The sequence below is a fragment of the Triticum aestivum genome, chromosome 5D (genome assembly GCF_018294505.1).
Source record: "Triticum aestivum cultivar Chinese Spring chromosome 5D, IWGSC CS RefSeq v2.1, whole genome shotgun sequence".
Classification (NCBI taxonomy): Eukaryota; Viridiplantae; Streptophyta; class Magnoliopsida; order Poales; family Poaceae; genus Triticum; species Triticum aestivum.
Genome location: NC_057808.1, coordinates 208,473,870 through 208,618,048, shown reverse-complemented (window position 1 = coordinate 208,618,048; position 144,179 = coordinate 208,473,870).

Here is a 144,179-nt window from a genome sequence, read left to right as displayed (position 1 = left end):
GTACCTCATCCTCGGAACGAGACCAGTGCATAACAAGGTTTTTCCATTCAATGTCTTCTAAATTTAGCACAGGAGACTTCACCAGAAGTTCGTTTATAGACTTGCCATCAAAGTGTGATTTCCTCAGGTAACACCAATACTGCTGCAATGCTTCCTTGAAAAGCGCAAGCAAGCTTTGCTCGTCATGACTATCCAGATTGACCCTCGCCTACTTACAATAATGTAATGTAAATCATTGATGTGTTCAATCAGCAGAAAACAGGAAAATAATCACCATGAATAATAGCACTTACACGTAAGTGGGACAGGAAGATGTGAAAATGGTGTTTGTCTTCACTATAATCTTCCAATGATGGTAATATATGCACGTAGTCCCTAACAACATTGAAAGCATTGTCTTTTAAACTGGGAATAACTGGAATGGGGTTCCAATCTGCAGGAATTGGCCGTCTCTGCAGTTGGGATAGGTCTTCTGCTGGTGGACTTGCTGTACTTTTTGCTGGAATGGGATTTTTCTGTGGTACGGCTGGTGCTATGGCAGCTGAAATCGGCATACCCTTTGCTGGAGTGCAGGTCCTGTGTGGTGGGGCTAGTGGTGTGGCCAGTGAAGTATGGGTACAGTTTGCTGGAGTCGGTCCTACGTTTTGTGTCACTGGTTGTACAACCAATATAAGTGGGGTGCTGTCTGAATTCTCCGGCACAACCATGTTTTTCAACAACTTTGCTGGTGCTCCTTCAGGTTCGACAATCACCCTCTTCCTTTTTGATGTCTGATGCACAAGAACAACATTTGAGTGGAAAAAACATGGTATGATGACAGATGGAATATGTATTGATAATGGATGGGCATGGCATCTCGACATATATGATGAGTAAACTAAGCAGATGGCGGTGCAACAAAGTAGAAGAAATGCAAGACAACATATGCAAGATACGCGCAATCAATAAAACCTTGCCAAATTAGAGCAGGCACTTTGATGGGTGAACATGACAGGCCATCTACCTTTGACTCCTCGAGGTTAGAATAGTCATTAGGATCATATTCTGAACAAGAATCTACAGGTGGGGAGCGTATGAGTTTCATTGCATCCAGAATGGCACTCAATGCCTTGGTGCCAATTTTGTAAATCATTGTAGTGTTCCACAATATTCTTCTGATGCGTGGATTCTGATATTCACTGTAATTACGTATAATATCTGAGAACCATGAAAACATAAAATAGTTGTGAGATTATCTTTGTAATGCAGAGGATATTCTAATATAGGGGCGCCCCTGTAAACACTTGTGTGCTATCACTAGATTCTGATGAGAGAGCTCATGTGTGCTGTAATATGGTGCGTGCATTTATATAATCTGGCAAAAGTACACAAAAAATAGGCTCCAGAAGTAAGGATAGTTGGCAGATGATAGGTTCAAAATATACTGTATAGAGAGTTTATTGCCAAACAATGATAACAAGAGCACACAACAACTAGGCAGATCATAGTGTACATAAAAGGGGTACACCATAACCACGATATATAAATCGGGAAAGTGGAACTGGCTTGAAAATACGGTGTTGTATTGCCGCTAGTAATTGAAAGCCTATCGATCAAGTACCACTACTGGAATCAGCTAATTTGCCATCTGCCAGCTCTTTGCCGTCTGCAAGCTGACGGCAAAGAAGCTCTTTGCCATCAGCTACACATAAACAGATGGCAAAGAAAAGGCTGACGGCAAAGAAGCTCTTTGCCATCTGCCAGCTCTTTGCCGTCCGCCAGCGGACGGCAAAGAATCTTTGCCGTCCGCTGGCGGACGGCAAAGAGTGTGGTGGCCCCCACCCCCCGCTCGTTTGAAAAAATCCTAACGGCCCACCTCTTTGCCGTCCGCTAGCGGACGGCAAAGAGGCAGAAAGGCGGACGGCAAAGGCTGGCGGACGGCAAAGAGGGCACTTGCCTAACGGCAGGTACCCCCCGCCCGTTACTCACTTCGTCCTCGCCTCGCCCTTCTCCTCCCACCCCGCCGCCGCCGCCGCCGCCCGCCGCGCGCCGCCGCCCCGTCGCCCCCGCCGCCCCGTCGCCCCGCCGCCCCGTCGCCCCCCCGCCCCGGCCCCCCGCCCCACCGCCCCGTCGCCCCCCAGCCCCGGCCCCCCGCCGCCCCGCGCCCCACCGCCGCCCCGCGCCCCCCGCCGCCTCCTCCACTGCCCCGCCCCGGCCCCCCGCCCCCATCCCCCTCGCCGCCCCGGCCCCCCGCCGGCCGGGCTCCCGACGCCCCGCCTCCTCCACCGCCCCGCCCCGGCCCCCCGCCGGCCGGGCCCCCGCCGCCCCGCCTCCTCCACCGCCCCGCCCCGGCCCTCCGTCGCCGGCCCCGCCCCGGCCCTCCGTCGCCGGCCCCACCCCGGCCCTCCCCCACAGTGAGCCCCTCCTCCCTCTTTTTTTTTCCTGTTTTTTTGTTTTTTTTGTTTTTTTGTTTTTTCTGTTTAAGTTTAGGTTTAATTAGTTTAAATAGTTTAGTTTTAATTAGTTTAGGTTTTTAGTTTAGGTTAGTTTAGGTTTAGGTTAAGTAGAAGGGGGAAGAAGAAGAAGAAGAAGAAGAAGAAGAGGAGGAGGAGGAGGAGGAGGAGGAGGAGAAGGAGAAGAAGAAGAAGAAGAAGAAGAAGAAGAAGAGGAGGAGGAGGAGGTGGAGGAGAAAGAAGAAGAAGAAGAAGAAGAAGAAGAAGAAGAAGAAGAAGAAGAAGAAGAAGAAGAAGAAGAAGAAGAAGAAGAAGAAGAGGAGGAGACACCCCGAAGCCCCGACCCCGAAACAGCACCCCGACCCCGACACGGCACCCCGACACCGACACGGCACCCCGACACCTACACGACACCCCGACCCCCGACACGACACCCCCGACACCCCGACCCCGAGAACCCGACCCCGACCCCGACCCCCGACACGACACCCCCGACACCCCGACCCCGAGAACCCGACCCCGACCCCGACCCCGACACCCCGACCCCGAGCCTGACCCGACACCCCGACCCCGACACCGACACGGCACCCCGACCCGGCACCCCGACCCCCGACACCGACACGACACCCCGACCCCCGACACGACACCCCCGAGACCCCGACCCCGAGACCCCGACCCCGACCCCGACACCCCGACCCCGAGCCTGACCCGACACCCCGACCCCGACACCGACACGGCACCCCGACCCGGCACCCCGACCCGACACCCCGACCCCGAGACCCCGACCCCGACACGGCACCCCGAGACCGACACGACACCCCGACCCCGACACGGCACCCCGAGACCGACACGACACCCCGACCCCCGACACGACACCCCCGACACCCCGACACCCCGACCCCGAGACCCCGACCCCGACCCCGACCTCGACCCCGACCCCGACACCCCGACCCCGAGCCTGACCCGACACCCCGACCCCGACACCGACACGGCACCCCGACCCGACACCCCGACCCCGAGACCCCGACCCCGAAAAGGTGTTCTTTGGCCTTCCAGAAGCCGACGGGGTCATATATTTGTGAATTATTAGTTAGGTCATATATCTTTCGATTTTGTTATGAAAAACATCATATATAATTGTGTTGATCGGGTAGTTTTAAATGTGCAGTTGTTTCATCGCTGCGAGGTTTGGTGTTCGACGACCTCGCCGTGCGTTTGACGAGCTCTGCCCCTTCGTTCGTGGGTGAGCACAAATGACATGTCCTCCTCCCCCATTAATTATTTGATCTATTCCGATGAAACTTGATAGCTAGATATATATGTGTCTTGAATCATCAGTATGCGTAACCAATATGTGTCTCCCGTTCGAAAGCGTCATAGTTATAAATATGCATGCATTTGCATATTTATAACCTTGATTCTTTCGAATTGTCCAACGCTATCCATGGACAGCCCGAGTATGTTTAGATTGGGTTCGTTTTCCCATATGCTTTGCTCCGGATCCGACGCATAAATTTCGTCAGTGCCTCCCCTGTTGTTCTCCGGGTACACATCCTCTCTGTTTATTGCAGAGACGTGTATCAGGAGAACAGCGGGGAGGTGCTGCCGAAATTTTGCGTAGGATCCGGGGCATAGCATGGGAAAATGAACCCAATCTAAACATACTCGGGTGGGATTAGGACCTATCATTACCTATTAGAGTGTAGGTTGCATGGACGTAATAAAATTGACAAAGTAGATCAACTGATGAATACATACATGGTGAATTATATATATATATTTGTTGTGTGTCTAGTAGCTCTGAAAGTCAAGATGAGTGATCGTGCGTGGATGTACACCGGTCACACTGGTCAGAACAAATGGAGCACTGAATGGTTCACAAAAACCAAGGGGTTTGTGCGAGCCGCATTTGCAAATGGCCAGAGGAAAACCTGGTGCCCCTGTTTACGGTGCGGCAATTGGGAAAAGAGGACAGAGGCTGAAATGGGCAAACACCTGCAGAAGAGTGGTTTTACGCCCGATTATACGGTGTGGACATTTCATGGTGAGTCTGCCCAACGTGACCGAGCTGAGGTGGATCGTCGTCGCACCGACGAGCATGGTACCGGTATGGAAAACATGGTGCAAGACTTTGATGATGCTCGGGATTCGGACGAGGAGATGGAGGAATCTGCAAAGGCCTTCAATGAAATGTTGGAGTCTTCAAAACGTCCGCTCCATGAGCACACTGAGCTTTGTCAGTTGGATGCCATCTCACAAGTAATGGCTCTGAAGGCTCAGTTCAACTTGGGCAGAGAATGCTACGATGCAATGATGACAGTATTTGGACGCTTTCTACCCAAAGGCCATGTAATGCCTGCAAACCTGTACCAGTCGGACAAAATCCTCCGTGCACTGAAGATGCCCTATGATAAGATACATGCCTGTGAGAAAGGATGTGTCTTGTTTAGGCTTGACTATGCGGACTTGAACTGTTGTCCCATTTGCAAGTCTTCCAGGTATGTTGTGGTAGACAACGGTATGGGTGAGAAGACACAGACCAAAATCCCCGTTAGTGTTCTTCGGTATATGCCAATCGTACCAAGACTTCAACGTCTTTTCATGGTCGAAGAGACGGCCAGACAGATGACATGGCACAAAACGGGCAAAAGAACCGAACTAGATGCAGATGGGAATCTGATGATTGTACACACATCGGATGGTGTTGCGTGGAAAAAGTTTGATGAATTACATGGTGACAAAGCGGCAGATCCGAGGCATCCTCGAGTCGGCATCAGCACGGATGGGTTCAGTGTGTTTGGTATGACGGCAGCCCAATACAGTTGTTGGCCCGTATTTGTCTTTCCACTCAATCTCCCCCCCGGACAGATTATGCAAAGAAAGAACATTTTCCTGACGTTGATAATTCCAGGGCCCAACTATCCGGGGAAAAATATGAATGTGTACATGCAACCGCTTAAGGACGAATTGCAAGAAGCCTGGGATAATGGGTTCAAGACATACGATGCCTATAGCAAACGGAACTTCATAATGCGTGTCTGGTACATGTACTCGACGCATGACTTGCCGGCGTATGCGCTATTCGTTGGCTGGTGTGTGCATGGAAGGTTCCCGTGCCCCACATGCAAGGGAGCTCTTGAGTTTCGTTGGCTTCAGGCCGGTCGCAAGTTTTCTTGCTTCGACATGCATAGAGAGTTCCTGAATCCTCGCCATAAGTTCAGGAAAGACAAGAAGAACTTCATCAGAGGTAGAGTTGTCAAAAACTCTGCACCACATGCATTGACAGGCCAACAGACCCTGGATCAGTTAAACGCTCTCGAGCCAGATCCCGAGCGTCCAGGGTACTTCAAGGGGTATAATTCTAAGCACGCCTGGACTCACAAAACATGCTTATGGGATCTGCCTTACTTCAAAGACCTCCTTTGCCCACACAACATCGACGTGATGCACACTGAGAAGAATATCGCCGAGGCACTTTTTGGTACATTGTTCGGCATAGATGGGAAGTCAAAGGATAATACTAAGGCTAGAGTCGATCTGGAGGCGCTATGTGATAGGCCGTTACAAAACATGAAAGAACCGAAAGGAAAGCAGAACTGGACGAAGCCAAAGGCATGGTTCAATCTTGGAAGGCCGGCTATGAGGGAAATTATCTTGTGGGTGAAAATGCAGTTGATGTTCCCCGATGGGTATGCAGCGAATCTACAGAGGGGAGCCAGTCTTGATAAATTGAAGATATTTGGTCTCAAGAGTCATGATTGGCACATATGGATTGAGCGGGTAATGCCGGTGATGTTGCGTGGCTTCATCCCTGAGGATGAATGGCTAGTACTGGCAGAACTCAGCTATTTCTTCCGTGTTCTTTGTGCGAAAGAACTATCGCCTGGCGTGCTAGAAGAAATGGAAGAGTTGGCGCCGGAGTTGATCTGCAAGTTAGAGAAGATCTTTCCACCGGGCTTCTTTAATCCAATGCAACATTTGATTTTGCATCTCCCGACCGAGGCAAGATTGGGGGGGCCCGTGCAAAATCGTTGGTGCTACCCAACTGAGAGGATGCAGAAGACGCTTCGACAAAAATGTAAAAATAAACGTAGAATTGAAGCATCGATGGCTGAGGCATTCATCACTGAGGAGGCGGCAAACTTCGTGACAGCACACTACGAAGCCAAAAATCGTCATTTGCATAATCCGAAGCCTCGGTACAATGCTGACGACCCTAAAAAGGGTGGATCCAACCTCAGCCTATTCAAAGGGAATCTCGCACCAGCCAGTGTTTCAAATCCAGTATCTTTGGATAACGAACAATGGCGGACCATTTCGTTGTATATCTTCAACAACCTGATAGAAGTGCGGCCGTACATCGAGTAAGTTCTCGGTACATAGTTTCGCAACTTCTATTTCCTTTGAACTGCTCTTATTCCTGGATATTTCATACAGTCGATACGTCGCCTTATTCTCGTATGGAGCGGTGATCCAAAAGGATTCTGTCGAAGAGTATGAGCTTCTCGCAAAGCAAGGTGGCGGCTATCCCGGTTTCATCTCTTGGTTCAAACAAACGGTAATTTCTATTAGACTTGTAGGCTAATTTGTAGGCGGCTATCCCGGTTTCATTCGCTAATTTGTGTGTAATGCAACAATCCTTTCATATTAAACTTGTAGGCTAATTCAGAGTCTATGGACGCCGAATTGAGACAAGTCGCTAATGGTTTTGACTATAAGGTCCGTTCATTTGACAAATACGACATCAACGGGTATCGCTTTCGTACCTATGGCAAAGAGCTATCTATGGCCGACCGAAAGTCTACAAATTGTTGTGTATCTGCTATCGGCGAAGGAGGTACCGAGTATTATGGGAGAGTTGAAGCAATTTATGAACTTCTATTCTATGGTGAAAACCCACCGAATGTCGTAGTCTTCAAATGTTATTGGTTTCAGCCGAAGGAGACTAGAAGAACTCATGAACATATAGGGCTAGTTGAAATCAACCAAAGCACCCATTTAGATGTTCCTGATGTCTATATTACGGCTCAACAGGCGACCCAAGTATTCTATCTACCGTGGGCCTGCCAAACTAATCCAAATCTGAAAGGTTGGGATGTCGTTTATGAAGTGCCGCCACGTGCTAGACTATCTCCCCCAAAGGAAGAGGATTATGAACCTCACATTAACCCAGACACATATGAAGGAGAATTCTTCCAAGAGACACGTCTTTCCAAAAAGCGTTTCAAGAACCGCTATACTTCACCCCAAAACATTGAAGTAGACAGTGACAGTGAATCCGACATCACCCCAGAGGAGGAACAAGAAGAGCCGGAACAAGAAGAGGTTACTGCTGCGGATGACCTGTCATTGCTTGACCGATTACGTCAAGGTGGCCTTGCACATGTTGATGCCACTGAACCCTATGAGCCCGTCATTGATTATAGTGATGATGATGATTATGCATTTATTGATGATACTGATCGAGATTATTAGTAGTGTCAGGTATTAAATTTTTTAATGTTGTACTTGATGATGATACACTTAAGTGATACACATATTATTATTCATGTCGGTCTTTTTTTTATGTTGTACTAATTTCGTTTACTGTTTGTCATGGCAGGTGTTGAAAGATGGTGGGCGCTGGTCGGGAGCGCGCCAAGGCCCCTTCTTCCTCGGCGCGTGGTCTGAGGTCTTCGATTCCAGACGTACCTCTTCGCCGAGCGTTGCTGGACAGTATGTCCACACCGCCGGGCCCTTCTTCGTCCACCGCGGTGCCCAGCAGGGGACGAGGTAGGAAGAGAGGAGGTGGGGCACGTGGTCGCGGGAGAGGAGGTAGGGTGACTGCTAGGGAGCCTTCCTCGCCGCCACCCCCAGCTGTTTCACCCGAGCACGTGACTGCTAGGGTGGACTCGTCCGAGGAGGAGGCTACACGGACTCCGGTCCACGAGCCTCCGGTCCACGGGTCTTGGGCCCACGAGCCTCGGGTCGACTGGCCTTCGGCCCACGAGAGTTCGGCCCACGAGACCCCGGAGGAGCACACGTCCGGATGGGGTACCTGGCCGGATCAGCCCGAGGAGCCGAGTGGCCATGCTGATGATGGCGGGGAGCCGACTGATCTTGAGGAGGAGGGTGGCACCGTCTACCAGCGTGGTGCTACACGGCTCCCGTCCGTGCCGGCGACCCGCGAGCAGAGGTGGTTGATCTTCCCTGATGGGGAGAGGTACGTAAGTGCATTTAATATTTTTGTACCTTCTGCATTCACGTTTCTTCAAATAACTAATGCGTTGGCCTTGTCATGCTGCAGGGGTTGGGACCACCATCATAGTGTCCGCCGGCCCAACTCCGTCCTTGGAGTTCTTTGCCGGCAAAACTTCCCGGGGTTTGTCACGTTGCCTGGTGAGGGTCGGCTTCCAGAGCTTGGGTTGAGCTGGGAGCACTACGTGGCTGCCCCGGCCCCGCCGGATGTCATTATCGACGGTGTCGTGTGCGACACGAGGGCAGACATGGTGATCAGGACGTTCTGGGTAATTTCTCCTTTACACATTTCAAAATCTTCAACTAGCTAGTTATTAATTGTACTAATCAATATTGTCTCATTTGATTGCAGACATTCTACAGGTGTGAGGAGGGATACGAGGAGGAGTGCGCAAATGTTATCGAGAACGTCTGCAAGCGCCTACTCCAGAACTTACGGCACGAGGCTCGGGTGCAGGCTGTTCGAGACTACTACGCCTTGCGTGGTATCAAGAAGACCAAGCCGGCGTGCCGCGATAAGTTCCTGAGTAAGGAGCAGTACATGAAGGTAATTCTTAAGGCCTTCTACTTAAGTTCCTTCATTTAGTAATTCTTAGCCGTAGCGCTCAAGTTTCTATTTGCTAACTTAGGCGCCTCCGAGATGGTGTGCGGATCGGATGGATTGTTGGGAGGTGTTGGTCGATGAGTGGTGCTCACAAGAATGGCTAGCCCTCCACAACCAGGCCAAGGACAAACGTGCCCAAATGGAAGGTGTGCCACACCATCAAGGCAGCTCCAACTTATATCAGTTCGGGCGCAACTGGGTATGTGGTTTGCTTCATGATTCATGCAATTCATTCATCATGCTAGCTTGAGCCCTTTAGTTACTAATTTTCATTGTTTCTCTCTTTCAGGCACGCCACAATAAGGCGGATAAGGTGCCAGAGGTGTACGACCTGTATGCCATGGCCCACACTGGCTCTTACAAGAAAGTCAAGGCTTTCTCTCAGTCTGACCTCGATGATGCAAACAACTTCACCAACATCTCCTCCCACAACAAGCTCGTGAGATATAGAGATGAGGGGAAGGCGAGGAAAGGGGAGGACTTTAACCCGAGCCAGGGTCCCATTGATCCAGAGCTGGTGATGATATCTGGTGGCGGGAGGTCCCATGGCTCCATAGCCATTGGAGATGGACTTATCCGTTGTCCTAGCACTCTCCCAGAGATCAAGGCGCGCCAGTCGAGCTCCGCTCCTGAGATAAGGCCTCGTGAACGGCCAGTGCAACTCGCCATCAAGGTTAGTGATACGTACTCAGCTATCTTTCTCCATTACATTGTGTGCGCTTCCATCAATGATTACAAATGGTCATGTGAGTGGTGTTGCAGGCTGCTATACAGAGTGAGAGAGATAGAACGGAGAAACTTCTGGCGGAGGCGGCGGAGAGGCAGCGGGAGTTGGAGGAGAGGACGACAAAGATGATGGAGGAGGAGAGGGCACGGAATGACATGCAGGCAAGGGCCATGTACGAGCTCCTTGTGGTAAGTTTCTTCTGCAGATTAGCCAAAACATTCATGTAGTGTTTGTCTCATTACTAACTAGTATGACTGAGTCGTCAAAACCAAATGTGCAGTCTGTGTGCGAGAAGACCGGTCAGACCGCTCCGCCGATGCCAGTGATTGCTCCTGGGACCACGGTGAGTTTAATTTGAATGGACATTACTTGCTAGTCTTAACATTTGAGTGTCATAATGCTAACGAGACATTGGAAATGATCTTTGGTGCAGCTTAACTCCAGAAACGCATCGCATGATCCTTCTCCAGCTACCGGCACTAGCCAGCCCGCTCCTACACCTCCCTGATCACGGTAAGTTTCTCTAGTGTTTTGCTTAACAAATGCATAAAGACCTAGACTTAGCTTTATTTCCTCCAATATGCTTACCATAATGACCTAGAGTTAGCTTCTTTTCCTCCAAAATGACCCATTTTACCTAGGTTAGCTTATAAATGATGCAGTTCATCCAAGTTAGCTCAAAAATGACCCATTTTACCTAGATTAGCTCCTAAATGATCCATTTTACCTACGTTAGCTTTAAAATGGCCCATTTCACCTAGGTTAACTCCAAAATGACCCATCTTACCTAGGTTATCTCATAAACGATCCATTTCAACTAATTTAGCTCATAAACGATCCATTTGACCTAAGTGAGCTAAAAAACGATCCATTTCACCTAAATTAGCTCTTAAATGATCCATTTCACCTAAGTTAGCTCAAAAAGATCCATTTCAACTAAATTAGCTCTAAAATGACCCATTTTACGTAGATGAGCTCCTAAATGATCCATTTTACCTACGTTAGCTTTAAAATGACCCATTTCACCTAGGTTAGCTCCAAAATGACCCATTTCACCTAGTTAGCTCAAAATGACCCATTTCACCTAGGTTAGCTCCAAAATGACCCATTTCACCTTACTTAGCTCAAAAACGATGCCCTTCACCTTAGTTAGCTCATAAACGACCCATTTCAACTAAGTTAGCTCATAAAAATCCATTTCAACTAAGTTAGCTCATACAACCCATTTCAACTTAGTTAGCTCATATATGATCCATTTCACCTAAGTTAGCTCATAAATGACATATACTTCTTGTTCTAGTCTTCTTCTTGTTCTAGTCACCTATTTCTAACTTTCTTATTTACCATTTTGCAGATTTCATTCACTTCATGGAAGCTAGCTTGCTATGATGGAGTGCTTGCTTTTCCTTTGATGAAACTTTGCATTGTATCTAGCTTGCTATGATGGATGGAACTATGTGATATGGATCATTGCATCTAACTTGCTATGTTATGAAACTTTGCATTGTAATATATATATGGATGGAACTATGTGTATGGATGGAACTATGTGTATGGATGGATGTGATATGTGATATGAAACTTATGTGCTGGATATGTGATATGAAACTTATATATTTTCTGTGCAAATTGTGGGATTTAACAAAAAACAGAAAAAACAGACAATATGCAGGCTCTTTGCCGTCTGCCACCGACGGCAAAGAGCTCTTTGCCGTCTGCCGCAGACGGCAAAGAAGCCACGTGGCAGCCAACTGTGCTTCCTGGGAGCTTCCTGGGAGCTGACCCATTTGGTCAGTTTGCCTACAGTGGCAGACGGCAAAGACTTTGCCGTCCGTGGCAGACGGCAAAGAACCTGCACTTTGCCATCAGTGGCAGACGGCAAAGAACCTGCCATCTAGTGACGTGTACATGACATCATAAGGCGGACGGCAAAGACCAAAGGCTCTTTGCCGTCTGCGGCGGACGGCAAAGGTCTGCCGTTAGCCACTTAACGGACTGACAGCGCAATTATTGCCGTCCGCCCTCTTTGCCGTCCGCCGCAGACGGCAAAGAGCCTTTGCCGTCCGCCGCCAGGAAGCAGACGGCAAAGCAGCTGTTTACCGTAGCCTTCTTTGCCGGAGCCTTTTGCCGTCCGCGGCTGACGGCAAAGGTCTTTGCCGTCCGCCTTTCGAGCCTTTGCCGTCCGCCATGGCAGACGGCAAAGTAGCTGTTTCCTGTAGTGTACATGCCAGCTCTATCAGCTGTTGACTGCAGATGTCCCTGCTCCCCTTCCCAACAAGGAACATACTGTACGTACTAAATACAGAATAACAAAAGAGGAACATGTTAAAGAACAGAAGAGGAAGCATATTCTTGAGGTTCCACTTAATTGCATACAATGTTGGTTGCCCACTCATGATGAATCACAACGCCCAAAGAAATGCAATTCCATGTTGTCTCTCTATATATGGCAATTTTGAACAAGAGTCATTAGGATCATATTCTGAACAAGAGTCAACAGGTGGGGAGCGTATGAGTTTCATTGCATCCAGAATGGCACTCAATGCCTTGGTGCCAATTTGTAATCATTGCGGTGTTTAGCTTCAAGAGTGGACTGCTGCTAGTGTGACACAAAGCAGCTACACAGATCATAGTGGTAGATATAACGGGAAAACCATAAGCATCAGAGTAAAATCAGCAAAGTAGAACTTGCTGGAATATATGTGCTAGTATTGCCGGTACGGCTAGAAAGGCTTCGGATACCAGCTCTCTCAACTGAAGGTGCGGTACTGTTAATATCAGTGTAACTCTCAAAGGGGACACAGCTCCCCGCATTTTTCTTGCTATTCTTATAGATTCAAGTGGGCAGGCCACTACAAATCCTATTCCCATGTTTACAAAATCCTACGAATCAAAGAGGCCCGACGAGTTCAAGTGTCCATACCAACCGACCGTATAGACCTCTACACTGCAAATGTGCCTGCTCATCTTCACTACAAGGAACATACTGTACTACTATCATACTCCCTCCGTTCCAAAATATAAGTCTTGGTAAGATTTCCACTATGGATCACATACAGATGTATCCAGATACATTTTAGAGTGTAGATTCACTCATTTTGCTCCATATGTAGTCCATGGTGGAATCTATACAAAGACTTGTATTTAGGAACGGAGAGAGTACTTACTAAAGAAGAACGGAAGAGGAACAAGGTAAAGAAGAGCAAGCAGATTTTGGATAATAAAATGTTCGTTGCGTAGTGCCCACACATGATGAACCAGAGCGCATTAAGAAAGCAACTCCCTGCTGTCTCTCTATATGTGGTGCACGTGCTTTTTCGAAAGTAAAGTAGGAACATTAGCTGACCAATTAAATGTTATCTGTTTTAGTAATATCAGCATCATATCAGATTCGTACTTGAGCAACAAGTTTGGAATTATGAGTGGCACGTTGTTTAGCTTGATGGATTCAGGAGCAGTGCTAACAGGTACGATGATGGTACTGAATATAAAGGCGTGTCTGCATTTGGGTCAGTCGACCATTTCAGGCGGTTGGATGAAGATCCTACGTCTCCTAACCCTTCTTCTTCCTCGTCTCTGATTCTTCCCATACAGAACACCGCACGGGCCGCCGGCCGGACCATCGGCCCCCACCGCCTGTGTTCCTCCGCCACCCCCACCCCCCACCGCCGCCCCCACCCGCGTCGAGTTTTCTTCGTTCGGCGAGGCCCCACCACCCCCACCCCCCAACCAAAGTCCCCACCCGAGCCCCTTCGTTCGCACCGGCGAACTCCGGCGAGCTCTGAAAAATCGACTGACCCAATTTTGAAATTTAGTCTACTGTGATTTAACTAGTGTGGAATATAAAAGGGGAAAACCATAAGCATTGGGAGTATAGTGTTGAGCGTGCCATGGAGGATCTGAAGGTGCAAACCGGACAAAGGAAACTTCGCAACCAATGTTTGCTCTCAATTAGCAAGTAAGTGATGGACAAGAAATCAGAGTAAAGCAGTTGCGATCTATTTTCTTGCTGCGATAAATAAGTTGAGCAAATACGAAAGAGTACCGCCTCTGGTGCAGCACCGTGTATGCATCTGCTGAGAATTTGACGGTGCTGCGGTAGCGATGGCTGTCGGCAGCGTGGAAGCAGATCTAGGAGGGTAGACGGTGGCGGCGGGGCGCGGTGGACGAGACGGTCATAGGAGCGGCGCCGGCAAGGTGGACGACCGCGGGGATGAAGCGAGAGGATGGGATGCAAGGATCTCGGTCCGAAGCCATGGATGAGAGAGGTCGATCTCTTGTAATGGACGGCGGCGTCGGAGTATCAGCTCCGGCATGGTGGAGGAGGACGGCGGTGGATGGGGTGGCGGATGGAGGAGGCTGGGGTAGAGAGGGTGTTTTGGCGCCCACGGAGTACGAATGGGGAAATGGAGGTGGAGAGGAAGGGGGGACCATGTCTTTAGGGCGCGCTTGTCTCAAATGCGAGGAAATTTACAAACTTAGCCCCCGTTTCAAATTTCCTACATCACAGCAATATTACTCGGTTGGGGATAGGACGGTAATCTCGCATACACCGAATATTTGCCGACGAGAGTTTGTTTTTGGCGCCCACCGTGTATGAATCGGGGAGGGAGTCGATTTCGGCCGAGGACACACTGTGTTTTGGCGCCCACCGTGTATGAATCCGGGTGAGAGGCGGTTATGTCACGTTTGAGTGAAATTACAAACCTACCCCTATCGAAACCTATAGGAATCGAGCAGATAGGCTTTGCGTGGCAGGGATAGGCAGTAGTAATTTCCATCTCGCAGATTTTGGTTTCGAGCGGTTACTGCGACTTTCCCCGCTTCGTTCAAATTTTGCAGAGTGCACGTTTACCGTGCCAACTCAATTTGAATCCCGTTTGTATTCTATTTTTTTCGGGCGGGATCCATTTTCGATTGGAATAAAATTCTATATACATCATTTTTTTATATATATACTTTCAAAAGCACAACACCCTTTATACATAAATATGGTTTACAAATGGCATGATCTCAGATTCATAAGGTTGTATCCATCAATTTGGATTTTCAAATATTTGAAACCACTTTATGTTGAAATCCAATGTATGCATTCCTCGCTAACTGTCTCCAATTAATGTGTGTTTCATGCGGGTTTTTTTACTTCTCAAACATGTATAATGTGTTTCACACACGCAACATATAGTGTATCCCATTTAGACATTAATTGCATATAAACCATGCATTGTTTCTAATTAAAGAATCTAGGGATCACCAATATTAATAAACTATATAACATTACACGTGTCCCGAAATTCAAATGAATATGCATGTTTGATACACCAATTTGCGTTATGATATTATCGATGTCGTGATCTCTAGTTTAAATATTTGAATCCCATTTAATCCAGATATTCGTCTCATATAACTATCACTCATGCTTATATAGGACTATCTCTCTAGACCTATACGCGTTCATCGTCTCTCGGGTATCTCTCGTGCTACCTGCATGTCGACAATGATCTTTTATCTTCGTAACACCCTGACGGTACTCTCTCCCTCGACCTTCATCACACTATCTCTCTCTAAGTATATCTCGCTCCCTGTTATGTGTCTCTAACTATGATTCTCCATGCGGAATCTCTTTCTCTCACACAAACACAAAACCTTGTCTTCCAGGGTCTCATTTCTCTCTACTATTCCCCTGTGTGCAACTCGCACACCCCTAATACAGAGATGTCTTTCGCTCCTTAGGTATGAGAACCTACGACTCTTCCTCTTAAATATCTCTTTCTCACACACAAACACAAACTCTGTCTCCTAGGGTCTCATATTTCTCCACTGTTCTCTTGCATGTCGCTCACACACACTGTCTCTCCCTAGAGATATCTTGCATTCCCTCATATGTTTCTCTAGCTATCACTCTCGTTTTGAAATATCTTTCTCTCTCGCAGACACAAAACTCCGTCTCTCGGGATCTCATTTCTCTCCGATATTTGTTTGTATGTGAGTCACATGCACCCTTTCTTCATCTCTCTCACACCCACACCCATAACTCAGCCTTCTGATCCACTCGACTCCTATCTCTAACGCACACTAGCTAGCATCTTTATCTTTCTATTTATCTGTTTCTCCATCAACATTCTTTCATTTATAGGTTGATCTCTTTTGCACAATCGTTGTGCCTCACTCCCTCTGCTCGCCATAGATGCATGCTCCAGCCCACGCCACTATCTCTTAAAGACAAAAACACATGCTCAATTGTCGGGCCTTCTTCCCTGCATTCTCGCATGCATGCATATTGTCATACCGATCCGTCTCTACCATGTCGTTGATCTTAGCTTATGACTTATGTCTTCTTTCTTTTATCTCGATCATGCGCGCGCACACACACACACACATCCCACGTATACATGTATACCTATCACACATGCACGTTGAAGGTCTCTATGTCTCCATACGTAGTTAATTACCCTCAACCCTAACGCCGCATCGAATCGTTCTCTTCTTATGTGCACATAACTTCCGCCTGGATGAGTAAAACACACACTCACACTTAACAATCACCTTGTAGCTACCCCCTCCCACTCTTCCGCTATATCCCCGAAACCAATAAGACCATCCCTTCGTTTAAATCCCGCCTACATGCACCATCGATATATAGTAGTCTTCCTTAGTGTCTCTCGAACAAACACGTTCTCTCGATGTCGACTACTCTCACGCGCACACACCTTCTCTTCCCTCTCTACGGGCATTTTCTCTCTCGCACCCCATCGTTGGTGGCCTCTGCCATACACATCACCTCTCTATGATGAAGCCATGCACACTTAAATTACATCCACCACCAAAGACCCCGCGACACACACACACACACAAACAAACACACACACACGCACGCACCCACCCACCCACCCACCCCCCCCACACGCACACACATAGTAAGACTCCATTACACACACACACACACACTAAGACTCCATCTCTCTCTCTCTCCCACACACACACACTGAGACTCCATCTCACACACACATGCTCTAGGCGGAGCATTTGTTCCTACCACCCTTCATCCACCCTTACCCGTATGATAAACAATCACCTTAATTTACTTGTATAACATGGACAAATTCCACTTTACTTTAGTAGTTAGCAAACTTATCATTTGTACCCTTATAAAAAACAGAGTTGGCGATGATGGTGTGCCTGCTATCTTGTAATATAGACCGTCTGATCTATATCTGATGGATAGAAAGCAAACCATGATAATTTTACAAAAGATAGCCGCACCTCTCTCCACATCCTTATCTCCCACACCTCATTGCTGAGCAATTAAAAAAGAAAGTCTCCGGAACAATCAAGCATGGTGGCCGCTGCCGCCTGTCGGCGCCGTCCATCCCCATGCCTCCGCCCATTTCGACCACCAGTCACCACCACACTCCACTCCTCCTCACCTTATCTCTCATCTTTCATTTTTTCGATGACATACTCGAGATACCAGTTTTCCGATAAAATTCTCGAAATATCATTAGTTTTTACACATGGGATTACTCCTGCATGGGTAAATCACAACATGTGTTTTGTAAAAAATGCATATTGATGTTTCGTGCAATGCACGAGCATCTTGCTTGTAATTATATAACGCAAACCACGAGCAGGAAGTGACATTTTTTTACACAACCACATTAACATGGCCACGTAAATCACTAGCTAAAGTAAATATCATTATACTTATATCCCGATGCAAAAGGTTGAGTACATGTCCGAAGAGTAGAGTCGCACACATGCACTCTGTCTCTCAGAATCTCTCTCTCTCTCACACACACACCAGTTACGTGATGCCCACTTAAGCAGACACGTATGTTACAATTTGTGCACCCGCGGGTACACGTGATGCTGCGCATTTATTTAAGCCGAACGACGAACGCAAACAGTAGCTGCATTCATTCCCCTCCCGCCGCCTCTTCTCTGGTCGCCGTCGCCTGGTAGCCATGGCCCGGCCGAAGGTAACAACATACGCCATACTCCCGCCGGAGCGGCTGTTTAATCTGGAAATTTTAGTGGTCATGCATGCATCTTTTTGTGCTAGCACTCCTATATAAGGGTTGACCGGTCGCTTCCCGCGGACGTGCGCGGGCGGTGGAAGAGGAAGGAGAAGGGAAGCGGGCTGTGGAGTAACGTTTTTTACCACAATTTCTTAGGAAACTGGGTGCAATAACTGAGTAGTTTTGCAAACTACCAGTACTACACATGAAATTGTTCAAAACCTATACTCCCTTGCCAGCGCGCGCTCCCCGCTTGAAATGGTCAGCGTCGCCCTGGAGCGTCAGTGCCGCATTAATGCCCGGCCAGAGCGGAGGCGACCTCTCACTGGCGCCGGCTTTGAAGCGGCGCAACGGCCGAGAGAGCGCCGCTTCCCGGTGCACCGACTGCTCCGCGTCGAGCCTGGCCATTGACCGGGGTGATGCCCCCCTTCCGTTCCGCACTCTAATCTGGTGCATGACACGTATTACGTTGACCTGGATGCTGCTGGCTGTCCCACATGTCGGCGAAGTACTACCTCCGTCCGGGATTATTAGTCCCCTGAGCGCCTGAGTCTCATCCGTAAATATTAGGCCGTGATTTGTTTTTCAATGCGCAATTAGTGACGCCTGAATTGCTGCAATTAAATCTTATCTAAATGCGTGCGTGCACTTAACTATGGTTGCCTTGGTCTTAGAGTTTTGGTCTGCGGGACTAATAATCCCGGACGGAGGTAGTAGTACGTAGTAGTAAGAAGAAGCAAAGAATCATGCGGTATACTAGAGATTCCAACAAGTGACTAGACTACACCGCGTGCAGTATCTCAAATCTCAAATCTGAAATCTCCCTTCTGGTTTATAGGGATCAAGTCTCAAATCTCATCAACCAAGGCATTTTGCGATTGGAGGAATGTATCTTGTTGGGGATATTACCACTGGGCGTAAACCGGCCAGGAGAGGTCGGGTTAACCCCATAAGTAGTTCATTTGTATCTGAAGTCCATGAAGACAGACGGCGACGCTTCATGAAGGCCCAGGGCCCAAAGCCGGTTTAAGGCCTGTAGACATAAACCGGCATTGATATGTAAACTTGTGTTGTAAGATAGAAGTAGCAGAGACCGAGCCGGACACGATTATGAGCCGGCCTCGGGATTCTGTAAACCGGCGGGCGTCAACCCATGTATATAAGGGGACGACCCGGCGGCGGTTCAGGGACAACAGACAACAACTCGAGACTCAGGCAAAGCGTATTCCCTCCCTGGTCATCGAAACCCCATCAATTCCATCACAACTAGACGTAGGCTTTTACCTTCATCGTAAGGGGCCAAACTAGTATAAAACTCTCTTGCGTCCCTTGTCCGCTTTAACCCCTTTAAGATAACCCGTAGCGATGGCTCCACGACTAAGTCCTTTCTCTAGGACATCTGTCGTGACAAAACAACGACAGTTGGCGCCCACCGTGGGGCTATCGCACGATGGTTTCAAGTTCTTGGAGGGCAACTTCGAAGGACTCAAGGGTTACGCTGTGGGCCGGATGACCAAGAGTCGTCGCGGCAAGCTCTACATCGACGATGCAGGCTGGGGCCCCGAGGCCGGCTCAATCGAGTACAGGTACCGGGTCCCCTTTGGTGGCATACACGTTTTCATTGGCAAGATCGGCGAACAGGGCCCTGAGCCGGACATCTGCACCGACCTCGTCGAAATGGCTCAGCGTGCGAGATATGCCCGGGTCAAGCCTGTCAGGAAGCGTGCCTTCGTAGGAGTTATCCATGGAGGGGAATCTGAGGATAGATCGGAATCTGGTGGTGAGACCATCGTTTATTCCGGCGACGAGTCATTGACCGGAGAGACCGAGTCGTTATATCAGTTACAAGATGGCCGGATTGGAGGCTGTTCCGATGGCGACAGTATTACGGACCCCTTTGATCTGCCAAACCGGGTTGCGATCTTCATGACCGGCACGCAACCGACGCTCCACTCTTCGACCACAGCGGCGATGATTTCCGGATCGCCAGCGGCGGCAGCGGCCGGGGCAGGAGGCCCTGCGCGACCGCCAGCTCAGGTTCTATCTGATTTGTTTGATGTGTTGGCAACGCTGATGGCGGAGGTTAACCCGGCGGATCAGGATGCACACAATGCGGAAATCGCGAAAGTGAAAGATCAGATCACCCAGGCCAAAGCCGACTTAGTAGCTGAGGATACCAGGACAGCCGCGGAGCGGGCCGCTTTGGATGCCCAAGCTTACCGGATTATGCTGGATCATAGTGCGTCGAATGAAGTCCTGAAGAGGAGGCACCGATCTCGCCTGCTGCCGGTTTATGACGCTAGAAATCTCTTTAACACCCCAGGAGCAGGGACCAGTAATCCGTAGGTGGTAAACCGGGCGGACGCACTTGGAGCAGGGGCGCTAGTTCAGCCACGTTTGGTGGATCCGCCTCGTCAGAACAACATTGTAGTACCGCATGTCCCCATGCCACCGGGTCATTATTCTAACCCAATGGACAACATTGCCGCTGCCGCTTCATGGCTGGCGGCCATCCCAATCAAAGGCGATTCTCCGGCGGCGGTCGAGACGCGTCGGGTTAAGGAGCTTCTTCAGATAGCCTTGGTTCAACAGGAGGCTTATTCATATAGTCGCGATCGGATTCATTCTACTCCCCATCCAAGCCGGAGTTACAGCAGGCGTATGGATGAACCGGCAGTGTCAAGCAATGCGCGGAACCGTGATCCGCCCCGTGGCAATAACCCGGCGGGTGGTGCTGGTGATGCTCAGGAGGTGGTGGACCGGGCTCGGGCACGCAGAGAGGCCGAGTTAGCGGCGCAACATGAAGCCCGTCAGCTTACTCTGGTTCGTCCAACCACATCGGTGGAACCAGGAGTTACCTCTAGTTCTTTGGGAGTGTCGTGTCTCGTCCCGGCGTTACGCAATGTGCGCCTGCCCAAGGATTTCAAGGGCCCGCGCAAGGTGCCGAATTACACCGCCGATTTATCCCCTGAAACATGGGTCGAAAGCTATGAGATGGCCATGGAGATGCTGGATGTGGATGATGTGGCATGTGCGAAATACTTCACCATGATGCTAGAAGGGACAGCCCGCACTTGGTTAAAGAGCTTACCGGCTAATTCTATCAGGTCATGGGCCGAGTTGAGAGCCCGGTTCATTCAGAATTTCAAGGATACATGCAAGCAGCCCATGTCAATTGTGGACTTAGCTGCCTGTGTCCAGGAGGAAGGAGAGTCAACAACCCATTGGGTGCGCCGGGTTTCAGAGATTTTGCATTCATCAGACCGCATCAACGCTGACACCGCAGTTTTAACATTGGAAGGCAATTGCCGGTTTGAACCCCTGAAGTTGAAGTTGGGACGGCTCAAGCGTCATTGTAATGACATGGGAACCCTCATGGCTACACTGGTGAAGTATGCCGACTCTGATAGTACCAAGGATCCCGAGTCTGATGATGATAAGACAGGGAAGGGAAAGAAGGGCAGCAACGCCAAGGGGCAGCACCACAACCCGGCGGGTCATGGAAACGGCGGCAAGCGTAAGGCGGACCACGGTTTAGACTTTGTGGCTAACACTAATACACATGACAAGGGCCAACGGCGTAAGGGTAAACCGCCCCAGCGCGGTGGAAGGCCAAATCCTAATCCGGACCGTTTGTTTTATCTGTTAAACCAGCCCTGTCCAAAGCATGGGACGAAGGAGGAACCGTCCACGCACCTCTGGAAAGATTGTTACATCATGCAAGAGTTCAAATATTCTGATTCTTTCCGGTATGATCATGGACCAGGAGGCGGTTCGGGCCCGGCTCTCATGGGCCGGGTTATGGCGGAGGAAATTCCGGTTCAGGCTTTCACGATAATCAGGGTGGACATAACAATCAAAGTAATCAAGGTAACCAAGGTGGCTATAGTCATCAGGGCAATCAGCAGCAGCAGTAGTCGGGTTACCAGAGCAAACCGAAGCAATTGAATAGCGGACAGTATCATGTCTTCACCACTAGCTTGGACAAGCGCGATCAGAAGCTTCATAAAAGGGTGGTGAATGCCATTGAACCGGCGGTGCCCCGTTATTTGCGCTGGTCCGAGCAGCCGGTTGTGTGGAGTAGAGAAGATCATCCACCCCGGGTTGACAATCCGGGTCATCTGGCTCTGGTGGTGGCACCTCAGGTGGGAGGTTATAAGTTCACTAAGGTGCTCATGGATGGAGGGAGTAGTATCGATATCCTTTATTATGAAACTTTCCGTCGCATGGGGTTAACAGATAAAAATCTTAAACCGTCCAATACGGTGTTCCATGGTGTGGTGCCTGGTAAGTCGGCATATCCTGTTGGTAAGATAGCTCTGGAGGTGGCTTTTGGAGATGAGCATGACTCGAGATCAGAAACCTTGACCTTTGAAGTGGTGAAAATCAGAAGCCCGTATCATGCCCTATTTGGACGGCCAGCTTATGCTAAGTTTATGGCACGGCCTTGTTATGTCTATCTGCAGCTCAAGATGCCGGGTCACAAGGGAACTATAACCGTGCATGGGAGCCGTAAGATTGCTCTGGAGTGTGAAGAAGGTGATGCGGCTTATGCTGAGTCGGTTTGTGCAACAGAAGAGTTGAAGTTTTACAAGGACAATGTTGATCCGGCGGATATGACTTCGTTGAAGAAACCAACTACAGAGCATGATCCGGCCCTGAAGTTTAAATCGGCTGATGAGACTAAGCTTGTTGACTTCGTGCCTGGCGATTCGTCCAAGCAGTTTAGCATCAGCGCTAACTTGGATCCGAAATAGGAAAGGCGCGCTCATCGAGTTCATCCGTGAGAATCGGGACATCTTTGCATGGAAGCCTTCTGACATGCCAGGTGTACCGAGAGAACTCGCTGAGCACACTCTCAATGTTGATCCTAAGTATAAACCGGTCAAGCAGTTTCTCCGCGGGTTCAATGAAGAAAGGCGCAAAGCTATTGGAGAAGAAGTAGCCAGGCTCTTGGCGGCTGGGTTTATCGTTGAAGTATTCCATCCTGAGTGGTTGGCTAATCCGGTGCTGGTCCTCAAGAAGAATGGCACTTGGCATATGTGTGTGGACTACACAGATCTCAACAAAGCTTGTCCAGCAGATCCTTTTGCCCTTCCCCGTATTGATCAAATTATTGATGCTACGGCGGGTTGCGAGCGTTTAAGTTTTTGGATGCATATTCTGGTTATCATCAGATCAAAATGGCAGTTAAGGACCAGGAGAAGACAGCCTTCATAACTCCCTTTGGAGCCTTCTACTATGTGTCCATGCCCTTTGGGCTCAAGAGTTCCCAGGCGACTTATCAACGTTGTGTGCAGAATTGTCTTCATAAACAGATCGGCCGCAATGTTCATGCCTATATGGATGATATTGTGGTAAAATCAAGGAAGAAGGAGACATTGATTGATGACTTGAAGGAAACCTTTGATAACCTGCGGGTTTATAAAATGATGCTTAATCCGGCCAAATGTGTCTTTGGTGTACCTGCAGGCAAGCTCATGGGCCTTTTTGTGTCTAACAGGGGCATTGAAGCTAATCCGGAAAAGATCAAAGCCATCACCTCCTTGGCCAAACTGAAGTGTATCAATGATGTTCAACGCCTGGCAGGCCGGATTGCCGCGTTGAGCCGGTTTGTCAGTCGCCTTGGCGAGAAGGCCATCCCTTTGTATCAGATGCTGAAGAAAACGGATAACTTCGTCTGGAGTGACATCGCTAATGAAGAATTTGAGGACTTAAAGCGGCAGCTGGCTAATCCGCCGATTCTCGTCGCTCCAGTGCATAAAGAACCATTGTTGCTATATGTGGCAGCTAATGCTCGGGCTGTTAGTGTGGCTATTATGGTGGAGCGCAAGGAGGCAGGAAAGGAATATCCGGTTCAGCGGCCGGTTTACTATATCAGTGAGGTACTTATTGAGTCCAAGCAGAGGTACCCGCATTGGCAAAAATTGGTGTATGGGGTTTTTATGGCAAGCCGGAAGCTTAAGCAGTATTTCCAAGGTCATCCCATCACGGTGGTCAGCTCTGCTCCTTTGGGGGATATAATCCAGAACAGGGAAGCAACTGGCCGGATTGCTAAGTGGGCTATCGAGCTCGGGCCTCACGGGTTGAAATACATACCCCGAACGGCGATCAAATCTCAGGCACTTGTGGATTTCATCAATGATTGGACAGAATTACAAGCGCCGGAGGAGAAGCCAGATCATACTTATTGGACTATTCATTTTGATGGGTCCATGCAATTGGAGGGCTTGGGGGCTGGAGTCGTATTAACTTCCCCACGAGGTGATAAGTTTTGTTATGTTCTCCGTTTAATGTTCCCTTGCACTAACAATGCAGCTGAATATGAGGCTTTACTCCATGGTCTTCGGATGGCTAAGGAGATGAACCTAAGCCGAGTTAAGTGCTTCAGTGACTCGGATCTGGTGGCTCAACAAGTGTCCAGCACTTGGGATTCCAAGGACCCACTAATGGCAGCATATCGTCGCGAGGTGGACATTGTTGCAGGTCACTTTAAAGGTTATCAGGTGGATCATGTGGACTGACGGAAGAATGAAGCGGCGGACGCTTTAAGCTGCCTGGGTTCCCAACGTAAACCGGTTCCACCTAACGTCTTCCTGGATGTTTTGCATAATCCGGTCGTCAAGCTCCCTAGTGAAGAGGATTTGGCTGTTCCTGATCCGGAGGCTCAGTTGGTGGCGGCTCTTCATGTTATCCCGGATTGGACAGTTCCACATCTGGCATAGCTCACCTAGGAACTGTTTTGAGGGGCGGAAGCTGTGTGGCCGATGACTCGCCAGAAGATGAGTGAGAAGTACCCTGATAATTTGAATCAGACGGGTTAAGAGGCTGGCGGAAACAACCTGCTTTGGGGTATGAAGTATCAATGGGATAAGAGACCTCGGATCGGCGTTTCCGAACCGGACTGTTCGGTAAACCGGCGGAGGTAACTACCTGGCCGCTGTGCCGGGTTGTACAGCGAGCCTCGTGCTGCTGCGTCTTCAAAAGAAAGTTTGGATCCAAGTAAGCAAGAGGGTGAGAAAATTTTACTTTCCGGTTTGCTTGACGGATTATTGATGTTGGCAGAGGATCTGAATCGGAGGAAAGAATGGTTACCTCTACGTCCTCAGCATGACTGCCTTCAGCGTCGTCCTGAAAATAATCATTGTCAATGAGATGTACGAAAAATGAACCAAGAGGGTCAAGTTCTACCTCTGGTTCTGGATTACCCACATCGTCATCAGCTGGTAGATCGGAGGATGCAGTGGTCCTTTTCTTGGCAGGTTTTTTAACAACCTTGGTCTTTGGACGAACTGGCTTGACCGGTTTGTCTTGCGGCTTCGCCGGTTTGTCCTGTGATGGTTTCTTATTCCAGAAGGGATCATCACCCTGTCAGAAAATAATCACACTTTCAGACAATATTTGGACAGAAGCAACTTCAGATAAAAAGATTATATGATTCTTACAGCTGGTGGTTTGTTGAAGGTGCAGAAAGGGAGTAGTCTGGTTTGGGCATAGATAACCTCCGGTTCGTTCAATATCTTTTTTACAGCCTCAGTGACTTCTGCATCTGTAAGCTGAATGTCAATGTGCCACTGAGCATCCTTCAAACTCCCCGTATATTCACACATCAAACCGGAGCGCCGGCTTAAGGGCAGAATACTCCAGCTTATCCAACAACGAGCAAGATCAACTCCTGTCAAACCGTTTGCCATGAAGGCTCTAAGCTTTGATAATTGACGAGCATAGTTGGCCCTTTCTCTTGCAGTCAGCCTGTGAGGAAAAGGATGTGTGTTGCTCAGGCGTTCAGGGCGGTAACCAGGCAGGGGGTTTTCATCAGATGAAGAGGTATCCATGCAATAAAACCAAGTCTGGTTCCACTCTTTGGGTGACTTTGGAGTTTGGGATGAGGGAAGGTGACTTCTTTCCTTTTCTGAACCGCCATTCCGCCTAGTTTCGTATTGGGTCCATCTGAGAACTCGGTGCGACGGTTTAAGTGAAAGAAATCCCTAAACAATTCGAATGTAGGTTCCTCTTGCAGATAAACCTCACAGAATACTTGGAAGTGGCAGATGTTAGTCACAGAGTTGGGACCGATGTCTTGAGGGCGCAGCTGAAAATTGGCTAGTACATCTCGGAAATTTTTTGAACCGGGAGGGCTAAAACCTCGTCCGAGATGATCAGCGAACACGACTACCTCTCCATCCTTGGGTGTAGGAGGATTTTCCGGGCCAGGGACCCTCCAGTGGATGACATCTTTCTTGGCTAAAGCGCCCGTTTTAACAAGATTATTTAACTGTTCTTCGGTTACTCGAGAAGGAGCCCAATTGCACTCATAAACTTGCTTGGCCATGGCAATAGAAGTCTGAAACATGATTATTGCCGGTTTAAGATTTACAGTGGACAACTATACAACAGTTTAAGGATACAAGCATATTGATAAACCGGAATTGGTTATTTGTAAACCGGAGTCTGACAATGGAAACAATACAATGATGAAAGCATTGGCAGTTCAAAAGGGGACTAATGGTATCTACTGGGTCATCATTTTGTATATAAAGTTAAACCGCCCAATCTGGTATTAAAGATGTATAAGTGAAGGGGAAAACATGTTTCACAAGTTGGCATTATAATTTTGGATCTACCGCATGTCAGAAAATGAAAATATATTCAGACCTAAATATTGGTACCGAAGCGGTTGATGAAAGTTCAGATGGGATTTTCTACTTAAACGAGATGCATGGATGGAAAAGAAGGGCTACGGCTATCGCTGTACAGGATAAATATCAAGGTTTGAATCAAAGAGCTATTGTACAACGACGAACACTGAAACCCTAATGACAGATCTATGGCGGAAGGAAAGAAGGCTTACCTATGCTGATGGAAGAGCGGAGAGGCGCCGTGTTTCTCTGGTGCATTCAGGGTGATGCAGCGGCCAGAGTTGAGGCAGAAGCGAAGGTCGACGGTGGTGGCAGAGCTCCAAAGGTCGGGCAGCGTAAGGAAGAGGACGAGGTGAAGAGGCACGAGGGGGGAAAATGGAAAGACCCCCTGGCCCTATTTATAAGGGCAGAAAGATAAGCGTCAGGCGTGAAAATCAAGGAGCCTAAATTTTGGATATGAGGCGGAGCTGTCGCCTCGATTGTCAGAGGCTCGTTAATGACAGGTGACGTCACGGCGGTTTACCATGATCCTAGAAGATGATGTCACGGCGGTTTACAAGATTATGTGAAGATGTTGAAGAAGAAATTTTCTTAAGTATTGAGGATTGACATGAACCAGTTCAAATCAATCTGGGGCCTAATGTTGGGGATATTGCCACTGGGTGTAAACCGGCCAGGAGAGGCCGGGTTAACCCCATAAGTAGTTCATTTGTATCTGAAGTCCATGAAGACAGACGGTGACGCTTCATGAAGGCCCAGGGCCCAAAGCCGGTTTAAGGCCTGTAGACATAAACCGGCATTGATATGTAAACTTGTGTTGTAAGATAGAAGTAGCAGAGACCGAGCCGGACACGATTATGAGCCGGCCTCGGGATTCTGTAAACCGGCGGGCGTCAACCCATGTATATAAGGGGACGACCCGGCGGCGGTTCAAGGACAACAAACAACAACTCGAGATTCACGCAAAGCGTATTCGCTCCCTGGTCATCGAAACCCCATCAATTCCATCACAACTAGATGTAGGCTTTTACCTTCATCGTAAGGGGCCGAACTAGTATAAAACTCTCTTGCGTCCCTTGTCCGCTTTAACCCCTTTAAGCTAACCCGTAGCGATGGCTCCATGACTAAGTCCTTTGTCTAGGACATCTGCCGTGACAAAACCATGACATATCTCGTACTTTACAAAACTACCCTAATTAAACGCATGCATTAATTACGTAGTTTTCTCGTTTTCCTCTCCGCCTTGGTCGCGGTGCACAATATTGACCACTCCTATATGACTAGCCGCTCTATCTACATGTGGGACATCAAAGCATCTGGGCCCGCGTGCCATCCACCAAATCACAGCGAGGTGCTACAGTCGAAACTCACCAGTCACCCCGGTGTGGCCGTCATGACCCGTCATATCACAAAACCCATACCTTTACCAGCAGTGGTAAAGTGGCCTCGAAGTTGGACTGGATGAAGCAACCATCATTTCACTGGAACGCTCGTTGAAGCCCTTTCTCCCCTTTCTTGAAGAAAACTCACTCCAGGCTACTCACTTCTGCCATTTTTCTTCTGTACCGAGAAGGAAAGGTGGGCGAATCAGTGATGCTGCTATATTTTCATTCCAAGAATCTTCTTTTTGCGAAGCATCGACCGATTCTCACAGCCTATTCTTTTCCCGTTTTCATTGCGATTGTGATTTCCTTTCGGTTGCATTTTGTTTGTCAGTTCATTGATGGATCCTGGAGCACTAGGCAAAGAGTTGCCGGCGGATAACCCACTGGAGACAGTGATCTCCAGGAAGCGAGCACCGACCAACGAGTTGACCATGTTGGCGGGCCAACCCATGGAGACGAAGAACTCCAAGAAACAAGCACTGGCCAAAGAGTTGACGACGTTGGCGGACGAACTCCTCAAAGAAAGTTGGAAGAACAGCAAGGGCCCCACCGTGCCTACCCCAGAAACTCTGATGGCCACCTTTGCATGGCTCAAGGCCGAGTTTGAGGAGATAGTCGCCATTGAGAAGCAGTATTCCCCTGGCAAGGTGATGGCCCCCATCGAGGACGAGGAGATGGCCCCCGGAGGGATGGGATCCCTCGGTGAGCTGCACAAGGTAAAAAATGAAAGTTGTGGTTTTTGATTATTTGCAATGTGCTTGCTAATATGTTAGGGTTGTGCAGGTGCCGGTGGACGTCCTTGATGATTCCGATGTCGTGGCCCGTCCTGTGGACAACTCCCCAGAGATCGTTTTCGATGTCGCGGTCCGTCCTGTTGGCATCGCCCCGGAGATCGATTCCGATGCCGCTGTCCATCCTGTGGACATCGCCCCAGAGATCGATTCCGATGTCGCGGTCAGTCCTGTGGACATCGCCCCAGAGATCGATTCCCATGCTGCTGTCCGTGCTGTGGTCATTGCCCGGGAGATCGATGACAAGAAATAGTTGGTCACGCTAATCCTTCAGGGTACTTTGCATTACCCTGTGTTTAATTACCAGAACGATGCGTGTTATCAAACTATCTTAGGGCTAGTGCACTGTCTTGTGTGGGCGGTACTTGCTAGTACTTTTGTTTGATAGTGAATCATGTGAACCCTCTCCGAGTTATGGAAATAGATGTATCCTCACCAGCTTTTGATGTAATATATGGCATGCTTAGATGTAAGTTTGAACTGTTTATCATATCGGCAGGGCTTATTTGATGATTCTTGGTGTTAGTAGGCTAGCTACTGTGCGAGCTATAGTACTTGCAAAACACTCACCGAAGAGAAATGTTGGGGCCGATGAGCTCGTGGTACGCTTATACTGATCCGTCGTCGATCGGCCAATAGCCCAAGCTCCTAAAATTGTAGGCTTAGCGATCGATCAGACAATAGTCGACACGGATACATTCAGGCCTCATTTGGTTCATAGGTTAGGAAAATCGTAGCAAAAGTACGGAGACGTACAACACAAAATCATAGCAGTACAGAGACGTCCCTCCGTTTCAAAATAGACGAGTCAACTTTGTACTACTAACTTTGAAACGGAGGCAGTACAGATCCTAGGCGGGCTAGTTTGGCCTAGTGGGTTTTAGTGATATGACGTGGTATAGTGTCGTCCAGTCTTCGCGTGTGGTAGCAGTACCACGGGTAGAGTAAGTTTTCTTGAAGAAGCGGAATTCAACGAAGTCATGATGGTTCCTTCGTCCGACTAACTTACAGTGGGAAAGGTTGACCTGCGCTACAACCGGGGTGGACCAGGATAATTTTGTGCATGGCAGGTGGACCAGGATGGTCGACGTCCCACATGTCGGCGAATGAAAGTATTCTTTCCGATATAGTGGACGAGCAACGAGTATTCATTGTTTATTTTTGATGAAACCTATTGTCTCCACTGTTACGACGGAGGAGTATGAAACACGGCAGCCCAGTGAACTTGGCATGTGCACCACTCCCTCCTTCCTCATGTAATACTACCATAGTGTTGACTATAAGGTTACAACTTTTTCTCACTTCCTCTCTATCTATTTCCTCTCAAATGTTTTTTACCTTTCTTTTTTTAGACACAATTGTTTTTTATGCCTCTTTTTTTAGAATTAGTTTTTTTATACCTAGGAGCACGTGTAGAGACAAGCTCCTGCAGATCCCACTCCTTGACTTTGTCAATGTCTCTCTCTCCTCCACATAAGCGGGCTTGTCGAGAAGACAAGAGATGATCTCTTAGCACGATATGTTTCACCATGTTTTTAGGATAACTAGTTATTGAAGATAAGGCTAAGTGATGATCCATTGTACACATGTTTTTTGTCATCTCTAAATTACATGCAAGACTTATGATAAGACTATCTTATCAACCATTGTACATGCCCTTTATAGCCCAGAATTTTACTGGTAGTACTTTCTATGAATGCGGGCAGCTGGCCTCTGAAGGGGGAGCGCGCGCGGGGAGGTGGTGGGGTGGGGGAGGGGTTCTGGTGGGCTAGGGCGGTAAGAAGCGGGCTTGGAAGCGGTGCGGACTCCCGCATGGCCCACCTCACATTATCATCACATATTTCTTGGAGTCCGTGCACGGCGGGCGGGAGATCTCTTCTCCCTCCCCCGTCTCTCTCCTCTCAGCCGATGCCCGCCGAGCGATTAGATTTTGGCTATCGACGGTTTATTCAATTGCAGTCCCACATGTCTGTGAAAATGCAAGACAACGCCTGTCCCCTCTGGTGAGCGGCGTGCGAGCCGGACTGTCGGGGGTGCGACGTGAACGCGACGCGTACGAGTTGTAAGTGTGCCGCCTTTTCCTTTTGAACTTGCAAAGCGTAACATTTTCGTGCGATCGATTGATAGAAATCCAGAACAAAATGACGAGGGTGGTGCTTTCCCGCGCGTTAGGCGGGCTAGTTTGAGTGATATGACGTGCTACAGTGCCGTTCACTCGCTCCATTTTTATGTAAGCAAGAGTCTACACTCTTACATGGGAGGAGTGCGAAACACGGCGGATCTGATTTTGATCGAGGGATAACTGTTCCCTGTGAAATAATGGAGCACTGTTACCGATTATAGCATGATAGTTAGGGCATCTCTAGCGCTGGCCCTCAAATTTACACCGGCATCTGTCCGAGGACACTGGTGGATGCCATCCAATGCTGCCCGCATACCTTTCGACAACTATATGAACTAACCGAACGAAATTCGTGCAAACAAAGCAAATTTCAAATTGATTGGATGAAATTCATTACATTTCGAGAACTTTTCCTATAAACTGGACGAAATTCATTACATATTTTGCACAAACCGTACTAAAACCTACTGTAAACCTAATCTAAACGATCGCCGGGCCCCGACCACCATGTCCGGCCCTGAACCCGAGAAAGCCGGCCATTGCCTTTGCCTCCTCCTTATCCGCCTCGATAACCTCCTCCTCGGGAGCACAAGGTTATGTAGATTTCTGCCTCCACGTCATCGTCAAGCAGCTAATCGGCCGCCGATTTTTATCCCACTAAGCTTGGCGTCGACTGAGTGGAGGAGCGGGGGCCTTCCTGGGACCAGAGCGGTGGTGACCTACCGTGTACTACTCTTCCTCGCTGCCGGCTGCGCCCGCGCACACGCGCCGGCTTCGTGGTCGTAGCGGCGGAGGGAGGCCGGGGGGGAGCTGGCGATCTCCTTCGTCTCCTCCTGCGAGAGTACGTCCAAGAGAGCTTTGGAGCGCGCCCGGAGCGGAGCCACCGATGTCCTTCGTCTGCTCCTGCGACAGTACGTCCAAGAGAGCTTTGGAGTGCCCGGAGGCCATGGTTGGAGTGGTGCCAATAGAAGGAAGGGACCGGAGGAGAATGAGTGTGGGTCTTTGGCTATGGCTAGGAGCTGGGGCTCAAGTTAATATAGCGGGCGAATGGCAATGAGCCGCGGCAAACGGATGGACGGCTGGCACCGGAGTAGGTTCGTCGGTAGCGGTGGTGTAACGCGGAGCAATCGCTTGCACCGGGATCCCGCGCGGGTGGCGCTCTCTCGGCCGTCGCGCTGCTGCAATGTCGGCGCCAGTGAGAGGTCGCGTCAGGCGTGAATGCGGACGCTGCTTCAGTGACTTAACCGCAGGTGCTTTGTCTCACTGACATGTGGGCCCAACGGGCATCAGGCCCGCATGTGAGTGACACACCAACTGCACCTGCAGTTAAGGCCGGTGAATACGGCATTGACGTTCTGGAGAGACGGTGATCGTTTCAGGCGGGAAGCGCGCGCTAGCGATGGAAGGGGTTTCGGTAGGCCAAGGCGGTCAGACGCTGGCGTGGTGGTAAAATGTGAACTCATGGATGACGAGCCTTTGAAGCGTATGCGGCACGTATTGACACCAGGCGTCCATGCAACCGCTCTTGTCGCCAGCTAGCATTCAACGACCACCATTAGACACCACACAACCATACATAACTTACGAATAATGGACGAATCGATCAGACACACACTCGTGTGCAGTGGCACTATGATCGGTTGCTCACGATAGTACATACTCCGCACCATAGGACCCTCTCCAGCTAGGCTGTTTTATAGATTGTCGTTGTGATGGACGACATACATGAGCAAGGCGCCGAGTCACGAGTATGACCGTTGGTGCTGATCCAGGTGAATACATGCTCGGTGTTCGCGGAGGCCTCCAGCAAACGTCTAAACAGTAATGTCACAAACACATAATTTTGGTTTTTATTTCTTTCTCCACTGACAGGTAGGCCCGCAAAGATAGATAGATAAAGAACACGAGCTGATAAGGCGCATGCGGATTGTTTGACTTGTCAACCAGACAAATACGGAGCTATACGCTGAGCCAGTGACTGTATAATCACCATATCTCGTATACAATGATGAAAGTGAGCTATCAAGACAAGTTCAATGACCGCCAATGCATTTTACTCGGTAATAAATGACCAGGATTGAAGGGGAATCCAAACTTCCTTCGTCTTCTATCCTTGAGCTCTTGACAAACCAATGCACTTTACGGTTGTCCGGCCACTCCACCCCAGAGCTGTCACCAAGCGTCGTTCATGCCACCGCGCCGCACACTAACCGGTAAGGAAGCAATGGCATCCCGCCGCGCCGAGTTCCTCGCCGCCCACGACCGCACACAGAATGGTAGGCAAGCGGTGGCATCCCGCCGTGCCGAGTTCATCGCCGCTCGCGACCTCACACCTATGTGGGCAGAATTTGAAGCTGCCAAGGCCGAATGGGCGGTAGAGCAAGAGGCGGCCAAAGCCGCACAGAGGGAGGGAAAAGTCAGAAAGCACTCAAGAAAAGAGAGGCCCACCGCCGCAAGAAAGAAGAGGACACACGCGCTGCTGCGGAGAGGTCGGCGGAGATCCTAGCATGGTGGGGTGTCGCTGACAAAGCCGGGAAGGAGAACGACGGCGTCTGGCCAGCATGTGAGAAGTAGTAGTACTAGTAGTTAGTGTGTGTGTCTGTGTCGCCCGTACGTTTGTTTAATTAATTACGAGCATGTAACAGTACTACTAATTACTACTGTAGTTTTTAGAGCAAATTACCAGTACATTAGCCTAGACTCAATGAAAAAATTCCTATCCTATGCATCAAATGACATATCTTTCTCTATAGGAATTGAGATGCATGTCATCTCACTTCCTATGATTTTCATATTCCTATAAAATTCCTATCCTATGAACCAAAGGAGGCCTCTGCTGGAGTAACTACAGTAGCTAGCAGTACTGCTGGTACAGTAGTTTTCTTCAAGAAGCGGAATTCAAAGTCATGATGGTTCCTTCGTCCGAGCAACTTCACAGTGGGTAAGGTTGGGCCTGTGATTTGACGGCTCATTAGTAATTATTGCGGCGCGACGACCGGGGTGAGTCTCCCTTGGAGTTCTGCGGGCATGGCAAATGGACCAGGATGGTCGACGTCCCACATGTCGGCGAGCGGAAGTATTCTTTCTGATATCGAGGAGCAAGGAAACCGCGTGGTATAGTATCACTGGTGATTTATATTTATTATTTATTTCTAATGAATGCTAGCGTTTCAACTCTTACGACGAAGGAGTGCCAAACACACGGCACGTGCTGGATGTCGCACACGTCAGCGACAGGAGTGGGACATGAACAGCGTGGTAGAGCGTCTCCACTTCTGGATCGGAGACCACACGTAGTAGTACTACTGTACTAGCGGTATGAACGATACAAAGTGCGACCCGGAGAGAAAGACACGTCTAGTTGGAAGGTCTCGGGGCATACACGTAAACAAATATAAAACCTAATATGTGCCTCCAATTAATATAGTAGTAGTAGAGTACTTAGTCACATACTCCATAACATCACCGGGCATTGCATGTACAACATTTAGTGGTAGTAAGAGACAAATGCCTATATGCCACACATGTTCATACTATTTGTGCCTTTCTACTTCACTTACTGCGCTACGTTACACAGGTTCGCACATCCACTCCTGGGTACATGTCCGTCTCGTAGTTCCATTCCCACGTGTTCTTCAAATAGATGGAACGATCCTTGCATGACACATGCACCTTGATGCTAGATGTGTCGCGTGTTGGCAAAAGGATGAACAAAGCTCACGTAAAAAAATAGAGTGGAGGAACATAGATTCCCGACGACCGAGAAGGAGCAAGGAACCTCGGGGTGGAGCGTCTGCACTCATAATATTTTATATTATTCAGCGATATAAAATCAACCAATCATCTCCACAGTGGATTGGAAGAGTACGAAACATGGCAGCCCAGTGTAGTTACATCATACTAGTACATGGCTAACCCACGCTATCACCATATTTCCTGGCTTCCGTGCGACACCTATCTCTAGTAATCCAGCTGATGAGGACATCAATACCATTGTTACACCCATAACCCCTGCTACTATACATACTGGACCGATTACTAGAGCTCGCGCACGCCAATTAAATTACAAGGTACTTTCGTTTCTTGGTAATGATTCTAATGTTCATGAGAATATGATGCTGCCTAAATTGGATACATTTGTTTTGCTTACAAATGAAGGGCCTAGCTTGGAGAAGGATGAACATTGGAGCAAGAACAAGCATGGAGTTGATGGCATGCGCAAGGGAGACAAGAACAGAGTTTCAAGTGATGATTTCAGGACTTTGAAGCCACCATAATGAGTGCATGAAGCCTTGGACGAAATATACAAGATGCCACTTCATAATTTTTGTCCAGAGGCTATTCTAGGTGCCGCGTCACCTTATTTTTGGGCCAGGCCCATGTAATTTCAAAATACTTCAATATAGGTTGTTTTTAGAGTCCGTATGTGTGGGGAAACAAGAGTTAGGGTGGGTTTCGGACCCCTCCTCCAAGGGCCACGAAATCCCCCCCTCTTCCTCCATATATACAGCCCCTAGGGCATCATTTAGACTTAGGGTTTTGTTTAGATTAAAAGTTCGTCATAGCTGCAACTTCGCGTACTTCATTTGTGTTCAACGACCAGACAAAGGCGTCACAGAACCCCACCTTCATTAATAAAGCTTTCCTCTTTTATTCGCAATATCCAGATTGCAATCTCAGTTTCTTGCTTGTTCTTCGTTTGCTCGCAGGAAATAGACCCTCGTGGTCAGGTTGATCGTGCTCCGGCATGGTCAATAACCCCTCGGAAGTTGGTTTAGCGATTGCTAAGGCGCGATGTCTTCGCACGTTCGTAGTCGCATCGTCAAAGTCGACTCCCACAGAAAACGATTGCTATCTTATTGAAACATCGGGACACCTTTGCCTCTATCAAGTGGTATCAGATTTCCAGGTTGCTCGGTGAGATTTTACAGTTTTTCATAGTTTAGATCGAGTCTATTCTTCATACCTATAGTCAACGAAAAAGCCAAAAAAAGGGTTAGTTCATCCTATCCGAACCAATCTGAGCCTTTGCATAATCTTTTCTGTATTTGCTTTGTTGAATTTGCGGTTGCATCGTCGTGTCAAGTTGCTGGTCTTAGCGTCTAGTCCTTTAGAGTTTCGAGTTCTGTTCACAGGTTGTCACGTTGCCGCTGCCATATATCACCACCGCATCATCATCATCGCTGCTGCCATATACCACCACCGCACCAACTTCATTACCGCTGCCATATACCACCGCCACATCTTCACCGCCAATCCGAGTCCATATACGCCACCACATATCCGCCGCCATCACGCCAGTCTGAGTTCCACCAGATTCATCTCCGCCACCAGTCCGAGTTCGACCAGATTCATCTCCGCCACCAGTCCTATTCTGAGTCTAGTATTTTGTTACTCTGTTTCGGATTTCCAGATCACGCCATACTCCGAGTCGTGACAGAGAAGGACTCCCAAACTTCCGTGTTACCCGCAGTAGAAAAATAGTTCCAGTTTAAAAAAAACTAAGTCTGGAAAATTCTGGCTAGGCAGTTTTTAGGCCATTTGTAGACTTTTTCGAAAAAAATTGTTGCGGAGCAAAAAAAAGGAAAAAAAGTGCAAAAAAAGAGAAAAAAATTCAGAGTGTGCTCCTCCCTTGTTTACGTGCAGCGCCGTGCTTTTGTTAGTGTTCTAGGCTCGCATCTCTAGCGCGGTCTAGCCTAGGACCAGCACAGTACCGTCGTTGAGCGTTTATTCAACTTTGCATCGCTGAATTGATTATTGCTGACCTTTTTTGCTACCATATTATAAGCCTTCCCAGCTCCACATACATCTACATCGTGCGTTTGACTCTCCCTGGTAATCGCTCTATCCAAGCTTTGAGAGTTTTCACTACATCGGTTGCCGATCACCGCCTGCTGCTGGGTAAGAACTGGTAAGAATTTGAGATTTGCTTGACGGATTTGTGACACCCACCACCACCACCACTTGTTAGTAGTCTATAGGATCTTATTCTTGTGTGTTTCTATTGCTGCTAACCATGCCAGGATCACAAGCCGACGAGATTGACTGGGAGAACTTAACGAACACGGAGCTTCATGATAAGTTTCAGCAAATGATGACTGAACAGGTGCAAGATGTGCTGCACAATTTTGAAGAGGCCATGGAGAAGATCACTGGCCTTGAGAAGACGTTCGAAACAAAGCTCGATAACAGATTTAATGAACTGCTTGCGCGTCTTCCACCACCGGCTGCACCTGCCGCACCTCTGCAACAACAACAACAAAAACGACTACCTCCACGTCGGGAAACAGCCCTCCGCCGAGCGAGCCGTGTCCCTCTTCAGCCTGGCCAAACTGCTGGTGCTGCTGTTGATACTTATGTAGCTCCTGCTGCTGATGTGGAGGAGGATGATTATGCGGGAGATTACGAGGATGAGGTTAATCAAAATCAGAACTACGTGCAACCACCAGCACCACAACCACCAGGTCGTCCACATGCAAATAATGGCAATGTTAGGGCTCCCCCTCAGGTACGAGATCATGACCATCTCCCTAAACTGAAATTGAATATTCCACCATTTGAGGGTAGATATGTTCCTGATATATATCTTACTTGGGAGTTAGAAACTGAACAACGATTTACATGGTTACAATATCCTGAGGAGAGACGTGTTCCTGCTGCTGTTTGTGCTTTCACTAGCTTTGCATGTGTTTGGTGGTCTGAACATTGTAGATTATATCATGTTCCAGCTACTTGGGCTGCTTTGAAAACTGCTATGCGTACTCGTTGGGTTCCACCATATTATCAACGTGAATTACTTCAAAAATTGCAGCGCTTAAGACAAGGAATTTTTTTTGTAGAAGAATATTATCAGGAATTACAAACTGGCTTGATTAGATGTGGTATTGTTGAAGAGAATGAAGCTATGCTTGCATGTTTTATGGGTGGATTAAATAGAGAGATTCAGACCATTCTAGAGTATAAGGATTATAATAATATCACTCATTTGTTCCATCTTGCTTGTAAAGCTGAACGTGAAGTGTAGGATCGACAGGCATTGGCGCGAACTAACTTTTCTGCAGGTCGACCTTCATCATGGACACCACGTGCATCATCTACTTCCACTGCACCATCACCTCCTTCAGGTGCCACCTCCAACCGTGGTACAAGAAAGCAGGCACAACCACCACTATCTGCCAAGAGCACACCTGCCGGGCCTGCACAGAGCTCTTCTTCTTCCATGGTGTCAACAGGGCACACAAGTGATATTATTTGTCGTCGTTGTAAGGGAAGAGGACATTTTGCTAGAGAATGCAAATCTCAGCGTGTGATGATTGCTACTGAGGATGGTGGGTATGAGTCCGCTACTGACTATGATGAGGAGACTTTGGCTCTTATTACACATGAAGAACACGGTGGAGATGATTCTGATCATGAGACGCAATACATGGCTGCTGAAGATGCTGACAGGTATGAATGTTTAGTTGCTCAACGTGTTTTGAGTGTGCAGGTTACACAAGCTGAGCAAAATCAGAGGCATAATTTATTCCATACAAAGGGAGTTGTGAAGGAACGTTCTATTCGCGTCATCATAGATGGAGGGAGCTGCAACAACTTGGCTAGCATGGAGATGGTGGAGAAGCTATCTCTCACCACAAGACCACATCCACATCCTTACTACATCCAATGGTTCAACAACAGCGGCAAGGTTAAGGTAACACGTACTGTTCGGGTGCATTTTAGTATCTCTACATATGCTGATTATGTTGATTGTGATGTGGTACCTATGCAAGCATGTTCCTTATTACTTGGTAGACCATGGCAATTTGATAAAAATTCTGTACACCATGGTAGAAACAATCAGTATACTCTTGTTCATAAGAATACAAATATTACTTTGCTTCCTATGACTCCTGATTCCATTTTGAAAGATGATATTCATAGAGCTAATAAAGCAAAACAGGAGAAAAATAAGAGTGAAAATCAGATTGTGGCAAAAGAATTTGAGCAACAAATGAAGCCTAATAATAAACCATCTAGTGTTGCTTCTAAAATTAAATTGAAAAGTGCATGTTTACTTCCCACCAAATTTGATATTGATGAGCTAGTTTTTAGCAAATCTGTTTGCTATGCTTTTGTGTGCAAAGAGGCATTATTTTCATTCGAGGACGTGCCTTCCTCTTTGCCCCCTGCAGTCACTAACATTTTGCAGGAGTTCACTGACGTCTTCCCACAAGACGTGCCACCGGGATTACCACCTATTCGAGGGATTGAGCATCAAATTGACTTAATTCCCGGTGCATCGCTACCCAACTGTCCACCATACCGTACCAATCCAGAGGAGACGAAGGAGATTATGCGTCAAGTACAGGAGCTGCTCAACAAAGGTTATATTCACGAATCCCTTAGTCCTTGTGCTGTTCCTATTATTCTAGTGCCAAAAAGGATGGTACGTCGCATATATGTGTTGATTGTAGAGGCATTAATAATATTACTATTCGTTATCATCATCCTATTCCTAGGCTAGATGATATGCTTGATGAATTGAGTGGCTCTACAATATTCTCCAAAGTTGATTTGCGTAGTGGATACCATCAAATTCGTATGAAATTGGGAGATGAATGGAAAACAGCTTTTAAAACTAAGTTTGGTTTATATGAGTGGTTAGTCATGCCTTTTGGGTTAACTAATGCACCTAGTACTTTCATGAGACTAATGAACGAAGTTTTACGTGCTTTCATTCGATGATTTGTGGTAGTCTATTTTGATGATATACTGATTTATAGCAAATCTTTGGAAGAACATTTGGAACATTTACGTGATGTTTTTATTGCTCTACGTGATGCACGTTTGTTTGGTAACCTTGGGAAGTGCACCTTTTGCACCGACCGAGTATCTTTTCTTGGCTATGTTGTTACTCCATAGGGAATTGAAGTTGATAAAGCCAAGATTGAAGCTATTGAGAGTTGGCCGCAGCCCAAAACGGTCACACAAGTGAGGAGTTTTCTTGGACTCGCTAGTTTCTATAGGCGTTTTGTGTGAGATTTTAGCACCATTGCCGCACCTCTCAATGAGCTTACAAAGAAGGATGTGCCTTTTGTTTGGGGTACCGCACAGGAAGAAGCCTTCATGATATTGAAAGATAAGTTGACAGATGCTCCTTTACTCCAACTTCCTGATTTTAATAAGACTTTTGAGCTTGAATGTGATGCTAGTGGAATTGGATTAGGAGGTGTGTTATTACAAGATGGCAAACCTGTTGCATACTTTTCTGAAAAATTGAGTGGGCCTAGTCTGAACTATTCTACTTATGATAAAGAATTATATGCTCTTGTTCGGACCTTAGAAACATGGCAACATTATTTATGGCCCAAAGAATTTGTTATACATTCTGATCATGAATCTTTGAAACACATTAAAAGTCAAGCTAAATTGAACCGTAGACATGCTAAATGGGTTGAATTCATTGAGACTTTCCCTTATGTTATTGCTGATGCATTGTCTCGTCGTTATACTATGCTTTCACAACTTGACTTTAAAATATTTGGTTTGGAGACCATCAAAGATCGATATGTGCATGATGCTGAATTTAAAGATGTATTGCAGAATTGCAAAGAAGGTAGAACATGGAACAAGTTCGTCGTTAACGATGGATTTGTGTTTCGTGCTAACAAGCTATGCATTCCAGCTAGCTCCGTTCGTCTTTTGTTGTTGCAGGAGGCGCATGGAGGAGGACTAATGGGACACTTTGGCGTGAAGAAGACGGAGGATATACTTGCTACACATTTCTTTTGGCCAAAGATGAGACGGGATGTTGAGCGTTTTGTAGCTCGCTGCACTACATGTCAAAAAGCTAAGTCACGACTCAATCCTCATGGTTTATATATGCCTTTGCCTGTACCTAGTGTTCCTTGGGAGGATATATCTATGGACTTTGTTTTAGGTTTACCTCGAACAAAGAAGGGGAGGGATAGCATATTTGTTGTCGTGGATAGGTTCTCGAAAATGGCACACTTTATACCATGTCATAAAAGCGATGATGCTGTTAATGTTGCTGATTTGTTCTTTCGCGAAATTATTCGCTTGCATGGTGTGCCAAATACTATTGTTTCAGATCGTGACACTAAATTTCTTAGCCACTTTTGGAGATGTTTATGGGCTAAGTTGGGGACTAAACTGCTTTTTAGTACTAGTTGTCACCCCCAAACTGATGGTCAAACTGAAGTAGTCAATAGAACATTGTCTACTATGCTTAGGGCTGTTTTGAAGAATAATAAGAAAATGTGGGAAGAATGCTTTCCTCATATTGAATTTTCTTATAATTGTTCGTTGCATTCTACTACTAAGATGTGCCCTTTTGAAATTGAGTATGGTTTCCTACCTCGTGCACCCATTGATTTGTTGCCTCTTCCATCTTCGGAGATGGTTAATTTTGATGCTAAACAACGTGCTGAATTGTTCTTAAAAATGCATGAGTTAACTAAGGAAAACATTGAGCGTATGAATGCTAAATATAAACTTGCTGGAGATAAGGGTAGAAAACATGTTGTCTTTGCACCTGGAGATCTTGTTTGGTTACATTTGCGTAAGGATAGGTTTCCTAATTTGCGCAAATCAAAGCTAATGCCACGTGCTGATGGTCCTTTTAAGGTGTTAGAGAAAATAAATGATAATGCATATAAACTTGAGCTGCCTGCAGATTTTGGGGTTAGTCCCACTTTTAACATTGCAGATTTGAAGCCTTATTTGGGTGAGGAAGATGAGCTTCCATCGAGGACGACTTCATTTCAAGAAGGGGAGGATGATGAGGACATTAATACCATTGTTACACCCACAACCCCTGCTACTATACATACTGGACCGATTACTAGAGCTCGCGCACGCCAATTAAATTACCAGGTACTTTCGTTTCTTGGTAATGATTCTAATGTTCATGAGAATATGATGCTGCCTAAATTGGATACTTACAAATGAAGGGCCTAGCTTGGAGAAGGATGAACATTGGAGCAAGAACAAGCATGGAGTTGATGGCATGCGCAAGGGAGACAAGAACAGAGTTTCAAGTGATGATTTCAGGACTTTGAAGCCACCATAATGAGTGCATGAAGCCTTGGACGAAATATACAAGATGCCAGTTCATAATTTTCGTCCAGAGGCTATTCTAGGTGCTGCGTCACCTTATTTTTGGGCCAGGCCCATGTAATTTCGAAATACTTCAATATAGGCTGTTTTTAGAGTCCGTATGTGTGGGGAAACAAGAGTTAGGGTGGGTTTCGGACCCCTCCTCCAAGGGCCACGAAATCCCCCCCTCTTCCTCCATATATACAGCCCCTAGGGCATCATTTAGACTTTGGGTTTTGTTTAGATTAGAAGTTCGCCATAGCTGCAACTTCGCGTACTTCGTTTGTGTTCAACGACCAGACAAAGGCGTCACAAAACCCCACCTTCATTAATAAGGCTTTCCTCTTTTATTCGCAATATCCAGATTGCAATCTCAGTTTCTTGCTTGTTCTTTGTTTGCTCGCAGGAAATAGACCCTCATGGTCAGGTTGATCGTGCTCCGGCGTGGTCAATAACCCCTCGGAAGTTGGTTTAGCGATTGCTAAGGCGCGACGTCTTCGCACGTTCGTAGTCGGATCCTCAAAGTCGACTCCCACAGAAAACGATTGCTATCTCATCGAAACATCAAGACACCTTTGCCTCTATCACCAGCAGCCCGTATCGCTTCTCCCTCCTCGTCTCTCTCAAAGGCCCTATTTGGATACTCTAACTCGGTTAAAGGTTAGAGTTAGATTCTAATCTTGAACTAACCCTGAAGTAACTCTAGCGAAAGAGGTGTTTGGATGACAGGGTTAGATGGAGCACGGATATGGCGAGGTGCCTTCATGGGCGGTGCGAGAGGGAGGGAGGGAGGGAGAGGACGAGAAGCTTCGAGGAAGTGGGGAGGGATCTTATGCAGGGAGAGCGAGAGAAAATTGTGTTTTTTAGTGTCCCGAGAAGAACTAACCCAAATAAGCACCTCTTGGGTGGGTTAGATTTTTTTTGGGTTAGTTGAGTTCAAACTAACCCAAACTAACTCTAACACTTGGATCCAAACAGTAACCCAAACTAACCCTCCTGTTTGGACATTTTTGGGTTAGTTGAGTTCAAACTAACCCTCCTGTTTGGATACTTTTGGGTTAGTTGAGTTCAAATCGCACAGCCCGACCTTTCCAGCAGTAAGTAAGTTGAATCCGCTACTCCCTCACCCTCCTCGCCTCTTTGTCAAACCGCCTACGTGAAAACTGCCGCGTGTACTGCCCGGGAAAAGCCCCGCCCTCAACTTTTAACTACGCGAAAATAGTTCGAGCTTGTTCGTTCTATATAAATACTAGTACTGTATGTTTATTCACCCGTGGGGTTATTCAATGAATGGAGGGCCGGGGAGCACAAGTGAACAATACTACTACTAGTAGTAGTAAGTAGGAGTCGTACAGGTAGTCACCTTAAATAGAGAGTTTCTTTTCATTAATGCCACGTACACAAATTGAAACGCTTGTTGTCGAGAGAAAAAGATAATCACTCCACTATATATGTACGCAGGGGCCTGAGCGCTTGCTTTACTAGGGTTGCTCTCTTCATTCTCTCATCCTCTCAAGATATAAACAAGATAGCGGTAGTGACATTTTCTCTCTGCTCACCACCGGTCACAGATCCGGCCGGATCCCTTCGGCTGGTGTGTGTAGATGACTAGGTGAATCGTTCACGCGGTCATCGCCGGCGAGGGAGGAAACCCACAGCTGCCAGACGGGCCCGATCCTCTGCCTGTGCCGTTCTCTCCGACACAGCGCTGGCACGGGAGGTCCTCCGACCCTTCTTCCTCCCTGCCGTATTGTCCGCAGATCCGACCTACCGCCGCCGACATCTCGACGACCCTTAGGTATAAGTTCTTCGAAAGCGGCCTTGCTCTACTGCCCCAGCTCCCCATGTGTCTGCATGTGCATCTTTTTCTACTCCCATCAGCTCTTCCAAAGCAACCTAATTTTTTAGTATTATTAGAGGTAAAGCTACTTCCTGCATTCCAAATCTAGGGCTCTGTTCAAACAACGAAGAAAGGGGGGAAAGTTGTAGCATGAATCTAGGACTTGATTCAAAGAGGAAATAATATGGTGAAAGTAGTAGAGACCGGATACCCAACCGGTCTCTTGGTTGAAAATGGAAATAATAGGAAAACGCAATACAAACTGGATAAGGAACATATCTATTATTGGTTGAAAAAAGGATAGGAAGTGGCGGCTGGTGGACAAGTCAACAGAGTATGTCCAGGATTAGATTTGTCGCCCTCACATAGTAAAAGGTCTCCAAGATTAGAATTGCTGCCCTCACATAGTAAAAGGTCTCAGGATTAGATTTGCTGCCCTCACTTAGTAAAAGGTCTCCAGGATTAGATTTGCTGCCCTCACATAGTAAAAGGTCTCCAGGATTAGATTTGCTGCCCTCACATAGTACAAGGTCTCCAGGATTAGGTTTGCTGCCCTCACATAGTAAAAGGTCTCCAGGATTAGATTTGCTGCCCTCACATAGCATGAACAAACTCTGCATCACCACTTTATGCCTCCTTGTAGGTACATTGTGCTGATGCGTCCACCGTCGCATGTCCTTATACCAACCTTTTGCTGTTGTTAATGTAAGGGCGCATGTAAAATGAAGCGATCACACTGTTACCTTAGGGACATGTCTAACCAGTGTTATTGTTAATCTAATGCCTCCAGTGATAAGATGCAATTAAACTGTGTTACAAATGGCACTCCTGCTGTTTTCCCCAGTATGATAAGTAAGTTGCTCCTTTACGCTGCTCAGTGTCCTGGTGTCCCCACGGTCCCATGCCCTTAAACCAACTCTTTAGCTGCTGTTGATTTACTGTATCTGGTAAACAAGCAATGCCACCATTAAAGTAATCCCATATTTGAGGAATCTCATTGTTGATCGTAATGCTTCTGGTAACATGAAGCATTGCTGACGTTTTAAAATTTCTACTGTCCTTGCGTGATTGCCATGAACATAATTAAGATGCTTCTTTTCATTTCGTATATGTTTCGTATATTCTTATTGACCAGCAACTGTTTACTTTCTATCTTTTTGTGCAGATAGGGATATCCATTTCACCTTGTTGCTATTGTGACCTTTTGGTGAACTGCACAAAACACTTTTTTTGGAATGAGTGTCTTGTGCAGTTCAACTAAAATGTCACGTGGGCAACATCTCTCAATTTTGGTGGAACTGCACAAAATGGTGATTGGAGTTTCCAAAATCTCCGTCAAGTTCTGCTGGTAATCTCGTGCAACATTTTATTAGCCTTTGCAAGATGAGCCGTCACTGTCACCACAATGGCACTTTATTTTAGTGGAACTGCACAAAAGGATAAGAAAATTATAGTTGCACCTTACATGAGCCGGACAGCCAACCTTAATGTTCCTCAATTTTAGTGCAACTACTAAAGAAGAACCTGCCAGCTCACGAGAGCAAGTACTTCTTGCTAGCTGAATGATGCAATCTTTGCTTCATTTCAGGTGAACTGCAGAAAAAGGCGCATGAATTGAATCATGGAACTCCAGGCAGGCCTCATCCTAGTGGAGCTGCAGGTTGAGTAAAGGAGGCCACTATTAAAGTGAAATCATGCTCTCCTGGTTTGTGGTGTGCAAACAGGAATACTCAACTACAGATGTTGTGACGGTCAAGAGCATTCGCCAAGTTCTTCGATTGTATGACATGGCTAGCCAAGATGGATTTAATCCCGATATTCACTTTATCAAAAGGCTCTAATGGGTTGGTTCTGAATCTTGCAAGCTGGGAATCAATGAGATGTGTAGGCATCTTTGTTGTACTTATTATTTGAATCTTATTTGTTGGTTCTGAATCTTGCAAGCTGGGAATCAATGAGATGTGTAGGCATCTTTGTTGTACTTATTATTTGGATCTTATTTGTTGGTTCTGAATCTTGCAAGCTGGGAATCAATGAGATGTGTAGGCATCTTTGTTGTACTTATTATTTGGATCTTATTTGTTGGTTCTGAATCTTGCAAGCTGGGAAACACGGCATGATGATGCAGAGGACAACAACCATAACAAACAGTTCAAACTTGGTAGTATTATCTTTGTGAAAGTGCGACAAATGTGCTGATCGTGTGCGTCCTGAGAATAATAATTCTAATTGTTGTGCATGTTGATCCTGTGGCACTGATAGAACGAGCCAATGCATTGCTTGTTTTAAGTATAAATTTCTATTAAAGCTAATTAAATTTAAGTAAAGTGACCACTAACTCCTGTTATTACAGGACCAATACAGACCCGCTCGTGAACCGACGTGTGGCCGGAGTAGGTTTCTTAATGGAGGCGTTTGAATGCGCCGAGGGTGCATCTTCTGCCGGGCGTGCAGCGGACGAGGGAGGGGTAGTAACTGTTGTCGCCTGTACACACTCAGTTTACTGTTGAATCCAGTTCCCCAAGAGCTGAAAAACGAACTGCTGCGCCGCCTACACACTCGTTCACTTGAAGAGACTCCAATGGCGATCCGAGGGGTGAGCCTGCTGGATATGGACTTCAGCAAGGAGTTCCCCTTTGAGTTCGCGGTTCAGTCCTATGGCTGCACCAAGTTGAATGTGATGTGCACCAACGATCCGGACTTGGTGAAGCTCTGCCTCGCCGAGTTCAAGCAGTACCTACAGGACGAGAAAGCACAAGGTTGCAGGACTAGACCTTGTGCCCATCCATTCGTCTCCTGACAGGGACCAGCGTATCGCTGTCGCCCAGGTATGTGTGCGGGATGAGGTTCTCATCTACCACTTCTGTAGGGCCATCAGAGGTTCTGGAGCATTCGCCCGTTTCATCGGTAGCGCTGGCTACACCTTCGCTACGGTGGAGAGAAGGAAGAACGCGACGATTTGGCCATCTGGTGCAACAAGCTTGTCGACATCCAGAAGCAATACAAGATCATCAGCAACGGGCAGGAGAAGGACTCCGTGGTTGACCTCGCCGAGACCATCATCGACCCCTGATATGCCAACATGAAAGAAGACAACGGTACCAAGGACTTGAACACGTGGGAGGTACCTCTGAATCTAGCCTACATAACCTACGCGACCAAGGACGCATACGCATGCTACGACATGTACAGGCAGATCTTGGACATGAGGGCGCGTCTGCTTCCCGTAACCGACGAGTACACGGACAACCGCAGCGTCATGATCAAGCGTGCCAGGAAGGTCTAGATGTTGTACTTTATCTGTTTATAAGCACCTTTATCATCTGAGTGTTTCATGCATTAGCCTAAGTGTCGTAATTATCTGTTTTGTCCGAAATTTTTCTTTTAAGAACCCATTAACCTGTTTGCTTTTTTTAGTGGCTATTTGCTTATGTATGTAACTAGTTCACTTGTCCGTTAAAAAAACTAGTTCACTCGGCTGCCGTGCTTTGAATCTCCTTCCTCCCAACATATTCCCCTCCTCAGGTGGACCCAGCAGGTCTCGTACACAGACATATGGGACCAACCACCTATCCATTTGTATTTCTTTATTTTGTTCAATCTTTCGTCCTCTTCCTATACAGCTCAGTTCTATTTTTCGTTTTCATTAATCCTATATCTGAATTTTTTCCCACTTTCTTTTTCGATGTAAACTGAGTTTTCTCCCGGTACTTTTCCCTAGAACCAACTCAACCGTCCCACGTCTAGCCTAAAAAATAATAATACCCCACATATTATTAACTCATCAAATTTAAATGATATTTTATTTCGTAAGTTGAAAGTTCTTACAAAATAATAATAATGATTTTTTATATATAACTTGGCAAGTTAACTCCTAGTGATTGCATACATAAGCTTGCAAAGATTTTACCGACCAATGCACTAATAGACGTGCAATCATGTGTTTATGTTTTTATAACATTTCTCCGTCTAGCCCAACATGATATTTTCACCCAGCCCAGCAGATGGGCTTTAAATTCTACCATACATATAAACGGGCTGCATAGATGCTACATCATTGTTTCACCCAGCCCACCAAATGGACTGACTAACATGTGGGCCAGTAGGTCGAAGCCTAAGAAGGCGTTGGATTTACATCCAACGGCTGGCATTCTTCTTCAATCTCTCGTCTTCTTCCCCCAGTGCTGCCGGGACCGCCTGCTCCAGCCTCCGGCGTCCAGCGGCGTTGTTTTGCGCTCCTTAGCGAAACGCTACCCCGCCGACGGCCAGGCCATCCCTCCACTCCGCACCTCCTGTTATTCTCTGCCGAGTGTAGGCCCACCCCGCACCCGAACCAGTCAAGTTTCCCACTCCTCTCCGTCTGCGACTCCACTGCCGCGTCTTCCCCATCTCCGGGTCGTTCCAGTCTGGGGCCTCGCCGTCGTCTACCGCCTCGGTGCGCTCGGTGCGGCGTGGTCAACATACGAGTCATCGGAAGAGGACTGTACGTGGAGAGCCTGACGGCTGGGACCCATGAGGTCCATGGTCGCACACAAGAAAAGTTCCTCCTTATTACGCACTGTACGTGGACTGTACGTGGGAAGGGCTTCTGTATTTCACGAAAAAACGTTCCCCCCGCTGACAAGTCGGACCCACCAGCTATATCTTCGCACGCAAGGAAGTGCCTCCTTATTACGCACAAAAATGAATACCCCCTGCTAGCTGGGACCCACCATAGTGGGTGGCTGACTTATGGGCCTACTAAGTTGATGGGGACGGAGGGCTTTGTCAACTTAGTCAATATGAACGATTCTAGCTCCAGTGACCGTACGATGTCCATCCAACGGCCATAGTGCTTCTTCAACGTCTAGTCTTCTTGCTCCAGCCGCCCAAAGCAGCGCCGGTCGTGCCGCGTGCTCCTACCACCCGTGGCCGGCTGTGATGCCGCGGAGGTCTCACCGCCCCTACTACTCCCACCACTGGCCAGGGCATCCCTCTACTCACCCACACCCCCTGTTATTCTGCGGCGACGACGGCCTCATGCCGCAGCCGAACCAGTGAACCCTCGTACTCCTCTCCGCGTGGGCATCCACTACCGCATCGTCCCCTTCCTAGGCCTCGCCGTCGTCCACCGCCTTGGTGCTCTTGGCGCAGCGTGGTCAACGTGGTCAACAACCGACTTCCATCGGAAGAGTACTGTACGTGGAGAGGCTGACAGCTGGGTCCACGGCCACAGCCCAGTTTTTTGTGATTTGCCAAGTAAATCGCTTTGTCAGGCCTGTTGGGCTGCAAATCTTTCAAGACGAGGAGAGCTTCATTTGGCTGGCCGAGAAAATGGCCTATCAGTAATGAGAAATGGGTTGTACATTTATAAAACACATCAAACCGGCAACTAGTTTCAAATTTCTTTTTTTCATTTCGATATTTTAAATTGCATTGATTTTTATGCGTGGACAATTTGTTGGATTTTATATTGATATACATTTATTTTTAAAATCAGTTTGAATGTGACTCGAAATTTCGGGATTAAAAATAGTTCGGACCGCACCGAAATATCCAAAATTTCATATAATTTTTTAACCGTGGCCACAATATGGGCTGTAATGCTAACAAAAAGAATATGGGCTCCAAAAAAACCTTAAGAATTAGCAAATGGGCTGTAAATTATTAGAAATAATGGCAGATGGGATGTATGCTGTTTTCCATAGATTTGAGGCTTTCCTAAAAAAAGATTGACACACAAGCAGTGACTGTTGGATTTCCATCCAACGGCCGTCATGCTTCTTCAATCTCTGCTCTTCCTGCTCCAGCCGCTCAAACAAGCGCCGGCGGGACTGCCTGCTCCCTCCTCCCCGCGGTCGGCTGTGCTGCCGCGCAGGCCTCACCGCCCCATCGTACTCCCATCGCTGGCCTAGCCATCCCTCTACTCACCCACACCTGCTGTTATTCTCCGATGACGGCAGACGAACCAGTAAACCCTCGTACAGTCGTACTCCCCTCCGCGTGGTAAACAACTGCTGAGTCTTCCCTGCCTCCGTGTCGTTCCCTTCCTAGGCCTCGCCATTGTCCACCGCCCTGGTGCTCTCGGCACGGCCTGGTCAACGTGGTCAACGACCGACATGCATCTGAAGTGGACTGTACGTGGAGAGGCTGACAGCTGGGTCCACGGCCGCACGCAAGGAAATGCCTCCTTATTACGCGCAAAATAATGATTGCTCCACCTGACATCTGGGACCCACCGAAAGGGCCTCTGTATTTCGTTAAAAAAAGTTACCACCGCTGACAGCTTGGACCCACCAGCTATATCTTCGCACGCAAGGAAGTGCCTCCTTATTACGCACAAAAAAATGAATACCCCCCCTGCTAGTTGGGACCCAGTATAGTGGCAGGCTGACTTGTGGGCCTACTAAGTTGACGGGGACGGAGGGCTTTGTCAACTTAGTCAATATGCACGATTCTAGCTCCAGTGACCGTACGATGTCCATCCAACGGCCGTAGTGCTTCTTCAACCTCTGGTCTTCTTGCTCCAGCCGCCCAAACCAGCGCCGGTCGTGCCTCGTGCTCCTGCCTCCCGTGGCCGGCTGCGATGCGGCGGAGGCCTCACCGCCCCCTACTACTCCCACCGCTGGCCAGGGCATCCCTCTACTCACCCACACCCCCTGTTATTCTGCGGCGATGGCAGCCTCACACCGCAACGAACCAGTGAACCCTCATACTCCTCTACGCGTGGGCATCCACTGCCGCGTCTTCCCCGGCTCCGCATCATCCCCTTCCTAGGCCTCGCCGTCATCCACCGCCCTGGTGCTCTCGGCGCGGCGTGGTCAACGTGGTCAAGGAACGGCTTCCATCGGACGTGGACTGTACGTGGAGAGGCTGACAGCTGGGTCCACGGCCGCAGCAAGGAAGTGCCTCCTTATTATGCACAAAATAATTATTCCTGCACCTGACAGCGGGGACCCACCGGACGGGCCACCATATTTCGTGAAAAAAACGTTTCCCCCTGACTGCTGGGACCCACCAGCTACATATTCGCACGCAAGGAAGTGCGTCTGGGCAAAAAAATGATTCGCCCCCCTGACTGCTGGGACCCACCAGCTACATCTTCACAGGCAAGGAAGTGCCTGACAGTCGGGACCCACCTGGTCGAAGCGTACGTAGCGTTGTCATTCTGGTCGCGAACGTGTACGTACATACTGGTCGTTGTAGAGGCGCGCACGTAGCATGTACACGTACGTACAGCGGCCAGGGTGCCAGAAACAAAATACGGCCATGTACGTACATACGGGCAGGGTCTCGAACGCCTACTCGCGCATACGTACGGCAGGGGCTCGTGTACATGGCTGGGTCGGAACGGAGAAACTGCGTCGTCGTCGTGTTCATGGGGAGCCAACTGGCTGGGTCGGAACGGAATGCGTCGTCATGTTCATCAGGAGGGCTTGGACGGAACAACCGATGGAAACGAGGCCTGGCGTACCACAGAACGGAGGAAACGGCCTTGTGTTCGACCGGCCACGTTCGAAACAGGATCCTGTTCATCGGGAGGGGTCTGGCGTACCGCAAAATGGAGGAAACGGACTTGTGTTGGAGCGCTACGGTCGAAACAGGGGTCCTGTTGATCGGGAGGGGTGTGGCGTACCGCAAAATGGAGGAAACGGACTTGTGTTGGAGCGCTACGGTCGAAACGGGGGTCCTGTTCATCGGGAGGGGTGTGGCGTACCGCAAAACGGGACTCCACGGGATACTGTTCATCTCCACCGTCGACCCCCTCTAGCCTCCACGGGCTACTGTTCATCCACCGTCGACCTCCTCCAGCCTCCACCTGCGACTGTTCATCCACGGGCTCCTGTTCATCCAGTCTCCACCGCGCGATACTCCATCGGCTACTGTTCAACGAGCCCTCTCCATGGGCTCCTGTTGAAGCACCCCTCCACGGGCTCCTGTTCAAGCACCCCTCCACGGGCTCCTGTTCATCCAGCACTCCACCATCTACTGTTCATCCTGCCCTCCACGGGGTGGTCCTGTACATCCTGCCCTCCATGGGGTCCTGTTCATCTAGCCCCAACAAGCTCGAACGATCGGTGTCCTATTCATCCAGAGGCAACGCCACGGGGTCATGTTCATCCACCCCCACCGGGAACTATTCATCCAAACCCCCCCAGCAACACTCACTGTTCATCCAGAGGCAGCATCGATCGACTTCAGTTAGTAACAGTAGTAGTAGCAGTAACGCGTAGCCTGCAGTGCAATCGCTCGAGTTCAGTTAGAGCCCAACGCCTCGCACACACGCGCGTACGTACGAGAGAAACGCGCATCGCTCGGCCCCCGACCACCCACCGTAACCGGGGACACCCCGATATTTTCCTCGCCCTCGCTTCTACCATGGTTTTTTCCATCATGGACGGCCCAAAAAATGTCATGCAGCTACGTCTCCGGCCCACCCAGGACGAAAAGCCCATTTTCTGTCATGAATTTTTGTCATAGAAGTAGGACCCCACCACATCTATGATGATACCGTGTTTTGTCACAATTATCATCATAGAAGTGTCATAAGTATGACAGAAAAGATTTTTGTTTGGCCCAAAATGTCACGGATGTGTCTTTTTTTTGTAGTGTGTGCACACCAAAATGGGTAGGAGGACTAGGAGTCCCGGATTTACAATGGCTCAACCATGCCCTTCAAGCATGCTGGCCATGGTTACAGCATATGGACAACTCGCGGCCATAGAAGGATTTCCAGATCAAGATTCCAGCGGAGGCATGGGCGATATTTCGAACCGCCACAATCACACATGTGGGAGATGGCAAGAGTGTCTTCTTTTGGGAAGACCGCTGGCTATAGGGCTGTAGTGTACAGGATCTCACGCTCAAGCTTTATGCCCGCATTCCTCAGCGCACCAAGGGCACTAGAACAGTCAGCGACGCCATACAGGCAGGCACCTGGGCGCTGGATGTCGGCCCGAACATCGAAGAAGAGGTCCTACAGGAATTTCTACAAATTTGGGACAGTGCCGAGGTGATTGTGCTCGTGGAGGACACACCAGATCGCACCAATTGGGCTTGGGATGACAATGGCCACTACTCAGGGAGCTCAGCCTACGCCTCCAAATTTTCGGGCCTGGAAGTGGCTCCAAATGCAGATCTAGCATGGAAATCAAAAGCCCCGTCATAGTGTAGATTCTTCGCTTGGCTTGCCGCTCGGAACAGGTGTTGGACCTCTGATCAGTTAGCATGACGTGGCCTACCCCACCAGCCGGCATGCCCCCTCTGCGACCAAGACATGGAGACGATCAATCACATCCTACTCATGTGCGTTTTCGCCAGAACGGTGTGGCACACGATACTAACAGTCCTCTACAAAGAACACTGGACGCCGACGGTGGAGGTGGAGCTGATCTCAAGGTGCAATTCATGCACTGCGGCCAACATCACGAGCAAAGATAGCTGCACTATCCTATTGCTAGGCCCGTGGGAGATTTGGAAGCATCGGAATGCCGTCGTCTTCGACAGTGCAATTCCTTCGGTTGGGGCCATAATTGCTAGGTTTGAGAGCGAGTGTCGAGCGTGGAAATCTGTTGGCCTCCTAAAGGGCGATTTTACCCCCCTTCTTGGGAAGGTTAGAAGAGTGGGTTAGGGCGAGGAGTTAGCTAGTTAGTGTTTTACCGGCCTACGGGCGTGGAGCTCTTGCTTGTAATCTCTTGTAAGATCAAACTGTGGATGGGGCTCTTTACGCCTCTCCTTCTTTAATATATGATACGCGCGCTCATGCGTATTCTAGAAAAAAAATGCACGTGTCGGTCAGCAGCGAGTGTAACAGGGCCGTAGCAAGCTATCAGGACTCCAGTAAACACTGCGTGGCATTTCCCCGTAGGGGCAGACACAGGAGCAAAGAAGGACACATGTCGGTCAACCCATGTGTTCCGGAGCAGTAGCAAGCTACCAAGGCTCAGTGGAAGCACTAGGAGGCATTTCCCCATAAGAAAGGCTACCAAGAATAAACAACTAGGTGTCGGATCCCACACATACCAAGCATTTCAATAACATACCACAATATGCTCGATATGTGTAAATACAACTTGGTATCACAACAATACTCTATGACTCAAAGTATTAATTTAAAAGGCTCCGAAGAGCCATACATAACATGATATTATAGACATGGGTCACATGACCCAACACACAGAGTCATACAAGCAATAAGCACATGCGAAAGCTTATCGTATCTGAGTACAAACAGCTGAAAAGAAAGAAGGCTAGAAAGCATGTCTAACTACAAGACCCTCCATAGGAACCAGACCTCTGTCTGGAATTCCCAAGCTAATCGGTCAATGTCGAACTCGTCGCAAGAATCTAAAGTGAGACTGAAGTCTCCTCTGCAAAACATAAATTAAGAAAACGTGAGTACGAATGTACTCAGCAAGACTGTGACACCCCCGATTCAATCGTACACTAATCATACACGCAAACGTGTACGATCAAGATCGGGGACTCACGGGAAGATATCACAACACAACTCTAAAGAGTAAAAAAAGTCATACAAGCATCATAATACAAGCCAGGGGTCTCGAGGGCTCGAATACAAGTGCTCAATCATAGACGAGTCAGCGGAAGCAACAATATCTGAGTACAGACATAACTAACAAGTTTGCCTTAAGAAGGCTAGCAAAAACTGGGATACAGATCGAAAGAGGCACAGGCCTCCTGCCTGGGATCCTCCTAAACTACTCCTGGTCGTCGTCAGCGGCCTGCATGTAGTAGTAGGCACCTCAGGTGTAGTAGGAGTCGTCGTCGACGGTGGCGTCTAGCTCCTGGGCTCCAACATCTGGTTGCGACAACCAGGAAGAAAGGAAAGGGGGGAAGAGGGAGAAAAGCAACCGTGAGTACTCATCCAAAGTACTCGCAAGCAAGGATCTACACTACATATGCATGGGTATCTGTGTAAAGGGGCAATATCGGCGGACTGAACTGCAGAATGCCAGAATAAAAGGGGGATAGCTAATCCTATCGAAGACTACGCTTCTGGCAGCCTCCATCTTGCAGCATGTAGAAAGGAGTAGATGGTAAGTTCACCAAGTATCATCGCATAGCGTAATCCTACCCGGCGATCCTCCCCTCGTCGCCCTATGTGAGAGCAATCACCGGGTTATATCTGGCACTTGGAAGGGTGTGTTTTATTAAGTATCCGGTTCTAGTCGTCATAAGGTCAAGGTACAACTCCAAGTCGTCCTGTTACCGAAGATCACGGCTATTCGAATAGATAAACTTCCCTGCAGGGGTGCACCACATTACCCGACACGCTCGATCCCCTTTGGCCGGACACACTTTCCTGGGTCATGCCCGGCCTCAGAAGATCAACACGTCGCAGCCCTACCTAGGCACAACAGAGAGGTCCGCACGTCGGTCTAAATCCTATGGCGCAGGGGTCTGGGCCCATCGCCCATTGCACACCTGCACGTTGCGTGGGTGGCCGGAAGCAGACCTAGCCTCCCTAATACAAGAGCAGGCGTTTTAGTCCAATCCGGCGCGCGCCGCTCAGTCGCTGACGTCACGAAGGCTTCGGCTGATACCACGACACCGGTTGCCCATATCTTGTCCCACGTGGCGGTTAGTGCGTATAAGGTCAACGACCCAACTCGGATCAAATACCAAGATCTCGTTAAGCGTGTTATTATGAAGTAACCGCGGACGCCGACAAGGGCCAGGCCCACCTCTCTCCTAGGTGGTCTCAACCTGCGGTGTCGCTCCGCCACAAAGGTTCACTCAAAGGGCCGTCGGGACAAACGTCTTTTTGGTCCCAATCCGTGAATCACTCGCGGGTACTCTACGAGCCGACCCGACTTTAGTCACCACAAGTATCATACATTATGTATATAAGTATATACCTGTGATCACCTCCCGAGTGATCACGGCCTGATAGTATAGCATGGCAGACGGACAAGAATGTAGGGCCACAGATCTAGCATCCTATACTAAGCATGTAGGATTGCAGGTAAAGATAACAACAGTAGTAGCAAGGACAGGCTATGCATCAGGATAGGATTAACGGAAAGCAGTAACATGCTACACTACTCTAATGCAAGCAGTAGAGAGAAGAATAGGCGATATCTGGTGATCAGCGGGGGGGGGGCTTGCCTGGTTGCTCTGGCAAGAAGGAGGGGTCGTCAACAACGTAGTCGATCGGGGCACCAGAAGCGGCGTCAGTCTCGTAGTCTACCGGAGAGAAGAGGGGGGAAGAAACAATGAATACAATGCAAACAGATGCATATCGATGCATGACATGACAAATAACGGTGCTAGGTGTGCCCTAACGCAGTAGGAGGTGATACCGGCGAAGGGGAAAACAACCGGGAAAATATCCCCGGTGTTTCGCGGTTTCGGACAGACGAACCGGAGGGGGAAAGTTGCGTGTTCAGTATGCTAGGGATGGCTGGCGGACGAACAGGTCGCATATTCAGATTCGTCTCGTCGTTCTGAGCAACTTTCATGTATAAAGTTTTACCATCCGAGCTACGGTTTATTTTATATTAATTTTAAAAGATTTTAAATCATTTTTTGGATTTATTTAATTATTTTAAATCAACATTATCCAGAATAGTGTTTGCTGGCGTCAGCAATCAATAGAACGTTGACTGGGTCAAACTGACGTGTGGGTCCCGCATGTCATACTGTTTAGTTAATTAACAGGAGTTAATTAGGTTAATTAAACATAATTAATTAAGTTAATTATTTTAGTTAATTAATTAATTAATATTTTTATTTATTTATTAACATTTTTAATTCCTTTTTCCTGTAAAAACGTTCAGGGCTGGGCCCCACTTGTCATTGGCCCGAGGGCCAATGTGGGTCGGGCTAACGGGCGCTGCGGGCGTGCGGGCGCGCAGCGAGGGACAGGGAGTCATGGTGGCCGATGGGGGGTGGCCGCGGTCGGGCAGCGCACGGGCGCCGGCGGCGAGCGGGATGGCGGGGCCGTTGGGACACGGCGGGCGAGGCAGGAAGCGGGGCGAAGGGCGAGCATGGGCGCGCGTGCGCAAGCAGGACGCCGATGCGAGCGAGGGAGTAGCGGGATGGCGCGAGGCAGCGGAGGGGTGCTGCAGAGGTGCGGTCGGTCGCGGGCGACGGCGGCGAGCGCCGGTGAGTGAGGGGTGCGTGTGGAGAAGGGGGCCTGCGAGCACGCGGGAGGCCGGAGACGGTGCAGCAGCGGCAGTTAGGCGGAGCAATAGGTGGGCACGTGCGGGGCGCGGGCCCAACGTGGTGAGAGCGTGCGTGGGCACCGGCTGGTGGCCACATGGGGCATGGGTGCGTCCAGGGAACGACGGGCGCGGCGAAGCAGGTGGCCGCGGCGCCCACGGGCGGCGACATGCGCGGCGGAGCGCAACGGCAGCGAGAGACGTGCGGGGCCGGCGAGCTCGGGCGTAGACGGACGCGTGCGGGACGAGGGCGTGCGCGCGAGCGTGTGGGAGACAAGGGAGAGAGAGGAGGGGCGCGTGCTCATAGTGGCCGTATGGATGGGGCAGCGGGGCGCGAGGAGGGCGACGGCGTCGGAGAGGAAGTAGGCCGGCGAGGAGGTGGAGGCAGGCCGGCTAGGTGGTGGCGATACAGCGTCGACGAGGTGGCTGCGACAGCGCGGCGATGTGGTTCCGGCGACGGGATCCGGGGAGGCGCGGCGTCGGGCGTACGGCGAGGGGCGCCGTTGCCCTGGGTGGCTGGTCGGGGAGGAGGTGAGGACGGGCGGCGTCTAATGCAAGCAGTAGAGAGAAGAATAGGCGATATCTGGTGATCAACGGGGGGCTTGCCTGGTTGCTCTGGCAAGAAGGAGGGGTCGTCAACAACGTAGTCGATCGAAGCACCAGCAGCGGGACCAGCAGCGGCGTCAGTCTCGTAGTCTACCGGAGAGAAGAGGGGGGAAGAAACAATGAATACAATGCAAACAGATGCATATCGATGCATGACATGACAAATAACGGTGCTAGGTGTGCCCTAACGCAGTAGGAGGTGATACCGGCGAAGGGGGAAAACAACCGGGAAAATATCCCCGGTGTTTCGTGTTTTCGGACAAACGAACCGGAGGGGGAAAGTTGCGTGTTTGGTATGCTAGGGATGGGTGGCGGGCGAACAGGCTGCGCATTCAGATTCGTCTCGTCGTTCTGAGCAACTTTCATGTACAAAGTTTTACCATCCGAGCTACGGTTTATTTTATATTAATTTTAAAAGATTTAAATCATTTTTTGGATTTATTTAATTATTTTAAATCAACATTATCCAGAATAGAGTTTGCTGACGTCAGCAATTAACAGAACGTTGACTGGGTCAAACTGACATGTGGGTCCCGCATGTCATACTGTTTAGTTTAACATTTTTATTAATTCCTTTTTTCCTGTAAAAACATTCAGGGCAGGGCCCCATTTGTCATTGGTCCGAGGGCCAATGTGGGTCGGGCTAACGGGCGCTGCGGGCGTGCGGACGCGCAGCGAGGGACAGGGGGTCACAGTGGCCGGTGGGGGGTGGCCGCGGTCGGGCGGCGCACGGGCGCCTGCGGCGAGTGGGATGGCGGGGCCGTTGGGACACGGCGGGCGAGGCAGGAAGCGGGGCGAAGGGCGAGCGTGGGCGCGCTTGCGCGAGCGGGACGCCGAGGCGAGCGAGGGAGTAGCGAGATGGCGCGAGGCAGGGGAGGGGTGCTACAGAGGTGTGGCCGGTCGCGGGCGACGGCGGCAAGCGTCAGTGAGCGAGGGGTGTGTGTGCAGAAGGGGGCCTGCGAGCACGCGGGGAGCCCGGAGATGGCACAACAGCGGCACTTAGGCGGGCACGTGCGGGGCGCGGGCCAAACGCGGTGAGCGCGTGCGTGGGCGCCGGCTGGTGGCCACAGGGGGCATGGGTGCGTCCAGGGAACGACGGGCGCGGCAAAGCAGGTGGCCGCGGCGGCCATGGGCGGCGACAGGCGCGGCAGAGTGCAACGGCAGCGAGAGACGCGTGGGGCCGGCAAGCTCGGGCGGAGACGGATGCGTGCGGGACGAGGGCGTGCGCGCGAGCGTGTAGGAGACAAGGGAGAGAGAGGAGGGGCGCGTGCTCACGGTGGCCGTAGGGATGGGGCAGCGGGGCGCGAGGAGGGCGACGGGGACGACGGCGTTGGAGAGGAAGCAGGCCGGCGAGGAGGAAGAGGCAGGCTGACGAGGTGGTGGCGATACAGCGTCGACGAGGTGGCTGCGATGGCGCGGCGTCGGGCGTACGGCGAGGGGCGCCGTTACCCTGGGTGGCTGGTCTGGGAGGAGGTGAGGACGGAGCGGCGTCGGTGTGGCGGCGGGGCGCCGGCGTGAGGCGGGGCAGCACCGAGCGGCGTCGGCGTCGAGCCCCTGATCTCGATCCAGATCGGGGGGGAGTGGGCGATGTGAGGGGAGTGGGGTAGTGCGGTGGGTTGTGGGTTAGGGTTTGGCCGCACAAGGGGTTATGGGGGAGTGGGGGCGGCCTGGGCCGGTTGGGCCGGCCTAGAGGCTAGCTGGGTCGTAGCCCAGTTGGGGGGGGGGTTCTCCTTTTAGGTATTTTATATTTGTGTTAATTGTTTGTTTCTGTTTTCTTTTTAGTATTAATAGCTTTTAGTTTTGCAAAATTATAAGACCAGTACCTAAATCGAGGATGCAATTTAGCCCACTACCACAATATATTTTGGCATTTAAATTATCTAGTTCTCATTTTTATAAATTTCAAAAGGGCATTTATAATAACTATTGTTTTATTTATTGTAGTGCATTTGAATACTTTGTAGACGTGTGGTTTCTTCGCCAATTTTTAGTATGGATTATTTGCCACAAACCGAACAATTTGGTTTTAATATTTGAAAACTTTTATTGTTTGTCTTTAATTAAATTTTTAATTGCTTCGTTTTTGAACTATCGAGAGTTTATCAACAGTAACCGAGGTGGCATGGCATCGTTAGCGGGGGATCACTGTAGCTTAATTATCCAGGCGTCACAAAGACTTACATCGGAACTAGCTACATATGCATCAGTATCGACAAAGGGGAGGTGGAGTTTAACTGCAGCAAGCAAACTTTGACTCAGTGGCTATCCTATACAATGACTACCGGCATTTCCTTTGAGGTGAGAAAGCGCACATGAGTCCACATATTCACCATATCAATACACCACTATGGATCCGCTCCCGTCTCCCTACGAGTAGGCCATCCATAGCAGTCACACTTATCTTGCGCATTTTAGAATATCCATTTCTAGTTATCTATGAACCATATAAGCTTTCCAGGTAGTCCACAACCGAGGACGCGGCTATCTGAATAGATCATTAACCCTGCATGGGTGTACTTCTTCACACACACTCTCACCACTTTTCGCCGATTACACGACATGTACTTGGCAACCTTCAAGCAGAAGCCCAGCGACGGTGTCGGCCATGACCTGACTAACCACACAAGACTCTAGTCCAGGTTTATCACCTATTTGAATTCCATCCACAAGGAAGTTCGGCCGAGGTTTCCACTACGACCCCAAATGATGTGTGCAGGGTTCCCAAGCCCACCAAATGGGTGCCTCGATACCCCGTCCCATGGTGTATCAACCGCATCATAGCCCACCCCTAGGGTCAGCTCTACGCACGGCCTCCAACACATATCCTACAAACACCAAAAACTAGTTGCAACTCCTGGACAGAGATCAAGGCAATTAATAAGTCGAGAGGGGCACTTAAGCATTCCAATGTGTGGTAGTAACTGTCTTTGATCACAAACACAGAACTCAGTTCCTGAGGACGGTTTTCAATGAGACAACCCACCATGTACTCCTACATGGCCTGTCGTCGCTACCTTTACCAAATCATGTTCACACACTTAGCTCTCAACAGTAGGACATGTTCACCACCATCCCAATCCATCCAGATGAATCATACCTGGAGGCGCCCCTCTGGTAGTTATTTGCTCTAGTATTTTTCAAATATTCCAAAACAATTCTGTGTAAATTTTCAGCTTGTTTGGAGATGTATATAATAGGTATATCTGATGTAGCTTTTTCAGGTCCAGAATTTCAGCTGCTGGTGTTCTCCCTCTTTGTGTAAACCTTGCATATTATGAGAGAAAAGGCATTAGAATTACTCCATAAGAATTATTATGCATAAAAACATTATAAATAACAATAGGAAAACATGATACAAAATGGACGTATCAACTCCCCTAAGCTTAGCCCTTGCTTTCCCTCAAGCGAAAAACCGATGTCGAAAAACATGTCCACATGCTTAGAGAGAGAGAGGTGTCGATAAAAACAAAATACGGACAGAGTAGCATCATGCTTATTATTATAACAGCAAAAAACCTTATCACATAACTTTATCATATAACTTCTCATGAGCAAGTAACAATTCATCACAATATCGAAGTAAAAGCATAAACTCTATTGAAAACCAACAAACTATGTTCTCAGTCAACTTTGCAACTACAATTCATCATCTTTTCAGGAAGGGTCTCGTATCGGAGCCTTTTGGCAAGTCCACATACTCAACCATCATTTAATATTCCATGATTGCTAATACTCACCATATACCCATGAGCAAAAAGTTTCAACCGAACACATAGAAAGATAGGGGCTTATAGGTTCGCCTCCCAACGTATTCACCTCAAGGGTGATGTCAACAATAATAACTCATGCTCACTCATATCTGGATCAAAGGGGGGCGAGCACACGACACGTCATGAACCTCTTGCTCTATGTGGGGACCTCTGCGATTTTCAACGCATGCACCACATAAATGTTGTGCATTGGGCCGGGTATTCAACACATATGCATGCATCACACACCTCCATAAATATGTTCAAGACACACGCATGCAATGGTTGTATTTGGACACACTCTCACTCGCTTGGTTATGGGCGGCAACCTATATATATATTCATGGGCCCGCATGGACGTCCATCATTTCGACCAACCACGAGAAAGGTTACCAGGGTGGATTCTTCTTCTTTGCTTCGAGTTACCGTATAGTAGGTCGATCATTCCAAGCCTAATTAAGTTTGAGTGCATGCTACGTGTCGTGAACCCTCGCTCAGTGTGGGGATTTTACGGTTCCAAAGCATGGTGCCACATCAAATTTGCGCATTGGGTATTCGAACACCACACAGACCACTTCCATATACATACTTGGGCCACATGCACAGAGTGGGTTTGTTTTCATACAATACTCCCTCATGAGGTTATCGGCGACAAGCTAGCTCATTTTGCGGGGCCGTGTGGACGCCCATCACTTTGACCAACAATGAGCGGGAGAGGTTGTACGACCAAGTTTTATTCTGCTTGGTCCATGTTACAGTACGTCTTGGTGAGATGCCCTCCCCCCGACATGTGTGTGTGGGGGTGGGGGCTACTTCGCACTACCTGTAACCTCCGTGAAGTCGGGGAAGTCCGGTTAATTTGCAAGGCACACATGCCACATCAAAGTTGTTAATGGTAGTTAAATATCACACCACACCCTTTTCATACATATAGTAGGTGAAGGAAATATGCCCTAGAGGCAATAATAAAGTTGTTATTTTATATTTCCTTATATCATGATAAATGTTCATTATTCATGCTAGAATTGTATTAACCGGAAACAGGATACATGTGTGGATACATAGACAAAACATAGTGTTCCTAGTATGCCTCTACTTGACTAGCTCGTTAATCAAAGATGGTTAAGTTTCCTGACCATAGACATGTGTTGTCATTTGATGAACGGGATCACATCATTAGAGAATGATGTGATGGACAAGACAAGACCCATCCGTTAGCTTAGCATTATGATCATTTATTTTATTGCTATTGCTTTCTTCATGACTTATACATATTCCTCTGACTATGAGATTATGCAACTCCCAAATATCAGAGGAACACCTTGTGTGCTATCAAACATCACAACGTAACTGGGTGATTATAAAGATGCTCTACAGGTGTTTCCGAAGGTGTTTGTCGAGTAGGCATAGATCAAGATTAGGATTCACTACTGCAGGATGGTCCAAACGCGACACTACGATCAGAGACCCTTCGACGAAACTGTGTGCGATGCCATAATCGCAAACGGTGGTGTAAAAAAACCGTCAAAAAAGGTGCAAAACGTTTGCGATGACAGATGCATCAAACACAGTTCAGAATTTAGTTGCGTGTGCGATGCAGGGCATACAATTTAGCTCAATGAACTGTTTGTGATGAGGACGCACAAAAGAAACGGGCAGCCAGATGGAGGCGTGTGCGATATATAGCATACGGTTCACTGGGGTGAACTGTGTGTGATAAGGTGATACGTCTTCAACGTATCTATAATTTTTTATTGTTCCATGCTATTATATATTCTATTTTGGATGTTTAATGGGCTTTATTATACACTTTTATATTATTTTTGGGACTAACCTGTTAACCCAAGGCCCAGTGCAAATTGCTGTTTTTTTGCCTAATTCAGTGTTTCGCGAAAAAGGAATATCAAACGGAGTCCAAACGGAATGAAACCTTCGGGAGAGTTATTTTTGGAACAAACGTGATCCAGAGGACTTGGAGTGGACGTCAAGAAACGAACGAGGAGGCCACGAGGCAGGGGGTGCGCCTACCCCCCTGGGCGCACCCTCCACCCTCGTGGGCCCCTTGTAGCTCCACCGACCTACTTCTTCCTCCTATATATACCTACGTACCCCGAAACCATCGAGGAGCACCACGAAAACCTATTTCCACCGCCGCAACCTTCTGTACCTGTGAGATCCCATCTTGGGGCCTTTTCCGGTGCTCCGTCGGAGGGGGAATTAATCACGGAGGGCTTCTACATCAACACCATAGCCTCTCCGATGATGTCTGAGTAGTTTACCACAGACCTTCGGGTCCATAGTTATTAGCTAGATGGCTTCTTCTCTCTCTTTAAATATCAATACAAAGTTCTCCTCGATCTTCTTGGAGATCTATTCGATGTAACTCTTCTTGCGGTGTGTTTGTCGAGATCCGATGAGTTGTGGGTTTATGATCAAGATTATTTATGAACAATATTTGAATCTTCTCTGAATTCTTTTATGTATGATTGGTTATCTTTGCAAGTCTCCTCGAATTATCAGTTTGGTTTGGCCTACTAAATTGATCTTTCTTGCAATGGGAGAAGAGCTTAGTTGTGGGTTCAATCTTGCGTTGCTCGATCCCAATGTCAGAAAGGGAAACGACACGTATTGTATTGTTGCCATCGAGGATAAAAAGATGGGGTTTATATCATATTGCTTGAGTTTATCCCTCTACATCATGTCATCTTACTTAATGCGTTACTCTGTTCTTATGAACTTAATACTCTAGATGCATGCTGGATAGCGGTCGATGTGTGGAGTAATAGTAGTAGATGCAGGCAGGAGTCGGTCTACTTGGCACTTTTCTATCAGTTGCTCGACAGTAATTTGTTCACCCACCGTAATACTTATGCTATCTTGAGTGAAGCCACTAGTGAAACCTATGGCCCCCGGGTCTATTTTCCATCATATTAATCTCCTGTCAACTAGCTATTTCTATTCCGTTTATTTTGCTTTCTTTACTTTTAATCTTTATCATAAAAATACCAAAAATATTATCTTATCATCTCTATCAGATCTCACTTTTGCAAGTGACCGTGAAGGGATTGAAAACCCCTTTATCGCGTTGGTTGCAAGGTTCTTATTTGTTTGTGTAGGTACGAGGGACTTGCGTGTGGCCTCCTACTGGATCGATACCTTGGTTCTCAAAAACTGAGCGAAAGACTTACGCTACTTTGCTGCATCACCCTTTCCTCTTCAAGGGAAAAACCAACGCATGCTCAAGAGGTAGCAAGAAGGATTTCTGGCACCGTTGCCGGGGAGTCTACGCATAAGTCAAGACATACCCAGTACCCATCACAAACTCTTATCCCTCGCATTACATTATTTGCCCTTTGCCTCTTGTTTTCCTCTCCCCCACTTCACCCTTGTCGTTTTATTTGCCCTCTCTTTCCGTTCGCCTCTTTTTTGCTTGCTTCTTGTGTGTTCGTTCTCTGTGCTGCCATCAAAGTCTGAAATTGGGGAGGTTATCGTTGATAAGGATAATAATATGGAAAACTTTGTTATTTTTGATGATCCTCTTGAAGACCCTACTATTTTACACACTAAAAAGTTTCGGATTGGTAGCGGTAATATTATTGGGGAAGGAGTTATTCAAGATTTCTTTACTTGTGCCGGTACCCTACCCCCTATGGGTGGGTATATTCTTCATAGAACTAGTAATCTTGCGGATGCTATATCTTTGCTCATGATAGAACTTGAAAGACAATTTATTCATTTGCATCCTTGCATACAAAGGATTTTTTCTAGAGTTTTCCAATACCGAGCATTCTTCTGTTAAGCGAGCAGCTACTATCTTTTTGGCTCATGAGTTCAGATTTATAATGAAAGAGGCCTATGAAATTTTTGCGTTTTATAGGGTGGACGCTGGTCGTCCTCCCATAGAGGCTATCCTTTTTAATCAAGAAGACTTAATGCGCTTATGATCCTTAGATCATGTTGCTTACAATGAAAACCTTAGAAAAAAGGTTCGTACCGATGTTCTAGTTGATAGAATTTCTGAACTTAATGATGACTTTGCTATACAGAACAACGGGTTAGGTTTTTCTCTTGAACAAAGGCTCATAACTTATTGCCAAAAGAATGCTTATAATGATGAATTGGTTGTGCAATATAAGGGGCCAAAGGAGGAACCCATACCTCCCGAGCTTGATCTTGGGGACTTTTGTCCCATTAAATTTAGCCCTTTTGATTAATTTTGCTTGCCACAAAGAAAACTTTCTGCTTAACATAGGGACTATGAGATGAGTTTTCGTGATTTACCTTACCATCATTATGGTAATACCTAGATCTATCCTTGCCTTTATGCCTAGCTAGGGGCGTTAAACGATAGCGCTTGTTGGGAGGCAACCCAATTTTATTTTAGTTTATAGCTTTTTGGTTCTGTTTAGGAATAAATAATCCATCTAGCTTCTTTTTAGATGTGATTTTATCTTTTAATTAGTGTTTGTGCCAAGTAGAACCTTTGGGAAGACTTGGGGAAAGTCTTTGCGATCTTGCTGTAAAAAACAGAAACTTTAGCGCTCACGAGATTAGCTACAACGTTTTACTGGAGAGTGCTATTTAGTTAATTCTTTTTGAAGATTATTAATAGATAAATTCCTCTCGTCCAGCAATTTATTTTAGAAATTTTGGAGTTCCATAAGTTTGCGTTAGATACAGATTACTACAGACTGTTCTGTTTTTCACAGATTCTGTTTTTCGTGTGTTGTTTGCTTCTTTTGATGAATCTATGGCTAGTAATGGAGTTTATAAACCATAGAAAAGTTGGCATACAGTAGGTTTAACACCAATACAAATAAAGAATGAGTTCATTACAGTACCTTAAAGTGGTGTTTTGTTTTCTTTCGCTAACGGAGCTCACGAGATTTTCTGTTAACTTTTGTGTTGTGAAGTTCTCAAGTTTTGGGTAAAGATTTGATGGATTATGGAACAAGGAGTGGAAAGAGCCTAAGATTGGGGATGCCCAAGGCACCCCAAGGTAAAATCTAAGGACAACCAAAAAGCCTAAGCTTTGGGATGCCCCGTAAGGCATCCCCTCTTTTGTCTTCGTCCATCGGTCACTTTACTTGGAGCTATATTTTTATTCACCACATGATATGTGTTTTGCTTGGAGCGTCTTGTATGATTTGAGTCTTTACTTTTTAGTTCACCACAATCATCCTTTCTGTACACACCTTTTGAGAGAGACACACATCAATCGGAATTTATTAGAATAATCTATGTGCTTCACTTATATCTTTTGAGCTAAACAATTTTGCTCTAGTGCTTCACTTATATCTTTTAGAACAGGGTGGTGGTTTTATTTTATAGAAATAATTCATCTCTCATGCTTCACTTATATTATTTTGAGAGTCTTTTGGGAACAGCATGGTAGTTTGCTTTGGCTATAAAATTAGTCCTAATATGATAGGCATCCAAGATGGATATAAACAAACATTCATATAAAGTGCATTGAATACTAAGAGAAGTTTGATACTTGATAATTGTTTTGAGACATGAAGATGGTGATATTAGAGTCATGCTAGTTGAGTAGTTGTGAATTTGAGAAATACTTGTTCTAAAGTTTGTGATTTCCGTAGCATGCACGTATGGTGAACCGTTATGTGATGAAGTCGGAGCATAATTTATTTATTGATTGTCTTCCTTATGAGTGGCGGTCGGGGACGAGCGATGGTCTTTTCCTACCAATCTATCCCCCTAGGAGCATGCGTATAGTACTTTGTTTCGATAACTAATAGATTTTTGCAATAAGTATGTGAGTTCTTTATGACTAATGTTGAGTCCATGGATTATACGCACTCTCACCCTTCCACCATTGCTAGCCTCTCTAATACCGTGCACCTTTCGCCGGTATCATACGCCCACCATATACCTTCCTCAAAACAGCCACCAGACCTACCTATTATGGCATTTCCATAGCCATTCCGAGATATATTGCCATGCAACTTACCACCGTTCCGTTTATTATGACACGCTCCATCATTGTCATATTGCTTTGCATGATCATGTAGTTGACATCGTATTTGTGGCAAAGCCACTTTTGTAATTCTTTCATACATGTCACTCTTGATTCATTGCATATCCCGGTACACCGTCGGAGGCATTCACATAGAGTCATATTTTGTTCTAAGTATTGAGTTGTAATTCTTGAGTTATAAGTAGATAAAAGTGTGATGATCATCATTATTAGAGCATTGTCCCAAGTGAGGAAAGGATGATGGAGACTATGATTCCCCCACAAGTCGGGATGAGACTCCGGACGAAAAGAAAAAAAAGAGGCCAAAAGAAAAAAAAGAAAAAAAGAGAAGGCCCAAATAAAAAAATGAGAGGAAAAGAGAGAAGGGACAATGTTACTATCCTTTTTCCACATTTGTGCTTCAAAGTAGCACCCTGATCTTCATGATAGAGAGTATCCTATGTTGTCACTTTCATATACTAGTGGGAATTTTACATTATAGAACTTGGCTTGTATATTCCAATGAAGGGCTTCCTCAAAATGCCCTAGGTCTTCGTGAGCAAGCGAGTTGGATGCACACCCACTTAGTTTATTTTGTTCAGCTTTCATACACTTATAGCTCTAGTGCATCCGTTGCATGGCGATCCCTACTCACTCACATTGATATCTATTGATGGGCATCTCCATAGCCAATTGATACGCCTAGTTGATGTGAGACTATCTTCTCCTTTTTTTCTCCACAACCACCATTCTATTCCACATATAGTGCTATATCCATGGCTCACACTCATGTATTGCGTGAAGATGGAAAAAGTTTGAGAACATCAAAAGTATGAAACAATTTCTTGGCTTGTCATCGGGGTTGTGCATGATTAAATACTTTGTGTGATGAAGATAGAGCATAGTTAGACTATATGATTTTGTAGGGATAACTTTCTTTGGCCATGTTATTTTGAGAAGACATGATTGCTTTGGTAGTATGCTTGAAGTATTATTATTTTTATGTCAATATTAAACTTTTATCTTGAATCTTTCGGATCTGAAAATTCATGCCACAATAAGGAGAATTACATTCAGAAATATGCTAGGTAGCATTCCACATCAAAAAAATCTGTTTTTATCATTTACCTACTCGAGGTCGAGCAGGAATTAAGCTTGGGGATGCTTGATACGTCTTCAACATATCTATAATTTTTTATTGTTCCATGCTATTATATCTTCTGTTTTGGATGTTTAATGGGCTTTATTATACACTTTTATATTATTTTTGGGACTAACCTATTAACCCAAGGCCCTGTGCAAATTGCTGTTTTTTGCCTATTTCAGTGTTTCGCAGAAAAGGAATATTAAACGGAGTCCAAATGGAATGAAACCTTCGGGAGAGTTATTTTTGGAACAAACGTGATCCAAAGGACTTGGAGTGGACGTTGAAACGAACGAGGAGGCCATGAGGCAGGGGGGCACCCTCCACCCTCATGGGCCCCTCGTAGCTCCACCGACCTACTTCTTCCTCCTATATATACCTACGTACCCCGAAACCATCGAGGAGCACCACGAAAACCTATTTCCAGCGTCGCAACCTTCTGTACCCGTGAGATCCCATCTTGGGGCCTTTTCCAGTGCTCCGCCGGAGGGGGAATCGATCACAGAGGGCTTCTACATCAACACCATAGCCTCTCCGATGATGTGTGAGTAGTTTACCACAGACATTCGGGTCCATAGTTATTAGCTAGATGGCTTCTTCTCTCTCTTTGGATCTCAATACAAAGTTCTCCTTGATCTTCTTGGAGATCTATTCGATGTAACTCTTCTTGCGGTGTGTTTGTCGAGATCCGATGAATTGCGGGTTTATGATCAAGATTATCTATGAAGAATATTTGAATCTTCTCTGAATTCTTTTATGTATGATTGGTTATCTTTGCAAGTCTCTTCGAATTATCAGTTTGGTTTGGCCTACTAGATTGATCTTTCTTGCAATGGAAGAAGTGCTTCGCTTTGGGTTCCATCTTGTGTTGCTCGATCCCAGTGACAGAAACGGAAACTACACGTATTGTATTGTTTCCATCGAGGATAAAAAGATGGGGTTTATATCATATTGCTTGAGTTTATCCCTCTACGTCATGTCATCTTACTTAATGTGTTACTCTGTTCTTATAAACTTAATACTCTAGATGCATGCTGGATAGCGGTCGATGTGTGGAGTAATAGTAGTAGATGCAAAATCATTTTGGTCTACTTGTCGCGGACGTGATGCCTATATACATGATCATGCCTAGATATTCTCATAATTATGCACGTTCCTATTAATTGCTCGACAGTAATTTGTTCACCCACCGTAATACTTATTCTATCTTGAGAGAAGCCACTAGTGAAACCTATGGCCCCCGGGTCTATTTTCCATCATATTAATCTCCCGTCAACTAGCTATTTCTATCTTCGTTTATTTTGCTTTCTTTACTTTTAATCTCTATCATAAAAATACCAAAAACATTATCTTATCATCTCTATCAGATCTCACTTTTGCAAGTGGCCGTGAAGGGATTGACAACCCGTTATCGCGTTGGTTACAAGGTTCTTATTTGTTTGTGTAGATACGAGGGACTTGCGTGTGGCCTCCTACTGGATTGATACCTTGGTTCTCAAAAACTGAGGGAAATACTTACGCAACTTTGCTGCATCACTCTTTCCTCTTCAAGGGAAAAACCAACGCATGCTCAAGAGGTAGCATTAGGCAACACAATGGAAACGGTTCAACTGAACAAGATGTGTGTGATACGCGGCAAACAAGTCCGTAATCTGAAATGTGTGCGAAGACCAATAATAACACAGACGATTGCTACTAATAAGCCGTGTGAATTGCTCTGTCTAAAGTAGAATAACATGTGCGTGTGTCTATATATATAACTGAAATAAACATCCAATTACATAAGTGACTATACAGATCATTCGCACACACCTCAATAAACAATTGCATGCATTCTAAAGTAGGAGAAACGATCGTCTAGTCATCTACTTCTTGTGACGCTCCTGCCACTGCTATGCGGCTCGATCCCTCGTCTGGGTCAGGAAGAAGACAGTTCCTCATGTCAACGATCCGCCTGTACATCTCGTAGCTTGTGTACGCGTCCATGGCCGCGTACTTGACATGGTGTTCATCCAGTCTCTTATGCCACACACTATGCCAGGCGTTCTTGTCCTTATTGCTCTCTTGCTTCATCTTCGCATAGTAGGGGTCGATGATGGCCGAGGCGAGGTCAACCAGGGAGTTCAGTTTGCTTTTGTCGGTGCCCCAGACCTTGTAGTGGTGCTGGATGTTGACAAGATTCGGGCATTTCAAGTCTGAAACCTTGAGCGCTTTTAGATTGTTGGTGGTGTCCACCGTAGCGAAACTGTAGTCGGAGCTCTTGATAAACCTGGAGAAACGCTCGCAAGGCCTTGTGGCAAGGTGGAAGTGGTAGACGAGGACGTCATGTTGCATTCACAACTGGGCGATGGCAACCTTTTGATTGTGCCCGACACGACCGATGGTGTACTCGAGGTCAAAGCCGACCACTCGGTACTTGTCCTCGGCAAGGAACTGCTCCATAGTTTGGATGGAGCTCTCCATCGAGACCGGATCATTCGTATACACCACCGAGAGGGCCTTCCCCCTCACGTGGGTGTCCACTACGTGATGCGTGGTGAACTGCCCGCCTTTGTCGTCGTCGGCCGCTGGGAGCGCCATTGGAGCCACGGGGAGCGCCATTGGAACCGTTGGATGTCCTCTCTGTATGTGTCCTCGTGGGTGTGCTTATTGTGACGTGTGAGATGAGAGATGAAGGTAAATGGCCGCAGGAATAAAAGGGGGGCGGGCTGCGTGGATTCTCGGCGCGTCCACATGGTAGTTTTTGCAGCGGGTAACTGCATCGTCGCGCCGCGCCCGGTGCAACCGCTTGCACACGAACGTGTGTGATCGTGCGCTGGCCCAAAACACTGGCAGCGCTCGTGGAGGGACGAGGGCAAAGCCCCTGGAGGGACGAGAGAGCAGAGCGCGCGTGGTGGGACGCAAGCAGAGCGCACCGCGACCGCCTGAACCGCAAGCAACCACACGCATGGAGAAGTTGAACACGCAGCAAATGGTCGCCTACAAGCCGGCCGACAGTTGCCTCGCTGCGTAGAGAGCGTCCGTGTGGTACCACCTCCGTCTAGTCTATAGTCTCCTTTATATTCCGTGCCATACTTTGCCCACAAATTTAACCAACAAAATGTTAATGCATGTTTTAAAAATTATATAATTGGAAACTATGTTCAAATACAAATCCAACTATATAATCTTTGGCGACATGCATTCGTATTTTATTAGTTAAATCATACTTATAAACCAGGATGGTGGTATAGTAGGTAATTACATCACAAACGTTTTTTATTAACCGTATGTGTACGTGGCCTTTCGTCCTCCTCTCGCACGTCTTGTCACCCCGCTGCCACAGATGGCTTAGAGCGCAAGCTGCGCAGCGTGCGGGGGCGTTCTTTTTGCCAAACGGTGGCGCCAATGAATCATTGGTGAGCCCGTTCCCACGCAACCTCGCAGGTTCCCGCGCAAGCTTCCCGCCCGACTCGGTGAAATCCCCCAAAATCCCAATGCTTACTGGCCTGCTATAAAAACCCTCACGGCCGACAAGTCCTGCGTCGCATTCACCCTCCATCCCTGTAGCTTATCTCGTCTGCTTCTCCCACATTCACCAACGGCACCGGTCCGTCGTCGTCGCTCAGCCACTCCGCCGTCATGAGAGGACAGCTCCAGCTGGGAGGCTACACCGCGGCGGCGGCGCAGTTCCCGGCGCAGTGTAGTGCGCGTGGCGTCCCTGTTGGGTGTGCGGGGAACACCCACCACACGCTCCGCCGCCAGTGCCCGTTGGCAGCTGTTGCCGGCCGCCGTCACCACCGTCGAAAGCCAGGGCCATCGCCCGCTCCGCCGCCGTGGCCCAAAGGTGGGAGATGGCCGTCATGGCCGCCACCCCACTGCCGGGCACTGTGGCCATCACCCGCTCCGCCACCACTGCCCAAAGGCGGGAGGTGATGGTCGTGGCCGCCACCCCGTCATCGGCCGCCGTGGCCGCCAGCCCACCATCGACCGCCGGGGTCATCACCCGCTCCGCCACCGCCGCCCGAAGGCGGGAGGCGGAGGTGGATGCCCGCACGTGTGACAGCGATCTTGCGCGCTACACCAAGTTCCTGCGGGAGGAGGAGGAGCGCCTCGTCGAGCAGGCAAAGAGCCTTACCGCCGCAATGGCAGCGGCACACGCCACCTCAGAGGTGAGAAATCAGGAGATCTACGAGGAGAACCACCGATTCGAGAGGGTTCGTCTCGAGCGGTAGAGGGCGTTTGAGGCGATCCTCGCTGAAGCTGCATTACCGGCAGGCACCGCTTTGCGGTTGCCCAGCTCGTCGGTAGGCTCCTCCTCCTCCTCCGCTTCTTACTAAGCGCGCTCGGCAGAGGAGAGGCAGCTGGAAGTAGTACAAAGCCCCTCCATAGTAGTAGTAGTATTTAGAGGCTATTTTGTTCAGTTCATCTGACTATAGATGTGGTGGAACTGTACAACATACTTAAAATTAGCTAGTATATATAGTTGAACTAGCTATTTTAGTATGTGGTTGGCAACAATTGGGGAAAAGTTTGGTCGGTTCAGCTGTCGAGTTGAACTGTTTGTATAAATTAAGAACGATTGCTTAATCTATGAATAAAATCTATGCTTAATTACTGAATTTTAGTTGCAAAAATTAGATACTGCTAGTGATTTTTAGCTTCATATTTTGATAAATCACAGTGTTACAAGGATTGACAAATCTTACCAAATTGTTTGTACGTCTTGTTCACATAGTTGTGGAAATCCATCTTTTGGAAATCTCAATGGATTGTCGCTGAGTCAATCAGTCACCTCCTCACCTCTCCTTGGTTTAATGATGAACTATTGTTTCAGGAACCCGCTCCCATAGTTCATTTCTCGAGAATTTTACAATGTCATCTTGTCACTTTGTGTTGCACCTTTCTTCTCAGGCATCCCGAGTCTGAGTTATCCTGACACCAATCAGATCTGAATCTCGGTCAGATATGATGGTTGGGACATATTTTCGAGAGTTATAACATTGGTCTTTATGTGACCCGGTAACATGATGTCATGCCTAGCACCCCCCTGGCTGGAGGACCTATCATTACAATTCCTTTTGAAAGGATAACCATTCTTCCTGGAGGAAATTGTGAGACTTATTCTATAAGTTGTTCCTGATGGATCCTTTGTGTATCCGAAGTCCGACGTTGCTTGAAGACCATATCAATGCTATCTCGAAGCATGTCTGTGTTACTCCGATCTTCAATAAAAACATTTGAAGCATAATGCTAAATGTTTCCTGCTGAATTATCCAAACACCGCTGTATGGGTAATGTCATGAAAATTCTCTCCCGTACCTAAAGAGTTTTCTACATTATATCTGTCAAGGATATCATGCTCTGCTTGTCCTTGGGAAGGAAATACCCCTGAAATATGTGTTTAAACACATTTTCCTTTCCATTGTTCTGTTTAATCTGATAATCATATTTTCCTTTCCATTGGTTGGTTTAACGTTTTTGGTGATCATTATGATCTAAGCAGTATTAATTCCCTGCTTGTGCAAACACCTCGGTGTACAACTTTGTCAGTAAGACCCTGTTACTATTGTTGGTGACATTCTGGTAACCACCGATGGATGAGAACTTTGCCTATTGGTCCGCCTCGTTTCAACGAGCAGGAAAATGGTTCTCTTCGTCCCTCGCCATTGGTACCGACGATGTTGCTGACATATAACTGACAGGCTACCCTCTGACATGCCTTGCTATCATGATCGTGCAAGATGTCACCGCCCTTCCTACTTTAACCACATGGTGGGCCCATAACCCACAGTTCCACATGATCAAAACGTGAATCTCATGTGCACCCCCTGTTCCCAAATTAATTCATCGCGCGTGGCCTCGTATGTAATTCACGAGCCACCTTCAAGTCTGATATCAGACACAATACTTAATCTCGTTGCCCTGGACCCCTTTCGCACTTTGTTTCAGACATCGAACGATTGCCTATCCGTTTGAGACTTCTCATGGTATCTTCTTACTTTGCTCTCGTTATCTTCTTAAGTTTCAATTGAGAGTTACCTTCCGCCACCTTCCCCGATGTTGTTTGCTAGATAGTCAACCTTGTAGAGGTCCATTCTTCCGGGATAACCCCCTACTATTTCGTAAGTACGATGGAGTTTCTGAAGAAGGGTCTCGACTTCATCATGATGACCTGAAGAAGAGAAATAAAGACATCAACAAAAAGGATCAACTACTTCGGGAAGAGCATCCAAGACCAAGAAGACCCGTTAGATTTTTCGTAACCTAATCCCTTCCCCCTTACTCCCCTCTTAAATCTCGGGACGAGATTTCTTGTAGTGCAGGAGAATTGTGACGCCCGGATAATTAGGCTACAGTAATCCCACGTTAATGATGCCACGTCACCACGGTTACTGTTGTTAATCTCGTGTTAGTTCAAAATCGATTCGAAATTCAAACTTAAAATAAAGTCAAACGGCAAAGATTTTCAAATATTAAAACTAAAATGTTGGGGTGTTGCCAAATAATGCATAGGTAATTATTGTGGAGAAACCACACTTTTATAAAATGTTTAAAGGCTCTAAAGTAATTAAAACAGCAGCTATGACAATTAATTAAATGCCTTTTAAAAATAATAATAATGCAAACTATTTTAATTAGGTGTCAAACTTTTTGGGGCAGTAGAATAAATTATAACATTAATTTAGGAGTTGTATTTATATTTTATAAAACAGAAATTAAAAGAATAAAATAGAAAAGGAAAATAGATAAAGAAAAGAAAACAGAAAACAAAGCTAAAAAAAGAGAAAGTAAACCCCCCCACTGGGCTCCGGCCCAGCAGACCACAGGCCCAACTGGGCCAACCCACCAGGCCCAGCCGGGCCTCCTTATCCCCCCACTCCACGAAACCCTAGCCACAAACCCGCACGACCCCGACCCCTCCTCGTTCCCCACTCCCCCTCCCTCACCCGATCCCGTCTGGATCGAGATCGGGGCAGCGAGCCCCGACCACCTCGCCGTCGCCCCTCGCCACCTCATCTGCGGCGGCCTCTCCGTCTCCTCCCGCACGGCGCACCCCGACCCTGCGCCTGCCCCTCACGCGGTCGGCTCGCCGCTCGCCATTGTTGGACCTCGCCCGAAGCTACCTCGACTCCGCCTCCCCGACGCCGCGACGCTGACGCCCCATCCTCGTCCTCCTCCCCGCCGGCCTCCTCAACCCCTCGCCGCCCCCTGCACCTCCCCGAGTCGCCCCGACCTCCCCTGTGAGCTCCCGCGGTTGCTCCCCCTCTCCCTTCCCTCGATTTCTGCCGTAGGCCGTCGTCCACGCCGCCCATTCTTCTGACCGAAGCCGCAGTCGCCGTGCGCCCTCATCACGGTCGCCGCGGCGGTTGATGCGCCCCCATGCGCCTGTGGTCCAGCTTGTCGTGCACCGGTTGTGCCTGGGCTGCGCCCCGTGCGTGCGCCCGCCCCTGCCGGCGATGCTGCCCGCTGCCGGCCGCGCCTGCGGCCTTGCCCTGCTGCTCCTCACCACCTACTGCCGCCCGCGACCCTCCTCCACGCCGCGCCTCCCGCGCTTGCCCTGGCCGGCGCCTCGCCGCGCCTCGGCGGCCTTCGCCCGCACGCCTGGGTTCGTCCCTTCGGGCGCCCGCACCCTGCGCCCGCCCCGTAGCACGCGCCCGTTAGCCCGGTTGGCCACATGGGCCTATGACAAGTGGGGCCCGCCCCTGAGAACGTTTATATAAAAAAGGAATTAAAAAATAAAATAAAAATAAAAATAAAATAAAGATAATTAATTAGTTAATTAACCCGGTTTAGATAATCTAATTTAATTAATTAGTTTAATTAATAGTTAACCCTAATTACCCTAATCAGTCTATGACATGTGGGACCCACGTGTCAGATGACTGCTGACGTCAGCATGATGTCATGCCGATGTCGTTGCAACATTGTTTTGGATAATGTTGAATTAAATAATTAATTAAAATTCAGAAAATGATTAAATCTTTAGAAAATCATATAAAATAATCCGTAACTCGGATGAAAATACTTTCTACATGAAATTTGCTCAGAACGACGAGACGAATCCGAATACGCAGTCCATTCATCCGCCACGCGTCCCTAGCATAGTGAACCTGCAACATTTCACCTCCGGTTCATCTGTCCGAAAACGTGAAACACCGGGGATACTTTCCCGGATGTTTCCCCCCTTCACCGGTATCACCTCATACCGCGTTAGAACACGTCTAGCTCTGCCTGTTGTCCTGTTATGCACTTGCTTGCTATGTATTTACTGTTTCTCCCCCCTCTTCTCTTCGGTAGACCCCGTGACGATGCTGATGCCCCTGTGGTCGACTACGTCACTGACGACCCCTCCTTCTTGTCTGAGCAACCAGGCAAGCTCCCCCCTTGATCACCAGATATCGCCTATTCTTCTCTATACTGCTTGCATTAGAGTAGTGTAGCATGTTACTGCTTTCCGTTAATCCTATCCTGATGCATAGCCTGTCATTGTTGCTACAGTTGTTACCCTTACCTGCTATCCTACTGCTAGTATAGGATGCTAGTGTTCCATCAGTGGCCCTACACTCTTGTCCGTCTGCCATGCTATACTACTGGGCCGTGATCACTTCGGGAGGTGATCATGGGTATATACTATATACTTTATATACATGACACAAGTGGTGACTAAAGTCGGGTCGGCTCGTTGGGTACCCGCAAGTGATTCTGATGAGGGGGTTGAAAGGACAGGTGGCTCCATCCCGGTAGAGGTGGGCCTGGGTTCCTGACGGCCCCCGACTGTTACTTTATGGTGGAGCGACAGGGCAGGTTGAGACCACCTAGGAGAGGGGTGGGCCTGGCCCTGGTCGGCGTTCGTGGATACTTAACACGCTTAACGAGATCTTGGTATTTGATCTGAGTCTGGCCATTTGGTCTATACGCACTAACCATCTACGCGGGAGTAGTTATGGGTATCCCGGCGTCGTGGTATCAGCCGAAGCCATCGTGACGTGAGCGACTGAGTGGCGCGCGCCGCATTGGACCGTAAGCTCGCGCTTGTATTAAGGGGGCTAGGTCTGCTTCCGGCCGCGTACGCAATGTGTAGGTGTGCAATGGGCGATGGGCCCAGACCCCTGCGCGCATAGGGTTTAGACCGGCGTGCTGACCTCTCTGTTGTGCCTAGGTAGGGCTGCGACGTGTTGATCTTACGAGGCCGGGCATGACCCAGAAAAGTGTGTCCGGCCAAATGGGATCGAGCGTGTTGGGTTATGTGGTGCACCCCTGCAGGGAAGTTTATCTATTCGAATAGCCGTGTCCCTCGGTAAAAGGACGACCCGGAGTTGTACCTTGACCTTATGACAACTAGAACTGGATACTTAATAAAACACACCCTTTCAAGTGCCAGATATAACCTGGTGATCGCTCTCTAACAGGGCGACGAGGAGGGGATCGCCGGGTAGGATTATGCTATACGATGCTACTTGGAGGATTTCAATCTACTCTCTTCTACATGCTGCAAGATGGAGGTGGCCAGAAGCGTAGTCTTCGACAGGATTAGTTATCCCCCTCTTATTCTGGCATTCTGCAGTTCAGTCCACTGATATGGCCCTTTACACATATATCCATGCATATGTAGTGCAGCTCCTTGCTTGCGAGTACTTTGGATGTGTACTCACGGTTGCTTTTCCCCCTCTTTTCCGCCTTTCCCTTCTACCTGGTTGTCGCAACCAGATGCTGGAGTCCAGGAGCTAGAGATCCCGAGGATGATTCTACATGGAGTTCGGCTTCGAGGAGTAGTTAGGAGGTCCCAGGCAGGAGGCCTTGCCTTTTCGATCGTCGCTACTTTTGTGCTAGCCTTCTTAAGGCAAACTTGTTTAACTTATGTCTGTACTCAGATATTGTTGCTTCCGCTGACTCGTCTGTGATCGAGCAATTGTATTCGAGCCCTCGAGGCCCCTGGATTGTATTATGATGCTTGTATGACTTATTTATGTTTTAGAGTTGTGTTGTGATATCTTCCCGTGAGTCCCTGATCTTGACCGTACACATTTGCGTGCATGATTAGTGTACGGTCAAATCGGGGGCGTCACAGTTCCACACGGGTCATCCAAAACAACCTATTGCATTGAAGGGATGCACAAATCCTGCGCTGCTCTCACTTTGCATACGGGTGTTCTATCTAAAACGTTTGCGATCAAGAGCTGCAGAAATCCTGCTCGGCACGTTTTCTCTTGGCTTCCTGGGGAAGCTGTCGGTTTGCATACGGGTGTACTAACTAAAACGTTTGCGATGAGTGTTTTATATTTAAAAAGCGAATTAAACTGCGGCTTGGGCGCCATTAATGGAGAGGATGCGAGCAAGGCGGTCGGCCATGGAAGTCAAAGGGCTCGCTTCCTAGTGAGCCTGCGCAGCGTACAGCTCGCACGCTTCCTGGTGAGCCTACGAACTCAAGCACAGCTTGCATGCCTCTCGGTCAGCCTGCGCACCGGACGGTGCTCGCACACCTCCCGTTCAGTCAAGGTCAAGCAGCTATCCGCACGGCACCTCCTACAACCATTAAAACCGAGACACGTGGCATCACGTGAATGGTTAACAGAATTTTGGATTTACTAGAATTTAAAAACTAGGCATCTCAATGTTTTGCCGGCAATCAACGATGCCCCGGTGTTTGAAATTCATTCCCATTTCTTGCATGGGACCTAAGCATGCACCCAAGGACACATATTTGATTTTTCAACCAATTTAAATGCACTGGAGGATGTGCATGTAGTTCAAATTTGAATTATGCACATAAAATGCATTGAAAACTCAGTTAATGCATAAAAATGTCCAAACGAACCCCGAAAAATCACAAAAAATCACAACACTCCTGTTGTTCTATGTTGACAGGACAAAATTTTTTGAAAGCAATAAGAGGCAATGGATATCGTTTCGTCCCCAAGGGTGGGACGTTCCCTACCGAAAACCATCATGTTTGTTGTGAGAAGCTCCGGTTTGTGAGAAGCATATACCCAAACCTGCCCCAAATGGGACAAAATATGTACCACGGCATGTTGATGCCGCTCCATGATAGCATGCCAAGTTTCATGAATGTCAGACGAGTTTTGGATTTACTAGAATTTAAAAACAAGGCATCTCAATGTTTTGCCGGCAATCAATGGTGCCCCGGTGTTTGAAATTCATTCCCATTTCTTGCATGGGACCTAAGCATGCACCCAAGGACAAAGATTTGATTTTTCAACCAATTTATATGCACTAGAGCATGTGCATGTAGTTCAAATTTGAATTGTTCACCTGAAATGGCTAGAAAACCAATTTAATGTATAAAATGTTCAAACGAACCCTGAATAATTCCAATTCTTTTACGACACACATATAGCTGCATGTTCACTCTAGATAAAAGGTCTAGCAATTCAAACACCGTCCACTGCCGCTATGACCCCATTATGTAATTCAAATCAAGATGAAAAATCAAGTAGATCGCACACAGTTTATTATCAGCAACCGTGTGAGATGTAGTACAAAATATCTTGGAGCACCGTCGGTGCATAGTACGCCTATGGCTTTACACGAGAAGGTGCGCTGGCTACAGTCCACAGCCGGCGTCTCAAACACACTAGCTCGCTCCCCAAATATCATTTCACTGTTCAATCGTCGCCGGTGAAAGATGGGCACGTGGACCCGCGTCGTGAGGGCAACTTTGGTGGCCCACTCCGGCGAGAGCGCAGCCGCAGCCGCCATGCACGTGCTAACAAGGTGCATGAGCGCGGCCGCAATTTGCAACCGGGTGACAAAGCGAGCCCAAATGGCCGCTGTTGCTTCTCAGGTGGCGGCAGCAACATCTGCCTCGGGGATAGCAACTGCGAGAGCGGCACAGCAGCTGTCCGTTCCACAGCGGCGGCCTTAGCCCTGATGGAGGCCGCCCACGACCATGTCGAGGCCGCCCACGCCTAGCTCCTGGCGGTCACCGCACAAATCAAACGAAGCTTCTCCGACAACGGTCGGCAACCCACGGCCGAAGAGCAGGCAATCGCCAAGAGCGTTCGAGCAGCCGTCCGTTCCTCCACCGCATACCTTGCAACGATGGAGCCCGTCCAAGCCCAGATCGCGTCCGCCCTTGCCCAGCTCGTGGCAGCCTTTTCTAAAGAGATGGCGGATGCGGATGGCGAGATGCTTGCCGAGCATGGTGCAATGGATGCCATGGAGCCCCTTTCCCAGGAGACCGTCGGGCGCGAGCTGGACATGGAGGCGGCGGCGGAGATCGACGAGCACCAGCCGTAGTAGTACTCTATGTTTTGTTTAATTAAGATCGTCGGTCTTTAATTTGTTAGAGTAATGTTTAGGTCAGCTAGCTCTGTTTAATTGTTGAACTTGCTCGATTAAGAAGTGTGGGTGTGCTGTAGTCTCCTTTGTGTACCCAAATTATGCAATGGCGTTGATGACCACTGTAACCATGGAAATTTGAACCAAAACTTTTGACATTCAAACTCATCACACACGGGTTAAGCTATCTGAATCGTTTGTGATGTCCACATATCGTACACAGTTCTGAATAAGGGACCGTGTCTGATACTCTGATGACACTTTGCGCACCAGTTTTTTGGCCGAAGCGATTCCAAATTTTCGGCTTCCGCGGAAATATCTACCTCCCCGCCCCCTCCCCCTTACCAAAAGCCACATTTCCCCTCTTTCCGCCTTCCTTTCCAAGTTGAAACCTTCACTCCTTGCTTGCATCGCCGCCGCCTCCTCGCCGGCGACCCTCCATCACGCTACTCGGCCTCCTCTATCCAGGCAGGTAACCCACACCCGACCCCCATCCTCCTCCTCCTTCCACATCCCACATGCCCCGACCGTCGGGGCGAGCGCGACATCTTCCACCCAAATCACCGACCCCTCCACCAAATAAGCGCCGGCCTAAGCCATGGTGCACACAGTATAGCCAGGACCTCAAGGAGCATTTGGCAACGGAGAAGCAAATCGCGGCCGCACGCACGAATCAGGTCGCGATGGCTGCCATTCGTGCCGACCCCCAAATCTTGGAGGAGCACCTTTCCAATTGCTAGCTACGCCGGTTAAGCATGCTCGGTTTACCCGTTGCGTGTGCTGCTCCTGCCTTTCCTTCACAAAATCTAGTGAATTGTGCTATCTAATTTCACCATGCAATCTGTTGCTCTAGTGTATATGTTCTATATGTCGTGCAGTGTGGTGCTCACTTATTAACTATTTTGTTAATTAGTTGTCGTCTTCAGTTAACTGTTTTGTTCAATTCTACAAATGTGATGTTCAATTCTTCAGGCTACAATTTTGTATTGTCTTCCATCTGAGAAATAAATCGAATTTATCTTTACAAAATTGTGGGTGCATTCTGTTATTGTATACCATGTGAGGAATAAATTGAATTTGGCTGTAATAAATACATGATAAACCATAACAATTGCTACAATTGGTTGTAGTTAACTGTTTGGTTAACTCTCTGATCTTCTATTAGGAGTATGTTATATTGTGCAATGTGGTGCTCAGTTAATGTATGGTTCATTTGTTGTGGTGCTTAGTTACCTGCTTGGTTCAATGTTATATTGTGCAATGTGGTGCTTGATACGTCTCCAACGTATCTATAATTTTTTATTGTTCCATGCTATTATATTATCTGTTTTGGATGTTTAATGGGCTTTACTAAGCACTTTTATATTATTTTTGGGACTAACCTATTAACCGAAGCCCCAATGCAAATTGCTTTTTTTTTGCCTATTTCAGTGTTTCGCAGAAAAGGAATATCAAACGGAGTCCAAACGGAATGAAACCTTCGGGAGAGTTATTTTTGGAACAAACGTGATCCAGAGGACTTGGAGTGGACGTCAAGAAAGAAGCAAGGAGACCACGAGGCAGGGAGGCGCGCCTGCCTCCCTAGGCATGCCCCCCACCCTCGTGGGCCCCTCGCAGCTCCACCGACCTACTTCGTCCTCCTATATATACCCATATACCCCGAAAACATCCAGGAGCACCATGAAACCCTATTTCCACCGCCACAACCTTCTGTACCCGTGAGATCTTATCTTGGGGCCTTTTCCGGCGCTCCGTCGGAGGGGGAATCGATCACGGAGGGCTTCTACATCAACCCCAAAGCCTCTCCAATGATGTGTGAGTAGTTTACCACAGACCTTCGGGTCCATAGTTATTAGCTAGATGGCTTCTTCTCTCTCTTTGGATCTCAATACAAAGTTCTCCTCGATTCTCTCGAAGATCTATTCGATGTAATTCTTTTTGCGGTGTGTGAGATCCGATGAATTGTGGGTTTATGATCAAGATTATCTATGAACAATATTTGAATCTCCTCATAATTCTTTTATGTATGATTTGTTATCTTTGCAAGTCTCTTCGAATTATCAGTTTGGTTTGGCCTATTAGATTGATCTTTCTTGCAATGGGAGAAGTGCTTAGCTTTGGGTTCAATCTTGCGGTGTCCTTTCCCAGTGACAGCAGGGGCAGCAAGGCGCGTATTGTATTGTTGCCATCGAGGATAAAAAGATGGGGTTTATATCATATTGCTTGAGTTTATCCTTCTACATCATGTCATCTTGCCTAATGCGTTACTCTGTTCTTATGAACTTAATACTCTAGATGCATGCTGGATAGCGGTCGATGTGTGGAGTAAAAGTAGTAGATGCAAAATTGTTTCGGTCTACTTGTCACGGACGATGCGTATATACATGATCATGCCTAGATATTCTCATAATTATGCACTTTTCTATCATTTGCTCGACAGTAATTTGTTCACCCACCGTAATACTTATGCTATCTTGAGAGAAGCCACTAGTGAAACCTATGGCCCCGGGGTATATTTTCCATCATATAAGTTTCCAATCTATTTTTACTTTGCAATCTTTACTTTCAATCTTTATCATAAAAATACCAAAAATATTTATCTTATTAGCTCTATCAGATCTCACTTTTGCAAGTGGCCCTGAAGGGATTGACAACCCCTTTATCGCGTTTGTTGCAAGGTTCTTATTTGTTTGTGTAGGTACGAGGCAACTTGTGCGTAGTATCCTACTGGATTGATACCTTGGTTCTCAAAAACTGAGGGATATACTTACACTACTTTGCTACATCACCCTTTCCTCTTCAAGGGAAAAACCAACGCAAGATCAAGAGGTAGCAAGAAGGATTTCTGGCGCCATTGCCGGGGAGATCTACGCCAAGTCAAGTCAAGTCAAGACATACCAAGTACCCATCACAACTCTTATACCTCGCATTACATTATTTGCCATTTGCCTCTCGTTTTCCTCTCTCCACTTCACCCTTGCCGTTTTATTCGCCCTCTTTTTCCGTTCATCTCTTTTCGCTTGCTTCTTGTGTGCTTGTGTGTTGGATCGTTTGTCACGATGGCTCAAGACAATACTAAATTGTGTGACTTTTCCAATACCAACAATAATGATTTTCTTAGCACTCCGATTGCTCCTCTTACCGATGTTGAATCTTGTGAAATTAATGATGCTTTGCGGAATCTTGTCATGAAAGATCAATTCTCTGGCCTTCCTAGTGAAGATGCCGCTACACATCTAAACAACTTTGTTGATTTGTGTGATATGCAAAAGAAGAAAGACGTGGATAATGATATTGTTAAATTGAAGCTATTTCCGTTTTCGCTTAGAGATCGTGCTAAAACTTGGTTTTCGTCTTTGCCTAAAAATAGTATTGATTCATGGAATAAGTGCAAAGATGCTTTTATCTCTAAGTATTTTCCTCCCGCTAAGATCATCTCTCTTAGAAACTATATTATGAATTTTAAGCAACTTGATCATGAACATGTTGCACAAGCTTGGGAGAGGATGAAATTAATGATACGTAATTGCCCTACACATGGTTTGAATTTATGGATGATTATACAAAAAAATTATGCCGGATTGAATTTTGCTTCTAGAAATCTTTTAGATTCGGCCGCGGGAGGCACTTTTATGGAAATCACTTTAGGAGAAGCTACTAAACTCCTAGATAATATTATGTTTAATTATTCTCAATCGCACACCGAAAGATCTACTAGTAAAAAGGTTCATGCGATAGAAGAAATTAATGTTTTGAGTGGAAAGATGGATCAACTTATGAAGTTGTTTGCTAATAAGAGTGCTCCTATTGATCCTAACGATATGCCTTTGTCTACTTTGATTGAGAATAATAATGAATCTATGGATGTGAATTTTGTTGGTAGGAACAATTTTGGTAACAACGCTTATAGAGGAAACTTTAATCCTATACCGTATCCTAGTAATTCCTCTAATAATTATGGTAATTCCTACAACAACTCTTATGGAAATTTTAATAAGATGCCCTCTGATTTTGAGACTAGTGTTAAAGAATTTATGATTTCTCAAAAGAATTTCAATGCTTTGCTTGAAGAAAAATTGCCTAAGATTGATGAGTTGGCTAGGAACATGGATAGAATTTCTCTTGATGTTGAATCTTTGAAACTTAGATCTATTCCCCCTAAGCGTGATATCAATGAGTCTCTCAAAGCCATGATAATTTCCATTGATGAGTGCAAAGAAAGAACCGCTAGGATGCGTGCTAAGAAAGATTGCTTTTGTAAAAGCGTGTTCTTCTAGTTTTTATGATAATAGGGATGAAGATCTAAAAGTGATTGATGTGTCCCCTATTAAATCTTTGTTTTCCAATATGAATCTTGATAATGATGGGACTGGAGATGAGTCAACTTTAGTTAAAAGGTGTCCCAATGATTCAGAGTTTTTAGATCTTGATGCAAAAATTGGTAAAAGTGGGATTGAAGAGGTAAAAACTTTGCATAGCAATGAACCCACTATTTTGGATTACAAGGAACTTAATTACGATAATTATTCTTTAATAGAGTGTATTTCCTTGTTGCAATCCGTGTTAAATTCTCCTCATGCTTATAGCCAAAATAAAGCTTTTACCAAACATATCGTTGATGCTTCAATGCAATCTTATGAAGAAAGACTTGAATTGGAAGTTTCTATCCCTAGAAAACTTTATGATGAGTGGGAACCTGCTATTAAAATTAAGATTAAAGATCATGAATGCTATGCTTTATGTGATTTGGGTGCTAGTGTTTCCACGATTCCAAAAACTTTGTGTGATGTGTTAGGTTTCCGTGAATTTGATGATTGTTCTTTAAACTTGCACCTTGCGGATTCCACCATTAAGAAACCTATGGGAAGAATTAATGATGTTCTTATTGTTGCAAATAGGAATTATGTGCCCATATATTTCATTGTTCTTGATATAGATTGCAATCCTACATGTCCTATTATTCTTGGTAGGCCTTTCCTTAGAACGATCGGTGCAATTATTGATATGAAAGAAGAAAATATTAGATTCCAATTTCCGCTAAGGAAAGGCATGGAACACTTTCCTAGAAATAAAATAAAATTACCTTATGAATCTATTATAAGAGCCACTTATGGATTGCATACCAAAGATGGTAATACCTAGATCTATCCTTGCCTCAATGCCTAGCTTAGGGCGTTAAACGATAGCGCTTGTTGGGAGGCAACCCAATTTTATTTTTGTTTCTTGATTTTTGGTTCTGTTTAGTAATAAATAATTCATCTAGCCTCTTTTTATATGTGTTTTCATGTTTTAGTTAGTGTTTGTGCCAAGTAGAACCTTTGGGAAGACTTGGGTGAAGTCTTTATGATCTTGCTGTAAAAAAACAGAAACTTTAGCGCTCACGAGATTAGCTGCCATGTTTTACTGGAGAGTGATTTTAGGTTGATTACTTTTGCATATGATTAATAGACAAATTCCTCACGTCCAGAAATTTATTTCAGAATTTTTGGAGTTCCAGAAGATTGCGTTTGATCCAGATTACTACAGACTGTTCTGTTTTTGACAGATTCTGTTTTTTGTGTGTTGTTTGCTTATTTTGATGAATCAATGGCTAGTATCGGAGGGTAGGAACCATAGAGAAGTTGGAATACTGTAAGTTTAACACCAATATAAATAAAGAATGAGTTAATTACAGTATATTTGTGGTGGTTTGTTTTCTTTCGCTAACGGAGCTCATGAGATTTTTCTGTTGAGTTTTGTGTTGTGAAGTTTTCAAGTTTTGGGTAAAGATTTGATGGATTATGGAATAAGGAGTGGCAAGAGCCTAAGCTTGAGGATGACCAAGGCACCCTAAGGTAATATTCAAGGATAACCAAGAGCCTAAGCTTGGGGATGCCCTGGAAGGCATCCCCTCTTTCATCTTCGTCTATCGGTAACTTTACTTGAGGCTATATTTTTATTCACCACATGATATGTGTTTTGCTTGGAGCGTCTTGTATGATTTGAGTATTTGCTTTTTAGTTTAACACAATCATCCTTTATGTACATACATTTTGGGAGAGACACACATAAATCGGAATTTATTAGAATACTCTATGTGCTTCACTTATATCTTTTGAGCTAGATAATTTTGCTCTAGTGCTTCACTTATATCTTTTAGAGCACGGTGGTGGTTTTATTTTATAGAAATTACAGATCTCTCATGCTTTACTTATATTATTTTGAGAGTCTTTTAGAACAGCATGATAGTTTGCTTTGGCTATAAAATTATTCCTAATATGATGAACATCCAAGATGGGTATAATAAAAACTATCATATAAAGTGCATTGAATACTATGAGAATTTTGATACTTGATAATTGTTTTGAGATATGAAGATGGTGATATTAGAGTCATTCTCGTTGAGTAGTTGTGAATTTGGGAAATACTTGTTCTAAAGTATGTGATTCCCGTAGCATGCACGTATGGTGAACCGTTATGTGATAAAGTCGCAGCATGATTTATTTATTGATTGTCTTCCTTATGAGTGGCGGTCGGGGATGAGCGATGGTCTTTTCCTACCAATCTATCCCCCTAGGAGCATGCACGTAGTACTTCGTTTTGATAACTAATATATTTTTGCAATAAGTATGTGAGTTCTTTATGACTAATGTTGATTCCATGGATTATACGCACTCTCACCCATCCACCATTGCTAGCCTCTCTAATACCGCGCACCTTTCGCCGGTATCATACAACCACCATATACCTTCCTCAAAACATCCACAATACCTACCTATTATGGCATTTCCATAGCCATTTCGAGATATATTGCCATGCAACTTACCACCGTTTCGTTTATTATGACACGCTTCATCATTGTCATATTGCTTTGCATGATCATGTAGTGGACATCGTATTTGTGGCAAAGCCACCTTTATAATTCTTTCATACATGTCACTCTTGATTCATTGCATATCCCGGTACACCGCCGGAGGCATTCACATAGAGTCATATTTTGTTCTAAGTATTGAGTTGTAATTTTTGAGTTGTAAGTAAATAAAAGTTTGATGATCATCATTATTAGAGCATTGTCCCAAGTGAGGAAAGGATGATGGAGACTATGATTCCCCCACAAGTCGGGATGAGACTCCGGATGAAAAGAAAAAAAGGGAGAAAAAAAGAGGCCATGAAAAAGAGAGAAAAATGCCCAAATAAAAAATGAGAGAAAAAGAGAGAAGGGACAATGTTACTATCCTTTTGCCACACTTGTGCTTCAAAGTAGCACCATGATTTTCATGATAGAGAGTCTCCTGTGTTGTCACTTTCATATACTAGTGGGAATTTTACATTATAGAACTTGGCTGGTATATTCCAATGATGGGCTTCCTCAAAATGCCCTAGGTCTTCGTGAGCAAGCGAGTTGGATGCACACCCACTTAGTTTCTTTTGTTGAGCTTTCATACACTTATAGTTCTAGTGCATCTGTTGCATGGCAATCCGTACTCACTCACATTAATATCTATTGATGGGCATCTCCATAGCCCGTTGATACGCCTAGTTGATGTGGGACTATCTTCTGCTTTTTGTCTTCTCCACAACCACCATTCTATTCCACATTTAGTGCTATGTCCATGGCTCACGCTCATGTATTGCGTGAAGATTGAAAAAGTTTGAGAACATCAAAAGTATGAAACAATTGGTTGGCTTGTCATCGGGGTTGTGCATGATTAAATACTTTGTGTGATGAAGATAGAGCATAGCCAGACTATATGATTTTGTAGGGATAACTTTCTTTGGCCATGTTATTTTGAGAAGACATGATTGCTTTGTTAGTATGCTTGAAGTATTATTATTTTCATGTCAATATTAAACTTTTGTCTTGAATCTTTTGGATCTGAACATTCATACCACAATAAAGGAAATTACATTGAGAAATATGCTAGGTAGCATTCCACATCAAAAATTCTGTTTTTATCATTTACCTACTCGAGGACAAGCAGGAATTAAGCTTGGGGATGCTTGATACGTCTCCAACGTATCTACAATTTTTGATTGCTCCATGCTATCATATTATCTGTTTTGGATGTTTAATGGGCTTTACTAAGCACTTTTATATTATTTTGGGACTAACCTATTAACCGAAGGCCTAGTGCAAATTGCTGCTTTTTTTGCCTATTTCAGTGTTTCCAAGAAAAGGAATATCAAACGAAGTCCAAACGGAATGAAACCTTCGGGAGAGTTATTTTTGGAACAAACGTGATCCAGAGGACTTGGAGTGGACGTCAAGAAAGAAGCGAGGAGGCCACGAGGCAGGGAGGCGCGCTTGCCCCCTGGGCGCGCCCCACCCTCGTGGGCCCCTTGCAGCTCAACCGACCTACTTCTTCCTCCTATATATACCCATATACCCCAAAAACATTCAGGAGCACCACAAAACCCTATTTCCACCGCCACAACCTTCTGTACCCGTGAGATCCCATCTTGGGGCCTTTTCCGGCGCTCCGCCGGAGGGGGAATCGATCACGGAGGTCTTCTACATCAACAACATAGCCTCTCCGATGATGTGTGAGTAGTTTACCACAGACCTTCGGGTCCATAGTTATTAGCTAGATGGCTTCTTCTCTCTCTTTGGATCTCAATACAAAGTTCTCCTCAATTCTCTTGGAGATCTAATCGATGTAATTCTTTTTGCGGTGTGTTTGTCGAGATCCGATGAATTATGGGTTTATGATCAATATTATCTATGAACAATATTTGAATCTCCTCTGAATTATTTTATGTATAATTTGCTATCTTTGCAAGTCTCTTCGAATTATCAGTTTGGTTTTGCCTACTAGATTGATCTTTCTTGCAATGGGAGAAGTGCTTAGCTTTGGGTTCAATCTTGCGGTGTCCTTTCCCAGTGACAGCAGGGGCAGCAAGGTGCCATCGAGGATAAAAAGATGGGGTTTATATCATATTGCTTGAGTTTATCCCTCTACAACATGTCATCTTGCCTAATGCGTTACTCTGTTCTTATGAACTTAATACTCTAGATGCATGCTGGATAGCGGTCGATGTGTGGAGTAATAGTAGTAGATGCAGAATCGTTTCGGTCTACTTGTCGCGGACGTGATGCCTATATACATGATCATGCCTAGATATTCTCATAATTATGCACTTTTCTATCAATTGCTCGATAGTAATTTTTTCACCCACCGTAATACTTATGCTATCTTGAGAGAAGCCACTAGTGAAACCTATGCCCCCCGGGTCTATTTTCCATCATATAAGTTTCCAATCTATTTTTAGTTTGTAATCTTTACTTTCAATCTTTATCATAAAAATACCAAAAATATTTATCTTATTATCTCTATCAGATCTCACTTTTGCAAGTGGCCGTGAAGGGATTGACAACCCCTTTATCGCGTTGGTTGCAAGGTTCTTATTTGTTTGTGTACGTACGAGGCGACTTGTGTGTAGTCTCCTACTGGATTAATACCTTGGTTCTCAAAAACTGAGGGAAATACTTACGCTACTTTGCTGCACACCCTTTCCTCTTCAAGGGAAAAACCAACACAAGCTCAAGAGGTAGCAAGAAGGATTTCTGGCGCCATTGCCGGGGAGATCTACGCCAAGTCAAGTCAAGTCAAGACATACCAAGTACCCATCACAACTCTTATACATCGCATTACATTATTTGTCATTTGCCTCTCGTTTTCCTCTCCTCCACTTCACCCTCTCGTAATTCCGTATTTGAGCGCTCGCCGGTCGCAAACGACCTCATTTTGCCGAACGTGTGTGCCAGGAGGGCATATCCCCGACGGTTTCTGCGTCGTGTGGGAAGGACCCCCCTATCGCCCACACTCACTTGGTGACGGTTCCAGATGCCGTCGCGGAAAGGGGTTTTAAACCGTTTGTTTAGGACCGACGCGCACCAGTGATTTGTCACTCCGTGTATCGGAGAGGTATCTCTGGGCCCTCTCGGTAATGCACATCACTATAAGCCTTGCAAGCAATGTAACTAATGAGTTAGTTACGGGATGATGCATTACGGAATGAGTAAAGAGACTTGCCGGTAACGAGATTGAACTAGGTATGATGATACCAACGATCGAATCTCGGGCAAGTAACATACCGATGTCAAAGGGAATGACGTATGTTGTTATGCGGTTTGACCGATAAAGATCTTCCTAGAATATGTAGGAACCAATATGAGCATCCAGGTTCCGCAATTGGTTATTGACCGGAGATGTGTCTCGGTCATGTCTACATAGTTCTCGAACCCGTAGGGTCCGCACGCTTAACATTCGATGATGATTTGTATTATGAGTTATGTGTTTTGGTGACCGAAGTTTGTTCGTAGTCCTGGATGAGATGACGGACATGACGAGGAGTCTCGAAATGGCCGAGAGGTAAAGATTCATATATTGGAAGGTTGTATTCGGACATCGGAATGGTTCCGAGTGATTCGGGTATTTTACCGGAGTACCGAGGGGTTATCGGAACCCCCAAGGGAAGTGTTGGGCCAACATGGGCCTAAGGGAGAGAGAGAGGGCAGCCCGCGGAGTGTGACCGCGCGCCCCCCTCCTAGGGAGTCCGAATAGGACAAGGAGGAGGGGGTGGTGCCCCTCCACAGTTTACTCCTCGGATCATAGCGTCGTAGTGCTTAGGCGAAGCCCTGCGCGGATCACATCACCATCACCGTCGCCACGCCTTCGTGCTGACGGAACTCTCCCTCGACCCTCTACTTGATCAAGAGTTCGAGGGACGTCATCGAGCTAAACGTGTGCAGAACACGGAGGTGCCGTACGTTCGGTACTTGGATCGGTTGGATCGTGAAGACGTTCGACTACATCAATCGCGTTAATATAACGCTTGCGCTTTCGGTCTGCGAGGGTACGTGGACACACTCTCCCCCTCTCGTTGCTATGCATCTCCTAGATAGATCTTGCATGATCGTAGGAATTTTTTTGAAATTGCATGCTACATTTCCCTACAGTGGCATCCGAGCCAGGTCTATGCGTAGATGATATGCACGAGTAGTACACAAAGAGTTGTGGGCGATAATAGTCATACTTCTTACCACCAACGTGTTACTTTGATTCGGCGGTATTGTTGGATGAAGCGGCCCAGACCGACATTACATGACCGCGTTCATGAGACTGGTTCTACCGACGTGCTTCACACATAGGTGGCTAGCGGGTGTCTGTTTCTCCAACTTTAGTTGAATCGAGTTTGAACAGACCGGTCCTTGTTGAAGGTTAAAACAGCACACTTGATGAAAAATCGTTGTGGTTTTGAAGCCTAGGTAAGAACGGTTCTTGCTTGAAGCCCGTAGAAGCCACGTAAAACTTGCAACAACAAAGTAGAGGACGTCTAACTTGTTTTTGCAGGGTGTTGTGATGTGATATGGTCAAGATGTGATGAGATATAAATTATTGTATGAGATGATCATGTTTTGTAAAAGTTATCAGCAACTGGTAGGAGCCTTATGGTTGTCGCTTTATTATATGAAATGCAATCGCCATGTAATTGCTTTACTTTATCACTAAGCGGTAGGGATAGTCGTAGAAGCAACAGTTGGCGAGACGACAACGACGCTACGATGGAGATCAAGGTGTCAAACCGGTGACGATGGAGATCATGACGGTGCTTTGGAGATGGAGATCAAAGGCACAAGATGATGATTGCCATATCATGTCACATATTTTGATTGCATGTGATGTTTATCCTTTATGCATCCTATTTTTCTTAGTACGGCGGTAGCATTATAAGATGATCCCTCACTAAATTTCAAGGTATAAGTGTTCTCCCTGAGTATGCACCATTGCTACAGCTCATCGTGCTGAGACACCACGTGATGATCGGGTGTGATAAGCTCTACATTCACATACAACGGGTGCAAGCCAGTTTTGCACGTGCAGAATACTCGGGTTAAACTTGACGAGCCTAGCATATGCAGATATGGCCTCGGAACACTGAGACTAAAAGGTCGAACGTGAATCATATAGTAGATATGATCAACATAGTGATGTTCACCATTGAAAACTACTCCATCTCACGTGATGATCAGACATGGTTTAGTTGATATGGATCACGTGATCATTTAGATGACTAGAGGGATGTCTATCTAAGTGGGAGTTCTTAAGTAATATGATTAATTGAACTTTAATTTATCATGAACTTAGTACCTGATAGTATTTTGCATGTCTATGTTGTTGTAGATCAATGGCCCATGCTACTGTTCCCTTGAATTTTAATGCGTTCCTTTAGAACGCTAAGTTGAAAGATGATGGTAGCAATTACACAGACTGGGTCCATAACTTGAGGATTATCCTCATTGTTGCACAGAAGAATTACGTCCTGGAAGAACCGCTAGGTGCAAGACCCGCTGCAGGAGCAACTCCGGACGTTATGAACATCTGGCAGAGAAAAGCTGATGACTACTCGATAGTTCAGTGTGCCATGCTTTACGGCTTAGAATCGGGACTTCAAAGATGTTTTGAATGTCATGGAGCATATGAGATGTTCCAGGAGTTGAAGTTAATATTTCGAGCAAATGCTCGGCTTGAGAGATATGAAGTCTCCAACAAGTTCTATAACTGCAAGATGGAGGAGAATAGCAAGCAAGTTGCTACTCCCGGGAAGAAGCCCAAGTCTGGACCAAAGCCTGAAACTGAGTACTTCTACTGCAAAGGGACTGGTCACTGGAAGCGGAACTGCCCCAAGTATTTGGCGGATAAGAAGGATGGCAAAGTGAAAGGTATATTTGATATACATGTTATTGATGTGTACCTTAATTACTAATGCTCGTAGTAGCGCCTGGGTATTTGATACTAGTTTTGTTGCTCATATTTGCAACTCGAAACAGGGGCTACGGATTAAACGAAGATTGGCTAAGGATGAGGTGACGATGCGCGTCGGAAATGGTCCAAGGTCGATGTGATCGCCATCGGCACGCTACCTCTACATCTACCTTCAGGATTAGTGTTAGACCTGAATAATTGTTATTTGGTGCCAGCGTTGAGCATGAACATTATATCTGGATCTTGTTTGATGCGAGACGGTTATTCATTTAAATCAGAGAATAATGGTTGTTCTATTTATATGATTAATATCTTTTATGGTCATGCACCCTTGATGAGTGGTCTATTTTTGTTGAATCTCGATCGTAGTGATACACATATTCATAATATTGAAGCCAAAAGATGCAAAGTTAATAATGATAGTGCAACTTATTTGTGGCGCTGCCGTTTAGGTCATATTGGTGTAAAGCGCAAGAAGAAACTCCATGCTGATGGACTTTTAGAATCACTTGATGATGAATCACTTGATGATTGTGAACCATGCCTCATGGGCAAGATGATTAAGACTCCGTTCTCCGAAACAATGGAGTGAGCCACTGACTTATTGGAAATAATACATACCGATGTATGCGGTCCGATGAGTGTTGAGGCTCACGGCGGGTATCGTTATTTTCTGACCTTCACAGATGATTTGAGCAGATATGGGTATATCTACTTAATGAAACATAAGTCTGAAACATTTGAAAAGTTCAAAGAATTTTAGAGTGAATTGGAAAATCATCGTAACAAGAAAATAAAGTTTCTACGATCTGATAGTGGAGGTGAATATTTGAGTTACAAGTTTGGTCTTCGGCCTGCAACGTGATTCTCGCGGACTTTGGAGTGGCTTCTGGGCTCCGCACGAACCTGGCAAAGTGTTCTGCACACCCAATCAAATGCTCTGAGGAGCAGGCCGCTTTGTTAAATGATGAGATGGGATGCCCGGTGGTGGGTTGGCCTTGTCGATACTTGGGCCTCCCCGTAAGCCTAAAGAAGATCACGGCTGGCCAGTTGCAGTATGTTGTTGACAAGATGGCCGACAGGCTCCCCGCGTGGCAAGCAAGGATGATGTTCAGAGCTGGGAGGCTGGAACTCCTCAAAACCACCCTTGCATCAATGCCAATCCATGCTATGACGACAATAGATCTCCCAGTCAAAACAATCGAAGCAACCAATAAGATTTGTAGAGGGTTCCTATGGAAGGGGCGACGAGATGTCCACGGGGGACACTGCTTGGTGGCGTGGGATCAAGTTTGCGCACCCAAGGAATATGGTGGTCTGGGGGTGCCCAACTTACGACTGCTCAACACCTCTCTTCGAGCACGATGGCCATGGTTGGCCAGGACGGATATGGATAGGCCATGGATAGAATTCAACATCAGGTCTCGTCGGACTCGATGGCTATATACAAGGCAGCCACCAAATGCACCATTGGGAGTGGTGAATCCACTCTATTCTGGACGGATTGGTGGCTGCAAGAGGGACGCATACAGGATCTCATGCCACACCTGTTCAAAGCTGCAAAGAGAAGTGCGATCAAGGTGAGAACGATGGGGAAGGCGGTCGCGAGAGGTTGGTGGCAGGACGTGTCGCCAAATATGGGCGCGGAAGCAATACAGGAGTTTCTCACTCTGGTGGACCGGATGCAACTTGTCCAGGTGGAGGTGGGGATACAGGACAACATCACCTAGATATGGGGCTCAAATGGGCTATTCTCGGCACACTCTGCCTATCGCGCACACTTCGCCGGACGGATTGAAGCTGCTGGTGCTGTACAAATTTGGAAGTCGCGGGCTCCGAACACATGCAAGATCTTCTCGTGGCTTGCTGGTAGGAGGAGATGTTGGACGGCTGACAGGCTACAAAGGCGCTTGATGCCGCACCCGCCAGCCTGTCCACTATGCGATCAGGAACCAGAGACGATTGACCACTTACTACTTGGATGCGTGTTTGCGAGATGGGTTTGATCGGCCATCACAGGCAATTGGGGGAAACCCCAATGGACCCCAACCCACGGAGCGAAGCTAGTTCAATGGTGGACTTCTTTGAACGTCGAGACGAGGATGACGAAGGAAGCTTGGACGGTGATCACGTTGGTGGCATGGACAATTTGGAAACACAGAAACGACATCGTGTTCAACGGCGCTCTACCTTCCGTCGACGTGGTGTTCGAGGCGATCGACGCAGAAGGGGAGAACTGGAGGGCTGCTTCACTGCTACGGCAGCCGGGATCGCTCCCGGTTAGGGTAGAGAGGGTGGAGAGTAGCGAGTACTTAGCATTAGGTGTGTGTTGGCCCATGCGGCCGTGGACTCTTTGTAATTGGTTGTTTCACCATCTTGGCGCCTTCTATCTATGATCTCGATACGTCAACTTTGACGTATCCTTGAAAAAAATTGAAACAATGTGGAATAGTTTCGCAAGGCACGCCACCTGGAACACAACAGCGTAATGGTGTGTCCGAACATCGTAACCGTACTTTATTAGATATGGTGCGATCTATGATGTCTCTTACCAATTTACCACTATCGTTTTGGGGTTATGCTTTAGAGACGGCTGCATTCACGTTAAATAGGGCACCATCTAAATCCATTGAGACGACTCCATATGAACTATGGTTTGGCAAGAAACCTAAGCTGTTGTTTCTTAAAGTTTGGGGTTGCGATGCTTATGTGAAAAAGCTTCAGCCTGATAAGCTCGAACCCAAATCGGAGAAATGCATCTTCATAGGATACCCAAAGGAAACTGTTGGGTACACCTTCTATCACAGATCCGAAGGCAAAATATTCGTTGCTAAGAATGGATCCTTTCTAGAGAAGGAGTTTCTCTCGAAAGAAGTGAGTGGGAGGAAAGTAGAACTTGATGAGGTAATTGTACCTTCTCCCGAATTGGAAAGTAGTTCATCACAGAAATCAATTCCAGTGATGCATACACTAATTAGTGAGGAAGTTAATGATGATGATCATGAAACTTCAGATCAAGTTACTACCGAACCTCGTAGGTCAACCGGAGTACGTTCCGCGCCAGAGTGGTATGGTAATCCTGTTCTGGAAGTCATGTTACTAGACCATGACGAACCTACGAACTATGAGGAAGCGATGATGAGCCCAGATTCCGCAAAATGGCTTGAGGCCATGAAATCTGAGATGGGATCCATGTATGAGAACAAAGTATGGACTTTGGTTGACTTGCCCGATCATCGGCAAGCCATAGAGAATAAATGGATCTTTAAGAAGAAGACTGACGCTGACGGTAATGTTACTGTCCACAAAGCTCGACTTGTTGCGAAAGGTTTTTGACAAGTTCAAGGAGTTGACTACGATAAGACCTTCTCACCCGTAGCTATGCTTAAGTCTGTCTGAATCATGTTAGCAATTGCCGCATTTTATGATTATGAAATTTGGCAAATGGATGTCAAAACTGCATTCCTTAATGGATTACTTAAAGAAGAGTTGTATATGATGCAACCATAAGGTTTTGTCGATCCTAAAGGTGCTAACAAAGTCTGCAAGCTCCAGCGATCCATTTATGGATTGGTGCAAGCCTCTAGGAGTTAGAATATATGCCTGGTGCTCCAGCGATCAAAGCATATAGTTTTGTACAGACTTTTGGAGAAGCCTGTATTTACAAGAAAGTGAGTGGGAGCTCTGTAGCATTTCTAATATTATATGTGGATGACATATTGTTGATTGGAAATAACACAGAATTTCTGGATAGCATGAAAGGATGCTTGAATAAGAATTTTTCAATGAAAGACCTCGGTGAAGCTTCGTATATATTGGGCATCAAGATCTATAGAGATAGATCAAGACACTTAATTGGACTTTCACAAAGCACATACCTTGATAAAGTTTTGAAGAAGTTCAAAATGGATCAGTCAAAGAAAGGGTTCTTGCCTGTGTTACAAGGTGTGAAGTTGAGTCAGACTCAATGCTCGACCACTGCAGAAGATAGAGAGAAAATGAAAGTCATTCCCTATGCCCCAGCCATAGGTTCCATCATGTATGCAATGTTGTGTACCAGACCTGATGTGTGCCTTGCTATAAGTTTAGCAGGGAGGTACCAAAGTAATCTACGAGTGGATCACTCGACAGCGGTCAAGAACGTCCTAAAATACCTGAAAAGGACTAAGGATATGTTTCTCGTTTATGGAGGTGACAAAGAGCTTGTCGTAAATGGTTACATAGATGCAAGCTTTGACACTGATCCGGATGACTCTAAGTCACAAACCGGATACGTATTTATATTGAATGGTGGAGCTGTCAGTTGCACTACAAAAAAATACACTTCCGTGATGATACGTGTTTGTCACAGTAGGTCGCGTTTTTGTCATGCATGTACATCCATGACGATTTTATGACAGAATCAAGATAGTCATACCTGTGCTGTCGTAGAAGTGTTCCATGACATTACCAAAATTATCATCACGGAAGTGTCCACTTCCATGAATAAATCACGCGTCACAGAAGTCCTTTCGTCAAGGGTGACCGACACGTGGCATCCACCGTAACGGAACGCTGTTAAGCTATCGGGTCCGGTTAAGGTGGCTGGCGGCCCACGGCAAGCCTATTAACGGCATGTTCGCATATAGCCCATTTACAGCATGCTAACCCAGGGCCCGTTTACGGCCTATCCGAATTAGGCCCAGTAGCATCATCTGGGCCGTCCAATATAATTCCAGCCCGTTTGAACTTCCGGCCCATGTATGGCCCATGATGTCTTTCGGCCCATATGAGGCCCTTAGTAACTCTCGGCCCATTAACGGCCCGTGGTAAAACTGGCCCGTAATGAATTGTGTATCACTTTATACCCATTAACGGCATGTGGTGAAACTGGCCCGTAATGAACAGTGTATCACTTTATACCCATTAACGGCCCATTATTCCGTTGGGCCGTTTCCAGCCCATGTTATCTTTCGGCCTTCTCAGGGCCCATTTATTCTTGGGCTCATTTTCAGCATTCGTTTACTTACGGCCCGTTACTGTCATTTTCTGCTTGTGGGCCAAATTCAGCCCGTGGTTATAGTTGGCCCGTTTGTGGCCCGTTAATACGTTGGGCCGTTTTCATAGCGTCATCAAATACGGCCGATTAACCACGGCCCGTTATGGTCGGCCCGTGAACGGACGATTTCAACTCTAGCCCATTTACAGCCATAATGTGGTCTGTTATTGGCCCATGTTTGGCCAACCGATCATACGGCCCGTAGAAGGCCCATTGATGATACGGCCCGTAGAAGCCCCATTGTGTCTACGGCCCGTATAAGGCCCATTGTTTCTACGCCCCATAGAAGGCCCATTGTTTCTACAGCCCTTAGAAGGCCCATTGATGATACGGCCCGTAGAAGGCCCATTGTGTCTACGGCCCGTATAAGGCCCATTGTTTCTACGCCCCGTAGAAGGCCCATTGGTTCTACGGCCCTTAGAAGGCCCATTATTTCTACGGCCCGTAGGAGGCCCATGTTTACTACAGTCGGTGGGCATCAAAGTTCGCCACCAGTGCAAATATAGGGAACACCCTACACTATACAAAAATGGCTTGCTGTTTTCTTCAGCCGGTGGCTGCACGTCAAGAACAATTACAACTATAAAACAAAAGGAAGGTTGGCATAAAAGTTAACAGTCTAGCAGATAAATGCACCTCCAGAAGTTCTGAAGCTCAGTTCATTTGACCTGACTGTTACGTTTTCATGCTGTATTGTCCGATGGAGCACCATAACCTTCACCTTCAGTTCTCCTAGGCTCCTGAACAACATAGCAAATGTCTGATAGTCTGGTTTCAAAACCATGCATATCTTGACAACATTGAACAATGTCTCTCCTTGTTTCACAAAGGGTCTCTGTTAGGGAATGGACTTGTGTCTGGAGCGCAGATACAACATTGTTTTGAGCTTGCAGATCTTGATCATGAGGCAGTTTGGATGAGATTGCCTTAACAACCAACCCAGTATTACGCAGGAACATGCTTTTGGCACTATTAGTGGACAGGTACTGACCCACTGCAGCAAGAGCTGACATTGCGGTTATAGTTGCCTCGCCACCTTCAGAAGGTGGCGGTTCCACCATTTTTTCCATAGCTCGCTGAAAAGTTGAGGTTTTACATTAGTAGTACCAGAACAGAAGATATTAAGGAGGTAGCAAAACCAAACAAAATAGCTTTGGTCTATATACAGAACTTATTGTGGTGAACCCATGTAAAATATTAGTTGTATTTTATTGCAAAGTACATAATAAAATCAGGTTCCAAACATATGACCATGTACCATCGCTAATGTATTGTCTATTTCTTCACATTGTATTGAGGGCTAAGGATAAAGAGACGAAGTTTCTAATACGGTAAGCATAGTATGACATCATTCATATCACAAAACAACTGAGAACTGACAAACAGGCAATTGTAACGTTGTCTGGGCAAGTCCAGCACGGAACTAGATTACAGGTCAAGATCAAAGGAACATCACTCCTTTCTTTTAAACCTTGTAAGGTGCAATGATACGCTAAGACAATTGTGCATAAAATTGAAAAGAGTAATAGACATTGGCTGCAAACCATGCAATTCAAGGCACAAGTCAGAGTAAGTGGTAGTTAAAAGGCATGAGGATTAAGGACTTACAACAGCGGCTTTGACTGGTGTGGTCATGCCCTTCTTCTTGCTGGTGTGACAGTCCTTGAAGATTTCCACAGCATTTGGTTCACGTACTTTTTGGTCCTTGCGGGCTTTCCTCTACATTTGGAACAAGTCAACATAGATCTGATAATATGGTACAGCGAAAAGAGTGAAACAACAGCTAATTACAAGAGCCTCGCAATGTGCAATATAGGTACGAGATCCTGCCGTCTGTTGGAATTTCACTTTCGTACGGTTGGCCTTGTTCTTTGAACAGTTCACCTACAAGAAGATAGATTTGTGTGTCACATGCGTAGATAGGACCTCAACATGTGATCTGATCACATATATATAATGTACCTGATACTTCAGATCGGACCAGTGTTTAACGAGGCCTCTCTAGTCTTCATCAGATATATTTTCCACTGGAGATGTTTGGGCAAGTTCACTGTTAGCCTTGCCTTCAAAGTGAGTTTTCCTCAAGCTATACCAATACTGTCGCAGAGCAGACTTGGAAACATGGGTGCAAGCTTGTCTGGTTGCATCATCTTGGCTATCCAACTTGAACCTCATATGTTGAAAATTATGGGAGTCTCATTATCAGCAACCTAGAAAGTATTGGACAGAGCAAGACGATATTACTAGTTTCCATACATAACCATACTTACAGATAAATGGTCAAGGAAGGTGTTGAACTGGGTTTCGTCTTTTTCATTCCTGTACTGAATCCATGTTGGGAGGATACGCACATGACACCTAACAGCAACCGCTGCCTCTGATACTAACTTGGCTGACTCTGTAGCATCACGTGGCCTTTTTAAACCTGCCTCAAAACGGATCTCCATTCTTCCTCCTCTAGATTTAGTTAACCTATCGAGTATTATCCCTGAAGTTTGTTTCCTCTTGCGCCTAGGTGCTAGTCCAACAACAAACATGGGAAGTGTTAGTGTACATCAAGCTGTGAGACTACATATAAAGAAGCATGCAACTGTAACTTGACTCCAGCAACTACCTTCTTGCTATTGAAGCTCACAAAGTTCATCTGATCTTGCCAACTCATCTTGTGTCAAGAGTGCTTCGGAAGTAGTGTCAGGTGGCAAGGGAGCTTGGGAACGTGCTGCTAGCTGAGTTGACCAACGAGTAAATCGTGCAGCTGGTGGTACTGTGGAAGGTGTTGCAACAACTAGGGTTGTCTCTGCTTGTTTGGTGGCAGCTATTTGTTTCTGTTTGGCTTGTTCTGCGGCTCGTGTAGCATGGGATACCCTGTTGGTACAATTTTCTGCTGGACTTTGACCTTCTACTGCACCATCAGTACCAGCAAAATCTGCAGGATTGTTCCACTTCCCTTTCCCTGGCGTACTGTCTTGTTTCCTCTTTCTCTGTGCCATGTTAAGTCAAGCCGATAAGAAAAACAAATAACAATTTAGTTCTTCAGAACAAATGTACTTTGATGTAAGAACATGGTGTGATAGACAGATATTGTATGTTCTAGAAACAGGAACAGGTGTCTTAGTCACAAGTATAATGTGTAAAGTAAGCAGATGAAATTCAACAAAATTAGAAGCAATACAAGCTAGACATCATACATAACATGCAACCACATATAACAATGCCAAGTTAGAGGGAGCACCTGTGATGGTGCACTAGGGGAGACATGCTCATGACCAACACAGCTACGTTGAGTGTCTATGCATGTGTTGTCTTGGAAATCATCTTGGGGGGATGGAGGAGTAGAATCTGTAGAGGCCCTCCGTTTGGAAGGAGCACCTTCATCCGCTGCCTTGCTAACTTCCTTCCGCTTTATTGATTTTGAATTGTCAAGTAAAACTGACAAGAAAAAGCAATAAAATTCACTCTTCAGAACTCATTTGTGCATGATACTGACAATCACTACTTTGATGTAAGGCAAACACATGATTCCAGGATGGAATAATACGAAAAACAGGACGGCATGGCATATTCACAACTGTTCGTGTAAACTAAGCAGAAACCATTTCAACAAATAAGAAGCAATGCAAGCTAGACACCACTTGAAAGATGCAACCAATATGACGCTGCCAAGTTAAAAGTGTCCCATCATAAATGGCATTTCAACAAATTAGAAGCAGCGCATGCTATAAATCATATCAAAGATGCAACTAATATCACACTGCATATACTGAAGGTGTCTCGTCATATTGGTTTATGCGGTATACAAAAAAACAATAGTTTTATGTGAGGACATGCTTAATAGACAGATGAACTATGTACTAAAAACAGGAAGGCATGAATGTATAAACTAAGCAGAATAGCACATGCAATTTAACCAGATTAGAAGAATTACAATCTAGACACCATATGCAACATGCAACCACATATCACGCTGCCAAGTTAGAGCAAGCACCTGCGATGCTAGTGTAGGGGAAATGCGGTAATCAACTATAGAGCTTTGTTCACTATCTTCATCTAGCCTTGCTGTTTCTTGAGAATCATGTGGGGAGGCTGACGCTGCATTCTTTAAATGAGGATCTTTTATCACAGTAGTCCACTGGCCTGACTGCCTCATCATAAGTGATTGATGAGGGATACACAAGAACATTAGTTTGACGTAAGAACATGGTTAATAGATAGATGTACTAGTATGTACCAAAAACAGGAAGGCGTGTCATATTCAAAGGTATAGTGTGTAAGCTAAGCAGATACAATTTAACCAAATTGGAAGCAATACAAGCTAGAAATCCGGCTGGAGTGGTGAGCATGATCATCTAGGACCTGAGAGCCTGGTGGGAGGCGGGCTACTTCGCCACCATCGTGGCTTTTTAGTTGGCTTCCAGGTGATGCATGTCTGTGCTGGGCTTGTCACTGGCTCGGCCAGTGCCCTGACTAGCTATTTGTCTTCTGGTGCTCCCGGGATGGTGGTTCATGTAAAAAATATCTTTCCTTATCTTGATAAAGACCAACTTAGGCCTTTCGAATACAAGCTAGACACCATATGCAACATGCAACCACATATGACACCGTGAAGTTAAAGCAAGCACCTGGGATGGTGGTTCACAGCGAGCGAGATCATCAACTCTAGAGCTACGTTCCCCGTCTCCATCTGCTGACACTACACTCTTTAAAGCCTTGAAACGTGTCTGGCCTGGCCACGTACCATGCTCGAGCGACTTCTCTCTATTCTTTTCTGCTTCTGTCAAGGCAGGGTCTGAAATACCCTTGCATAAAAACACAATAGTGAGAGTATGGGTGAAGTGTGTGCAGAACTAGTGCACTGTAAAAGTAGCAGATAGCAGGTGGCTGAAAAATAAATGACAGGAGACATATGATAGCTCTACAACATTGCATGGCAAACAAAATTAGATTCTACTCCGTATGATTTTGTAATATATGAGCACAAGAAATGCAGGTACTCCTCCAGCACACCACCACATGTGGTCCTATGAAGATAACAGTCGACTGAAAATAAATAGGTCAGTCGATTTTTTTATGAACCGTCCGATCTATAAGGAACGGGCAGATGGCCTTCGTCTACCTCCCGCCAGTCACTATTGACGATCTTTCTCGAACCGCCAGCGACCATCGGCCCAGACCCCTGCCTCCGCCGCCCCGCCCTCCCCTCGACCTCACACCGCCGCCGTGCTTGGCAGCGCCCCCAAGCCATCCCTTTAATCCCGGCCGACGTTCAGATCAGCCGCCAGCAGCTCTAAGCCCCACACGCCCCTAAGATAAACACTGAGGCGCTGCTTCCCCGGCGTAATAGGTGGACTAGCGCCTGTTACGCCGGGGAATGCTTCCGTTAATTGGGAATCAACTGACCAGGAATTGAAATCCAGGGGGTGACGGACCTCTAGCTAAGGTGAAATAGTATATGAGGAGAAACCTTGTGCATCGCGAGTAACTAGGAACATCTAGTATCAAGATGAAGCGGTCAACTAGTGTCTTCTGTGGGATGAATGCCGTGCAAGCAGACACGTAAGATTTGCACGAATAAGGGAAGAGGAGTACCATTTTCGGTTGCCGGTGTGGTCGCCTCCACATGTCGCGCCAATCTTCTTCTTTTTGCCGGGAAACCGATGTTCTGGAGGAGGGTGCAAGCTTGGACGAACCCATGGCCAAATTGTTGACTGTGTTTCCATAGCCGTGTGTCGGCGGAGGGGAAGCAGATCCGAGGCGGTGAAGGACGGCGTAGCAGGAATAGCTCCGGTGAGGTGGAGGGTGGCAAAGTTGGAGTGGCAGCGGTGAGGCGCAGGACGGCGTGGTTGAACTGGCTCGAGTACGGACGGCTCGGCCTCGGCTTCAACTACTAGCCGTGGAGGGCGTTGCGGTTGAGGTTGCGGTGGACGACGACGTCGGGGTATCGGCTCCGGCGTGATGGAGGAGGGCGGCGGTTGATGGGTGGGATGGGGTGGCGGACGGAGGACGCCGGGGTTTCGCGGCTGGTGGAGAGGTAGTTTTGGCGCCCACGGAGTACAAAGGGGGTATCGGACGGGTGGGCGGGGGGGACGGGGGGGCGAGAACCATGTTTCGGTCTGGGACGCGCTTGTTTTTGGCTTTTTTGAACAGAAGATGGGACGCGCTTGTTTGAAATTTGGGGAAAGTACAAACTTTGCCCCCCCTCTTAAATTTCGGACCTACTGCGGGTCGGGGGTAGGATGGTAATCCCAGGTGTCCCAAATAGTGGGCGGGAGCGATTTCGGCCGCGCGCATGTGTGCTTAGGCGGCCATTGTGTATGAATGTTTTTCGGAGGCGGTTGCGTGGCGTCTAGATGAAGCTACAAACCTACCCCGGTTTAGACCTTTGGACGTCGGGCCGGTAGGTTTCACGGGTCGGAGTTATTAGAAAAGTAATTTCCTTGTACTACCAAACATTGGTCTCACGCGGTTTCGGGCGAGTAGAGGCTCTTTTGGCGCTTCGTTCGAAATTTTGAAACACAAGCATTCACGTTTAGAGTACTCTTGAACTTTGAGGATTGACCTAAATAGACAACGTTAAATTTGACCTTGTATGTTTGAAAACCTCATTAAATTATCCGCTTCTTTTTGAAATTTTGACACTTGAAAATCCTATAACTACGATTATTTTGGAATGGAGGAGCTAAATTTGAATCTATTTTGTACACGACTACATATGCTATTATGTACAAAATCAGAGCAAAGATTGGTGCCCCCATAATTTAGGTATGATTTACAAATGCCATGATATCAAATTCAAATAATTGAATGGACTTCATGTTGAATTCGATTTTTTTAAACCACCTTAAGTTGAATTCAAATGTATGCTAGTTCATAGGTAGCTATTTATAATGTTCATTGTGTAACTTTCGTATGTATAATGTGCTTTACACACACAACATGAACTATACTCACGTTTATATTCGATTGCTAAAGCGATGCATTGTCTGGAGTTCAAAATACTAACTATGTGGATCAATTGTGTCGAATAATAACATAGACATGCTCAAATTCGATAGAATCTAGATGTCTGATGGATCAATGACCGTTCCTTACGCGAATTGCAAATATCATGATCCCATCCTAATATTTGGATACAATTTATATCTTTAATCAATGTGTACACAGTCTTTTACGTGTAGTTTCACTCTCCATCGGTGGTCTCTCACACATGCTCACACACTCTCTCCCGAGGTGTCTTTCTCGCACACATGCTCTCGATATAACCCTCCCTCCCTCTCGTAACCATTTACGACTGTTTTCACTAACCTTTATCACAAGCACTCTTCCTCTCGCAAGCATACACACGCACAATCCCCATCGACCCTTTCTATATACATAGACCTGCCTACGTGTCTCCTGTACGCACATTATCTTTAGGCCTGTCTCTCACGCATTGTCTCACACCTCTCTTCCTAATCGACGAGTATGATTCTAGCAGAGCATTCTGTAGGATGCCCCTTAAAGTTAGGTTGGATGAATAGTAATATCAGAGATAAAGGGGTTACCTTAGTCCGAGAACCTAGGGTTACAAATCCTAGCCGGCTTTGTCAGTGGACACAGAGTCCTTCACAATTATGCTATCTTTGTCTTGTACGACTAGTCATCCATGGGTCTCCCTAAATGCGTCACGGGCCGACCAATGTGGCGCAGGACGGAACCGAACGAAGGGCCTCACCTCGACCCACCGGACCTCACGCGGTGACACACCCTCTGCCCCCACGTCTCGTTATCTTCTCACACCCACACATACCAACACAGACACCACACACACAAAAATATTCTCCTGGTGCCTCTATCCACTCCCCCCTTGCATATACACACTCAAGGGAATCTCTCGCCGTGACGTCATATTCGTCTCTCTCTAGACCACTCTCATTTCTCGTGCTATCTCTCCCACGCCCCCCCCCCCGCCGGCCCCTCTATCCATGCCTCTCTCGAATACGTAATACACACACATACCTCTCTAGGCCCTGCCAAATGCATCAACTACACATTCACACATGTTACATCACGTACCCCATTGATCTAAAAAGCCCTCTCTTCACGTTTATTTCGCATACAACATTCCTTTTGAATAAAGTGTGGCCAAAAAATTATTTTAGAATTTCTACATATATACAACATTACAAAGTTATATGGAGGAGTATGAACGCTAATTTGCATTGCATGGTGCCCACAATGATATTTATTCCGCACTGTGAATTTGTATATTTTTATACTATTAGTCATAATAAAGAGAAACGAAGAGCATCTCTCTCTCCATCGCATACCCCCCCTCTACGCCCCTTTCACGTACGCACACAAACTATCTCCAGGTCCTCTAAAAGTAAGCCCCCAGCACATTCACGCATGTTTCATCTTTCTCTCGCGATATATACAGTGACGATCATTGTATTTGAAGCGAAAGCACGATACGTACATTGGACTTCAGAATCCACTCATTACGGTCACCATTTATGTTTTGTGGTTATTATACAGTCACGGGCTCACCGTACAACTCTGTATTTGCTCAAGACACGACTAGTTGACCAGTTAAACGCTCCACGTGGCACCTCTAGTGTTGCATCACATTATCTCACTACCATCGGGCCCACCTGTCGGCTTGTATCTACTCTACATCTACACTCTTATAAAATATAAAATACACTCTTATAAAAACAGAGTTGGTGATGATGGTGTGCCTGCCATCCTGCAATATAGGCCGTCCGATTTATATCTGACGGATAGGAAAGAAACTATGACAATTTTGCAAAAAGGTACCCACACACCTCTCCACATTTGCAAATAAGGCCTTCCCTCGTTCATCCTTTTCTCTCACAAGATAAACTAGTCATACAAATGCATCTTGATGTTACGTGCAACGCACGGGCATCTTGCTAGTAAGAATGAAAACAAACGACAAAAAAATATTGGACGGTGGTTCGAAGTCATGACCGCGGGCACAGCGGACAAGGTGGCCTTGTATTGGTATGCTGAGCCGTCTGTTTTAACACACAGGAGCTGGTGTGGTGATTATACACACACGCACGCATGCACACGAACTGCATGCACGCAACACTCACACGAACACATGCACCCACGCACGCACGCAACACTCACACGTACACACGCAGCCACGCACGCACGCAACACTCACACGCACACACGCACGCATGCATGCACACACCAGTACACCACACGACCAACACACACTCTCACGCTCAAGTGCTCAACCTACACGTGCATGCGCACACATCAGGCCCTGACAGACACATACACAACCAGGTGATTCCCGCGCACGGGTTGGAGTCTTGTCGCGCCTGCGTAAATTTGTGTTTATCTGACCTTTTCCCTATGCGAACTGACAGGTGGGACCCACAAGGAACGTGGTCAATTTAACTAGTCAACATGGTGCCACGCAGACTATTTGGCCGGTCAACAGAGTGCAATCCGATGCTGAACCGTGAGCAAGTGACCGTATAATCACCGCAAAACGTATATAGTGACCGTAATCAGCTTATTCTGAAGTTCGGTGAACGTATTACGCTTTTCTCTCTGTAGGCCCTCCAAAACTACATCTCTACACGTTCTCGCATGTTACATCTAACAACTATGCAATACAGCACTACTACTACACTCTAACACAATAAATCATATGTGTTTTTAGTTTTACTAGATATCATATTGTTACTTAATTATTCAGTTTGCATACATTAAAATTGCCTTTGAAATGTATGGCCAGTATCATATACCGCGCGGGAAAAATCCCGCCCTTTCCTGTTTAATCGGGTTTGTATCGATGGATCGTGCGAAACAGCAAAACTATAGTACTATACAGTACAAGTGACAGTTCACTGGGCCGTCGTGTCGTGTACTCCTCCGTCGTAAGAGTGGAGCGCTCGCTTTCATAAATCTTCTAGTCCCTTTCGCCGACATGTGGGACATCAAGCTACCGGGTCCACGTGCCATACCGGAATACAGTGCAGAGCAGCCGGGGTGAAGCACCCAGTCATGGCGCCGGCGTAGTAATGAGCAATGAGGCGTCAAATCACAAAGCTGCACCTTTCCCGCAGTTAAGTTGGAGGGACGAAGTAATAATGCTAAAAAAGAAGTTGGAGGGACGAAGCAACCATCATTTCACTCGTTGCTGAATCCGCTTCTCCCTCATCTTCTTCAAGTTAACCACGTGTTGCTTCTGCCGTTGTTCTGCCTCATGTGGGAAGCGGATCGGCTTGGTAAAGCACTGACACGTGGGACCGCATGTTAGCAAACCGCCAGGACAACGTCCTCTAAAAATAAGAAACCTCCCCCGCCATCCGCGCGGCAAAATCACCTCCTTTTTACTAATCTTGATTCTATAATTTTTTAGATCAATATAATTGAGATTTGTATAGATAGCACACAGGAGCAAAACCAAGTGGTACGGTTAAGGGCATCCACAATGTGTAGCCAAATGTGAAAATAGCTTTTGGCATCGTGGGAACCATTGTGGACGGTGTTGCCAAAGCCAAAAGGATGGAACCGAAGCTCCCTGATTGATTGATTGAAGGAATAGAAAAATGCAACGTCTCTCCTCTTTCTCCCGTGCTTGGACGCATGTACAGTATAGAGCACAGAGTCTACTCCCCTGTCCCTTCTATCACAAATCACAAAGCAGTGAGGCGTCAAATCACAAAGCACGGACGAAGCAACCATCATTTCACTCTTCGCTGACTCCGCTTCTCCATCGTCTTCTTCGAGAAACCATCTCACCGCACTAAGCTGGACGGACGACGCTATTGTGTACGAGTAGTACTAGTACATTTACGCGTCCTTTGGTTCAACGGACTTCCTGGATGCAAATAAGGCGGTTGTCTCGGCTTGCAGGCGGCACTTGCGAACGACTTACCGTGGTCTCCCTCAATGGTGTTCTCCGTCGAACGCACTTCGCCAAACCACAACGTTCGAGATATCGTCGACGTCACCGCAATGGGGAAGGAAGTCAAATATAGTTACTACCTCCATTTTTTGTACACAAGGCCAGTATATCAAAATTACAATTTGCAAAAGGCCACTAACACTAATCGAGGCAAAATTGATGGGGTTTGCCTCGTACTAGCAACCAAGGACATTAATATCCCCTGCATGCATGCGGAAGTGAGAAGGTTGGTTTGCATGGCGCTGCATTAATCAAGCGATGAGGAGTGAGATGGTTAGCTCTTTGGGCTTTGGAGAAAAAATACGCATTAATTGACACGTGAAACGAGGATTTGTATCGATTAATCCCGCGAAGGAAAACCCCGCCTTTCTTTTTTAACACTAGTACTCCTAGTACGTAGTACGTACTTATCCTGTTTGGGTCTAGGCCTTGCATTGCCATACTTCGCCACACATTTTTGCCAAGCTTGCCTAAAGTTTTCAAAATGAAAAGGAGATACACTTGCGCACGGCTGTCGCGGTCGCACCGCACCCTCACACGGTCGCTCCTGCACGCCGCGGTCGCACCGCACCCTCACACAGTCGCTCTTGCACACCGCAAACCCAACCAAGGGAACGCACCCTCACTGACACGTGCTGTCGCATGTGAAGAAACCAAACTCAGCCATCCTACCGCTGACACATAATTTTTGTCATAGAGTATGTTTATACAACAGCATGTTGGGGAGTATCCGTATGACCCGTGCGGTGGTCTGTTGGGGAAGAAGAAAGGTGAGGAAGAAGGGTTAGGAGATGTAGGATATTCATCCAACCGCTTGAAATGGTAGACTAACCCAAGTCAGGCGACTTGCATAACAATATATGTTTTTACACAGCAAAAGATCCATAAAAACAACAACATAAAGAAAAACTATCACTGCTTGCGGAACAGGACGGCCTCGTCGTCTGTGGCTGCCGGCATGAACCAGCCGTAACTGCCGACGTGTGTCTCCGCACCGTGGTTGTCCTCGGCCTCCAGCTACTCGTTCACGTGGAGCGTGCGGGCGCTCTGCATGGACGAGAGCACCGCCCGATTCAAGTCGAGGACGTCCGGTTCCGCCTGCAGGAGGGCCTCGATGGCAGCGGCATCCGCATGCTCCGCGTTGAGTCGAGCCTCCGCCACCTGGTTCAAGTTCAGGACGTCCGGTTCCGCCTGCAGGAGGGCCTCGATGAGAGCGGCATCCGCGTGCCCCGCGTCGAGTTGAGCCTCTGCCGCCCGGTTCAAGTCCAGGACGTCCGGTTCCGCCTGCAGGAGGGCCTCGATGGCAGCGGCATCCGCGCGCTCCGCCTCAAGTTGAGCCTCCGCCGCTCGGTTCACATCCACGACATCCGGTTCCGCCTGCAGGAGAGCCTCGATGGAAGTTGCATGCGCGCTCCGCGTCGAGTTGAGCCTCTGCCTCCCGATCCTCCTTTAGTATCGCCAGGTTGAACCGCTGGTCTGCCTGCACCATGGGGGACTCGGACGCCAACGTCCATCGTCTCATAACCATCGGGGGCCTTCTGCGTCGCGACCTCCGCCATGAACATTGGATCGGCTTCCTCCTCCTCGTAGCTTGGCTCCAGAGAACTCGGGGATTGGCCCGCCGCAAAGCGAGCTTGGGAACGGAGGTCTGTGGCGCCGACCGCCGCCGCGATTTCTGCGCGGTGCTCCGGCGTCAGCATCTTGTAGTACGTGATCTTGCGGCGCACCATGGCTTTCCGGCGAACTAGGGGACGCTTGATGCGGGCTAGGGGATCGAAAGGTGGGGGAAGGGGCTGGAGATTAGGTGTGGTTTTAGGGCAGTGGCTGGCGTAGGCCGAGCAGCGAAGGTTCTGGTGTGAATAGTGGTTCCGGTGACGACCGGTCAATCGGTTTTGACTGTACATCGCTCTTGTCGCGTTCGCGTTGCAGCCCGGCACGCTGGACCCTCCACGTCACTCACCGAATGGAACGCGCTTCGTCTTGCATTTTCGCTCGCTTGTGGGACCGCAGTTGAGACCAAACCGACGTCCCTCACCCTCCCCGCCCGCGTCATTTATACTACCACTCCCTCCGTTTTATGAGGATTAAATAAAAACAAAGGGAGTATACTACGGATGAGGATCCCCTGACGTGGCCGAACCCATTGAGTAACTGACATGCGGGGCCTAGCAAGCATGTGTCCGCCAGTAAGTGACCGAAAGGGAGGGTAAGGCAGGGATACCTACGTCAGAGGATCCACTTCCACTACTACTCCCTCCTTCCATTTACTATACAGGGCCTAATGCGTTTTTCGAGGCTAACTTTGACCAAATGTTAGAGTAATAATATATGACATGCAACTTACACAAAGCATACAGTCAAATTCATATGTGAAAGGAGCTTCCAATGATATAATTTTCACATTATACATCTCATGTACTATTAATCTTGTCAATAGTCAAATGCGGTTTTGAAAAACGCATTAGAGCATGGTTAATAATATAGCCAGTCGATGGCTATAAGGAACTGCCATGTCATCTATAGCCATCATCTATTATATGCACTCATACAGTAGTGTGGGCTATAAGGTTGGCTATTTCCCGCAAAAAAATTATAAGGTTGGCTATTGTATTAGTACTTTTTTCCATCTCCTCTCCATCTCTTTCTTCATATTTATTGTATTTAACTAGGAATGCGTATATAGCTAGGCTCTTGCATGAGAGCTCACTCCCCTTACTTTTTCACATCTCTCTCCTCCACATAGGCCCTATATAAATGGAAGGAGGGAGTACTACTATGAGCACTGCATACTCTAGTACAGATGTTGTCAGTACTCCACTAGTACTATTGGACAGGGAGCTTAAAAAAGTTACTATTGGACTGGCTATACGTGGCGAAATCCTAGTAGGAAGAGCATGCGCGAGAACAAGCACATTCACGTGGTTGAAAACAAATTGGAAACCATCTCGAGTACAAATCTAGGAGTACGTACGAATCTAACAATATTGATTGGGCGTTGTTGAATGTTGATACTTTTTTGATCAAAGTAGAGATACTTTGACTACACATAAAACTTATATGTAAACTAGAAAGGATAGGAGGGAGTATATTGTACGTTCAAAAATGAAACGAACATTGAATACCCTTTATATATGATTTGCGGATGCTATGATCACCGGTTCAAAATTTTGAATCCGCCTTAGGTATCACACATGCCCCCACTCGTTCTCTCTCGATTTCATCTCGGGGTCCGGAGATCGATTGAAAGAGGACTAGGGTGGGTACAATACGTTCGTTTCGCTTATGAACGTACAATATACTCCCTCTGATCCCCACAGACCCCCCCCCCCCGCGGGTCATTTCTATCATAGAAACAGACCAAACCTTTATCTCCTTGCACGACACGCAATTGATCTCTGAACATCAATCGATCTCGTCAACATGTGTCGGGGCATGAACCGAATGGGATGTCAAAACTAAGACGCGAAGCGACACGTAGTGGAGGCAAAGTGAAACTTTAAACGAACCGTTTGTTTGTATGCATGTCGGACAAATTACAAACATTGGAAATACAAGCATGGTCTAGGCCCACATGCGAATGATACTCGGCGGAATGTTCAAATGAGGCATGCGGGAGGATGGACTCGACCGGAGGGCGACATGATCGATGGAGAAGAGGGTTGGAGAGGAATGAGAAATAAGCAAACGCCACATGATTATACTTGAACGGCTCAAATAAACAATAAGTTGTCTCGCTTGGCCTACATAGTGAAAGGCCTAATGCGCAACGCGGAGCACTGACGCTCGAATATGGCCGGGAAAACAGGGAAACCGACATGTGGGGCACACCTGTCGGGACGACGTAGCGCAGACTAGTCCAATGGAGGAGCTGGCCCACGACCTCCTCGCCACCGGCAACCGTTCATGTGGGTCGTGGGGGCCAACAACGTGGCGCAGCTCCAGCACCGCCTCTGGACACGGCGACCGCGGTGAGCGACACGCTCATCGTCGCTAGACACGGTCGGTTTCAGTGTGCCGAGGGTGGCGTTAGTGCTGTGGCACGACCAACAGTATGTTTGGTTTGTGCCCAAGGTTGCCCCATCAAAGCATTGGGTAGCCAAAATTTTGGTTGAGGTTTTGGTTGCCCATGATTTGGCCGACATTGGCAAGAAAAATGAACTAGAGTTGGCTAGAGTTCATTGGCATGCCAAAAAAATGGCAACCATCCAAACAAAGACCAATCTTTGGGTCATGATCAAAATTTTGGTAAGGTGCACTTTGGCCACAATCCAAACACACCCCAACACCCGGCTCGTCGAGGATGCACGGGGCACCGGGACGCGTCCGCGGAGTGGTGTAGCGCGGCCAACTGCATCCTCAGGACCTGAGACCGTGCCGGGTCGTCTTGCTTTTTCAATGACATGCGTCGATCACAAGTGAGCAAAGGGCATCTCCAACGTTGCCACGACCGCAGCTGACTACCCTGGCACACCAAAAACCCTCGTCCCTCGCGCCGTCGCGTGGTGCGTTCCCCAGCCGGCGCCAGCTGCCCGCATTCATATCGTCCGTCCGTATGCCGTCGTTAACAGGCTCGGTGCCCGAGGAACCAACTCCGGCGACTTAATGACGCACCAGGACGCTTGGCCTCACCGGAATGCGCTACTTAAAGCGGCAACGCCCAGCTAACCTCCACACCATAGCGCATCGTCCTCCTACCCGGCACCACATCCGCCATGACCGCAAGCACGAACGCTCTGCGGGAGAGCTTGTCTTCGGGGATGAAGCTCGAGGTCGCCGCCCTCGCTCAAGTCGCCTCTCGCGACGCAATAGCGGCGTAGCCAGACGCGGACGCGACCGCACAAGCGGTGGCCACGCTGGCGGCCGACGACGGGAGCACCATCAGCCACGCGTCCTACTTGCCACCGTCCAACGTCCGGCACCGCCGAGGTCGGGGACTCCTCCGAGGATGAGTAGGGCATGGGAGGCGGCAGGGCATGGTGTGCCAACTGGACGGTCCGTATCCCGTGTTCTACTCTTCCTCGCCGGAGACCGCACCTTCACTTCACGGGTCTTGAACCCCGCCCCCGTACATAGAGATCGCAGATGGAGGACGTCGGTCGCCGCCGTAGAATAGGTTTAGGGTCGGGTTTCTTTTATTTTTCTGTCCTATAAAAGTTCGAAATGTAATGAAAATCTGCCGTGTTTGCATTAATCTCGGCCGGTGTATATGAACTTTCACAATAATATAGTATATTGTAGGAGTACTAGCAAGATGCCCGTGCGTTGCACGGAAGATCAAGATCTTGTGGGAGAAAAGGATGAACGAGGGAAGGCCTTATCTGCAAATGCACATTCACGCATTTCACATCTTTCTACATCTACGGGAACCTACAAAAGGGTTAACGTAAATTGCCTCTCTCTCTCCTCCCCTGATTTTCATGGTGGTGGGCCCCTCCCTCCCCCCAATCTACAATCAACAGCTCACACGTTTCACATTACGTTAATTACGTAACTGGGATTACGTAGGTGTAGCATTACTCGTCCTAAAAACCCAACTAAGCCAACCTCCCAGCATATCGCGCGGGAAAAGACCCGGCCGCGCCGTTTTAGTCGGGATTACCGGATTACTAGTAGTAGTATCGATGGATACGCGAAGCAACAAGTTTTTTTAGGGGGCGAAGCACCTAGTTTTAAAAGGAAAAAAGGCGGTACACTCACAACACCCTGTCGCGGTCGCATTGCACCCCACACACGTTCGGTCCTGCACACGGCTCACGCAAACAGAACGCGCTTCGGCTTGCCTCTTCACTAACACGTGGACTACACTTGGAGAACCCGACCATGGCCAAACTCCCCCCACCGCGCGTGAAAATCCTCCCCCCCCCACCAAAATTCCCCCAAATCCCAATTCAACCGCCCTTTGGGCCAACTAGCCATATATTCCCCAAACCCCTCCCCTCCGCCCCTCCACTCCATTCGCTCCGCTCACATTCTTGTCGGTGTAGCACTGAATGTTAGCTGATAGGCGTCGTTAATCTCACTGTTTGCCAAAGTAGTTTACAGTCAATATGCTCTGCTTAAGAAGCTTCCTTGCCCTATTCTGCACTCAATCTGCTTAGCTGAGATGGCATGCCAAGGCCGATTAGTTGCTAAAATATCCTGCATATATTTATTGTGACGTAGATTGCCATGGTCTAGTAGCCAATATGTTAGGTGAAATCTCTAAAACCGTTTTATACTCGATCTTTGTTGCTGTGATGGCCTTCGATAGTTCGATGGCTGTGTGCTCGGCCTCATTGACTGCTAAAACAGCCTACCATAATTTAGCACTCAAATATGTTTGCTGAATTACCTTTACATATATTTTGTTACTTAGATCTGCTCGTCCAAATATCTTGCCATAGCTTTAGCCATCGACCTAGGTATTTTCTTCTAGACTTCATAAAAAAGCATATATGTTTTTCCTGTAATATCTAGTAGAAGAACTAATTTGTATGTCTAACATGGACAGACTTGGATAACTTCTGCCTCGAAGATTCTCCGCTGCATATGTCGAGGGGGTTAAAACTTCATGAACTTTATCAGAGCTGAGTACGGTGGCCCAAATCAGATGTGCCTCTGCCCGTGTAGCAGTTGTATGAATTCAGTTACAAGACCCCAGTCAACTGTGCAAAATCATCTACACTTGTATGGGATGTCAGTCACATATACTAGGTGGGTTCATCATGGTGAAGCTGTGAACGTCAATGTTATTGACTACGTGGAAGCAGCAGATCACCATCTTGATCTGCCTGATGCTCAGGTGGAAGAGGAGGAGGAGGTAGGTGGTGGCGGAGCCAGTGAGTTTTGACCAAACATTGAAACAATGCTACGAAATGCTCGTGCATTCCGTGAACTTTCACCTGCAGAAGAAAACGGTGGGCCCGCATGTTGGAACAATGCAACGTGGCTGTCACCCAGGAAATAGCTGTCAGTATTCTCAGCTATGGTCACCTTTCTTCAGGTGAAGACATCTGAGGGATGACCAAACAAATCATTCGATGCGATGTTGGTTGCTTTCCGCAAAGCTTTCCCAGATGCGTCTGAGCTGCCACACACCTACAGTAAAATGAAGAATTTCCTTCGTGCAGTTGGAATTGGATACGATATGATCCATGTTTGTAAGAATAATTGTGTTCTGTTCCGGAAGGATTATGCCAACTTAAGTGAATGCCCGAAATGCAAATCATCAAGATGGAAAGATGGCGATGCTGCGAAGAGGATTCCTCATAATGTTCTGAGACATTTTCCAATTACACCAAGATTGCAGAGGTTGTTTCATGATGCTGAAACAAGAGAGGATGTACTGTGGCATTCTAGGAACCAGGAGTACAAAGATCAGAATGTAATGAGCCATCCATCACATGGTAGTGAGTGGAAAAGCTTCAATCGGAAACACGAAAAGTTTGCTGCTAACCCGAGAAACATTAGACTTGGCTTAGCTTCAGATGGATTTAACCCATTTGGCCACCAGAGCGCCATATATAGCATGTGGCCAGTGCATGTTATCCCTTACAACATGCCTCCAAATGTCTGCACCAAAGAATCAAACTACATGATGGCCTTGCTCATCCCAGGTCCAAAAAGTCCTGGAAAGGATTTTGATTTGTTCATGGAGCCTCTTGTGGAGGAACTTCAACAATTATGGAGGGGTGTTCTCACACGAGACCTACATAGCAGCCCACCAGCTGATTTCTTTCCACATGCTGTTATAATTTGGTGCATCCACGATTATCCAGCTTTGGGCACTATGTCAGGGCGAACGACACATGGTTACAATGCATGTGTTCGCTGTGACAAGAATCCGTTGTCATACACAATACTTAGCAAGATCTGTTACATTGGACACCGCCGTTTCCTTGCAAAGGACAAGGCGCATCCTAGAAAATACCGAATACATGTGTTCAATGCAAAGCATGAAAACCGTGATGCGCCAAAGAGGCTCACCGCCGATGAGTTGCAAGTGGAATTAGAGAAGGTTAGGCATATTACACCAGGAAACCATCCTGGTAATGGTAGCGGGAAAAGGAAGCATGGCAGGGCAGAAGAGAGATTATTGTTTACCCGCAGGTCCACTTTGTGGGACTTGGAGTATTGGAAAGATTTGGATCTGCGGCATAATCTTGATGTGATGCACATCGCGAAAAATATATGTGATAGCATTATTGGCACACTTCTTAATATTGAAGGCAAGACGAAAGATACCTTAAAATCTAGGATTGATTTGACAAACCTGGGTATCAGACATGATTTGCAGGTGCAAGATGAAGGTAAACCACGGGATATGGCACCAGCTGTGTACGTCTTGGACAAGGTAAAAAGAAAAGAATTCTGCGAGGTCCTGTCACGTGTGAGATTCCCACATGGATTTGCTTCCAACCCTGAAAGGAGAGTCAGTGCAGATGGAAACAAGGTACAAGGGTTGAAAACTCATGACTGCCACGTCCTACTTCAAAGGGTTTTACCTGTTATCTTAGAGGATTGAGCCGCCCTGACTTATACAGAGCAGTTGCAGAGTTGGGACAATTCTTCAGGGAACTCTGCAGTAGAAATATAAGGATAGATGCTTTGGAGCGTCTTAGAGACAAGATACCAACTATCCTATGCGACCTTGAGAAGATATATCCTCCAGCCTTCTTTGATGTGATGGTGCATTTGGCTGTTCATCTACCTGATGAGGCACTACTTAGAGGTCCAGTACAGTATGGCTGGATGTACCCTATTGAAAGGCGGCTAGGCACTTTCAAGGGCTATGTGAGGAACAGAGCTAGACCCGAGGGTTCCACTGTAGAGGCCTAAATTGCTACAGAAGCGTTGACATTCTGCTCAAAATACATTGAAATAGCTGATCAGCTTAGCAAAGAGGTGGATGAAGACAATCCCGGGCTCAATGTTTTCGATTATTCTATTCGAGTTACAGGGAAGAGTCGACAAGAGGGCAAACCTAAAGATTTGGACAAAATGGTTTGGTATGTGTTGAATAACTATCCTGAGATACTACCTTATATCAAGTAAGTGCTAAGTACTGCAGCTTATAAATCGCAATCTACTAAACTTGCAGCACATTCTTATATATTTAGATGTTTGACGTGATCACTATGTTGTGCAGCATCTACAAAAAGGAGTTACTGCTGCAAAATCCAAGAAACATTGACAAACTGGTTATGGAAGGATTTGCGAAATGGTTCAAGAGCCATGTAAGCTTTTGAATTGCACTGTCAGTTTTTTTAATATATTGAGTACATAAGATGATCAGCTTGTCTATTTTCTAACCATAGTTTAAGAAGATGTGGGAGGATGGGCAGGCAGTTGTTGATGCCCTTTACTCACTAGCAATGGGTCCTGATACTCGGGTAAGACATTATGAATCTTGCGTTGTTGGAGATGTGCGCTACAACACCCTTGCACGAGACGAAGGCAGGAAGACACAAAACAGTGCCATCATGAGCACGGATACGTATGACAAATAGACAACTGAAATGTATGCTAACATAACAGACATTGTTCAGTTGCAGTATATCTCCAGTTTCGAGGATCATCGGTGTGTGGTTCTGTTGTGCTGTCGTTGGTATAACCTGTTTTCCAGGATTGCAAAACCCAGAGCTGATGATTATTTCAAATCCATCAATGTCAAGGCGGCGTACCAGACCAACGAGCCTTTTATTTTGGCAAATCAAGCAACACAGATATTTTTCTTGGAAGACACATTTGCACGTAGTGATGACTGGAGAGTATTGCAAAGGTTTGATCAGAGGAATTCGTTTAATGAAGTTGCACAACAAGATGATGCTTACACTGCTCCTGATGTACAAGATAACACAGATGTTCCTAATATCTTTGAGAACCATCATGTCAATGACGCCGGCGAAAAGATTGCCTGTCGTGCGGTGGACATACAAGAGTTGATCAAGAAGAATCCAACGTTCGAGGACGTTGAGGACGAAGAAGAAGATGACACCTTAGGGAATTACGATTCAGGCTGATACATATGGCGAAGATGTTGACGCTGCTGCTGCGGATGATGATTACATTGCTTTTGTCGTATATGCCTGTCAGAAGATGTTTTTTATCTACTATGTGAAATTGTGTTTGCTATGACAAATGAAACCTGATGAACATGTTGTTTAGTATTTTCCTGTGAGAACATCACTTGTTATGTATGCCGATATGTGTTTGGTGATTGTATGACGACTAAAACATGATGACATTGTTGTTTAGTTGTACTCATATTTGGTTGTGAAACTTGAATTTGATGACATAGTTTGCTGTTGGACTGCAATTTGCTTGACGTCTTCGAATGAGAACAAAGATGACCCGACAGGGCCTCTGCTAATTTATTTATTTATTACCAAAAGGGCCTCTGCTATTTATTTATTTATGAGCAAAAGGGGATACCCCCTGATTTCCGTTAATAGAAATCATTAGATGTTCACAACACTACGCCCAGCCTGCTACACAGGTTTCATTCATTACTAGTTTCAGCAATGTGCTCATGTCATAGCCACTGAATACATCACGAGTGCTACATACACTGCAAATAAAGAGACAATCATCCTACAGAGCACATCAATTTTGCCCATTATCTTCACAAGCTCTTTCATCTCCTCATTGCTGTCAAGGCCGTTCAGCAGCTGTTGCTTGGCCATGATTAGAGGAACTGCATCTTTAACCTTCTGCTCTGCATCTTCCTCTTCTGTCGTTCCTTCAGTTACTTGTCCAACACCCCAACCTGCTGGTATTGGGATTCCTCGGCTAACCAAATATTCAGTGTAGTTGCACTCCCCCACATCAGCAACTTCCCAGAAATACAAATCACACGAATCTTCCCTTTTCTGCACAAATCAAATTGGAAGATCATCAACCAAACTATTAAAAGAAATCAGCAACTAAGAGCAGCAGAACAACACTTAAACATATTACCCATGATTCGGGCATTTGTAGAAGACTCGGCCAGGGTTGAGGATTGTGGTTGAGACGCGACGGATGACTCTGCGTGATTTGCAGCAGTGGCACCACACCAACGGCAGCGCGTTGGGATGAGCAACCGGCTGCGGTGCATGTGCCGGTGAGGGTGTGATGAGACCCACAGGGGATGGTACGGGTGGTGACTTGGCGCATATTTGGTTGTTGCCTGCTGAAGAGCAGGTGGACGAGCAGCCAGCGGACATGGTTGCTGCGGCCAGAGCTTCTGATGCTAGGCAGAGTAAGTAGAGAAGAGGAGAAGTGAATGTTGGATATGTCAGTTTCATTACTTGCAGAGTACCATAGCACCATATATAGTCATAGTCTAGGTTTGGATTCGAACCAGCTACAGGAGCACGTCTCTCTTTTTTCTAAAACTCAGCAACGTCTCTTTACTGGTACACTAGCTTGTTCTGTACGCCTTCTCAAGTCTTTGATTCCTCCACCTGACATCTGGGACCCACCGGAAGGGCCTCTGTATTTCGCGAAAAAAACATGCCCCCCGCTGACAGGTCAGACCCACCAGCTATCTTCACACACAAGGAAGTGCCTCCTTATTACGCACAAAAAAATGAATACTCCCCCTGCCAGCTGGAACCCAGCATAGTGGGAGGCTGAATTGTGGGCCTACCAAGTTGACGGGGACGGAGGGCTTTGTCAACTTAGTCAATATGAACGATTCTAGCTCCTTTTACTGTACGATGTTCATCCAACGGTCGTAGTGCTTCTTCAACCTCTGGTCTTCTTGCTCCAGCCGCCCAAACCAGCGTCGGTCGTGCCGCATGCTCCTCCCTCCCGTGGTCGGCTGTGATGCCGCAGAGGCCTCACCGCCACCTACTACTCCCACCACTGGCCAGGACATCCCTCTACTCACCCACACCCCCCTGTTATTCTGCGGCGACGGCAGCCTCACACCGCAGCCGAACCAGTGAACCCTCGTACTCCTCTCCGCGTGGGCATCCACTGCCGCGTCTTCCCCGGCTCTGCATCATCCCCTTCCTAGGCCTCGCCGTCGTCCACCTCCTTGGTGCTCTCGGCGCGGCATGGTCAATATGGTCAACGACCGACTTCCATCGGAAGAGTACTGTACGTGGAGAGGCTGACAGCTGGGTCCACGGCCATAGCCCAGTTTTTTTGTGATTTACCAAGTAAGTCGCTTTGTCAGGCTTGTTGGGCTGCAAATCTTTCAAGATGAGGAGAGCTTCATTCGGCTGGCAGAGAAAATGGCCTATCAGTAATGAGAAATGGGTTGTACATTTTTAAAACACATCAAACCGGCAATTAGTTTCAAATTTCTTTTTTTCATTTCGAGATTTTAAATTGCATTGATTTTTATGCGTGGACAATTTATTGAATTTTATATTGATATACATTTATTTTTAAAATCAGTTTGAATGTGACTCGAAATTTCAGGATTAAAAACAGTTCGGACCGCACCCAAATATGCAAAATTTCGTACAATTTTTTAACCGTGGCCACAATATGGGCTGTTATGCTAACAAAAGGAATATGGGATCCAAAAAAAACCTTAAGAATTAGCAAATGGGCTGTTAATTATTAGAAATAATGGCAGATGGGTTGTATGCTGTTTTCCACAGATTTGAGGCTTTCCTAAAAAAAAGGTTGATGCACAAGCAGTGACTGTTGGATGTCCATCCAATGGCCGTCGTGCTTCTTCAATCTCTGCTCTTCCTGCTCCAGCCGCTCAAACAAGCGTCGGCGGGACTGTAGCGACCCGGCCTCAAACGGTCAAGTCTCTGTGCTTCAGTGTCATCCCTGGATCGGTAATGCTGACACACATAGTACTCGAAGGATTTATAACAGAGTAGCAACCACACACTTATTACATCGAATGTCTCAAAAGAGAACTTATTACAATAAATATGGCTTAAGGCCATCTAATATGATAACAGCGGAAGGCTTGGAAGATAAAGTGAGTCCATCAACTCCAACGGCATAGCTGAGCTGCACGGCAACGACCTAACGAACCTTACTCCTCGGCTGAAAAGTCTGCAACATAATACGTTGCAGCCTGAAAACGGGTCAGCACATGGAATATGCTGGCAATATAACACAGTAGAGCAAGAACAGAATAATGCTATAACTACATGCATATTTGGCTGGTGGAAAGCTCTATGGTTATAGTTTTTGCGAAAAGCCAATTTTTTTCCTACAACAAAGGAATAAGTTTTATTTTTAACTATCATGGTAGTTGAAACATCATTGAGAAGGTTCCTCCAACTCAATCCCAATTAAAGTAATTATCAACCCAACAATATTAATTTAGAGTGATGAGATACTTAGGATACTCCAAGTACTAGATACTCAAGACTGTCCATAACCGGGGACACGGCTAACCATGATTAGATTGTACACTCTGCAGAGATTTGCGCACTTTTCCCCACAAGACTCGATTGCCTCCGTTGGATTTCTCGCACTACATGGTGTTTGAGAAATGGATGACCATAATAGCTTGTGGCTGCACACGGAAGTTTCTAGCATGAAAATATCTCAGTTCCCTTTGAGCCTGGGTGGCGGACCTTAGGATGATCACACGGGTACTCCGGGATATCCTGGGACAACACTGGATTCTCCAGGTGCCCGATAAGCAATCCACCCAGATGTGTATTAAAGTTGCCACCTTAAGTTGAACCATTAATTAACAATCTCACATCTGTCATGGATACACTCAAACCCAATCCACGTCTACGAGCATAGCATAGCAATATAAGCAATACGTAGAAGTAACTCCCAAGGTTTGAATATAACAGGGCAATAGGTTCTACCTCATCAACTACTTCCCAACCCACATGTTAATCACATCCTAATCATGCAATGTTTGAGGATTGAAACTAATGCATAAAACTGGGTATGGAAGGAGTATGATCAATGTGTTACTTGCCTTGCTGACGATCCGCAAAACCTAGGGACTCGTAGTAGCACGCTTCGCACTCCGGGAATTCTATCTCAAACAAACAATAGCATACATAAGTAATCAAGCAAAGATGCACGGGCAAAACTCAAACAAGAAGAATTGACCAGAAAGTTCAACTTAAGAACTCCGGTTTGCAAAAAGAATCAAATCAAACAGAGCAACGAAACTCAAACTACGAAAGAAATAAGATCCGTTTACTAATCTGAACTAAAGTCAAATTTTACAGTACCAAAATCTTGTTCAACTTGATTGAACAGAAAGAGGGTTTCGAGATGAAGATCTAGGCGCTTGAATCGCCTGATTCCGATAAACGAGCGAAAAGATAAACTGAAACGAAAATCGGATCAGAAATCGCGATCGAAAATAATCGCGGAAAAATCCGAGAAAAAGAAAACTGACGAATAGGCTAACGAACGAACGTTCGTTGTCTGTAACTAACGAGCGAAAACCGTTCGTTAAAAACGAATGTACGAACAAACGTCCGCTATATAAACTAAACCAAGAAAAACCGGTGAACCGATCTAAAAAAGAACTAGGGTTTAAAAAAAACGGATCGGTTTTAGAATAAAACCGAATGGCGGCGGCGGCGGCGTATACCTCCGACGAGGCTCCGGCGAGGCGGGGCGGCTCCGATGAGGCGGGGCTGCGGCGGCGGGGTGCGCGGGGCGGCGCTAGGCGGTGGCGGCGGCATCGGCGACGGGCGGCGGGGTTGGCGGCTCGGGTGGTGGTGGAGGGGGTCCGGGGGCGGGGTATTTAAAGAGGGGGGCTTCTTGGGGGAGGGGGCAAGGCGGCGCGGGGAGGAGGAGTCCCGGCCGGACTCGGCTAGCGGTGGCGGCGCTCGCGGTCTCCAGGTCGGAGACGAGGCGTGGGGCGGTTGGGCCGGCTCTGCTGGGCTTCGGCCTAGTCGGGCGCTGAAACTTTTTTTTTAATAATTCCGCTGAAATTTAAGTAAATCCTAGAAAATAAAATAAAAATCTAAAAATGCCAAAACAATTTTCCACCGTCTAAATAAAATATTTAGAACGAGATGAACATTTTCTTGGCCCTAAAATGCAACTTTGAAAAACGTGCAATTTTTCTAATCCAAATAAAATAGCAATAAAATCTGAATAAAGTCAAATATTTGATTTTAATATTTTTCCTCCAATATTTCAATTATTTTTGGAGAAGTCATATTATCTCCTCTCATATATTTTAATATGAAATATATTGAGAGAGAAAAATAATTAAAATTAAAAATCCTCGTTTCAATATTTGATAAAATTCAAATATGAAAACAGGGAAATCCCCAACTCTCTCCGAGGGTCCTTGAGTTGCTTAGGATTTTGAGGATCGCGAAACAAAATGCAATAAAATATGATATGCATGAATGATCTATGTATAACATTCCAAATTGAAAATTTGGGATGTTACAGGGACTGCCTGCTCACTCCTCCCCGCGGCCGGCTGTGCTGCCGCGCAGGCCTCACCGCCCCACCGTACTCCCATCGCTGGCCTAGCCATCCCTCTACTCACCCACACCTGTTGTTATTCTCCGGCGACGGCAGACGAACCAGTAAACCCTCGTACAGTCGTACTCCCCTCCCCGTGGGAAACAACTACCGATTCTTCCCTGCCTCCGTGTCGTTCCCTTCCTAGGCCTCGCCGTCGTCCACCGCCCTGGTGCTCTCGGCGCGGCCTGGTCAACGTGGTCAATGACCGACATGCATCTGAAGTGGACTGTACGTGGAGAGGCTGACAGCTGGGTCCACGGCCGCACACAAGGAAATGCCTCCTTATTACGCGCAAAATAATGGTTCCTCCACCTGACATCTGGGACCCACCGAAAGGGCCTTTGTATTTCGCGAAAAAAACGTTACCGCCGCTGACAGCTCGAATCCACCAGCTATATCTTCGCACGCAAGGAAGTGCCTCCTTATTACGCACAAAAAAATGAATACTCCCCCTGCTAGCTGGGACCCAGTATAGTGGCAGGCTGACTTGTGGGACTACTAAGTTGATAGGGACGGAGGGCTTTGTCAACTTAGTCAATATGCACGATTCTAGCTCCAGTGACCGTACGATGTCCATCCAACGGCCGTAGTGCCTCTTCAACCTCTGGTCTTCTTGCTCGAGCCGCCCAAACCAGCGCCGGTCGTGCCTCGTGCTCCTGCCTCCCGTGGCCGACTGCGATGCCGCGGAGGCCTCACTGCCCCCTACTACTCCCACCGCTGGCCAGGCCACCCCTCTACTCACCCACACCCCCTGTTATTCTGCGGCGCCGGCAGCCTCACACCGCAGCGAACCAGTGAACCCGCATACTCCTCTACGCGTGGGCATCCACTTCCGCGTCTTCCCCGACTCTGCGTCGTCCCCTTCCTAGGCCTCGCCGTCGTCCACCGCCCTGGTGCTCTCGGCGCGGCGTGGTCAACGTGGTCAAGGAACGGCTTCCATCGGACGTGGACTGTATGTGGAGAGGCTGACAGCTGGGTCCACAGCCGCAGCAAGGAAGTGCCTCCTTATTACGCGAAAAATAATGATTTCTCCACCTGACAGCAGGGACCCACCGGACGGGCAGCCGTATTTCACGAAAAAACGTTTCCCCCTGACTACTGGGACCTACCAGCTACATCTTCGCACGCAAGGAAGTGCGTCTAGGCAAAAAAACGATTCGCCCCCCTGACTGCTGGGACCCACCAGCTACATCTTCGCACGCAAGGAAGTGCCTCACAGTCGGGACCCACCTGGTCGAAGCGTACGTAGCGTTGTCATTCTGGTCGTGAACGTGTACGTACATACTGGTCGATGTAGAGGCGCGCACGTGTCGTAGTAGAGGCGCGCACGTAGCATGTACACGTACATACAGCGGCCAGTGTGCAAGAAAGAAAATACGGCCACGTACGTACATACGGGCAGGGTCTCGAACGCCTACTCGCGCATACGTACGGCCAGGGCTCTTGTACATGGCTACGTCGGAACGGAGAAAGAGTGTCGTCGTCGTGTTCATGGGGAGCCAACCGGCTGGGTCGGAACGGAATGCGTCGTCGTGTTCATCGGGAGGGCTTGGACGGAACAGCCGATGGAAACGAGGCTTGGCGTACCGCAGAATGGAGAAAACGGCCTTGTGTTCGACCGGCCACGGTCGAAACGGGATCCTGTTCATCGGGATGGGTCTGGCGTACCGCAAAACGGAGGAAACAGACCTCCTACGGTTGAAACGGGGGTCTTGTTGATCGGGAGTGGTGTGACGTACCGCAAAATGGAGGAAACGGACTTGTGTTGGAGCGCTACGGTCGAAACGGGGGTCCTGTTCATCGGGAGGGGTGTGGCGTACCGCAAAACGGGAATCCGCGGGATACTGTTCATCTCCACCATCGACCCCCTCCAGCCTCCACGGGCTACTGTTCCTCCATCGTCGACCTCCTCCAGCCTCCACATGCGACTGTTCATCCACGGGCTCCTGTTCATCCAGCCTCCACCGCGCGCTACTCCACTGGCTACTATTCAACCAGCCCTCTCCACGGGCTCGTGTTCAACCACCCCTCCACGAGCTACTGTTCATCCAGCCCTCCACCGTCTACTGTTCATCCAGCCCTCCACGGGGTGGTCCTGTTCATCCAGCCCTCCACGGGGTCCTGTTCATCCAGCCCCAACCGGCTCGATCGATCGGGGTCCTGTTCATCCAGCGGCAACACCACGGGGTCCTGTTCATCCACCCCCATCGGGAACTGTTCATCCAACCCCCCCCAGCAACGCTCACTGTTCATCCAGAGGCAGCATCGATTGGCTTCAGTTAGCAGCAGTACCGAAGGAATCGCTCAATCGGGTTCAGTTAACAGCCATCGATCGATCGCTCGGGTTCAGTAACGTGTAGCCTGCAATGCAATCGCTCGGGTTCAGTTAGATCCCAACGCCTCGCTCGGGTTCAGATAGAGCCCAACGCCTCGCACACACGCGCGTACGTGTACGAGAGAAACGCGCATCGCTCGGCTCCCGACCACTCACCGTAATCGGGAACTTCCCGAAATTTTCCTCGCCCTCGCTTCTACCATGGTTTTTTCCGTCATGGACGACCCAAAGAATGTCATGCAGCTCAGTCTCCGGCCCGCCCAGGACGAAAAGCCCATTTTATGTCATGATTTTTTGTCATAGAAGTAGGAGCCCACCACATCTATGATGATACCGGGTTTTGTCACAATTATCGTCATAGAAGTGTCATAAGTATGATAGAAAAAAAATTCATTCGGCCCAAAATGTCACGGATGTGTCTTTTTTGTAGTGTTGGTGCAGTTCAAGCACACCATCGTGGCGGGATCTACGTGTGAAGCAGAGTACATAGCTGCTTTGGAAGCAGCAAATGAAGGAGTGTGGATGAAGGAGTTCATATCTGATCTAGGTGTAATACCTAGTGCATCGGGTCCAATGAAAATCTGTTTTGACAATACTGGAGCAATTGCCTTGGCGAAGGAATCCAGATTTCACAAGAGAACCAAACACATCAAGAGACGCTTCAACTCCATCCATGATCAAGTCAAGGAGGGAGACATAGAGATTTGCAAAATACATATAGATCTGAATGTTGCAGACCCGTTGACTAAGCCTCTTCCACGAGCAAAACATGATCAGCACCAAGACTCCATGGGTGTTAGAATCATTACTGTATAATCTAGATTATTGACTCTAGTGCAAGTGGGAGACTGAAGGAAATATGCCCTAGAGGCAATAATAAAGTTGTTATTTATATTTCCTTATATCATGGCAAATGTTTATTATTCATGCTAGAATTGTATTAACCGGAAACTTAGTACATGTGTGAATACATAGACAAGCAGAGTGTCACTAGTATGCGTCTACTTGACTAGCTCGTTGAATCAAAGATGGTTAAGTTTCCTAGCCATAGACATGAGTTGTCATTTGATTAACGGGATCACGTCAAGTAGAGGCAATAATAAAGTTGTTATTTTATATTTCCTTATATCATGATACATGTTTATTATTCATGCTAGAATTTTATTAACCGGAAACTTGATACATGTGTGAATACATAGACAAAATAAAGTGTCCCTAGTATGCCTCTACTTGACTAGCTCGTTAATCAAAGATGGTTAAGTTTCCTGACCATAGACATGTGTTGCCATTTGATGAACGGGATCACATCATTAGAGAATGATGTGATGGACAAGACCCATCCATTAGCTTAGCATAATGATCGTTAAGTTTTATCGCTATTGCTTTCTTCATGACTTATACATATTCCTCTGACTATGAGATTATGCAACTCCCGAATACGGGAGGAATACCTTGTGTGCTATCAAACGTCACAACGAAACTGGGTGATTATAAATATGCTCTACAGGTGTCTCCGAAGGTGTTTGTTGGGTTGGCATAGATCAAGATTAGGATTTGTCACTCCGAGTATCGGTGAGGTATCTCTGGGCCCTCTCGGTAATGCACATCACTATAAGCCTTGCAAGCAATGTGACTAATGAGTTAGTTGCGGGATGATGCATTACGGAACGAGTAAAGATACTTGCCGGTAATGAGATTGAACTAGGTATGATGATACCGACGATCGAATCTCGGGCAAGTGACATACCGATAACAAAGGGAATAATGTATGTTGTCATTGCGGTTTGACCGATAAAGATCTTCGTAGAATATGTAGGAACCAATATGAGCATCCAGGTTCCGCTATTGGTTATTCACCGAAGATGTGTCTCGGTCATGTCTACATAGTTCTCGAACCCGTAGGGTCCGCACGCTTAACGTTCGATGACGATTTGTATTATGAGTTATGTGTTTTGGTGACCGAAGATTGTTCAGAGTCCCGGATGAGATCATGGACATGACGAGGAGTCTTGAAATGGTCGAGAGATAAATATTGATATATTGGACGATGATATTCGGACACCGGAATGGTTTCGAAATGGTTCGGGTATATTTTGGAGTACCGAGGGGTTACCGGAACCCCCCGGGGAAGTATTGGGCCAACATGGGCCTTAGGGGAGAGACAGGGGAGCCCTCAAGGGGTGGCGCGCGCCCCCCTCCAAGGGAGTCCAAATTGGACAAGGAGGAGGGGCTGCGGCCCCCTTTCCCTCCCCCTCTCCCTCTCCTTCCTTTTCCCCTCTGATGAGAAAGGAAAAGGGGGGGCGAATCCTACTAGGAGTGGAGTCCTAGTAGGACTCCCCCCTTGGCGCGCCCCCTTTGTGGCCGGCCTCCTCCTCCCCTCCTTTATATACGGGGGCAGGGGGCACCCCAAAGCACAACAGTTGTTCTCTTAGCCGTGTGCGGTGCCCCCCTCCACAGTTTACTCCTCCGGTCATAGCGTCGTAGTGCTTAGGCGAAGCCCTGCACGGATCACATCACCATCATCGTCACCGCGCCGTCGTGTTGACGAAACTCTTCCTTGACCCTCTGCCGGATCAAGAGTTTGAGCGACATCATCGAGCTAAACGTGTGCTGAATTTGGAGGTGTCGTACGTTCTGTACTAGATCGGTTGGATCGTGAAGACGACTACATCAACCGCGTTAACCTAACGCTTCCGCTTTCGTTCTACGAGGGTACGTGGACACACTCTCCCCCTCTCGTTGCTATGCATCTCCTAGATAGATCTTGCGTGATCGTAGGATTATTTTTTGAAATTGCATGCTATGTTCCCCAACAGTTGGATGCAAAACCTGTCCGCGATTGGGGACGCGACATACACTATTCATCCAGACTACCCGTGTGCCATGCCCGTGCCCCTGCAGTCACTCACATCAGCATAGTAGATTGGGCTCCATGATGCTTACCTCCTGCTCTCAAAAATATCTACTGCCTCGTAATCTCGAAAATATCTACCGCCTGGAAGGTTTTTATGTTTGATAGCACACGATTAGTATGTGTGGACCGTGTGCGAAGTCTGTTACTCCCACTCTGCTTCAATCCCTTGATTCAAATTTTTAGTAGCCCCGCCTTGTTAGTCCCTCCTCTGCATCCCTCGCAATCTCAAAAATATCTGTCCGCCCTTGATCCAAATTTTCAGTAGCCCCGGCATTTTACTCCCGACTCTGCATGCCTCGCAATTTCAAAAATATCTGCCCGCCCTTGATCCAAATTTTCAGTAGCCCGGCATTTTACTCCCACCAAGTAAAATTTTCAGTTGTCGCGGTATTTCCTCAAACACCACATTGCCCCCCTCCACACACACCCCCAAAACCTCTGCTCACAAAGACACACACCACCCATCCCTCGCTCGAAACCATCGTCGCCACTGCCTCCATCCTCAACATCTGCCTATGTGCCGGGGAGCTCGAGGAGCCAATGGCCCAAAAGAGGTTTATCGCGGTCTCTTCACCTGACACCGGCGAGGTGGCCGCTGAGGATTCCCCGTCGTCCTCCGCGGGCTCTTTATCGATCTGTCGTTGCCGGTCGCCCGATACGCCTGCTGCCGCGCCCCTACGCCGGTTCGAGGATGATACGTCTCCAACGTATCTATAATTTATGAAGTATTCGTGCTATTATATTATCCATATTGGATGTTTATGGGCTTTACTAAACACTTTTATATTATTTTTGGGACTAACCTATTAACCCAGAGCCCAGTGCCAGTTTTTGTTTTTTCCCTTGTTTCAGTGTTTCGCAGAAAAGGAATATCAAACAGAGTACAAACAGAATGAAACCTTGGGGAGCGTGATTTTTGGAACGAACATGATCCAGGAGACTTGGAGTTGAAGTCAGGGAAGCTTCGAGGTGGCCACAACGCAGGGAGGCACGCCTGCCCCCCACCCTCGTGGGCCCCTCGTGGCTCCCCTTACCGACTTCTTTCGCCTATATATATCCATATACCCTAAAAACATCAGGGAGCATAATAGATCGGGAGTTCCACCGCCACAAGCCTCTGTAGCCACCAAAAACCAATCGGGGCCCTGTTCCGGCACCCTGCCGGAGGGGGGGAACCCTCACCAGTGGCCATCTTCATCATCCCGGCGCTCTCCATGATGAGGAGGGAGTAGGATGCATATCGTATAATCATACCCACGAATACATGAGGTGACATTGGAGTATTGATGTCTACTATGCAACCTTCTCCTTGTAGACGTTGTTGGGCCTCCAAGTGCAGAGGTTCGTAGGACAGTAGCAAATTTCCCTCAAGTGGATGACCTAAGGTTTATTAATCCGTGGAGGCGTAGGATGAAGATGGTCTCTCTCAAACAATCCTGCAACCAAATAACAAAGAGTCTCTTGTGTCCCCAACACACCCAATACAATGGTAAATTGTATAGGTGCACTAGTTCGGCGAAGAGATAGTGATACAAGTGCAATATGGATGGTAGATATAGGTTTTTGTAATCTGAAAATATAAAAACAGCAAGGTAACTAATGATAAAAGTGAGCGTAAACGGTATTGCAATGCTAGGAAACAAGGCCTAGGGTTCATACTTTCACTAGTGCAAGTTCTCTCAACAATAATAGCATAATTGGATCATATAACTATCCCTCAACATGCAACAAAGAATCACTCCAAAGTCACTAATAGCGGAGAACAAACAAAGAGATTATTGTAGGGTACGAGACCACCTCAAAGTTATTCTTTCCGATCAATCCATTGGGCTATTCCTATAAGTGTCACAAACAGCCCTAGAGTTCGTACTAGAATAACACCTTAAGACACACATCAACCAAAACCCTAATGTCACCTAGGTACTCCAATGTCACCTCAAGTATCCGTGGGTATGATTATACGATATGCATCACACAATCTCAGATTCATCTATTCAACCAACAGATAGAACCTCAAAGAGCGCCCCAAATTTTCTACCGAAGAGTCAAGACGAAAACGTGTGCCAACCCCTATGCATAGGTTCATGGGCGGAACCCGCAAGTTGATCACCAAAACATACATCGAGTGAATCAATAGAATAACCCATTGTCACCACGGTTATCCCACGCAAGAAATACATCAAGTGTTCTCAAATCATTAAAGACTCAATCCGATAAGATAACTTCAAAGGGAAAACCCAATCCATTACAAGAGAGTAGAGGGGGAGAAACATCATAAGATCCAACTATAATAGCAAAGCTCGCGATACATCAAGATCGTGCCAAATCAAGAACACGAGAGAGAGAGAGAGATCAAACACATAGCTACTGGTACATACCCTCAGCCCCGAGGGTGAACTACTCCCTCCTCGTCATGGAGAGCGCCGGGATGATGAAGATGGCCACCGGTGAGGGTTCCCCCTTCCGGCAGGGTGCCAGAACAGGGCCCCGATTGGTTTTTGGTGGCTACAGAGGCTTGCGGCGGCGGAACTCCCGATCTATTCTGTTCCCCGAAGGTTTTAGGGTATATGGGAATATATAGGTGGAAGAAGTACGTTAGGGGAGCCACGAAGGGCCCACGAGGGTGGAGGGCGCGCCCAGGGGGGTGGGTGCGCCCCCTGCCTCGTGCCTCCCTCGTTGCTTTCCTGACGTGCACTCCAAGTCCCCCGGATTGCTTTCTTTCCAAAAATAACTTCTCCAGAAGGTTTCATTCCGTTTCGACTCCGTTTGATATTCCTTTTGTTCGAAACACTGAAACAAGGGGAAAAAACAGGAACTGGCACTGGGCTCTGGGTTAATAGGTTTGTCCCAAAAATAATATAAAAGTGCATAGTAAAGCCCATAAACATCCAAAACAGATAATATAATAGCATGGAACAATCAAAAATTATAGATACGTTGGAGACGTATCAGCATCCCCAAGCTTAATTCCTGCTCGTCCTCGAGTAGGTAAATGATAAAAATAGAATTTTTGATGTGGAATGCTACTTGGCATAATTTCAATGTAATTCTTCTTAATTGTGGTATGAATATTCAGATCCGAAAGATTCAAGATAAAATTTCATATTGACATAAAAGTAATAATACTTCAAGCATACTAACTAAGCAATTATGTCCTCTCAAAATAACATGGCCAAAGAAAGTTCATCCCTACAAAATCATATAGTTTAGTCATGCTCCATTTTCGTCACACAAGAATGCTCTCATCATGCACCACCCCGATGACAAGCCAAGCAATTGTTTCATACTATAGTAATCTCAAACCTTTTCAACTTTCACGCAATACATGAGCGTGAGCCATGGATATAGCACTATGGGTGGAATAGAATATAATGATGGGGGTTATGTGGAGAAGACAAAAAAGGAGAAAGTCTCACACCAACGAGGCTAATCAATGAGCTATGGAGATGCCCATCGATTGATTTTAATGCAAGGAGTAGGGATTGCCATGCAACGGATGCACTAGAGCTATAAATATATGAAAGCTCAACAAAAGAAACTAAGTGGGTGTGCATCCAACTTGCTTGCTCACGAAGACCTAGGGCACTTGAGGAGGCCCATTGTTGGAATATACAAGCCAAGTTTATAATGAGAAATTCCCACTAGTATATGAAAGTGACAAAACAAGAGACTCTCTATTATGAAGATCATGGTGCTACTTTGAAGCACAAGTGTGGTAAAAGGATAGTAACATTGTCCCTTCTCTCTTTTTCTCTCTGTTTTTGGGCCTTCTCTTTTTTATGGCCTTTCTCTTTTTTTATTCCTCACTTGGGACAATGCTCTAGAAAATGATGATCATCACACTTCTATTTACTTACAACTCAATGATTACAACTCAATACTAGAACAAAGTATGACTCTATATGAATGCCTCCGGCGGTGTACCGGGATATGCAATGAACCAAGAGTGACATGTATGAAAGAATTATGAACGGTGGCTTTGCCACAAATACTATGTCAACTACATGATCATGCAAAGCGCTATGACAATGATGAACGTGTCATGATAAACGGAATGGTGGAAAGTTGCATGGCAATATATCTCGGAATGGCTATGGAAATGCCATAATAGGTAGGTATGGTGGTTGTTTTGAGGAAGATATAAGGAGGTTTATGTGTGAAAGAGCATATCATATCACGGGGTTTGGATGCACCGGCGAAGTTTGCACCAACTCTCAATGTGAGAAAGGGCAATGCATGGTACCGAAGAGGCTAGCAATGGTGGAAAGGCGAGAGTGCGTATAATCCATGGACTCAACATTAGTCATAAAGAACTCACATACTTATTGCAAAAATCTACAAGTCATCAAAAACCAAGCACTACGCGCATGCTCCTAGGGGGATAGATTGGTAGGAAAAGACCATCGCTCGTCCCCGACCGCCACTCATAAGGAGGACAATCAAACAACACCTCATGTTTCAAATTTGTTACATAACGTTTACCATACGTGCATGCTACGGGACTTGCAAACTTCAACACAAGTATTTCTCAAATTCACAACTACTCAACTAGCACAACTTTAATATTACTACCTCCATGTCTCAAAACAATCATCAAGCATCAAACTTCTCTTAGTATTCAACGCACTCATAGGAAAGTTTTTACTAATCTTGAATACCTAGCATATTAGGATTATTTAAGCAAATTACCATGCTATTTAAGACTGTCAAAATAATCTAAGTGAAGCATGAGAGATAAATAGTTTCTATAAAACAAATCCACCACCGTGCTCTAAAAGATATAAGTGAAGTACTAGAGCAAAAACTATATAACTCAAAAGATATAAGTGAAGCACATAGAGTATTCTAATAATTTCCGAATCATGTGTATCTCTCTCAAAAGGTGTGTACAGCAAAGATGATTGTGGTAAACTAAAAAGCAAAGACTCATATCATACAAGACGCTCCAAGCAAAACACATATCATGTGGTGAATAAAAATATAGCTCCAAGTAAAGTTACCGATGGAAGTAGACGAAAGAAGGGATGCCTTCCGGGGCATCCCCAATCTTTGGCTTTTAGGTGTCCTTAGATTATCTTGGGGGTTCCATGGGCATCCCCAAGCTTAGGCTCTTGCCACTCCTTGTTCCATAATCCATCAAATCTTTCACCCAAAACTTGAAAACTTCACAACACAAAACTCAGCAGAAAATCTCGTGAGCTCCGTTAGCGAAAGAAAACAAAAGACCACTTCAAGGTACTGTAATGAACTCATTCTTTATTTATATTGGTGTTAAACCTACTGTATTCCAACTTCCCTATGGTTTATAATCTATTTTACTAGCCATAGATTCATCAAAATAAGCAAACAACACACGAAAAACAGAATCTGTCAAAAACAGAACAGTCTGTAGTAATCTGTAACTAACGCAAAATTCTGGAACTCCAAAAAAATCAGCCAAAATAGGAAGACCCAGAAAATAAGCTTATTGATCAGCATAAATTGGAATCAATATTTTATCACGTTCTGGTGATTTTTAACAATTATTTTCGTGAACAGAAAGTTTCTGGAATTTTCTGTAAGATCAAATAACTATCATCCAAGAAGATCCTATAGGTTTAACTTGGCACAAACACTAATTAAAACATAAAACAACGTCTAACCGGAGGCTAGATGATTTATTTATTACTAAACAGAAACAAAAAGCAAGAAACTAAAATAAAATTGGGTTGCCTCCCAACAAGCGCTATCGTTTAAAGCCCCTAGCTAGGCATGATGATTTCAATGATGCTCACATAAAAGATAGGAATTGAAACATAAAGAGAGCATCATGAAGAATATGACTAGCACATTTAAGTCTAACCCACTTCCTATGCATAGGGATTTTGTGAGCAATCAACTTATGGGAACAATAATCAACTAGCATAGGAAGGCAAAACAAGCATAACTTTAAAATTTTAAGCACATAGAGAGGAAACTTGATATTATTGCAATTCCTACAAGCATACATTCCTCCCTCATAATAATTTTCAGTAGCATCATGAATGAATTCAACAATATAACCAGCACCTAAAGCATTCTTTTCATTATGCATAAGCATAGAATTTTTATTACTCTCCACATAAGCAAAATTCTACTCATGAATAGTAGTGGGAGCAAACTCAACAAAATAACTATCATGTGAAGCATAATCCAATTGAAACTTAAAATCAAGATGAAAAGTTTCATGGTTATCTTTATTCCTTATAGCATACATGTCATCACAATAATTATCATAAATAGGAGGCATGCTTTCATCATAATAAATTTGCTCATCAAAACTTGGGGGACAAAAAATATCATCTTCATCAAACATAGCTTCCCCAAGCTTGTGGCTTTGCATATCATTAGCATCATGGATATTCAAAGAATTCATACTAACAACATTGCAATCATGCTCATCATTCAAAGATTTAGTGCCAAACATTTTAATGCATTCTTCTTCTAACACTTTAACACAATTTTCCTTTCCATCATACTCACAAAAGATATTAAAAAGATGAAGCATATGAGGCAAACTCAATTCCATTTTTTTGTAGTTTTCTTTTATAATATAAACTAGTGATAAAACAAGAAACTAAAAGATTCGATTGCAAGATCTAAAGATATACCTTCAAGCACTCACCTCCCCAGCAACGGCGCCAGAAACTGCTTGATGTCTACTACGCAACCTTCTCCTTGTACACGTTGTTGGGCCTCCAAGTGCAGAGGTTTGTAGGACAGTAGCAAATTTCCCTCAAGTGGATAACCTAAGGTTTATCAATCCGTGGGCGGCGTAGGATGAAGATGGTCTCTCTAAGGCAATCCTGCAACCAAATAACAAAGAGTCTCTTGTGTCCCCAACACACCCAATACAATGGTAAATTGTATAGGTGCACTAGTTCGGCGAAGAGATGGTGATACAAGTGCAATATGGATGGTAGATATAGGTTTTTGTAATCTGAAAATATAAAAACAGCAAGGTAACTAATGATAAAAGTGAGCGTAAGCGGTATTGCAATGCTAGGAAACAAGGCCTAGGGTTCATACTTTCACTAGTGCAAGTTCTCTCAACAATAATAACATAATTGGATCATATAACTATCCCTCAACATGCAACAAAGAGTCACTCCAAAGTCACTAATAGCGGAGAACAAACGAAGAGATTATTGTAGGGTACGAAACCACCTCAAAGTTCTTCTTTCCGGTCAATCCATTGGGCTATTCCTATAAGTGTCACAAACAGCCCTAGAGTTCGTACTAGCATAACACCTTAAGACACACATCAACCAAAACCCTAATGTCACCTAGATACTCCAATGTCACCTCAAGTATCCGTGGGTATGATTATACGATATGCATCACACAATCTCAGATTCATCTAGTCAACCAACACATAGAACCTCAAAGAGTGCCCCAAAGTTTCTACCGAAGAGTCAAGACGAAAACGTGTGCCAACCCCTATGCATAGGTTCATGGGCGGAACCCACAAGTTGATCACCAAAACATACATCGAGTGATTCAATAGAATAACCCATTGTCACCACGGTTATCCCACGCAAGACATACATCAAGTGTTCTCAAATCATTAAAGACTCAATCCAATAAGATAACTTCAAAGGGAAAACTCAATCCATTACAAGAGAGTAGAGGGGGAGAAACGTCATAAGATCCAACTATAATAGCAAAGCTCGCGATACATCAAGATCATGCCAAATCAAGAACACGAGAGAGAGAGAGAGAAAGAGATCAAACACATAGCTACTGGTACATACCCTCAGCCCCGAGGGTGAACTACTCCCTCCTCGTCCTGGAGAGCGCCGGGATGATGAAGATGGCCACCGGTGAGGGTTCCCCCTTCCGACAGGGTGCCGGAACAGGGCCCGATTGGTTTTTGGTGGCTACAGAGGCTTGCGGCGGCGGAACTCCCGATCTATTCTGTTCCCCGAAGGTTTTAGGGTATATGGGAATATATAGGTGAAAGAAGTACGTCAGGGGAGCCATGAGGGGCCCATGAGGGTGGAGGGCGCGCCCAGGGGGTGGGCGCGCCCCCTGCCTCGTGCCTCCCTCGTTGCTTTCCTGACATGCACTCCAAGTCCCCCGGATTGCTTTCTTTCCAAAAATAACTTCTCCAGAAGGTTTCATTCCGTTTCGACTCCGTTTGATATTCCTTTTCTTCGAAACACTGAAACAAGGAAAAAAACAGGAACTGGCACTGGGCTCTGGGTTAATAGGTTAGTCCCAAAAATAATATAAAGGTGCATAATAAAGCCCATAAACATCCAAAATAGATAATATAATAGCATGGAACAATCAAAAATTATAGATACGTTGGAGACGTATCAAGTATCTAGGTGACATTAGGGTTTTGGTTGATATGTGTCTTAAGGTGTTATTCTAGTACGAACTCTTGAATAGATCGATCCGAAAGAATAACTTTGAGGTGGTTTCGTACCCTACAATAATCTCTTCGTTTGTTCTCCGCTATTAGTGACTTTGGAGTCACTCTTTGTTGCATGTTGAGGGATAGTTATATAATCCAATTATGTTATTATTGTTGAGAGAACTTGCACTAGTGAAATTATGAACCCTAGGCCTTGTTTCAACGCATTGCAATACCGTTTGTGCTCACTTTTATCATTAGTTACCTTGCTGTTTTTATATTTTCAGATTACAAACACCTATATCTACCATCCATATTGCACTTGTATCACCATCTCTTCGCCGAACTAGTGCGCCTATACAATTTACCATTGTATTGGGTGTGTTGGGGACAAAAGAGACTCTTTGTTATTTGGTTGCAGGTTGCTTGAGAGAGACCATCTTCATCCGACGCCTCCCATGGATTGATAAACCTTAGGTCATCCACTTGAGGGAAATTTGCTATTGTCCTACAAACCTCTGCACTTGGAGGCCCAACAACGTCTACAAGAAGAAGGTTGTGTAGTAGACATCAAGCTCTTTTCTGGCGCCGTTGTCGGGGAGGTGAGTGCTTGAAGGTATATCTTTAGATCTTGCAATCAAATCTTTTAGTTTCTTGTTTTATCACTAGTTTAGTTTATAAAAGAAAACTACAAAAAAATGGAATTAAGGTAGCCTCATATGCTTCATCTTTTTAATGTCTTCCGTGAAAATAAGGATTCTGATAATTCCGCTCAATTGCTAGAGGAAGAATGCATTAGAATGTTTGGCACTAAATATTTTAATGATGAGCATGATTGCAATGTTTTTAGTATGAATTCCTTGAATATCTATGATGCTAATGATATGCAAAGCCACAAGCTTGGGGAAGCTATGTTTGATGAAGATGATATTTTTTGTCCCCCAAGTTTTGATGAGCAAATTTATTATGATGAAAGCATGCCTCCTATTTATGCTGATTATATTGATAAAAGTGGATTTGGAGAGGTCATGACTTTATTTAATGATGAATCAACTATTTCGGAAGAGGTTCCAATTGATTATGATAACAAAGTTGCTATTTATGATGATTATTGTGATGACACGTATGCTATAAAGAATAAAGATAACCATGAAACTTGTCATCATGATTTTAATTTTCAATTGGATTATGCTTCACATGATAGTTATTTTGTTGAGTTTGCTCCCACTACTATTCATGAGAACAAATTTGCTTATGTGGAGAGTAATAAAAATTCTATGCTTGTAGATCATGAAAAGAATGCTTTATGTGATGGTTATATTGTTGAATTCATTCATGATGCTACTAATAATTATTATGAGGGAGGAACCTATGCTTGTAGGAATTGCAATAATATCAAGTTTCCTCTCTATGTGCTTAAAGTTTTGAAGTTATGCTTGTTTTGCCTTCTTATGCTAGTTGATTATTGTTCCCATAAGTTGTTTTCTCACAAAATCCCTATGCATAGGAAGTGGGTTAGACTTAAATGTGCTAGTAATATTCTTCATGATGCTATCTTTATGTTTCAATTCTTATCTTTTAGGTGAGCATCATTGAAATCATCATGCCTAGCTAGGGGCGTTAAACGTTAGCGCTTGTTGGGAGGCAACCCAATTTTATTTTTGTTCCTTGCTTTTTGTTACTGTTTAGTAATAAATAACTCATCTAGCTTCTGTTTAGATGTGGTTTTATGTTTTAATTAGTGTTTGTGCCAAGTAGAACCTTTGGGAAGACTTGGGTGAAGTCTTTATGATCTTGTTGTAAAAAATAGAAACTTTAGCGCTCACGAGATTAGCTGCAATTTTTTACTGTAGAATGATTTTAGGTTGATTATTGTTGCAGATTATTAATAGACAAATTCCTCAGGTCCATCAATTTATTTTAGAATTTTTGGAGTTCCAGAAGTATACGTTTGATACAGATTACTACAGACTGTTCTGTTTTTGACAGATTCTGTTTTCTATGTGTTGCTTGCTTATTTTGATGAATCTATGAGTAGTATCGGAGGGTATGAACCATAGACAAGTTGGAATACAGTAGATATTACACCAATATGAATTTATAATGAGTTCACAACAGTCCCTAAGTGGTGATTTATTTTCTTATACTAACGGAGCTTACGAGTTTTCTGTTAAGTTTTGTGTTGTGAAGTTTTCAAGTTTTGGGTAAGGATTCGATGGACTATGGAATAAGGAGTGGAAATAGCCTAAGCTTGGGGATTCCCAAGGCACCCCAAGGTAATATTCAAGGACAACCAAAAGCCTAAGCTTGGGGATGCCCCGGATGGCATCTCCTCTTTCGTCTTCGTTCATCGGTAACTTTACTTGGAGCTATATTTTTATTCACCACATGATATGTGTTTTGCTTGGAGCGTCATTTTATTTTCTTTTGTTTTGCTTGCTGTGTGAATAAAATACCAAGATCTGAAATTCTTAAATGAGAGAGAGTCTTCACATAGCTACATAATTATTTAACTACTCATTGATCTTCACTTATATTTTTGGAGTAGTTTGTCATTTACTCATGTGCTTCACTTATATCCTATGAGTAAATGGTTGAATGATTTGAATGTCACAAATCTGAAATTATATATGTTTCATATGCCTTTCCCATGGGGAGTAATGCCTTCACATATAAGAAGTAGAGGTGGTAAATTTATTGAAGGTTAGCAAACATTGTATTGGTCACTTGAACAATTCATGAAAGAATATTGAAGGAAGAGAGATTTCACATATAAATATACTATCTTGGACATCTTCTATGATTGTGAGCCCCATTAATTATTTTCAAACCTGAGCAAATTAGTTGAAGTTGGACAAGGAAGACAACATAATGAGTTATGCTTGGGTATATTTGTATAGAAGTTATTTTGTTATGGATCCTCTAACATGTGGTGCTTGATATTTAGAATCCTTTGCTAGCCAAAATATCTGTACTAAGCGGGAATACTGCTTGTGCATCCAAATTCCTTGAACCAAGTTTCTTCCATGAGTGTCCACCATATCTACCTATATGCGGTATTTACCTGCCATTCCAAGTAAATTTGCATGTGCCAAACTCTAAACCTTCAAATAATAATTTGTTTTGTATGCCCGAATCGCTCATGTAGTGACTAGGGGCTGTCAATATCTTCCATGCTAGGTGGGTTATTCTCACGATGAGTAGACTCCGCTCATCAATCACGAGAAAATGGCTGGTAATTGGGATGCCCAGTCCTATGATCAAAAGATCAAAAACAAATTCGCAAATAATTTAAACAAAACTCCCCCAGGAATGTTGATAGTTGGACGGCACCCGTTGTTTCAGACAAGCCGTGGAGTGTGAATGTTGGTGGAGGGGGAGTAAAAACTTTACCTTTCTGCGTGGGAACCGCCTATAATTTATCTAGTATGGAAGATATTGGGAACTCTTGGTCGTTATGTTGACAATGAAAGCATACCTCTCAAAATTATTTTCATCTCTGTTTTAGCCTCGAGCTCTGGCACCTCTGCAAATCCCTGCTTCCCTCTGCGAAGGGCCTATCTTTTATTTTTATGCAAGAGTCCGTAGTATTCCTTCTCATTCCAACCTACTCTTTAGTTGGCAAGCATCATGTGATGAAAAGATCTAGGCATATATGGCCATTCAAATATATTTGAGCATGAATTATTATTGTTGACATTACCCTTGAGGTAAAAGGTTGGGAGGCGAAACATTAAGCCCCTATCTTTCTCTGTGTTCGATGAATACTATTTGTTCTAAAAAATATGCTTTGAGTGGTAGCAATCATGGAAGACTAAATGATAGTTGAGTATGTGAAGTTTGCTGAATCAAAGCTCTGACATAGAATCTTCCTGAAAATAAGATGAATTGCAATTGTTTGATGACTTAGAACATAGTTTGTTAGTTTCCAAGAAAGTTTATGATCTATACTTTAACATGTGAATAGCTTGTTACTTGATCATGAAAAGTTCTATGAGTTGAGCTACTGTTATGACAAATAATGATGCTAGAAAAGGTGATTGAAATTATCATTGATCAAACTTGTGCACCTGCTAGCATTCACACTTCATAAATTATTTCTTTTATCATTTACCTACTCGAGGACGAGCAGGAATTAAGCTTGGGGATGTTGAAAACTCGTAACCTATATTATTTTTGGGACTAACCTATTAACCCAGAGCCCAGTGCCAGTTTCTGATTTTTCCCTTGTTTCAGTGTTTCGCAGAAAAGGAATATCAAATGGAGTCCAAATGGATTGAAACCTTCGGGAGCATGATTTTTGGAACGAACGTGATCCAGGAGACTTGGAGTTGAAGTCAGGGAAGCTTCGAGGTGGCCACAAGGCAGGGAGGCGCGCCTGCCCCCCTGGGCGCGCCCCCACCCTCGTGGGCCCCTCGTGGCTCCCCTTACCGACTTCTTTCGCCTATATATATCCATATACCCTAAAAACATCAGGGAGCAGAATAGATCGGGAGTTCCGCCGCCGCAAGCCTCTGTAGCCACCAAAAACCAATCGGGGCCCTGTTCTGGCACCCTGCCGGAGGGGGTAACCCTCACCAGTGGCCACCTTCATCATCCCGGCGCTCTCCATGACGAGGAGGGAGTAGTTCACCCTCGGGGCTGAGGGTATGTACAAGTAGCTATGTGTTTGATCTCTCTCTCTCGTGTTCTTGAGGTGGTACGATCTTGATGTATCGTGAGCTTTGCTATTATAGTTGGATCTTATGATGTTTCTCCCCTCTACTCTCTTGTAATGGATTGAGTTTTCCCTTTGAAGTTATCTTATCGGATTGAGTCTTTAAGGATTTGAGAACACTTGATGTATGTCTTGCATGTGCTTATCTGTGGTGACAATGGGATATTCACGTGATCCACTTGATGTATGTTTTGGTGATCAACTTGCGGGTTCCACAACATTGTGAACTTATGCATATGGGTTGGCACACGTTTTCGTCTTGACTCTCCGGTAGAAACTTTGGGGCACTCTTTGAAGTTCTTTGTGTTGGTTGAATAGATGAATCTGAGATTGTGTGATGCATATCGTATAATCATACCCACGGATACATGAGGTGACATTGAAGTATCTAGGTGACATTAGGGTTTTGGTTGATATGTGTCTTAAGGTGTTATTCTAGTACGAACTCTTGAATAGATCGATCCGAAAGAATAACTTTGAGGTGGTTTCATACCCTACAATAATCTCTTCGTTTGTTCTCCGCTATTAGTGACTTTGGAGTGACTCTTTGTTGCATGTTGAGGGATAGTTATATAATCCAATTATGTTATTATTGTTGAGAGAACTTGCACTAGTGAAATTATGAACCCTAGGCCTTGTTTCAACGCATTGCAATACCATTTGTGCTCACTTTTATCATTAGTTACCTTGCTGTTTTTATATTTTCAGATTACAAACACCTATATCTACCATCCATATTGCACTTGTATCACCATCTCTTCGCCAAACTAGTGCACCTATACAATTTACCATTGTATTGGGTGTGTTGGGGACACAAGAGACTCTTTGTTATTTGGTTGCAGGGTTGCTTGAGAGAGACCATCTTCATCCTACGCCTCCCACGGATTGATAA